The following is a 121003-nucleotide window of genomic DNA, read 5'->3' on the forward strand; positions in this document are numbered from 1 at the left end:
GAGCAGAACTGTGGGACCACCAGAAGCAGAGATCACACAACATCATGGAAGGAGAAGAAAAGCAAAGCACAAAAGCATTCAAAGCACACAAAACATAAGGGGGATTTATTAAAGCTACAATGAACATTTACATCTGAAATGCCATGACAACTTCTGATTTCCCTTTTCATTTTCTCTTTTGGAGTTCTAAACTTGTATGGCACAGGTAATGCCTTTTCCTTTCCAATCTCATTGGTTTTAGGTGATGTTCCTACAGCCAAAGAAACAAAATCCCCACAGGCAGCTTTGCTGGGCTCCTGAGGGCATTGTTTGCAAGTATCCAAGGAGAGTGCCACAAGAGATTCAAACTTCCAACTCACTGTAAATAAGCAGACTGAAACTGGCAGAAAGAGACACAACTAGAAGGCTCCAGACCAGACACTCATCCTCTACTCAGTCTTGTATCAGCAGGCCATGAAACAAACTCTCTACATGCACTCAGCTCCAAGCAATAAAATCAAACAAAAGCAAGAATCACTGGCTTTCCCAAAAATCTATGCCCATGATTTTCCCTGGCCCCTTCTCTCCTAGCCAGTTTCATTTCTCTTATCCTTCTCTCCTGCTGAATCCACTTTTCTCCCCATCCTTTTCTTCCACACAGCTGATCCTCTCAAAATTCAACCCCCTCCATCCCAAAATGAGTAATGTAACTAGCTCCCAGAAGAGACTCAAAAAGCCCTTTCAGCTATCTTGTTTCTGCCAGGGGCAGTTAGATTAATGCCTAGAGCCAGATGATGAGAGCAAGAGGTGCATGAAGTCAGGTTCAGCCCTGCCCTACCAAGCTGTGCATGGAAAATAGGAGAGGCATTGCCATTCCCAGTACCTCAGGACTTGTGGAAAGGAAACAGGGATCTTAAAAGCCTTTTCCAGCCTAAATGATTCTATGATTTTACATAAGGCAATTAATATATCAGTAAATGCACTGTAAATTTCATTACAAGGCTTCATACAAAGTGGACAGTAAAGAAGAGCTCCATAAAAAATATTTCCCCTCTCCTCCTCACCCTGCTGTCTCTACTATAGATTCATTTTGAATTAGGAAAACTGAGGAGAGAGGCTCACAAAGCCATCCAAGCCTTGTGTTGGAAGGGGGATGCTGTTCTTTCTCATTTTAAGCATTCCCTGTCTTACAATGTGAAAGACTTTGGGTAGGGTGATGTGAAATACACAGCTGCCACTGTGGAGGAAACACTGCTACCTGCTCTCAGACCAGGCTGGTCCAGCCTTGCACAGCTATAAGGTCTTGGTTTCAGTGTTCCCACTTTGAAGAGACTGCTGGTCCCCCTTTTGATCAGATTGCTGCATGCTCATCTTTTCCAAACTAACCACCCCCAGCTCCTTCAGTTGCTCTTCCTCAGATTTATTCTCCAGGCCCTTCACAGCTTCCTTGCCCTCCTCTGCCTTGGCTCCAGCACCTCCACATCTCTCTTGTATTGAGGTGTCCAAAACTGGACACAACACTCGAGGTGTGGCCTCACCAGAGCTGAGTCCCAGGGGACAATCCCCTCCCTGCTCCTGCTGGACACAGCATTTCTAATCCCAGCCAGGATGCCTTTGGCTTTCTTGGCCACCTGGGCACACTGCTGGCTCCTATTCAGTTGCTCCTGAGGGGGACAGGAGGGTCCCACCTGCCATGTGCTGCATGACTCTCCTGTGCCACAAAGCAGCCTCATCATCAAAGCACCCTTCTCCCATGTGGGGGTATGGGCAAAGACCCTTCCCCAACCCAGGCATCAGACATCTGTTCAAACCTCTGCATTTTCTGATGCAAAGCAGGTGCTGGTGGTGCTTTACCCATTCCCATTGCTAGCTACCAGTTTGGACATTAGTTCTCTGCAGGTGGCATGAAGGTCCCTTCTCCTTGACAGCCCACAAGGAGCTGTGGGAACTGCTTCTGTCACCTCATTTCAGCAGCACAAGCTGCTTGACACTGGATACCTGAGGGAGGAATCGTGCTGGTGAGGACGGATTGTGATCCTACAGAGGTGGTAAGGGACCAAAACATGAGCAAGAATCACAGAAGAATAGAATCATTTGGGTTGGAAAGGACCTTAAAGTTGAGTCCAGACATTGCCTAACTCTACATGGGGCTAAACCAGGTCCCTCAGCAAGATCTCAGAGGACCTCAGTGTATTCTAGAGATGTTGTCTTTCATCAGGAAATCCATCTCTCAGTAACATTCCACAACACTGGCAGTTCTTCAGCCTGCCAAAAGTACTTAAATACACTGCTTGGAGAGCTGGTTGTGGGGAAAAAAAAAAAAAACACCTCTGCCTGTAATGCAAACATTGCACAAGTACAGAGAAGGTGAAGCATGGGGTGAAGGAGTCACTCAAGATGGAATGGAGTTGATTTCACAGAATCACAGAAACATTCAGGTTGGAAAAGACCCTAGGGATCACCAAGTCCAACCATTAACCCTGCTCTACAAGGTTCACCCCTAAACCATCTCCCCAAGCACCACATTCAAACCACCTTGAAACACATCCAGGCTTGGGGACTCCACCACTTCCCTGGGCAGCACATTCCAATCCCTGACCACTCTTGATGGGAAAATGTTTTTCCTAATGTCCAGTCTAAACCTACCCAGTCATAGCTTGAGGCCATTCCCTTTTGTTCTATCACTAATTACCTGGGAGATGAGACAGTCTCTCCACAACCTCCTTTCAGGTAGTTGTAGAGAGCAATGAGGTCTCTCCTCAGCCTCCTCTGTTTCACACTAACCATCCCCAGCTCCTTCAGTTGCTCTTCCTCAGATTTATTCTCCAGGCCCTTCACAGCTTCCTTGCCCTCCTCTTCACTGGCTCCAGCACCTCCACATCTCTCTTGTATTGAGGTGCCCAAAACTGAACACAACACTCAAGGAGTGGCTTCACCAGAGCTGAGTCCCAGGGGACAATCCCCTCCCTACTGGTGGACACAGCATTTCTAATCCCAGCAAGGATGTCATTGGCTTTCTTGGCTACCTGGGCACACTGCTGGCTCCTATTCAGTTGCTTTTCCATTAGAAGCCCACATCCCTTTCCAGCCACTCTGCCCCAAGCCTGTAGCGTTGCTTCACCCACAAAGAAGTGAGGCCAAACCCTCACTCTGAAGAGGCACAGTAGCCTACCCCTGCCTCTTGCTTTTCTTCCATCTTGTCCAGGGCAGGTGGGCAGCTCTTGCACATGCCCCTAGGAGGAGACGTGTCAGAGCTTCCCCCATGCTGGCAGCAGGTCAGAGCTTAGGCAGAGGATACCAGGTGGAGACAGGCCCAGCAGAGGTGAGGCCGCAGCTTCTCTGCTGACACAGCTATCAGTTGCTTGGACCATGAGATGAAAAGGGTTCCAGTACTTTGTCTTGCTCAAATATGCATCTGGGCTGGGAAAGACAAACACTGCACAGAGACCTGGCCTGTGCTGACTCCAGCAGTCCCCTGCCCCTCCACAGACATCATCACCAGCTGGTACCACATCATCTCTGAGCATCTTTCTAATGAGGGATCCTCCCCAAGCAGCCCACCAAGGGCCAAGGACATACCAAAGCCTCAAACTTGGCAAAACACATATTGTGCAAATTTTGTTGGTGTTAGAAAATACACCAAGTGTTGTGAACCTCAAAATGATTTCAAACACATACATGTCTGGGGCAGGCTAGGGCTGCCAGAAAGGAAACAAGACCACAAGACATGTCTAAGACAGGAACATCCAGTGGCCACCCCAGATGGCTTTTCCAGCTACATTTGTATTCAAAATTAAAATCATACTGCAATCTTTGAGGACCCTGGAGCATTAAAACTCTCCTGATCAGGTGATACCTGCTCATGGTACTACCACATCTCTACCACCTGGTATTGCTCCATGGCTGTGCTCTTCTGCCACACTAGCACAGCAGGATGGACAAGGCAGCACATGTGCTTCACAAAATTAGCTCAGCCAGGTTATTTTTAACTGGGTCATCCCAGCACAGCCAGCAGCAACATCCAAGGAGCAGCAAAGAAAGCAAAGAGAACAGTTGGCAGAGACCACAGCCTCAGGCAGCTCCCAAGAGGCTCAGACTCTCCTCTTACCTGACCTGATGAGAAGCCCAAGACTGCATCTGGGGTAGGATCCCCCAGAACATTACAAAGTGAAGCCACATCATGAAGGACTGCCTTAATTGTCACTTATTCTCCTATTTTGAACTGCTGGGGTCACTTCCAAGCGTGACTCTGAATGTGTACTTGAGCCTTACCTGGGGCAAGTGGGCAAAGCAAAAGGAGATTAAAGCAATAAATCATAATAAATAAATACAGAAACACTGGAGGCTAAAAATGGAGCAGAAGGCATTTCTAGAGGCCCTGAATCCTACCAGCCCTCAGTAAAGCTCACTATGAAGGCAGGTCAGGTTGCTTGGGTCACCCACCCATGCCTGGAAGACTGTCAAGGACAGAAATCCCACATCCTCCTTCGGAATCCTGTCTTGTGGAAGAACCCAGGCTGCACTTGGTGGCTACACCATTTTCTGGCAGTTCAACCTCTCCCTTCACCAATCATCCCACACTTGGTGCAGCAACATTTGCTGGCAGTTCAGCCTCTCTCTTCACCACGTGTCCTGTGTCTGCTTCATGTGGTACCCCTACCGTGCGAGCTCTGACAGAAAGAAAGATCACAGAATCACAGAACCAACCAGGTTGGAAGAGACTTCCAAGATCATCAAGTCCAATCACAGAATCAACTAGGTTGGAAGGGACCTCCAAGATCATCAAGTCCAAACACATAATCACAGAATATCACAGAATCAACCAGGTTGGAAGAGACCTCCAAGATCATCCAACCACAGAATCACACAGAATCAACCAGGTTGGAAGAGACCTTCAAGATCATCAAGTCCAACCACAGAATCACACAGAATCAACCAGGTTGGAAGAGACCTTCAAGATCATCAAGTCCAACCACAGAATCACACAGAATCAACCAGGTTGGAAGAGACCTCCAAGATCATCCAACCATAGAATCACACAGAATCAACCAGGTTGGAAGAGGCCTTCAAGATCATCAAGTCCAACCACAGAATCACACAGAATCAACCAGGTTGGAAGAGACCTCCAAGATCATCCAACCATAGAATCACACAGAATCAACCAGGTTGGAAGAGGCCTTCAAGATCATCAAGTCCAACCACAGAATCACACAGAATCAACCAGGTTGGAAGAGACCTCCAAGATCATCCAACCATAGAATCACACAGAATCAACCAGGTTGGAAGAGACCTTCAAGATCATCAAGTCCAACCACAGAATCACACAGAATCAACCAGGTTGGAAGAGACCTCCAAGATCATCAAGTCCAGTCACAGAATCACAGAATCAGCCAGGTTGGAAGAGACCTCCAAGATCACCAAGCCCAACCGATCACCCAACCCTAACTAATCAACCAGACCACAGCACTAAGTGCCTCATCCACTCTTTTCTTAAACACCTCCAGGGACATCAACCCCACCACCTCCCTGGGCAGCCCATGAAACATTGGGGACAGAGCTGGCTTCAGTCAGCATGGCCTTCAAGCTGTACTGTGGTGGGCTGGGGGGTTGTGAAAGGCTGGCGAAACTCAGCGTCGCCCCAAAACTCATCTCAGTTTCATCTGGCTTATCAGAGCTCCCAGGAAGGGCAGGAGGTAGTATGACTATGAAGTAGAGGATGGGGCCACCCCAGCCCCTCTGGAGGGTGAGCCCCTCCTTCCCCTGGTCCACCCCCAGCTTTCCAAGATAACCTGTGTACTCTGGCAGAAAGATAAAGCCGACCTGCTCGCATTCTCCAGAGACAATGCCTCCTTTCACTCCACTGGTTACCTGGGCAGCAAAGAAAATATTATTGCTTATCAACTTCCTTGTGAGTTACTAATGTGCTTCTGAATCCAATGAGAGGGCAAATTCCACCTTACAGAGCTGCTCTACCCTGGAGAGGTCCTCCTCTGTTACGAAAGAAAAGCAAACACAACGATCCCAGTTGAACGAACAATAAAAGCTGGGAAAGCCTCCTCTGCAAACCCCCTCCCTGCAAAAGAAACCAAACTCCTTACACAGAGGAAGTGGTGAAATGCACAGACTTCTAAGAGATGTTGCCACATTTGTCAGAAGGTAGCCTTGAAAAAAAAAAAAAAAATCACCTGACCCTCTGCAAGCTCAGCAGTTTCTCCTGAAACCAGAGTGCCAGGATTGCACTCTCCTGTTTCATACCAAGAAGCTTTCTGATGTTCAAGGCAAAGGCTTCTGAGTCTCAGGAAATAAAAGCTCAGCTCCCTGTCAAAAAGTTCCAGCTGGGTCTCAGTAGTCTGGAGAAGAGAAGGATCTGAGGAGACCTTCTTGTGGCCTTCCAGTATCTGAAGGGGGCTACAAAAAAGCTGGGAAGGGACTTTTTAGGGTGTCAGGGAGTGATAGGACTGGGGGGAGTGGAACAAAACTAGAAATGGGGAGATTCAGATTGGATGTGAGGAAGAAATTCTTCCCCATGAGGGTGGTGAGACACTAGAACAGGTTGCCCAGGGAGGTGGTGTAAGCCTCATTCCTGGAGGTGTTTAAGGCCAGGCTGGATGTGGCTCTGAGCAACCTGATTAGTGTGAGGTGTCCCTGTCCATTGCAGGGGGGTTGGAACTAGATGATCTTTAAGGTCCCTTCCAACCCAAACCATTCTGTGATTCTATGACACTTAGTGCCACTGTGGCAGACAAGGTTATCTCTGCTAACAGCTACTGTACAAAAGGCTCTCCTTGCAGCAAAGTTGAGCATCACTGGCTTGGTAATTTGGCCACCTTCAGAAAATCCCAAGACCTTGGCTGGTTGCCCACAGGAGCCCAAGCGGGGCCCACTGGGCTAGTCAGAGTTCTTCCTAAGCCTCCCTGGTTTAGGTGGTGTGGCTGCAGAACACAGGTACATGAGGAAAACTGAAGTGGCCAGCAGAATGATGAAAGTGTGTAAATACACCAAGCTGAGGTGCTTCTCCTGAGTTCTGTGAAGGTTTGGAGGCCACATGTCTCACCTGAAGGTCTGAAGACACAGTCCTCACACTCAATGTTAATTAATGTACCCCATTCCCCATGACTGAAGGTTCATGCACCAGTCAGCCCACAGGCTAGAATGGCTGCAGAGCATGATGAGATTCTGGCCAAAGAAACCAAGCCTGGTCTTCTCATCCCATCTCTAATGATATTAACCAGGTGAAAATGGAAACTGCTACAGAGATGGGGCATGGACCAGGCTCTGACTGGGCAGGGAAGCAGAAGCACAGTTACAAGGACAGACTTTAGGGCAACTCACCTCTGGTGGCCTTCAGTCCAGCCTCACAGTGATCCTGCCTATAGCTCTAAATCAGGGCAAATGTGGAGCCTTCAACCCCACCCCACTCCCACCCTGTAATGATGAAAGCCTCCACCTGCCTGGTACCAAGGCTGCATCTCCCTCCTGGGGATGCAGCTTTCTCTAACATCTGACCTACTTTCCTCCAGCTGCAGCCTGTGTCCTTTTCTCCTTGTTATATCATCTGTGACTGCCAACAGTCATCTGGCTCTGTAGCTGTCCTTCCAGGAGTTGTATCCTGCTGTTAGTACTTTGATTTGTCAGCAAAAGACACAGGTACCTGCTGCCATGAACTAGAGAAGGACCAGGTGTGGGTTTCCTAGTTGTGAGACAAGAGCTAAGGGAAATGGTCCCTGTCCTTCTGGGACCACTAACAGCAGAACCTTGTTCTTTGAATGGTGGTGGGCAGTATCAGAGGTCTTCTTTGAAGCCCAGGCTGCAGAGTTCTTTCACCTCCCTTGCAGCATCATCTGCATGCAAAAAAGATTTACTGGGCCGACAGAAATGAGGAGTGTGGGGAGCTGTCCCACACCCACACAGCACCTGTGGAATTTCTTCATCATTCCAGCTGAGAATTTTCTCTTTGAACTGGCTGGTTAAATCAGAATTGACATCTCTCTGTTCTCCAGCAAACTCCTAACACACCTCTGAGCTCTCTAAGAGCAGGCTCCACTTATGTGATGCTTGACAAGCCAGCAGGGGAGCGTGGCACAGGAAAGTGTTACAGCAGCCAACCCCTGCTTTTGCTGTATCACCAGTCCTAAGATTGATTCACCATTTGGAGCAGAGATGGCACCTTTAGTTTTGCTCTTTGGGGTTCTTAGTGTGGCTTTGACTGATGCTGACTAAGGACTACCCATGCCCTCCCTGCCAGGGTGATGAGATGCTGTGCCCTTTCATTCACCCGCTGGGCTTGGCAGATGCAGAGTCTCTGGGAAACCAGTGGCAACCCTCTGTACTAAATCCATCAGTGGAGCTGCAGGGATAGTGTTTGGGTCAGGCTGGGAGCATGATTTTGAAGCAGATCTCCTTATTGCTGCTGTTCTCTGCACTGCAGTTTGCATTGCAAGGGCATCCTGGAGCACGCACAGAGAACTCCCTCCAGATGAAACTAAAACCATTCCAGTGTGCTCCATCTGCAGGTGGGACCAGCTGGGTCAAACTGAAACATCCAACATGCCTGTGGATGTTAAGTCCTGGTTCCATCTCTTTCACTCCACAGGTCTACTCCTCTTGCACTGTGACCACAGTTAACAGAGGGGTGAGGTCAGTCACTGCACAGACATCATAGAATCACAGAATCAGAGAATTGTTAGGGTTGGAAGGGACCTCAAGGATCTTCCAGTCCCAACCACCCTGCCATGGGCAGGGACACCTCACACTACAGCAGGTTGCTCACAGCCACCTCCAGCCTGGCTGCAAAAACCTCCATGGATGAGGCTTCCACCACCTCCCTGTTCCAGGCTCTCACCACCCTCATGGGGAAGAATTTCTTCCTAACATTCAATCTGAATCTACCCACTTCTAGTTTTGCTCCATTACCCTCAGTCCTATCACTCCCTGACACCCTAAAAAGTCCCTCCCCAGCTTTCCTGTAGCCCCCTTCAGATACCTGGAAGGCCACAAGAAGGTCTCCTCAGAGCCTTCTCTTCTCCAGACTGAACAACCCCAACTCTCTAAGTCTGTCCTCATAGCAGAGCAGCTCCAGCCCTCTGATCATCCTCATGGCCCTTCTCTGAACACGTTCCAGCATGTCCAGATTCTTCTTGTAATAGGGGCTCCACGTCTGTTTGACATTCAGCCTTGCCTGTCTTCAGATTCACTGCTTGCTTTACACCCCCTCTTCCAAGTACTGCTCTTTTATACTAGTTTTGAGTGTTCTCCATCTTTGATCACCTGCTCAACATCACTACTCTCCTCTGTGGCCAGGCCTGCTCTTCACACCTCCCATCTACCAGTAATGAATTTCAGCCCCTCCTCCCACATAGTAATTTCCTAGATACTTCATTCCTGCCAGCCTCTTTGCCTGTCTCCTCCTGTATGAGTTCTGACCATCTTCCAGCTCCGTCCTGCTGCACCATCCCTCTCACCAGCCCTTCCAGCTTTGGAGCACTCCTGGCAGAACCTCCACTTCCCATCTGAGCTCCCCACTGCAGGCTCATTCCTTCTACCACTGCTCCTTTCCGTGCCAGCCGATTTCTCCAGCAGAGTTGATACCCTTGGCCACAAGCTGATTTTTTCTCTGCCTTTGACTTAGCTCTGGGCATCTGTGCCTCAGGGACCTTTTGAGCCAAAGGCTTATCTGCCTGTTTAGCCAGGCCCTAATGGATTTTCCGCCTGAAGAATCATCTAATGGCTTTTCTTGAACCACATCCCCAACATCCTGTGCCAACGAGTTCCACTGTTTATCTGCATCCTGTAGCTCCTGAGAAGTGATAAACAGAGGAACAATCACTCCCTATCTGAACTCTCCATACCATCATCTCTCTGTATGTCAAAGAGCATATCTCATGTCCCTTTTCAGGCATACCTTTTCCAAGCTGTGCCTCTCTGCCTTCTCCTCTGCATTACCAGGTCCTCAATGAGCAGCAGAAAGCTGGTTTTGCATTAGGCATTCAAGACACAGCTGCACTGTAGATGCATACAGATAGTATTTGATCTTCTCACAGTGCCAGCATAATGGAAAAAGAAAAAAATAATAATTTTAAAATAATTATATGAATAAGGTGAGAAAAGAAAAAACAAATTAAAAACAAGGAATAAAAGCAAAAAAATGTAAAGGGGAACTGAAAGAAATTAAATTAAAAAAAATAATAATAAAAGGGAAAAAAGGGGAAAAGGGGGAGGAAAAATGGGATAGAGTAGGAAGAAAAAGAATAAAGGAAAAAAAGAAATTATTAGAAAAAAAAATTAAAAGAAAGGAATAAAAAGGAAATATAATTAATAAGGGAATAAAGATAATAATAAAAAAAATATATAAAAAAATAAGGGAAAAACAAAGAAGAAAAAAAAAGAAAAAAAAGGGAAAACAAGGAAAAAAAGGGGAAAAAAAAGCTAAAAAAAAGGGAGAAAAAAGGGGAAAAAAGGAAAAAAAGGAAAGCAAATAAGGGGGAAAAAAAAAGGGAAAAAGGGGAAAAAAAAGGGAAAAAAAAGGGAATAAAAAAGGGGGGAAAAAGGGGGAAAAGGAAAAAAGGGATGAAGGAAAAAAAGGGGGAAAAAAGGAAAAAGGGGAAAAAAAAGGGAAAGGAATAGGGAAACAAAAGGGAAAAAGGGGGAAAAGGGATAAAAAAAGGGAAAATAAGGGGAAAAATGGGGAAAAAACGGGGGAATAAAAAAGAGGGATAAGGGGGAAAAGGGGTAATATGATGGGAATTAAGGGGAAAAAGTTTAAGGGAGGGAAATAGGTTTTGAAAAAGAAAACTAAGGGGGAAAAAGGGACAAAGGAAATAAAGGGAGGAGTAAAAAAGGATATTAATGGAAAATAAGGGGGAAAAAAAGGAAAAAAAAGGGAAAATGATTTTTTTTTGGAAAAAAAGAGTTAAAGGTAAATAATAAGTGATTGGGGGAAAAGAAGGCGGAAATGAAAGGGGGGGTGGGGATTAAGAAAAAATTATTGAAGGAAAAAGTAAGTAATAGAATCAATTAGGGGAAACAATATAAGGAATTTTGAAAAGATAAAAAAAATATATAATAAGTGAAGAAATAAAAATTAAAAAAATGGGGGGGGAGGGAGGGAAAAAAAAAAAAAAAAAAAAGAAAGGGGAAAGGTAAGCCATATCCGCCTTGGACGTCTGGGTGTTGAATTCCAGGCGGGCAGGGGCATCTTGTTGCACACCTGAACATTCTTCATGACAGTGCACACGGGAGCACATGAGCCAGGCGTAGTGCTCAATTTTCCATGCACCTTGTAGAGCGGGCTGGCAAAATGACAAAGGGACTACTGTGGGAAAGGAAAGGAGTGACTAGGGAATAGGCACTGGGGTAGGGGGGAAACCCCAAACTGGGTGCCCCACCACACTGCACCTGGGTGAATATGCAGTTTTCTCTGGCTATCTTACATGTGTTCATGAAATTACATCTGTGTCTAGGGTTTTTCTGTACCAGAGGAAGTCTTCAGGCTCCAGCAGACTTCTGCAGCGTGCTCAGAGCCAGAGGAGAGTCAGCACCACGCTCCCAGCTCTTGCTCAGCCAGAGACGACAGCAGGTGTGAACTGCCCCATGAGAGAAGTCTCCAAGCAAGCTTGAGGGCTGCAGGGCAGTCACTGCCCTGTCTGACACCCTGGCCACCACACAATGCCAGGGAACTCCAGGTGCAGAAAGCACAGCACAGACCATGAAACAGGCAGATGTGGAAGAAAAGAAAGGGAAACTTTTCAGGAAGAGCTCAAAAGAAGAGATCTGAATTTCCTGGGGGAAACATTGCCTTTCCCCAGGAGCTGAAGACACCTGCAGATTTCCACACTTACAGACCATGCCATCATGAGCCTGTACTGCTGGTGTCCCGTGGCAGCAGAACACACAACAGTGAATCATAGAATGGTCCAGGCTAGAAGGGACCTTCAAAGCTCATCCAGTCCAACCTCCCCGCAGTCAGCAGGGACAGCCCCAACCAGATCAGGATGCCAAGGGCTTTGTTGAGCTTCACTTTGAATATCTCCAGGGATGGGGCCTCCGCCACCTCTCTGGGCAACCTCTTCCAGTGTTCCACTACCTTCATCATGAAGAACTTCTTTCTGATATCCAATCTAAATCTGCCCTTCTCTAGTTTGAAGCCATTGCCCCATGTCCTATCACCACAGCCCTTTGTAAACAGTCTCTTCACATCCTTCTTGTAGCCTCCTTCAGGTACTGGCAGGCTGCTGTTAGGTCTCCCCAGAGCCTCCTCTTCTCCAGGCTGAACACCCCCAGCTCCCTCAGCCCTGTCCTCACAGCTTGAGCTGCTCCAACCCCCTGATCATTTTCATGGCCTTCCTCTGGACCTGCTCCATCAGATCCATGTCCTTCCTGCATTGAGGGCTCCAGACCTGTACACAGTACTGCAGGTGAGGTCTCAGCAGAGCAGTGTCAGAATCACCTCTCTGGCTCTGCTGGCAATGCTGCTCTTGATGCAGCCCAGGCTGCCATTGGCCTTCTGTGCTGCAAGCTCACACTGCCTGCTCCTGTCCAGCTTCTCATCCACCAGCACCCCCAAATCCTTTTCCTCAGGGCTGCTTTCTATCACCTCCTCCCCCAGTCTGTATTGATAGTGAGGATTGTTCCAGCCCAGGTGCAGAACCTCATGAAAGGTGAGTGAAATCCTTCTAGTGCCACATGTGGTGTTAGTGCCATGAATCTTTCAAACCCCCACAAGTAAGCTTGGCTACAAGACAGGCAGAAACAAGGCAGACGCATTGCTGCATGGGATTTTGTCTGTAGGACACAAGCTGCTATCAAGTCACAGAGAAGTTCGTGTTGCAAGTCATGCTGTCAGGGAAAGAAGAACAGGTGAGATGCTGGAGAACTCTTCTGAAATACACAAAGCCATACCCAAGATAATGACCCATTCCTCTGCTTTCTCAAAAGCTCAAGAAAGTGAAGGTAGAGAAATTCTGACTTCAGTTCCTCCTTTACACATTAAATGGATATACATCAAATTAAGCTTAAGAAGTCCTGTTCCACTAACAGCCCACAAAGGGTGGGGCAGCAAAATGAAGCTCTCAGCAGCAGGAGAGTACCCAAGCTAACAACAAGATGAGCTTTATTGAAATGGGGTTTCAAAACTCAAGGGTGACCACAACACACTCAAGGACATTTTGCCACCATCCAGGGGATGGACCCAGGTTCTTTACCATGAGGGTGGTGGAACACTGAAACAGGTTGCTCAGGGAGGTAGTTGGGGTCCCATCCCTGGAAATATTCAAAGTGAGGATTGGCAGGGCTCTGACAGCCTGATCTAGTTGAGGATGTCCCTGCTGACTGCAGAGGGGGCTGGACTTAGGTGACCTTTGGAAGTCCCTTCCAACCCAGATCATTCTATTATTCTATGATAAAGCAGATAGGTGTGCTGCAGCAGAACATTAAGGATTCTCAACACTCATCCAAGTTCAACACTCAGCATAAGAATTAAGAAAGAAGAATGAGAGATAAAGACCAAGTCATACTTTCCAGGTGGACTTCAGCTCTGGGTTTCTTTGGTTTAACTCTTTGGAACTCTGGTTCCTAAAATCATTCACTCCTACTATCATCAAAACATCACAGGCACATTCAGGCTAAAAGAAACCTCTGATGGTCTGTAGCCCAAGCTTCTGGTGAAAGCAAGGTCAGCCTCTGAGTCAGGCCAGGTTTCTCAGGGTCTGGTCCACATAAATTCTGATAAATCTCCAAGGGTGGGGGTATCACAGGCAAGCAAACCATGCTGCTAAGCCCCAGCCTGTCCAATAACTGTGACCTCTGTCACTGGTCCTGCAGAGTGCTCTGTGTCCATGGTGAGTCACTCACCCCTCCTTCTCCATATTTCCAGCCAACACAGTCAGTTGAAGGCCATCTCCAGGTACAGCCATGTCCAAAGTGGCTCAGAGGACTCCTGCCTTCAAATAGTCATCAATCATTAAACAGTGACCACAAAACAAAACGCCAGTGACCACGAAACTAAACTCAGGAGAAAGTTCACCCTGAAAGCTTGGAGAGAGGAGTGTGTGTTCTCCACCGTGGTGAGATAGGGAAAGAAATCTCTGCAAGATGCCAGGTAGCATCTGTTTGGCTAATGGCAGGCTGGGAGATGTTGCCTGCTTCCAAGGACACTGTTATCTGCAGAGAGACATTATTCAGGAGGTCATCCTGTTCAAGTTTCTAGCAATGCATCATCCTGGGAAGCTCTTCCCACAATTCCTCCTCTCTGCTGCTTTATCATTTTGCCAAACAGTACCTCTGCTCCCATTCTGGTTTGCCAGCCAGATTGAAGAACTCACTATCCATAAAGATACAAGAGGTTTCTGACCTTTACAGCTCCACAGGAATGAGGAGTTCACCAAAACACAGCCAGGAGGCCAAGAAAGAGGAGAGTGTGAATGCTCCACTTGAGCTTTTACTTATAAAATCCCAATGAGGGGTTGGGTTTTTCTGCTCCAAGTCTTGGTTTGCCTGGCAGGGTGCTTCACAGACATAGCTACAGCACAGGTCTTAATGTATGACAGTGGGCATCAACCCCCAGTAGATGCAAGGGGCCATAAAGTCAAGCCCTTCAATCCCTATTAAGGCTTCCTGCAAATGAGTGCCATGAGTTTTTAAACTGTGAGACACTGAACTCCTATTGATTTCTGTGGAAGCTGTCAGATGCCAAGCTATCATTAGCAAAATCAATCTTTTCAATCAAGACCTTCAGGCATCAGTTACTGACAGCAAGATCTCTGCACACTCTAAGAGAAACGTGAGCCACAGCCATGAGCACAGGCAGGAGGGGTCAGAAGTGAGACTCTTGATTGCCCCTGACTGTAAGGAAAAGAGAAACCAGGAGATAGGATGAGAACTTGGAACAATGCTATTCTGATTTTGTTTTTGTTCCTCTGTGGGTATTTTGGTATTCAAATTAAATTAGAGAAGATGGCAGAGTGAAATAATGTGAACTAATTACATTTAAGTAGATGTTAGCAAGACAATCTTTGACTTCTTCTGTTTGTCTATTGCAATTAAAGAGCTGTCTGGGTTCTCCAGTTTATTACCCTGCAATTTTGTTGCCAGCACAAGTTCCTTCTAGGGGACAAACAGGATGGAAGAAACCAGACAGAATGGAAGGTTTACAGTGAGGGTGGTGAGACACTGGAACAGGTTGCCCAGGGAGGTTGTGGATGCCCCCTCCCTGGAGCTGTTCAAGGTCAGGTTGGATGAGGCCCTGAGCAACCTCATCTAGGGGAAGGTTTTTCAAGATTTGTGTGTTCTCACTAAAGGCAAGCACTGTGAAACACCAGTTTAAATCACAGAATCATGGAATGGTAGGGGTTGGAAGGGCCTTCTGGAGATCATCTAGCCTAACCCCCCCGCCAAGAGGAGGTCACACAGGAACATATCCAGGTGGGTTTTGAATGTCTCCAGAGATGGAGACTCCACCACCTCTCTGGGCAGCCTGCTCCAGTGTTCCATCACCCTTAAGGAAGTGATCCTCATCATCCTCATGCTCAGATGGAACTTTTTTTGTTCAAGTTTGTGCCCGTTATCCCTTGTCCTGTCACTGGGCACCACTGAAGAAAGACTGGCCCCATCCCCCCTACCTCCTGTAGGTATTAATCAGGATTGATGAGATGCTCCCTCAGACTTCTCTTTGCCAGACTAAAAAGACACAATTCTCTCAGTCATAAAAAAGAAGTTCTAATCCCCTAATCATCTGTGTAGCCCTTTGAGGTACCCTCTCCAGCAAGTCCCTGTCCTTCTTGGACCAGGAACCCAGAACTGGACACAGTATTCCAGATGTGGCCTCACCAGAGCAGAGCAGAAGGGGGTTTTAAGTAGCTGATTTAAGTAGCCTCACACATAACCACGTGGAAGGTGGCTGGGAGCTGAACAGCAGTGTCAGAGGTGAACTTTCCACAGCCCTGGAAAGCAAAGCTCTGCAGATACTCCATGGGAGGAGAGCCACCATTCTACAGAGGGCAGTGAAATCCTGTTGTTGGATGTAACTCATCTCTGTGCCAGTGACACTGGATGGCATTCAGGGGCAGCAGCACTTCAAGGGTCCTTTGGCAGGCAGGCAAACATGCTCCATGCAAACACTCCCTGCCTAAATGAGACCCAGGCTAGGCTGGAGTAGGACAGGCAGCTCCAGGAGGGATCTGCTGCTCCCATCCTATGCTTCCATAGGATCTCAGTTGCCTGCTGCCATCAGTCCATACCCCAGTCCAGGGACAAGGCAAATGTGAGAAAAGGGCACTTTTCTCTACTCAGCACTGCCCATGCACCCTGCCTGTGGTCTCCAGAAAACCTGGGGTGGGGTCCAGAGCTTTCCAACTCTCCCAAGCACAATTCCAGCCCTCTGCACAGGCAACCTGCATAGAGAGTATCTGCAGAGCAAGGATTGCTCAGTTTCATCTCTCAGGAGTATGTTCAGGGCTTGCCTTGGCTCCTGCCTGCACCTTTTTTCTGAATGTCCTTCCTCTACTCTACATGCAAGCCAGAACCAGGAGGATCCCATTCACTTTCCTTATGTGCCAGTCTTTGCCACCTTCTCCAGAAAATGAGGCAAGTTCTGAGTGCCTCAGGTCAGTGGGCAAGCATGTGAATCTGTAGGATCAATGTACAACATGAAACCAGCCACTGGGGAGTTAGAAACATGTCCCTGCTAAGAAACTATGGTTCCTTGACTCTAATCCTTATCATGGCAGATGTCTCCATAGGGTAACTCTTAAAGAATCCTTCATTCACAAGGGAGCACAGCTCTGAAAGTACATCTGGTGTTGCTCCAAAGGCAAGTGTGTAGCTGTATAAATAAACAATTATAATGTTAGGCACCCCTTTACATGCATTCTCACACACACCGGAGATAGTATTTTTCACGTATAATTTTCTATATTAATCAAAGTCTGATAAAAGGGCACTCAGCACTTCCATGCATCTTGCTTTGGTCTCTAGAAAACCTGGGATGGGATGCAGAGCTTTCTGACTCTCACAAGCAGGATTTCAGCCCTCTGCACAGGCAGTCTGCAAAGAGAGTTCAAATCATTGTATCTGCAGAGCAAGGACTGATTAATTTCTGCCCTCTGGAGTAGGACCAGTGCTTGCTTTGGCTCCTGCCTGCACCTTTTTTTCTGTCTGTCCTTCCTCTACTCTGTGTGCAAGATGGAGGAGGATCATATTTACTTCACTAGTGTAACCCTCACTTGGAGGGCCTTGCTCAGCCACCTTTCCCACGGAGGAGCTGCCCACCTGCATTGCCTCCTCCTCTTCTGCTTAAGCACAGCTCTCACAGCTGGAGAAGGAAAAACAAGGCACAGTTTGGCCTCTCCTGCTTTCCTACAAGGTATCTAATCAGTTTCCATGAACTTTGCCTCTGTCTCAGTGATAGTAATATCACTGAGATGCTAAGAGTTTCTGCTGCTTTGTCTTCCTTATCAGTTTTCACAGAGGGAGAGAGGCAGAGCAGAGTTACTGATGCAGAAGACCTCCTCTCTGCAGGTGGGAACGTTCCTGTTTCCTGGCACAGAGATAAAGAGTGGAAAGGAACCCTTGCACAAACTAGAGCCCAGATGGATGCTTGGAGGACAGAGAGATAAACTCTGAGAACTACTCTGGGAAACGTGCCACTGTGTGAGACAAAGCATGTAGGAGGTCAGCTGGGGAAGAGGGAAGAGAGCTTGGAGCTGCACATTATCATTGGACCTACCATGATAGCAGCGTGGCAGGCAGCAACATGTCTCCAAGATGGCTAAGGGTCAGAAAGTCCTGCTTGTGAATTCTGAAGTGCTTTGGACATGGTAAGCATCAGCATTACCCTAATGAGGGCCCTGCAGGCTGTGTTTTCCAAATGGCAAGGTGCTGGCAAGCCTGCGAAGCCACAGAGGGGAAACCCCAGGAAATACTGGGCCAGGCTGGCCATTGCTTCCCAGCCAGCATCACCCTGTGGATGTCAAACCCCCTGAGCCTCCTGGATGATCTAAAGGTCTTTCCTGTTCCTCCTGCAGAGAGGCAGGAGGTGCGTCAGCATAATTGCTATGCGCTGCAGGCTGCTCGCTGCAGCCAGAGCAGCTCAGGGCGCACTTCAGGGAAGCCAGGGAATGACTACCTGGGAAACACCTCACCTCATCATCTCCCCACTGTCTTCTGGCCATGGCAGCAAGAGACTAGACTACCTGTGGCCCAGCTGCGCATCAAAGAAGCTGCCAACCCCAGCTGTTCCAAAGAGCATCCGTTTGTTCAGCCCTGCTAGGGATGGTTACTTAGGGTCATCTTGGGTCTGAGCAGGAGGTTTAGCAGCAAGTCCCTCAGAAGCCACCCAGATACCAGCCCACTGTTAATAATGGCTACCATTTTACAGCTGCTGCTATTGACAACTGGCTGATGAGAATGCTCAGATAAGGTGGTGAGGCTTATTTTCACTGAAGCAAACACTTCCAGCAAACTTCCTTGGACAAAGTTTATCTACAGGATCAGGAGGATCAGGACTCTGCAGAGGTACCCTTGGACCAGCCAAGAGCAGATGGTGGGGAACTGACCTGGGACAGTCTCCCTCCACTCTGTTTCTTCACAGGAGGTCTCAGTCATACCCAGTAGCAACCCACCCTCCAACAGGTTCCCTGTCAAAATCCCTGCTATGGAAATCATAGCTTATGAGTATGGGAGGCACACTTCATGACATGCAGCAGCTGTGGGCCAAGGAATTCAAAAACACCAAAGGTAGCAAACTGACTACAACATATGAGGAGTCTGCCTGGTCTTATGCAGAATCTACCTTACCTTGCCTCTCAGGCAGCTGTCTCCCACTTTAAACCCTCACCTTCCCTTCCTGAGGTGTGCCAAAGCCTTCCATTTTCTCCCCAAGTCTGTAACACTGTGTGCCTGAGCACCTGCAGCTCACAGCACGGGAACTACTCCATCCTCAAGCATCCAGCCTCAAACCAGGGTCTGCACAGCACTCAGCTCACAGGCAAAGGAGAACTGCCCTTACACAGGCACCACAAGCCAGTCTGAGGGACCAGCAGCCTGCCCCATGCCAACCCACCTAGAAAAAGAGTCACAGAAACCTGCCATGGAGTCACACAACCCAAAATCCACCTGATGTGTAGATCCTTACACACAAACATTCAAGATACTATCCATCACACTTTCTGAGCAAGAAATCTGCTCAGAGGGAACAAACTCTCCATACTCAAAAGACAGGTAGAATCTACCTAGGGTAGTGGGGGAAGAAAAAGTGATAAACCCACCACACCTGGAGATACCCTGTCCTAATATCAGGAAACACACCTGCAGCACAGACACAGCAAAAAGTGGTCTGATTGATGGGGTGGAGGTGAGCAGTGCTGCTGGTCAGGCTGGTGCAGCTGGCACACAGAGGACACCAGTCCTTCTCTTCCCCAGGACCTGCAAAACCAGCACATTCATGCAAAGCTGCTTTGCCTCTGAGGGAGAGAGGCCAGGAGCAGCTAGGGGCAGAGCTGGGGTGCAAGCAGAAGAACTCACACAATCACAGAATTGTTACAGTTGGAAGGGACCTCAAGGATCATTGAGTTCCCAACCCGCTGCCATGGGCAGGGACAGCAGGTTGCTCAGAGCCACATCCAGCCTTCTCTTCTCCAGACTGAACAGCCCCAACTCTCTCAGTCTGTCTCCATAGCAGAGGAGCTCCAGACTTCTGATCATCCTCATGGCCCTTCTCTGGACATGTTCCAGCATGTTCTGCCTTTTTATCCAGACATCTCCAGTGCCTGGGCTTCACATTTCCCAGGCTTCACATTTCCAGGTGTAGATCAGCTCTACAGAGATGATGGGGTTTGTTTTGTTGCTGCAGCCTAACGGACTGAATTAATTTGAATCACCTCTCATTGATGGAGCTATAGCTTGCCTGCAATCATGATAATTCACCAAACACCACCAGCACAGATGAAAAATACCTCCTTCCTAGCTTTCCTCCGTGAAGCAACCAGCTGCCCCCTGTCCTGCCCCTCCCCCGTGCACACCCTAAAGCTTTGCTCTAGAGTTTACTGAAACGCTCATCCCAAAACATGCAACTCACTCCCTGTCTCCATCAGTCACTCCCTATCTCTTATCAAACCAGGAGAGAATAGAGCTCTCCGAAGAGGGCACAGCCAGTGGGAGAACAAAGGGAACAGCAGGGCTACACAGCCTGATCCTTTGTTAACCCACCGGGGAGCCTACATGGGGAAGCTTTAAAAGACGACCAACACCCAATCTACCCCTAAGTGTTCTCTGAAACCTGTGCAGAAGCCACCTCCCTTGAGCACCTAAGAGGCCAGAAGAGGTTAAGCCAGCCCGGGTAAATTCTCTTTACTGGGACTGTAGCAAACACAGTGCCTTCTTCGGAGGTGCAAGTGGAAGATCAGGAGCAGCCAGGATGCTGCAGGGCTGTTTTTCCACACTCCAGAGCAAGACCAGGAGGGCACCACTCCCTGCAGGGTGAACAATGGATGCTCAGCAAGACGCTGCACACAAGCTGGCCTCCCCGGGCCACCGGGGACTTGTTTGCAAAGCGCTGTCATCATTACAGATCCCTCTGCAGCAGCCTGCCTTCGCTGCTGTGCTGCTGCTGCCGGGAAGACCCCCGTCAAGGGCTTGCCCCGAGAGAGGAACCGGCAGCGGGAGACCCCAGCTGCCAAAGAGGAAGGTCTAGATATCATTTACGAGGCTGTCACCATGCTCTGCTCAAGATGTGACCTGCCCCAAATCCCCGTGAACCCAGCACGAAGGGGACCAAGTTCAAGCCCTCTCACGCACACGGAGAGCCACGGAGGAGGTTCCTCCCTGCACCCCGAACCAAGTTACACAGATGCCAGCCCGTGCCTCCTGTCGCACCGGCAAACGGGCTTGGCAGGAAGCCGTGAGGCTGCCTCCCACCCCGGACACAAGCCTTGTTGCTCCGTGAACCGGAGGACCTGAACGGCTGCAAGACACACACCCACCCCACCCAACCCCCCCCCGCCCCGGACCGGCGATCTCCTACCGAGCCCTGCCGCGCTCCGCACGGAGAATCCCCGCTGCAGGTACCCGCAGGAGCAGTCCACGGAGCCCGAGCAGAACCCGCCCCGGGGAGGGCTCCACCAGCACCGCCTGCCCCCGCCGCCGCGCACCGGGGGATGCCCGAGGCCCGCGGTACCGGGCACCGCCGCATCCCCCGGCTCCCTGAGCCCCCGCGGCTGCGGGCGGCTGCGGCGGCTCCGCACAAAGCAGGGTGGGGCCGGGGAGGGGGCTGCGGCACCCCCAAGGCGCAGGGCTTAAGGGGGGCGTGTGGCCCTCCGCTCCCGTCCGCTTCCCGCCACCGCCGGGCTCAGCAGGCCCCAGGCAGCGGCAGGTGCCCCCGCCCCGGCCGGTCCTGTCCACTCGTGTCCCGATCTCACGATATCCACCACCGCCACCTACCACCACCGGTCGCCGTCTCTTACCGTGCCGCTAGCGGCGGGGGTCCGGCAACGTGGAGGGCGTATGCATGGGAGCCGATCTGAGCCGTGCCGCGCCGTGCCGCGCAGTGCCAGCTCAGCCCAGCCCAGCCCAACCCAGTACAGCCCAACCCGGCCCCGGCCCGCCCCCCACGCCACGCCCCGCAGCCAGGAGAGTCGGAGGATGCTCGCTGTGCCCTGGTGGAAGCACAGAATTGTTTCGGGTGGAAAAGACCTCCAAGATCGTCCAACCATCAGCATAACACCACCGTGGCCACCAAACAATGTCCCCAAGTGCCATGTCCACACATTTCTTGAACACCTTGAGGGATGGTGACTCCACCACCTCCCTGGGCAGCCTGTTCCAATGCCTGACCACTCCTTCCATAAAGAAATGTTTTCCTTATGTCCAACCTAAACTTCTTCTGGTACAGCTTGAGGCCATTTCCTCTCGTCTGTCACTTGTTACTTGGGAGAAGAGATCGACACCCACTTGGCTCCAACCTCCTTTCAGGGGATTGCAGAGAGTGAGAAGGTTTCCCTTTAGCCTCCTTTTCTCCAGGATGAACAATCCCAGGTCCCTCAGCTGCTCCTCACCAGACCTGTTCTCCAGACCCTTCAGCAGCTTCATTGCCCTTCTCTGGACCTGCTCCAACACCTCAGTGGCCTTGTAGTGAAAGATGTGGGAGCTTGAGCCCACAGAGCTCTCTCCAGGGAGTGGACCTCCCTGGAGGTTCAGCAGCATGGTTGTGTCCAACCCCTGGATAAGATCTGCCCTGGGAAGGGGTTTAATCTGGGGTGAGGAGATCCCCTCCATAACCACAGCAAAGTGCTCAAGCATCTCTCCTTTCCCTGTGCTTGGGGAGCCAGCCCACTTGAGCTGATGTGCAGTTCCCTGTCACCATCCCTGCTGTAGGTAGGTCCCCCTGGGTCTGTGTCTGGAGGTATGTTGTGTACAGCTGGGTACTTTTTCCTAGGAGATCATAACAGAATCACACAGAATCACAGCATGGTGGGGGTTGGAAGGGACCTCTGGAGGTCATTGAGTCCAACCCCCCTGCTAAAGCAGGTCCACCTAGCAGGCTACACAGAGTCACGTCTAGATGGGGTTTGAAAGTCTCCAGAGAAGGAAACTCCACAACCTGTCTAGATAGCCTGGTCCAGTGCTTCAGCACCCTCACAGGAAAGAAGTTTTTCCTCATGTTTAAGTGAAACATCCTGTGTCCTAGATTGTGACCACTGCCTGCATCTCCTGTCACTGGGCAGCACTGAAGAGCCCAGCCTCATCCTCTTGACACCCACCCTTTAGATCACAGAATGTTAGGGATTGGAAGGCACCTCCAAAGGTCATTGAGTCCAACCCCCATGCCAGAGCAGGACCATAGAATGTAGCACAGGTCGCACAGGAATGCATCCAGATGGGTCTTCAGGCTGCTCTTCTCCAGGCTAAACAGCCCCAGGAGTCTCATCTTTTCCTCCTCGGAGAGATTTTCCAGCCACCTCAACATCTTTGTAGCCTCCACTGGGCTCTCTTCAGTAGTGCCCTGTCTCTCTTGAACTGGGGAGGCCAGAACTGGGCACAATCATCCTGATCTAGGCACTAGGTTCATCATGGTTCTGACGTCATCTGCTGAGATGGTGCCCACAGGCCTTGTCTTAGCTCACAGAGCTGCTGAGGGCATGGTGGCACATTCCCAAGACAGTGTGACCACCACGTCCTGGGCACTGCACCCTGAACACTGCACACATTCTTGCAACACATATTAGTGTGCCTGGCTTCACTAACAGACTGCCTGGCTCAGCAGTTCCTGGAAGATGGAGAGACACTGGACAAGGTAGGCCCAGGTCTGCCTTCACTGATGGCAAATGCCTTTAGAAGAGCCTCTCATACCTGCAGAGCTCACACTCAGACTTTGGGATTAGCTGGGACCTTGGCAGCACTAAAAGTCCACCTGGTACCCTGGGTGAGGAACCTGGCAAGGAGACAGTGATGTTAAGGTCAAAAGGCAGAGGAGATTTCCTTGGCCAGGTCACCCACTCAGCTAGCACCACTCAAGTTGTCAGCCTGTGGCTTGGACAGGAACACTCTGAGCAGGGTTATGACCTGGGTGGAGAGCCAGGCCCAGAGAGTGGTGGTGAATGGTGCCACATCCAGCTGGCAGGCAGGCACTAGTGGTGTCCCCCAGGGACCACTGCTGAGCCCCATCTTCTTCAATATCTTTATTGATGATCTGGACAAGGGGACTGAGTCCATCATTAGTAAGTTTGCAGATGACACCAAGCTGGAGGCAGGTGTTGATCTGTTAGAAGGTAGGAGAGTTCTGCAGAGGGACCTTGACAGGCTGGACAGATGGGCAGAGTCCAGTGGCATGAGATTGAACACATCTAAGTGCTGGGTGCTGCACTTTGGCCACAACAACCCCAAGCAGCACTACAGGCTGGGGTCAGAGTGGCTGGAGAGCAGCCAGGCAGAAAGGGACCTGGGGGTGCTGGGTGACAGCAGCTGAACAGGAGCCAGCATTGTGCCCAGGTGGCCAGGAAGGCCAATGGCATCCTGGCCTGCATCAGGAGTAGTGTGGCCAGCAGGAGCAGGGAAGTCATTCTGCCCTGTGCTCAGCACTGGTGAAGCCACATCTTGAGTACTGTGTCCAGTTCTGGGCTCCTCAGTTCAAGAAAGATGTTGAGATGCTGGAATGTGTCCAGAGAAGGACAACGAAGCTGGGGAGGGGTCTGGAGCACAGCCCTGTGAGGAGAGGCTGAGGGAGCTGGGGGGTGTTTAGCCTGGAGAAGAGGAGGCTCAGGGGAGACCTCATTGCTGTCTACAACTACCTGAAGGGAGGTTGTAGCCAGGTGGGGGTTGGTCTCTTCTCCCAGGCAAGCAGCAGCAGAACAAGAAGACACAGTCTCAAGCTGCACCAGGGAAGGTTCAGGCTGGATGTTAGGAAGAAATTCTTCACAGAAAGAGAAATTGGTCATTGGAATGGGCTGTCCAGGGAGGTGGTGGAGTCACCTTCAAAGGAATATTGGATGTGGCAGTTGGAGCCATGGTTTAGTTGATTAGATGGTGTTGGGTTATAGATTGGACTTGATCTCAAAGGTCTCTTCCAACCTGGTTAATTCTGTGATTCTGTGGTCCTGCCTGAGTAGAGCCTGGGTCATGTGGCACATCTCCATGCTTTAGTCCAGCTGATCCATGGGCAGCTCTGGGCTTGGTCAGCAGGTGTGACAAGACTGTGAGACTGGATGTCCTCAAGTGAGATGCTGCAATTCAGCTGTGTCTGCTTTGATCCCACAGTGGTGAGACAGGAGTCTGCCTGTCTCACAGGGCAGCTGAGGTCCTGCTGTGGAAGGAAAAGCAGTGCCACCAAATCCTTCAAGGGATTGGGCAGAATTTCAGAAGCAACCAGCAGCCCCCAAGGGTGATCTCCATGCCTTGCTGCCAGATGCCAGGCTGGGACAGGGCAGGAAACCAAGGCAGCCAAGCTGAGACATGACTGTTGAGAAGCACTCTCCATGGATGTAGCGCAGGATGCAGTCCAGCTATGGACATGAATCATGGCTGGTGTGCAGCAGCTGTCCTGGACATGCTCTGAATACAGGAATTGAGGAGACTTCTGGAACCCCTCAGGACCCTTGCAGCATGTGCTCACATCTTCACAAGACAGGTCAGGTGCTGATGATGATCTCCATCCCTACCTGATCTGCAGAAGATTGCATTCAGGACTGATGGGAGGAAAAAGATGTCTTTGAGGTTACCGATGGGAGACGTTTCTGCTCCTGGCAGCCCTGTCCACTGTAGGCACCTATCTGTACCAGTCACATGCAAGTGCTGCTCCTCAGAGCTGGTTTGGGTGCTGGCAAATTGAAGGTTCTGCTGCCCATTCCCCTTTGCAGTCTAAGACTGGACAGCTGTGACTGGTGTCTGTACTGCAATGTCCTCGGTGATTTGGGTGAACTTCGCTGTCTGCTTCCTGAGGCTTCTCAAGTGGTCCTCCAACAGCAGTGGCCTAGCTGAGCTACTGCTGCTGACAGCCCCTGTACAGAGAGTTAGCTTGTGATGAAGAGCACCCACACACAGCACTTGTCCTTCTGTGTGAAAGGCCTCCAGCAGCCCCAAGGAAAACACTGCTGGTGGTGCTTTCTGTTGGGATCCAACAGCAGAATCCACAGCAAGAGGTCCTGGAGGTCTCTGCCATCCCACATCCTTAGGTGCCAGAAAATGGGTCAGAAGCAGGCTAGTGTCACCTCTGGACACCTCCTCCAGGACATGCCTCCTCATCAGTCAAAGACTATGCAAGTCAGTGAGAAGTGGAAAGCTACCACCCACAGACAACAAAGTTCATGATGGAAGGACACTCAACAGAAGCAGAGCTGGAGACCACCACTGGCCCAATGCTAGCCAGAATGTGGTGCCAAGCAGCACCACAGCCTGCAGCAAACCATTGGGAAGAGTAGAGCAGGAAACCTGCTGCAGGACCTACATCAGAGTGACCACATTCATGGTTCTGTGCAGCTATGGATAAAGCACCTCTCCCCTAGCTGGGGTTATCTCCTAAGGAGCAGGGTCCTGCCTTGCAGGCAGCAGTTGCAGAAGTGAATCATAGAACTGTTGTGGTTGAAAGAGACCTTAGAGATCATCAAGTCCAGCCACTTGCCTAGGGCTCACAATCCCACCACTACTGCTAAGCTGCTGCCCCTAAACCACATCCCTCAGCACCACATCCACACTAGACACCTCCAGGGAAGATGACTCCACCACCTTCCTGAGCAGCCTGCTCCCTTTCTGTGGAGATTTTTTTCCTAATACCCAACCTGAACCTCTCCTGGCACAACCTGAGTTCTTTTCCTCTTGTCCTGTCACTTGCTGCATGTGAGAAGAGACCAATCCCCACCTCACTCCAACCTCCTCTGAGGTAGTTGTAGAGGGCAAGGAGGTCTCCCCTCAGCCTTCTCATCTAAAGACTGAACACCCCCAGTTCCCTCAGCTGCTCCTCCCCAGTCCTGTTCTCCAGACCCTTCACCAGCTCTGCTGCTCTTCTCTGGACATGCTCCAGCTCATTCTTGTAGCAAGGGGCCCAAAACTGAACCAAGCATTCCAGATGTGGCCTTACCAGTGCTGAGCAGAGGGGAAGCAATCAAAGCAATCATATCCCTAGACCTGCTAGCCACACTACTCCTGATACAAGCCAGGATGCCACTGGCCTTCTCAGACACCTGAGCACACTGCTGGCTCATATTTAGGCAGCCATCAGTCAACACCCCCAGGTTCTTCTCCGCCAAGCAGCTCTCCAGTCATCTATTCCCAAGCCTGTAACGTTGTGTGGGGTTGTGGTGGGCCACAACAGCCCCCTGACAGGAGGTAAACCGCTTTCAGCATGCTGAGGTACCCTAGGCATGTCCAGTTTGCAGACACAAAACCCTCAAGCAGGTTTAACTCAAGGCTGTTACACCAGCACATGGCCCAATACATCTGCACTGGAGAGGAGGTGATGCTCAAGCCCTGTGCTCTGCTTCACCCTAGTCTGCTGAGGACATGGGGTAGGTTTGGATGGAGCTTTGCTGAGTTATACCTAGTTAGCATCACATTTAACAAGGAGTTCCCCAGTTCCCTCCTCTCCTGCTGTGATTAATTCCAGCCCTGCAAAGATCAGTACCACCAACAGTGCCAGACAGACAAGGGCAGGTGGCATGGAGAGGTGGGGTGGAAGCTGGGCCCACACAACACCCACCCAGCCTCAGGGACTGATTTGAAATGCTGTTGTGATCGCAGGGTCAAAGCTGGAAGCCTTCTCAGAGTCTGTAGCATCAGCATTCTCCCTCAAGGTGAGATTTTAACATCTTGAAAGATGTTAAATTATCAGAAGTTGAAGAAAAAAAAAAAAAAAAAAAACAGTTGGTTTGAATGTCCTGTTGGAACTTTCCCTCCTGCCATAAATAATAATTGTGTACTAAAAGAATAATAGAATGGTTTTGTTTGGAGGAGGCCTCTAAGATCAAGTCCAAACACAACCTAACACCACCACAGGCATCAAACCATGTCCCAGTGTGGCCATGTCCACATATTTCTTGAACACCTGCAGGGATGGTGACTCCACCACCTCCCTGGGCAGCTTGTTCCACTCTTGCAGGAAAGAAACTGTTCCTAACATCCAATCTAAACTTCCCCTGGTGCAATTTCAGGCCATCACTTTAGAAAATAAATCACTTTATAAAATAAAGAACAAAGATATTGTTTTCAGCAGGTGGCTGAGATGTTGGGCTCAGTACTGGTTTTTCACAAAGGACATGGAGATTTATTTTTCCTTACCTCGTATGCTGCCTCAAGTCTCAAAGCTTCCTGCCAGCTTGACACCAGAACATGCCAGAGAGGATCTGTGTTATGAAAATCAAGCTTTAAAACACAGCAGATACTGATCCACCAGCTGGTATCTCAAAGCCAGACTTTGCACTTGGCAGAAAGCCACCAGTCAATAACCAAGTCAAGAAATGGGGACTTTGTCTCAGTGGTGTTGGACCACGTGCCTAAAGCAAGCATCTGGCTGCAACAGGGCAGGGAACCCCTCACCCTAAACGTGCTTCTCCCACTGAGGTGCTGGGTTTCCCTCTGCAGAGAGAGCTCCTGAGGCTCAGCAGAGAGGGTGGAGGGATATTCATGGTGTGGGAAAATGGTTTGTCTTCTTGCACCTGGCATATCCCTAGGCCAGGCAGAGCTAATGTTCTGTGAAGGAGCTCCTAGTGCTGAGAAAAAGCTGGAGAAGTCCCAGCTTTGGCTGAGGACACCAAAGCGAGTTCTTGAATGGGCAGAGGGCCAGCCCCAGGTGTTGTGCCTGCGACACTGGCAGGAGGCTGCCCAGCCTGCCTGCCTGCTGGAGCAGGAACTCAGCGCTGTGGGAAAAGCTCCAGCTGCAGGCTGTGGTTGTTATTGTTTCCCTCTTGTGGGCAGCGCCGCGTCCTTCAGCTCTCTCCTTCACCCCGGAAGCGGGAGCTTGGGATAAACATTAACCCAGCACAGAAACAACCCTCCCAGGAATGCCTCTTTCCGGGGCAGAGTGCCAGGCTGCAGGAGGGTATCCAATGTCTTTGCTGGGCGCTTGCAGGCAAGGGCTTAGCTGCAACATCTACAGGTAGTGGTGGCTCAGGTCAAAGATCCTTCCAACCCAGTGCCAGTCAGGGCCAAAAAGAGAGTGAAGAAAGGTAGCCTCCTGGCCTCTACCTGTTTGCAGCTCAGGAACTTACTGAGCCAGCAGTGGCTGTCTGTTTGGCCACTCTCCACCTGCCTCCAAAGCAGGTAAACCCTTGGTGGCCCCAAAGTCCTGCAACAACATGACCCACAGATTAGCTGCACATTCAGGGCAGCGGGAGGGAACCGAAACCACCCTTCTGAGGGTTGGAGCTGGTATCCCAAGGTTTAGATTTATGCAGAGACAGAAGGCTGTATTTAACAAGTGGTGTTTGCATACAGCACTTCTCAGGGCACAGACATGTTGGGTCCACAGGCAGAGGGAGCTACTGGACTGTGCACCCAGGTCCAACTGTTTGCCAACCACCACAGTTGGCAGTGGCAGCACAAATAAACCTACTGCACCTCATGCAGGGGTTCAAAAGGCTCCCAGCACTGACTGTCTCACAGTGCAGGTCTTGGAGAGGGACTTCACAGCATCATAGAATGGTTTGAGTTGGAAGGGATTTTCAAAGATCATTTAATGCCAACCACCCTGCCATGGCCAGGGATGCCTCCCACCAGACCACGTTGCTCAAAACCTCATCCAGCCTGGTCTTAAACATTTCCAGGGATGAGGCATCCACAATTTCTCTGGGCAACCTGTCCCTGTGCCTCACCACCCTCTAAAGAACGTCTTCCTAATGTTCAATGTAAGCTGTAATTTAAAACCCTTTCTCCTATCACCACAAGTCTTTACAAAAAGTCCCTCCCCAGCTTTCCTCTAAGCCCCCTTCAGGTACTGGCAGGCTGCTATTAGGTCTCCCCAGAGCCTTCTCTTCTCCAGACTGGACAGACCCAACTCCCTCAGCCTATCCTCCTAGGAGAGGTGCTCCAACACTCTGAGCATCTTTGTGCATAGAGACAAGCTAACCTCTCTGTCCAGCTGGCATCTTGTGACAGAAGTTCAGTGCTTTCCAGCAGCCCCGAAGTTTGTGGGGCAGAAGGGGAGTAGTGGCCACAAGGACATGCTAGCTTGGCTCCAAGGTGCAGGTCTGCATAAGCCTTGCAGATAATCTTTCATCCACATCTGAGGAAATGGCCCCAACCTGCACCAGGCAAGGTTTAGGTTGGACATGAGGAAAATTTCCTTCACTGCAAAGGTTCTCAAGCTTTGGAAGAGCCTGTCCAAGGAAGTGGGTGAATCACCATCCCTGGAGGTGTTTAAAAGAAGTGTAGATGTGGTGCTGAAGGACATGGTTTAGAACCAGACTTAGTAGAGTTAGGTTAGTGGTTGGACTCAATGATCTTAAAGGTCTTTTCCAACCTAAACAACTCTGTGATTCTATGATTCTAGTAAGGAACAGCCACAAGTGACTGGGTGTCTTTATGACCAGAAGAAATGGCCCTCAATGAATGCACATGTGGAACAAAACCAAGAGCTGGTGAAGACCCAACAGAAGAGAGAATTCCAGCAACCCAGAGATGTCCTTCCTTTCTGGTTTCAATTAAAAAATGATCTTCAGACTTTCCCAGCAGGGACAACATCTTGGCCCCTGTGTCTTCTTCACAAAAGTTTCTTTTTCAACATGTCATTACATACCAGATGTTTATTTATATACTGTAGACACACATCAGGCTCTAATAATTAATGTTCCAAATTTATTAAAAAAAGTCTAATAATTAATGTTCCAAATTTATTAAAAAAAAAAAAAAGAAAAGAAAACAAGGAGAGGGCAGCAGAAACTTCCAGGAAAAATACAGCTGTGAGTACACTTCTAATTTCCATGGTCTTGATTTAAAAGAAAATGACAGTAACAACAAATCTGTATTTGTGTGTGCCCATGCACTAACCAGTGTGAGTAAATTAGATTAGCAGCATCACCTCTGAAGACAAACCTTCTGCCTCCTGAGCTTCTCTAGCTAGCTGACATCACTTTAAAACCAGTGCATTTTTCTGAAATACCACTGAAATGCAGTGGTAAGACTCCAGTGAACGTCTTTTTTTTCTCCACCCACATTTCCAGTGTGGGCAGCTGTCAGTGACATGCAGAGGATCTACCTTGCTCTTGCCCATCCATCCCACTCTTCCCCAAACCTCATTTCCACTTTGATTACTTCCATACTGTGTGGCTGACCTCCACAGCCCTCTCCAAATTCAGGCCTTTGTATTTCTTTGAATCTACCTGATCTGTCCAGTAGGTTTAAGGCAGAGCTGAGGCAGACCACATCTCAGGTGAATAGAGGCTGGTGCTGTTTCCACTGGAACCTGTGACCTTGGCTGAAGCCCACCTGGATGAGAACAGTATGGGCTATGAATGCTTCTCTTCCCTTCCTCTGCAAGCTGACAACTCTTGACAGCTTTACAATGAAGTTTAAAGGAGGCCTCATCCACTGATTTGGCTTGGGTTCAAGGTCAGTAGAACACTACAGGTACAGCTGGAAACAAGCACAACAGGAAAGGAGGGCAGCAGGACCTGGCACCATGATAGGGAGAAGAAGCTGTATATATCTGACATACTTGGATCATCCTGGGTCTATGGAGGACTGAGCAGCACAGGCAGGCATTCAGCCCAGGGAACAGGTGAGCCTAGGAGGCTCAGGGGAGAAGGCAATCAGACCCCACTTGCAGTGAGGGGTACGTAGGGCATTTCTATGTGCTGGATTCATGGAGGCCAGCTCCTTGTTTCAGATGAAATTAATGTTTTTTCTCTAAAGAGTATCAAGCCATCTTTTTTTTTTGCTCCAGCCCAAGTGGTTTTCAGCTTTATCCCCAGACGGCCATACTCCATGAGTCAAACACCTTCAGTACTGGAAACTCCTGCAGGAAAGACCTCTTCCCTTCCCCATTATGAATGAGAGTCAGAGACTGAGATATCAGTGTGGAATCCTGGCACAGGAGGAGCCTAACTGAGGTAGAGACAGACAGCCACCTGCTCATCCTGGCCAAGCGTGAGGCGATCAGAAGACCCAGGTGAGCTCAGTAGTCAAATCTCATAACATTAGGCCCTGCCTGTTGCCAGGCTGTGGTTGGTTTCACACTGACAGGTTGTCTGGGGAGCAAACTCACCTCTGGAAGGCACAGCTCCCAAGACTTGAGCAAGACCCAAGAGCCATCTGGAGACAGTGTCATGGTTTAGTAACTGCAGTATTAAACACGTTCCCCTGGCAGGCTAGCCACTAAGTCACCATGCCTTCAAAGAGCAGGTTTCCTTCCTGACCAATTCAGAAGCTTGAGATACCAACAAGAGAGTGCTCTCAGTTAATTATTTCTGGTGATTTCACTTGTACCTGAAGATCTCTTTCAAGACCCCACCAGAAAGGTACAAAAGCCCTGGCTGGCTGGGTCCTTTGCCCCATACCAACTTTTGTCATGGTAGCACAGCTGGTATTTGTTATGGACCTTCAGCTGTAACCCCAAGCTAAACAGGACAGGGTGGGCTGAAGAGGGAGAAGTACAGAAGAGGATAAAGCTCCTTTGACACCTTGCTTCCTGAACTCCTGCTATGACCACCTTTCTCCCTCTGCTCTGCCTCCTACAGAGTTGCTACTGAAGACCTTCTGCAAGGTGGGAGGGAAGCAATGAGGAGCTCTGTTTTGGTTAAATCTCCTCTTCCTCTTCACTAACAACCTCCTTCATGTCCTGAGGCCTCTGCTCTGCTCTCTCTTTCACATAGGCTGCCTTGATCTGCTCCAGCTCACGCAGCTCGGCCTCCAGCTCTTCCCTGTGCACTGACCGCCGGTTCCTCAGCACTTTCATGGGGAAGGGATTTAAGTCATTGAAGGCAATGTTCATCAGCTTCCTGTGATGGAAAAAAAAACAGCTCTGGTGAATCCATTTACTGGCTGGTAACAGATGATAACAGACACCCCAAGTGCATCCTGGGGCAGGCAAAGAGTAGGCCCTCAGATTTCAGCCTGCTGCACTCAAAAGTCACCAAGCAGCAGAGTCCTAAAGGAACCACAGGCAACTGCTTCTCACACAAACACCAGCCCAGACAATGCTTTACACAGCCTTACACCACATCACCTTTCAAGGTTCAGCCACCAGTCAGGAGATGGTTGATCAGAAGCCAATTCTGATGGTCCCCAGAGGAGGGACATTGAACTCTCCTGATCACAGAAATCTTCCTCTGAGACACATGCTGCCATCAAAGGCTGTGAGTGGAGCTGCATCCCCAGACACCCCAACTACAGGATCACAGGACCACAGGATGTCAGGGTTTGGAAGGGACCCAAAGAGATCATCCAGTCCAACCCCCCTGCCAGAGCAGCACCATACAGTCTAGCTCAGGTCACAGAGGAACACATCCAGACAGGCCTTGAGAGTCTCCAGAGAAGGAGACTCCACAACCCCTCTGGGGACCCTGCTCCAATGCTCTGTGACCCTTACAGTAAAGAAGTTCTGCCTTGTGTTGAGGTGGAACCTCCTGTGCTGCAGCTTACATCCATTGCTCCTTGTCCTATCACAGGGAGCAAGTGAGCAGAGCCTGTCCCCTCCCTCCTGACCCCCAGCCCTCAGATATTTATAAACATTTATTAAATCCCCTCTCAGTCTTCTCTTTTCCAGACTAAAAAGCCCCAGGTCCCTCAGCCTCTCCTCACCAGGCAGTGCTCCAGTCCCCTAATCATCCTTGCAGCCCTCTGCTGGACCTTCTCCAGCAGATCCCTGTCCCTCCTAAACTGGGGAGCCCAAAACTACACAGTACTCAAGATGAGGTCTCACCAGGGCAGAGTAGAGGGGGAGGAGAACCTCCCTGTATCTGCTGGACACACTCTTCTTATACACCCCAGGATCCCATTGCCCTGTTGTCCACAAGGGCACACTGCTGTCCCATGGATAACTTGTTATCCACCAGGATTCCCAGGCCCTTCTCCACAGGGCTGCTCTCCAGCAGATCACCTCCCAACCTGTACTGGTGCAGTTTATTATTCCTTCCCAGATGCAGGACTCTGCACTTATCCTTGTTGAACCTCATTTGGTTCCTCTCTGCCCAGCTCTCAGTCTGTCCAGGTCTCACTGGATGGCCACACAGCCTTCAGGTGTATCAGCCAAGCCTCCCAGTTTGGTGTCGTCAGCAAAGTTGCTGAGCAGACATTGTCTGTCTGCCTGTCTGTCTGTGCCCTCATCAATGTCATTGATGAAGATGTTGAACAGCACTGGACCCAGCACTGATCCCTGGGGGACTCCACTAGTTACAGCTCTCCAGCTGGACCTGGCACCATTGATCATCACTCTTTGAACTCTATCTTGTAACCAGTTCCTATTCCACCTGTCTGTTCTTCCATCCTACGCTTCCTGAGCTTGCTCACTAGGATGCCATGGGAGACAGTGTCAAAGGCCTTGCTACCGTCAAGGTAGACTACATCCACTGCTCTCCCTGAATCTGCCCATTCAGTTATGGCATCACAGAATGCTATCAGATTAGTCAAGCATGATTCCCCCTTGGTAAATCCATGCTGACTACTCCTGATAACTTTCTTCTCTTCCAAGTGCCTTGAGATGCCCTCCAGAAGGAGCTGCTCCATCATATTTCCAGGGATGGAGGTGAGGCTGACTGGTCTGTAGTTCCCTGGAACCACTTTCTTGCCCTTTTTGAAGCCTGGAGTGACATTGGGTCTCCTCCAGTCCTCAGGCACCTCTCCTGTCTGCCAGGATTTTGCAAAAATGATGGAGAGTGGCAGAGCAATAACATCAGGCAGCTCTTTCAGCACCCCTGGGTGCACTCATCAGGGCCCATGGCCTTGTGAGTATTCCAATTTGTGCAACTGATCCTTAACCCAGTCTTCACTGACCAGTGGGAAATATTCCCTCCTCCAGGCTTCCTCTCCTTCATCCAGGGTCTGGAGCACACAGCTGAGAGAAACCCAGGAAGTGGCAGCACAAGCTCCAATTGCTGCAAAAAGAAACTTTTTGCTGCAAAAAGAAACAGACTTTGTGGCCTTCTCTGCTGCAGCATGCCAAAAAGAGTTGAAGTAGCACCATGAAGGGAAGGCCAAAGAGACAAACCGATCCCTGTCCCAGGAACCTGCCAATGCACACACACCTCTCTTAACAGACTGGTCACAACTCTTTTTAGGCTGACCTAACAGGCAAGGAAGCAGACACCCAGGACGGAGGGCTGTCTGCAGCCCCTGGTCCTACCTGCCATCGGTGATCATCCTGGTGAAGAAGCGCAGGTACTGGTAGATCTCCACACTGTCATGAATTCTGAGGATCTCCTCCTCGTTGTACTTAAAAATGGCAAGAGCGTAGCGGAAAATCACCTGGAGGGGTCACAGAATCAGAGAATGGTCTGGGCCAGAAGGGGCCTCCAAAGCTCATCCAGTCCAACCCCCTCTGCATCCTCAACTAGATCAGGCTGCCCAGAGCCCTGTTCAGCCTCACCTTGAATATCTCCAGGGAAGGAGCCTCAACCACTTCCCTGAGCAAGTGCAGTGTTCCACTACCCTCATGGTGCAGAAAACTTGTTCCTAACATCCAGTCTAAATCTGCTCTTCTCTAGTTTGAAGCCATTGCCTCTGGTCCTATCACTGCAGGCCTTTGTAAACAGTCTCTCTCCATAGAATCATAGAATCAGCCAGGTTGGAAGAGACCGCCAAGACCATCCAGTCCAACCTATCAGCCAGCCCTAGCCAATCAACCAGACCATGGCACCAAGTGCCTCATCCAGGATTCTCTTGAATGTCTCCAGCGATGCTGACTCCACCACCTCCCTGGGCAGCACATCCCAATGGGCAATCTCTCTCTCTATGAAGAACTTCCTCCTCACACCCAGCCTGTACCTCCCCTGGCACAGCTTGAGACTGTGTCCTCTCGTTCTGCTGCTGCTTGCCTGGGAGAAAGGACCAACCCCCACCTGGCTACAACCTCCCTTCAGGTAGTTGTAGAGAGCAATGAGGTCTGCCCTGAGCCTCCTCTTCTCCAGGCTAAACACCCCCAGCTCCCTCAGCCTCTCCTCACAGGGTTTGTGTTCCAGACCCCTCCCCAGCTTCGTTGTCCTTCTCTGGACACATTCCAGTACCTCAACATCTCTCTTGAATTGAGGAGCCCAGAACTGGACACAGGACTCAAGATGTGGCCTGACCAGTGCTGAGTGCAGGGGAAGAATAACCTCCCTTGTCCTGCTGGCTACACTATTCCTGATCCAGCCCAGGATGCCATTGGCTCTCCTGGCCACCTGGGCACACTGCTGGCTCATGTTCAGCCTACTATCAACCAGCACCCCCAGGTCCCTTTCTGCTGGCTGCTCTCCAGCCACTCTGTCCCCAGCCTGTAGCACTGCTTGGGGTTGTTGTGGCCAAAGTGTAGAACCCTGCACTTAGCCTTGTTCAATCTCATCCCATTGGCCTTTGCCCACCCATCCAGCCTGTCCAGGTCCCTCTGCAGGGCCCTTCTACCCTCTAACAGATGAACTCCTGCTCCTAACTTGGTGTCACCTGCAAACTTACTGATGATGGACTCAATTCCTTCATCTATATCATCAATAAAGATACTGAACAGGATCGGGCCCAGCACTGATCCTACCATCCTTCTTGGAGGCCCCCTTCAGGTACTGGAAGGCTGCTATTAGGTCTCCGCAGAGCCTCCCCTTTTCCAGGGTTGAAAGGTATTTGAGTTGGAAAGGTCTTAGGCAGCAGTGGGACCAGGCCCTCCTGGTGTAGAACATGAGGTGGGGCACACAGCACTCAGTATAGGCTGGAGACTGGGCTTCTCTTGCTCTCAGCAGGCCTGCAGAAGTACAGAGCTAGTAATAAGAGAACGACCCTAATTTACAACCTCAGAGCACAGCAGGTCCAAGTTCTCCAGTTCTGCCTATGCACAGGAGAAATGCAAGACTCTTTGTGTTCAACTCTTTGCCCATCTTCTGCTCCACCTATTTGTCATACTCTCAGCCATGTCTTGATCACAGAGCAGAAGACACCATGGCCTGTCAGAGAGCCATGCTGCACTCCCTGCTCAAAAAGGGGCAGGGATACTGTGCACAGCATCAGGGACAGGTCTGCCTATCAGCACACAACACAGAGGCTGGAAGACACCAAGGCACCCCCACCAAACAGGCAGGACAGGACAAGAAGATGGACCCCACAACTCTTTGACACATGCCTGTGCCCATCACCCTGCCATCATGCCACAGAGCAGGAGCTGTACCTTAGTTCCCTCGTACAAGAAGGCATCCCACACTCGCAGGAGGATGTCGCTGACCAGGCTGTCCACAAAGGCCACCAAAAACCAGTTGAAGGTGATGAGTGAGACATCAATCTGATACTGCTCAAAATGAGCCGTGAGGCGAGGCAGCTTCTCTGACAGAAGGTCCTTGAAGACTCTCTGATCTACCTAAAATTGACCAAAAAAAGAAAAAAAAAGAAAACAACAAAGTCCTAGTCAAGAGCAGTTCTGGTGCTGAAGGAGAGTTCTGGTGGTGAAGGGAAGGAGCAGTGCAACAGGACAGTGGCCCACATGTGTCATGGTAATCACTGATGCTGCCTTCTAGCCTAACCACACTCTAGGAGGAGCATTATAGAGATATAGCCAGGGAATGTAGAGATGCAACAAGGAAGGCCAAGGACCTCTTGGAACTGAATCTCGCTAGAGGGGTGAAAGAGAACAAGAAGAGCTCTTCCCAATACATCAATGACAAAAGGAAGAGCAGGCAAAAGCTGGGGCCACTACGGAATGAGATGGGAGATATGGGAGCTGATGATGCAGAGATGGCAGAGCTGCTGAATGCCTTCCTTGCCTCAGTCTTCACTCCTAAGATCAGCCTTCAGGAACCTCAGTCTCTGGAAGTAAGGAAGCAGAACTGGAGAGATGTGGGCATTCCACTGGTCAGTCAGGATTGGGTTAGAGATCTCTTGTACTGACTAAAGACAAACAAATCCATGGGCCTTGATGGGTGCACCCATGTGTGCTGATAGAACTGACTGATACTGAACCTCTCTCCATCATCTTTGAAAAGTCTTGGAGAACAGGAGAGGTGCCTGGTGACTGGAAGAAAGCAACTGTCACTCCAGTCTTCAAAAAAGGCAAGGAGGACCCAGGTAGCTACAGACCAGTCAGCATCACCTCCATCCCTGGAAAGAGGATGGAGCAGCTCATCCTGGAGGTCATCTCTAGCCACAGAATCAACAAGGTTGGAAAAGACCTCAAGGATCATCGAAGTCCAACCTGTCACCTTACACCTCATGACTACTAAACCATGGCACCAAGTGCCACGTCCAATCCCCTCTTGAACACCTCCAGGGATGGTGACTCCACCACCTCCCTGGGCAGCACATTCCAATGGCTAACAACTCTCTCCATGAAGAACTTTCTCCTCACCTCCAGCCAGCCTACACCTCCCCTGGTGCAGCTTGAGACTCTGTCCTCTTGTTCTGCTGCTGCTTGCCTGAGAGAAGAGACCAAGCCCCTCCTGGCTACAACCTCCCTTCAGGTAGTTGTAGACAGCAGTGAGGTCTCCCCTGAGCCTCCTCTTCTCCAGGCTAAACAGTCCCAGCTCCCTCAGCCTCTCCTCATAGGGCTTGTGTTCAAGGCCTCTCGCCAGCCTCGTTGTCCTTCTCTGGACATGTTCAAGTATCTCAGTGTCCTTCTTAAATTGAGGGGCCCAGAACTGGATACATGGAAGACAAGAAGGTTATCAGGAGTAGCCAACATGAGGAGAAACTTCTTTACAGTGAGGGTGATGGAGCACTGGAACAGAGAGGCTGTGCAGTCTCCTTCCCTGGAGACTTTCAACACCCACCTGGATGCATTACTGTACAGACTACCCTAAGTGATCCTGCTCTGGCAGGGGGCTTGGACCTGATGATCTCTGGAGGTCCCTTCCAACCTCCAATGTACTGTGATACTGTAACAGTACCCTCTGTCTCCTCATCCTTCCAAATTACTGAGCACTGTACTTGTGTTTTGCCCAGTGCAACCTGTGGAGCTGAAATAGAACCCTTAAGATACAAGCAGAGACATGTACATTCTTCTCACTCAGAGGACCACAGTCCTTCCCAACCTCACAGTGAGGAGAGAAAACACTGCCATGTCTTCCCACATCGGTCTTATTGGGATTTTATGTGATGTCACAGAATCATAGAATTGTTAGGGTTGGAAAGGACCTGTTATGGTTTAAAACTGTCTTTTTAATTTTTCTTCTCAAAGTTCAAGCAGAGAGAGAAGGTGAAGGAATGTAAATAAGTCACTATTGGGTGTGAGAAGGCAAAATAATGATTGTTCTAGACACTTCCATTGGAGAGGTAGAAATGCTTAAGAATCTCTACTCAAAACAAGGTTGGGGCAGTCTGAGTCTGAGTTCTCAGCTTGCTTGCTGGGCTGTCTGGCTGCTTCTTCTCTTCTGGCTGAAGATAACACACTGACCTTAACAAGCTAAGTCTAACAGCCTCTCTGCTTCTTGACTCTCTGCCTTCTGCCAGGGGGACCTGGGGGGATTCCTTCTGGCTGGGGGGGAGGCCCCTTGGGGAAGACCCCTTTGGGGGTAAGCAAAGGGAGCTTGGTTGTGCTTTTCTGTTGATTGTACATATTTGTAAATGTTGTGAATTGTGTCTATTTGTACATATTCATTGCATTTCATCATAGATTGCAGATTTTACTTGTAAATACAGCTTTCATTTGCTTCCAGACTGAGCCAGCCTGGTCATTGTCAGTGTGGGAGGGGGATTTCAGCTCTCACACCTCTCACACAGGACCTCCAGGATCATCCAGTTCCAACCCCCCTGCCATGGGCAGGGACACCTCATACTAGAGAAGGTTGCTCAGAGCCACATCCAGCCTGGCCTTAAAAGCCTCCAGGGATGTCACGAGCACCCAGCTGAATGACAAGGATTAAAACATGCCCAGCTCTGAATGACTGCACATGGCCCAACAGAATAAACACCTAGGACCCCTCTGACTTCACAACCAGGATCTGATCTTCTCACTTAGCTTCTCTTTGGGGTCATGAGTACTGCCTGTACTCTGCTGCTGGATGCATGAGCCAAGACAGAGAAGTGCAGCTGGTGAGGTACTTGACCCAGGTTTATAAAGAATAGAATCATGGAATTGTTAAGGCTGGAAAACACTTTGAAGATCATCGAGTCCAACCATAACCTAACTACCATGACCACAAAACCCTGTCCTGAAGTGCCACATCTACAGGCTTCTTGAACACCTCCAGGGATGGTGACTCCACCACCTCCCTGGGCAGCCTGTTTCAATGCCTGACCCCTCTCTCAGTTAAGAATTTTTTCCTAATTTCCAATCTAAACCTCTCCTGGCACAACTTAAGCCCATTTCCTCTCATCCTACCTGGGAGAAGAGACCAATAACAACCTCACTACAACCTCCTTAGGAGCAAAACCCAGATTTTCCCCTATGCCATACGTGTCATCCCACTTAGCTGTGGCACAGTGGTACAAATCAGAGTCTTTAAAATCTGATAGACCTACATCTCAAGCTTTCCACCAGCTCAGAGCTTTCACTTTATCAGGCCAACCCACAAAGCATCACCCTAAAGAATTCTCTTTCCACAGGTCTTGGCTAGACTTTCAGAGACCAGACATGAGGTTGGGAAGTCTTTCTACAACAGGCTCCCTCAGCTGACAGTCTTTTCTCACCACATGAAGGGGAGCCTCTGTGTCTCCAGTGTGCTATGCTTGCCCTGTCCATCACTATCTGTCAGGCATTAAGCATTGCCTATTAAAACTTACAGCTAACACTGCCAGCTGCAAATAAAACATTGTTCTATCTGCACAGGCATCTGGCTGCTTCCCCAGTCTGTGGGTTGGTCTTTCCACCAGCAACCCACTGTCCCAGTAAACACCAATCCATCAATTCAGCAGCAGCACCAGTCACTCCCAGCTGCTGATTCTTGGAGCCTCATCTACTGTGGGGGCCTCTTCTCTCTGAGAAGACCACACCATAAAGACACCAAGGTCACAGCAGGCTTCACCTAACTGGGCACTGCTAGGCGTGGGTGGTGTGGTCACACAACTATAATCCCATTGAACTGTATATCTCCGTGTCTGCCTGGGAGGACACAGGACCTCACATACAACCCATCTTGAAAACCTTGAGATTCAGTGACTTTGAACCAGGAGGGTACGTTACTCATGGAACATTTTACTTCAAAAGGACAGAGAGCTTTTTGATCTGCAAGGGTCTCCAAAGTCAGAACTAACACTGTACCTGATCATCAGCTGAGGCTTTCTGATCTGCAAGGGCCTCCAAAGTCAGAACTAACACTATACCTAATCATCAGCTGAGGCTTTCTGATCTGCAAGGATCCCAAAGCCAGAACTAACACTGTACCTGATCATCAGCTGAGGCTTTCTGATCTGCAAGGATCCCAAAGCCAGAACTAACACTGTACCTGATCATCAGCTGAGGCTTTCTGACCTGCAAGGATCCCAAAGCCAGAACTAACACTGTACCTGATCATCAGCTGAGGCTTTCTGACCTGCAAGGACCCCCAAAGCCAGAACTAACACTGTACCTGATCATCAGCTGAGGCTTTCTGATCTGCAAGGATCCCAAAGCCAGAACTAACACTGTACCTGATCATCAGCTGAGGCTTTCTGACCTGCAAGGACCCCCAAAGCCAGAACTAACACTGTACCTGATCATCAGCTGAGGCTTTCTGACCTGCAAGGACCCCCAAAGCCAGAACTAACACTGTACCTGATCATCAGCTGAGGCTTTCTGATCTGCAAGGACCCCAAAGCCAGAACTAACACTGTACCTGATCATCAGCTGAGGCTTTCTGACCTGCAAGGACCCCAAAGCCAGAACTAGCACTGTACCTGATCATCAGCTGAGGCTTTCTGATCTGCAAGGATCCCAAAGCCAGAACTAACACTGTACCTGATCATCAGCTGAGGCTTTCTGACCTGCAAGGATCCCAAAGCCAGAACTAACACTGTACCTAATCATCAGCTGAGGCTTTCTGATCTGCAAGGACCCCAAAGCCAGAACTAACACTGTACCTGATCATCAGCTGAGGCTTTCTGACCTGCAAGGATCCCAAAGCCAGAACTAACACTGTACCTGATCATCAGCTGAGGCTTTCTGACCTGCAAGGATCCCAAAGCCAGAACTAACACTGTACCTAATCATCAGCTGAGGCTTTCTGATCTGCAAGGACCCCAAAGCCAGAACTAACACTGTACCTGATCATCAGCTGAGGCTTTCTGACCTGCAAGGATCCCAAAGGCAGAACTAACACTGTACCTGATCATCAGCTGAGGCTTTCTGACCTGCAAGGACCCCAAAGCCAGAACTAACACTGTACCTGATCATCAGCTGAGGCTTTCTGACCTGCAACGACCCCCAAAGCCAGAACTAACACTGTACCTGATCATCAGCTGAGGCTTTCTGATCTGCAAGGACCCCAAAGCCAGAACTAACACTGTACCTGATCATCAGCTGAGGCTTTCTGACCTGCAAGGACCCCAAAGCCAGAACTAACACTGTACCTGATCATCAGCTGAGGCTTTCTGACCTGCAAGGATCCCAAAGCCAGAACTAACACTGTACCTGATCATCAGCTGAGGCTTTCTGATCTGCAAGGATCCCAAAGCCAGAACTAACACTGTACCTGATCATCAGCTGAGGCTTTCTGATCTGCAAGGATCCCAAAGCCAGAACTAACACTGTACCTGATCATCAGCTGAGGCTTTCTGACCTGCAACGACCCCCAAAGCCAGAACTAACACTGTACCTGATCATCAGCTGAGGCTTTCTGATCTGCAAGGATCCCAAAGCCAGAACTAACACTGTACCTGATCATCAGCTGAGGCTTTCTGATCTGCAAGGACCCCAAAGGCAGAACTAACACTGTACCTAATCATCAGCTGAGGCTTTCTGATCTGCAAGGACCCCAAAGCCAGAACTAACACTGTACCTGATCATCAGCTGAGGCTTTCTGACCTGCAAGAATCCCAAAGCCAGAACTAACACTGTACCTGATCATCAGCTGAGGCTTTCTGATCTGCAAGGATCCCAAAGGCAGAACTAACACTGTACCTAATCATCAGCTGAGGCTTTCTGATCTGCAAGGACCCCAAAGCCAGAACTAACACTGTACCTGATCATCAGCTGAGGCTTTCTGACCTGCAAGAATCCCAAAGCCAGAACTAACACTGTACCTGATCATCAGCTGAGGCTTTCTGACCTGCAAGGACCCCAAAGCCAGAACTAACACTGTACCTGATCATCAGCTGAGGCTTTCTGACCTGCAAGGATCCCAAAGGCAGAACTAACACTGTACCTGATCATCAGCTGAGGCTTTCTGATCTGCAAGGATCCCAAAGCCAGAACTAACACTGTACCTAATCATCAGCTGAGGCTTCTGATCTGCAAGGACCCCAAAGCCAGAACTAACACTGTAGCTGATCATCAGCTGAGGCTTTCTGACCTGCAAGGATCCCAAAGCCAGAACTAGCACTGTACCTGATCATCAGCTGAGGCTTTCTGATCTGCAAGGATCCCAAAGCCAGAACTAACACTGTACCTGATCATCAGCTGAGGCTTTCTGATCTGCAAGGATCCCAAAGCCAGAACTAACACTGTACCTGATCATCAGCTGAGGCTTTCTGACCTGCAAGGACCCCAAAGCCAGAACTAACACTGTACCTGATCATCAGCTGAGGCTTTCTGACCTGCAAGGATCCCAAAGCCAGAACTAACACTGTACCTGATCATCAGCTGAGGCTTTCTGATCTGCAAGGACCCCAAAGGCAGAACTAACACTGTACCTAATCATCAGCTGAGGCTTTCTGATCTGCAAGGACCCCAAAGCCAGAACTAACACTGTACCTGATCATCAGCTGAGGCTTTCTGACCTGCAAGGATCCCATAGCCAGAACTAACACTGTACCTGATCATCAGCTGAGGCTTTCTGACCTGCAAGGATCCCAAAGCCAGAACTAACACTGTACCTGATCATCAGCTGAGGCTTTCTGATCTGCAAGGACCCCAAAGCCAGAACTAACACTGTACCTGATCATCAGCTGAGGCTTTCTGATCTGCAAGGACCCCAAAGCCAGAACTAACACTGTACCTGATCATCAGCTGAGGCTTTCTGATCTGCAAGGATCCCAAAGCCAGAACTAACACTGTACCTGATCATCAGCTGAGGCTTTCTGACCTGCAAGGATCCCAAAGCCAGAACTAGCACTGTACCTGATCATCAGCTGAGGCTTTCTGATCTGCAAGGATCCCAAAGCCAGAACTAACACTGTACCTGATCATCAGCTGAGGCTTTCTGATCTGCAAGGATCCCAAAGCCAGAACTAACACTGTACCTGATCATCAGCTGAGGCTTTCTGATCTGCAAGGATCCCAAAGCCAGAACTAACACTGTACCTGATCATCAGCTGAGGCTTTCTGACCTGCAAGGATCCCAAAGCCAGAACTAACACTGTACCTGATCATCAGCTGAGGCTTTCTGATCTGCAAGGATCCCAAAGCCAGAACTAACACTGTACCTGATCATCAGCTGAGGCTTTCTGATCTGCAAGGACCCCAAAGCCAGAACTAACACTGTACCTGATCATCAGCTGAGGCTTTCTGACCTGCAAGGACCCAAAGCCAGAACTAACACTGTACCTGATCATCAGCTGAGGCTTTCTGATCTGCAAGGACCCCAAAGCCAGAACTAACACTGTACCTGATCATCAGCTGAGGCTTTCTGACCTGCAAGGATCCCAAAGCCAGAACTAACACTGTACCTGATCATCAGCTGAGGCTTTCTGATCTGCAAGGATCCCAAAGCCAGAACTAACACTGTACCTGATCATCAGCTGAGGCTTTCTGATCTGCAAGGACCCCAAAGCCAGAACTAACACTGTACCTGATCATCAGCTGAGGCTTTCTGACCTGCAAGGATCCCAAAGCCAGAACTAACACTGTACCTGATCATCAGCTGAGGCTTTCTGACCTGCAAGGACCCCAAAGCCAGAACTAACACTGTACCTGATCATCAGCTGAGGCTTTCTGACCTGCAAGGATCCCAAAGCCAGAACTAACACTGTACCTGATCATCAGCTGAGGCTTTCTGACCTGCAAGGACCCCAAAGCCAGAACTAACACTGTACCTGATCATCAGCTGAGGCTTTCTGACCTGCAAGGATCCCAAAGCCAGAACTAACACTGTACCTGATCATCAGCTGAGGCTTTCTGATCTGCAAGGACCCCAAAGCCAGAACTAACACTGTACCTGATCATCAGCTGAGGCTTTCTGATCTGCAAGGATCCCAAAGCCAGAACTAACACTGTACCTGATCATCAGCTGAGGCTTTCTGACCTGCAAGGACCCCAAAGCCAGAACTAACACTGTACCTGATCATCAGCTGAGGCTTTCTGACCTGCAAGGACCCCAAAGCCAGAACTAACACTGTACCTGATCATCAGCTGAGGCTTTCTGACCTGCAAGGACCCCAAAGCCAGAACTAACACTGTACCTGATCATCAGCTGAGGCTTTCTGATCTGCAAGGATCCCAAAGCCAGAACTAGCACTGTACCTGATCATCAGCTGAGGCTTTCTGACCTGCAAGGACCCCAAAGCCAGAACTAACACTGTACCTGATCATCAGCTGAGGCTTTCTGACCTGCAAGGATCCCAAAGCCAGAACTAACACTGTACCTGATCATCAGCTGAGGCTTTCTGATCTGCAAGGATCCCAAAGCCAGAACTAACACTGTACCTGATCATCAGCTGAGGCTTTCTGATCTGCAAGGATCCCAAAGCCAGAACTAACACTGTACCTGATCATCAGCTGAGGCTTTCTGACCTGCAAGGACCCCAAAGCCAGAACTAACACTGTACCTGATCATCAGCTGAGGCTTTCTGACCTGCAAGGATCCCAAAGCCAGAACTAACACTGTACCTGATCATCAGCTGAGGCTTTCTGATCTGCAAGGACCCCAAAGCCAGAACTAACACTGTACCTGATCATCAGCTGAGGCTTTCTGATCTGCAAGGACCCCCAAAGCCAGAACTAACACTGTACCTGATCATCAGCTGAGGCTTTCTGATCTGCAAGGACCCCAAAGCCAGAACTAACACTGTACCTGATCATCAGCTGAGGCTTTCTGATCTGCAAGGACTCCCAAAGCCAGAACTAACACTGTACCTGATCATCAGCTGAGGCTTTCTGATCTGCAAGGACCCCAAAGCCAGAACTAACACTGTACCTGATCATCAGCTGAGGCTTTCTGACCTGCAAGGACCCCAAAGCCAGAACTAACACTGTACCTGATCATCAGCTGAGGCTTTCTGATCTGCAAGGATCCCAAAGCCAGAACTAACACTGTACCTGATCATCAGCTGAGGCTTTCTGATCTGCAAGGATCCCAAAGCCAGAACTAACACTGTACCTGATCATCAGCTGAGGCTTTCTGATCTGCAAGGATCCCAAAGCCAGAACTAACACTGTACCTGATCATCAGCTGAGGCTTTCTGATCTGCAAGGACCCCAAAGCCAGAACTAACACTGTACCTGATCATCAGCTGAGGCTTTCTGATCTGCAAGGATCCCAAAGCCAGAACTAACACTGTACCTAATCATCAGCTGAGGCTTTCTGACCTGCAAGGACCCCAAAGCCAGAACTAGCACTGTACCTGATCATCAGCTGAGGCTTTCTGACCTGCAAGGACCCCAAAGCCAGAACTAACACTGTACCTGATCATCAGCTGAGGCTTTCTGACCTGCAAGGATCCCAAAGCCAGAACTAACACTGTACCTGATCATCAGCTGAGGCTTTCTGATCTGCAAGGATCCCAAAGGCAGAAGTAACACTGTACCTGATCATCAGCTGAGGCTTTCTGATCTGCAAGGATCCCAAAGCCAGAACTAACACTGTACCTGATCATCAGCTGAGGCTTTCTGACCTGCAAGGACCCCAAAGCCAGAACTAACACTGTACCTGATCATCAGCTGAGGCTTTCTGATCTGCAAGGATCCCAAAGCCAGAACTAACACTGTACCTGATCATCAGCTGAGGCTTTCTGACCTGCAAGGACCCCAAAGCCAGAACTAACACTGTACCTGATCATCAGCTGAGGCTTTCTGATCTGCAAGGACCCCAAAGCCAGAACTAACACTGTACCTGATCATCAGCTGAGGCTTTCTGACCTGCAAGGATCCCAAAGCCAGAACTAACACTGTACCTGATCATCAGCTGAGGCTTTCTGATCTGCAAGGATCCCAAAGCCAGAACTAGCACTGTACCTGATCATCAGCTGAGGCTTTCTGATCTGCAAGGACCCCAAAGCCAGAACTAACACTGTACCTGATCATCAGCTGAGGCTTTCTGACCTGCAAGGACCCCAAAGCCAGAACTAACACTGTACCTGATCATCAGCTGAGGCTTTCTGAACTGCAAGGACCCCAAAGCCAGAACTAACACTGTACCTGATCATCAGCTGAGGCTTTCTGACCTGCAAGGATCCCAAAGCCAGAACTAACACTGTACCTGATCATCAGCTGAGGCTTTCTGACCTGCAAGGATCCCAAAGCCAGAACTAACACTGTACCTGATCATCAGCTGAGGCTTTCTGACCTGCAAGGATCCCAAAGCCAGAACTAACACTGTACCTGATCATCAGCTGAGGCTTTCTGATCTGCAAGGACTCCCAAAGCCAGAACTAACACTGTACCTGATCATCAGCTGAGGCTTTCTGATCTGCAAGGATCCCAAAGCCAGAACTAACACTGTACCTGATCATCAGCTGAGGCTTTCTGATCTGCAAGGACCCCAAAGCCAGAACTAACACTGTACCTGATCATCAGCTGAGGCTTTCTGACCTGCAAGGATCCCAAAGCCAGAACTAACACTGTACCTGATCATCAGCTGAGGCTTTCTGATCTGCAAGGATCCCAAAGCCAGAACTAACACTGTACCTGATCATCAGCTGAGGCTTTCTGATCTGCAAGGATCCCAAAGCCAGAACTAACACTGTACCTGATCATCAGCTGAGGCTTTCTGACCTGCAAGGATCCCAAAGCCAGAACTAACACTGTACCTGATCATCAGCTGAGGCTTTCTGACCTGCAAGGACCCCAAAGCCAGAACTAACACTGTACCTGATCATCAGCTGAGGCTTTCTGATCTGCAAGGATCCCAAAGCCAGAACTAACACTGTACCTGATCATCAGCTGAGGCTTTCTGACCTGCAAGGATCCCAAAGCCAGAACTAACACTGTACCTGATCATCAGCTGAGGCTTTCTGATCTGCAAGGATCCCAAAGCCAGAACTAACACTGTACCTGATCATCAGCTGAGGCTTTCTGATCTGCAAGGACCCCAAAGCCAGAACTAACACTGTACCTGATCATCAGCTGAGGCTTTCTGATCTGCAAGGATCCCAAAGCCAGAACTAACACTGTACCTGATCATCAGCTGAGGCTTTCTGATCTGCAAGGACCCCAAAGCCAGAACTAACACTGTACCTGATCATCAGCTGAGGCTTTCTGACCTGCAAGGACCCAAAGCCAGAACTAACACTGTACCTGATCATCAGCTGAGGCTTTCTGACCTGCAAGGATCCCAAAGCCAGAACTAACACTGTACCTGATCATCAGCTGAGGCTTTCTGACCTGCAAGGACCCCAAAGCCAGAACTAACACTGTACCTGATCATCAGCTGAGGCTTTCTGACCTGCAAGGATCCCAAAGCCAGAACTAACACTGTACCTGATCATCAGCTGAGGCTTTCTGACCTGCAAGGACCCCAAAGCCAGAACTAACACTGTACCTGATCATCAGCTGAGGCTTTCTGACCTGCAAGGATCCCAAAGCCAGAACTAACACTGTACCTGATCATCAGCTGAGGCTTTCTGATCTGCAAGGACCCCCAAAGCCAGAACTAACACTGTACCTGATCATCAGCTGAGGCTTTCTGATCTGCAAGGATCCCAAAGCCAGAACTAACACTGTACCTGATCATCAGCTGAGGCTGTCTGACCCGCAAGGACCCCAAAGCCAGAACTAACACTGTACCTGATCATCAGCTGAGGCTTTCTGACCTGCAAGGACCCCAAAGCCAGAACTAACACTGTACCTGATCATCAGCTGAGGCTTTCTGACCTGCAAGGACCCCAAAGCCAGAACTAACACTGTACCTGATCATCAGCTGAGGCTTTCTGATCTGCAAGGATCCCAAAGCCAGAACTAACACTGTACCTGATCATCAGCTGAGGCTTTCTGACCTGCAAGGACCCCAAAGCCAGAACTAACACTGTACCTGATCATCAGCTGAGGCTTTCTGACCTGCAAGGATCCCAAAGCCAGAACTAACACTGTACCTGATCATCAGCTGAGGCTTTCTGATCTGCAAGGATCCCAAAGCCAGAACTAACACTGTACCTGATCATCAGCTGAGGCTTTCTGATCTGCAAGGATCCCAAAGCCAGAACTAACACTGTACCTGATCATCAGCTGAGGCTTTCTGACCTGCAAGGACCCCAAAGCCAGAACTAACACTGTACCTGATCATCAGCTGAGGCTTTCTGACCTGCAAGGACCCCAAAGCCAGAACTAACACTGTACCTGATCATCAGCTGAGGCTTTCTGATCTGCAAGGAACCCCAAAGCCAGAACTAACACTGTACCTGATCATCAGCTGAGGCTTTCTGATCTGCAAGGACCCCCAAAGCCAGAACTAACACTGTACCTGATCATCAGCTGAGGCTTTCTGATCTGCAAGGACCCCAAAGCCAGAACTAACACTGTACCTGATCATCAGCTGAGGCTTTCTGATCTGCAAGGATCCCAAAGCCAGAACTAACACTGTACCTGATCATCAGCTGAGGCTTTCTGACCTGCAAGGATCCCAAAGCCAGAACTAGCACTGTACCTGATCATCAGCTGAGGCTTTCTGATCTGCAAGGATCCCAAAGCCAGAACTAACACTGTACCTGATCATCAGCTGAGGCTTTCTGATCTGCAAGGACTCCCAAAGCCAGAACTAACACTGTACCTGATCATCAGCTGAGGCTTTCTGATCCTAGGACCCCCAAAGCCAGAACTAACACTGTACCTGATCATCAGCTGAGGCTTTCTGACCTGCAAGGACCCCAAAGCCAGAACTAACACTGTACCTGATCATCAGCTGAGGCTTTCTGATCTGCAAGGATCCCAAAGCCAGAACTAACACTGTACCTGATCATCAGCTGAGGCTTTCTGATCTGCAAGGATCCCAAAGCCAGAACTAGCACTGTACCTGATCATCAGCTGAGGCTTTCTGATCTGCAAGGATCCCAAAGCCAGAACTAACACTGTACCTGATCATCAGCTGAGGCTTTCTGATCTGCAAGGACCCCAAAGCCAGAACTAACACTGTACCTGATCATCAGCTGAGGCTTTCTGATCTGCAAGGATCCCAAAGCCAGAACTAACACTGTACCTGATCATCAGCTGAGGCTTTCTGACCTGCAAGGATCCCAAAGCCAGAACTAACACTGTACCTGATCATCAGCTGAGGCTTTCTGATCTGCAAGGACCCCAAAGCCAGAACTAACACTGTACCTGATCATCAGCTGAGGCTTTCTGATCTGCAAGGATCCCAAAGCCAGAACTAACACTGTACCTGATCATCAGCTGAGGCTTTCTGATCTGCAAGGACCCCAAAGCCAGAACTAACACTGTACCTGATCATCAGCTGAGGCTTTCTGACCTGCAAGGATCCCAAAGCCAGAACTAACACTGTACCTGATCATCAGCTGAGGCTTTCTGATCTGCAAGGATCCCAAAGCCAGAACTAACACTGTACCTGATCATCAGCTGAGGCTTTCTGATCTGCAAGGACCCCAAAGCCAGAACTAACACTGTACCTGATCATCAGCTGAGGCTTTCTGACCTGCAAGGATCCCAAAGCCAGAACTAACACTGTACCTGATCATCAGCTGAGGCTTTCTGATCTGCAAGGATCCCAAAGCCAGAACTAACACTGTACCTGATCATCAGCTGAGGCTTTCTGATCTGCAAGGACCCCAAAGCCAGAACTAACACTGTACCTGATCATCAGCTGAGGCTTTCTGACCTGCAAGGACCCCAAAGCCAGAACTAACACTGTACCTGATCATCAGCTGAGGCTTTCTGATCTGCAAGGATCCCAAAGCCAGAACTAACACTGTACCTGATCATCAGCTGAGGCTTTCTGATCTGCAAGGACCCCAAAGCCAGAACTAACACTGTACCTGATCATCAGCTGAGGCTTTCTGATCTGCAAGGACCCCAAAGCCAGAACTAACACTGTACCTGATCATCAGCTGAGGCTTTCTGACCTGCAAGGATCCCAAAGCCAGAACTAACACTGTACCTGATCATCAGCTGAGGCTTTCTGATCTGCAAGGATCCCAAAGCCAGAACTAACACTGTACCTGATCATCAGCTGAGGCTTTCTGACCTGCAAGGACCCCAAAGCCAGAACTAACACTGTACCTGATCATCAGCTGAGGCTTTCTGATCTGCAAGGACCCCAAAGCCAGAACTAACACTGTACCTGATCATCAGCTGAGGCTTTCTGACCTGCAAGGACCCCAAAGCCAGAACTAACACTGTACCTGATCATCAGCTGAGGCTTTCTGAACTGCAAGGACCGCCAAAGCCAGAACTAACACTGTACCTGATCATCAGCTGAGGCTTTCTGACCTGCAAGGATCCCAAAGCCAGAACTAACACTGTACCTGATCATCAGCTGAGGCTTTCTGACCTGCAAGGATCCCAAAGCCAGAACTAACACTGTACCTGATCATCAGCTGAGGCTTTCTGACCTGCAAGGATCCCAAAGCCAGAACTAACACTGTACCTGATCATCAGCTGAGGCTTTCTGATCTGCAAGGACTCCCAAAGCCAGAACTAACACTGTACCTGATCATCAGCTGAGGCTTTCTGATCTGCAAGGATCCCAAAGCCAGAACTAACACTGTACCTGATCATCAGCTGAGGCTTTCTGATCTGCAAGGACCCCAAAGCCAGAACTAACACTGTACCTGATCATCAGCTGAGGCTTTCTGACCTGCAAGGATCCCAAAGCCAGAACTAACACTGTACCTGATCATCAGCTGAGGCTTTCTGACCTGCAAGGATCCCAAAGCCAGAACTAACACTGTACCTGATCATCAGCTGAGGCTTTCTGACCTGCAAGGACCCCAAAGCCAGAACTAACACTGTACCTGATCATCAGCTGAGGCTTTCTGATCTGCAAGGATCCCAAAGCCAGAACTAACACTGTACCTGATCATCAGCTGAGGCTTTCTGACCTGCAAGGATCCCAAAGCCAGAACTAACACTGTACCTGATCATCAGCTGAGGCTTTCTGATCTGCAAGGATCCCAAAGCCAGAACTAACACTGTACCTGATCATCAGCTGAGGCTTTCTGATCTGCAAGGACCCCAAAGCCAGAACTAACACTGTACCTGATCATCAGCTGAGGCTTTCTGATCTGCAAGGATCCCAAAGCCAGAACTAACACTGTACCTGATCATCAGCTGAGGCTTTCTGATCTGCAAGGACCCCAAAGCCAGAACTAACACTGTACCTGATCATCAGCTGAGGCTTTCTGACCTGCAAGGACCCCAAAGCCAGAACTAACACTGTACCTGATCATCAGCTGAGGCTTTCTGACCTGCAAGGATCCCAAAGCCAGAACTAACACTGTACCTGATCATCAGCTGAGGCTTTCTGACCTGCAAGGACCCCAAAGCCAGAACTAACACTGTACCTGATCATCAGCTGAGGCTTTCTGACCTGCAAGGATCCCAAAGCCAGAACTAACACTGTACCTGATCATCAGCTGAGGCTTTCTGACCTGCAAGGACCCCAAAGCCAGAACTAACACTGTACCTGATCATCAGCTGAGGCTTTCTGACCTGCAAGGATCCCAAAGCCAGAACTAACACTGTACCTGATCATCAGCTGAGGCTTTCTGACCTGCAAGGACCCCAAAGCCAGAACTAACACTGTACCTGATCATCAGCTGAGGCTTTCTGACCTGCAAGGATCCCAAAGCCAGAACTAACACTGTACCTGATCATCAGCTGAGGCTTTCTGATCTGCAAGGATCCCAAAGCCAGAACTAACACTGTACCTGATCATCAGCTGAGGCTTTCTGATCTGCAAGGACCCCAAAGCCAGAACTAACACTGTACCTGATCATCAGCTGAGGCTTTCTGACCTGCAAGGACCCCAAAGCCAGAACTAACACTGTACCTGATCATCAGCTGAGGCTTTCTGATCTGCAAGGATCCCAAAGCCAGAACTAACACTGTACCTGATCATCAGCTGAGGCTTTCTGACCTGCAAGGATCCCAAAGCCAGAACTAACACTGTACCTGATCATCAGCTGAGGCTTTCTGATCTGCAAGGACCCCAAAGCCAGAACTAACACTGTACCTGATCATCAGCTGAGGCTTTCTGATCTGCAAGGACCCCAAAGCCAGAACTAACACTGTACCTGATCATCAGCTGAGGCTTTCTGACCTGCAAGGACCCCAAAGCCAGAACTAACACTGTACCTGATCATCAGCTGAGGCTTTCTGACCTGCAAGGACCCCAAAGCCAGAACTAACACTGTACCTGATCATCAGCTGAGGCTTTCTGATCTGCAAGGACCCCAAAGCCAGAACTAACACTGTACCTGATCATCAGCTGAGGCTTTCTGACCTGCAAGGACCCCAAAGCCAGAACTAACACTGTACCTGATCATCAGCTGAGGCTTTCTGACCTGCAAGGATCCCAAAGCCAGAACTAACACTGTACCTGATCATCAGCTGAGGCTTTCTGATCTGCAAGGATCCCAAAGCCAGAACTAACACTGTACCTGATCATCAGCTGAGGCTTTCTGATCTGCAAGGACCCCAAAGCCAGAACTAACACTGTACCTGATCATCAGCTGAGGCTTTCTGATCTGCAAGGATCCCAAAGCCAGAACTAACACTGTACCTGATCATCAGCTGAGGCTTTCTGATCTGCAAGGACTCCCAAAGCCAGAACTAACACTGTACCTGATCATCAGCTGAGGCTTTCTGACCTGCAAGGACCCCAAAGCCAGAACTAACACTGTACCTGATCATCAGCTGAGGCTTTCTGATCTGCAAGGATCCCAAAGCCAGAACTAACACTGTACCTGATCATCAGCTGAGGCTTTCTGATCTGCAAGGACCCCAAAGCCAGAACTAACACTGTACCTGATCATCAGCTGAGGCTTTCTGACCTGCAAGGACCCCAAAGCCAGAACTAACACTGTACCTGATCATCAGCTGAGGCTTTCTGACCTGCAAGGATCCCAAAGCCAGAACTAACACTGTACCTGATCATCAGCTGAGGCTTTCTGACCTGCAAGGACCCCAAAGCCAGAACTAACACTGTACCTGATCATCAGCTGAGGCTTTCTGATCTGCAAGGATCCCAAAGCCAGAACTAACACTGTACCTGATCATCAGCTGAGGCTTTCTGACCTGCAAGGATCCCAAAGCCAGAACTAACACTGTACCTGATCATCAGCTGAGGCTTTCTGATCTGCAAGGATCCCAAAGCCAGAACTAACACTGTACCTGATCATCAGCTGAGGCTTTCTGACCTGCAAGGACCCCAAAGGCAGAACTAACACTGTACCTGATCATCAGCTGAGGCTTTCTGATCTGCAAGGATCCCAAAGCCAGAACTAACACTGTACCTGATCATCAGCTGAGGCTTTCTGACCTGCAAGGACCCCAAAGCCAGAACTAACACTGTACCTGATCATCAGCTGAGGCTTTCTGATCTGCAAGGATCCCAAAGCCAGAACTAACACTGTACCTGATCATCAGCTGAGGCTTTCTGATCTGCAAGGACCCCAAAGCCAGAACTAACACTGTACCTGATCATCAGCTGAGGCTTTCTGATCTGCAAGGATCCCAAAGCCAGAACTAACACTGTACCTGATCATCAGCTGAGGTTTTCTGATCTGCAAGGACCCCCAAAGCCAGAACTAACACTGTACCTGATCATCAGCTGAGGCTTTCTGATCTGCAAGGATCCCAAAGCCAGAACTAACACTGTACCTGATCATCAGCTGAGGCTTTCTGATCTGCAAGGACCCCAAAGCCAGAACTAACACTGTACCTGATCATCAGCTGAGGCTTTCTGACCTGCAAGGACCCCAAAGCCAGAACTAACACTGTACCTGATCATCAGCTGAGGCTTTCTGATCTGCAAGGATCCCAAAGCCAGAACTAACACTGTACCTGATCATCAGCTGAGGCTTTCTGATCTGCAAGGACCCCAAAGCCAGAACTAACACTGTACCTGATCATCAGCTGAGGCTTTCTGACCTGCAAGGATCCCAAAGGCAGAACTAACACTGTACCTGATCATCAGCTGAGGCTTTCTGACCTGCAAGGACCCCAAAGCCAGAACTAACACTGTACCTGATCATCAGCTGAGGCTTTCTGACCTGCAAGGATCCCCAAACCAGAACTAACACTGTACCTGATCATCAGCTGAGGCTTTCTGATCTGCAAGGATCCCAAAGCCAGAACTAACACTGTACCTGATCATCAGCTGAGGCTTTCTGACCTGCAAGGACCCCAAAGCCAGAACTAACACTGTACCTGATCATCAGCTGAGGCTTTCTGACCTGCAAGGACCCCAAAGCCAGAACTAACACTGTACCTGATCATCAGCTGAGGCTTTCTGATCTGCAAGGACCCCAAAGCCAGAACTAACACTGTACCTGATCATCAGCTGAGGCTTTCTGATCTGCAAGGACCCCAAAGCCAGAACTAACACTGTACCTGATCATCAGCTGAGGCTTTCTGACCTGCAAGGACCCCAAAGCCAGAACTAACACTGTACCTGATCATCAGCTGAGGCTTTCTGACCTGCAAGGATCCCAAAGCCAGAACTAACACTGTACCTGATCATCAGCTGAGGCTTTCTGATCTGCAAGGACCCCCAAAGCCAGAACTAACACTGTACCTGATCATCAGCTGAGGCTTTCTGACCTGCAAGGATCCCAAAGCCAGTGTTTTCTTCCATTTGCACATGGTGCTCCAAAGACTTGGTGCAGTTTCCAAAGAAACCTCTGGAGGGCTGCTGATTGGTGCCTTCTCCATACTTACTCTTACACATTGGAGTTTGCTGCTTCACCTCTACTAGGCCCTCCTTGAAATAATTGGCTGTGCAATCAAGGGGCACCCTCCTGACTAACCTGACCTTTAGGTGATTCCTCAGGAGTGGTGCCCAAGTTTCCTAGTGCTGGGGATCCATTTTGTTGCTTCTCTGTGTCTAAAAACTTGGTACTCACAGAATCACAGAATTATTGAGGCTGTCCTGCGAGAACCAACCATGCTGCAAGCCAACTGCTTGCTTTGAAACCTTCACTGCAAAGCACTGCATCAAAGCCCAAGCAGATGTGAGGGTGCTCAGCTCACCTGTGACGTTATCAGTGTGTCACTGTAGTAGTCTGCTGGCATTAGGTTCTCCACAATATGGACTAGACACCAAAAAGCAGTTTCCTCATCTTCCAGGACCAGGAGGGCCACAGCTGCCAATCTGTGATGGACAAGGCAGGGTAAGGCAGTGCAACATTGCAGGAGGAGACACAGGCAAACACAGGAACCAGGAAGGTAGCTTTACACTGGATTTTAGGAAGAAGTTCTTCTGTAGGAGAGTGGTAAGACTCGAGAATAGGTTGCCCAGGGAGGCTGTGGATGCTTCCTCCCTGTGCTAAAGGCCAGCTTGGATGAGGCACTGGACGAGTGGCTGAGTCTAGTGGAGAGGTGTTCCTACCCATGGTGGGGGGGGTTGGAGTAGATGGTCTCTAAGGTGCCTTCCAACCTGAGCCATTCTATGATACCTTCTATAGCTGCTTCTTTGTATTCTTTAACTAAGATGCCGCCAAACAAGTGCATCCTGCTGCTTCCTTGATCCCAGCAACAACACTGGGTGAAAAAACAACAGACAACAAAGGCAGAACTCAGAAGAAAGATACCTAAAGCCAAGACAGAACTCTAGAAAGACAGGGGCTTGGGGTTGCTTGAATCACGGCACCTTCATGGTGCTATCCCATCAAGAACCAGCACAACTGGCTCCTCACCCATTCCTCATACCTGGCTTCTCACCCCTTCCTCACCCGTTCCTCATACCTGGCTCCTCACTCGTTCCTCACACCTGGCTCCTCACCCGTTCCTCACACCTGGTTCCTCACCCGTTCCTCACACCTGGCTCCTCACTCGTTCCTCACACCTGGCTCCTCACCCGTTCCTCACACCTGGCTTCTCACCCCTTCCTCACCCGTTCCTCACACCTGGCTCCTCACCCGTTCCTCACACCTGGCTCCTCACCCGTTCCTCATACATGGCTTCTCACCCCTTCCTCACCCGTTCCTCACACCTGGCTCCTCACCCGTTCCTCACACCTGGCTCCTCACCCGTTCCTCACACCTGGCTCCTCACCCGTTCCTCACACCGACTTCCTCACCCGTTCCTCACACCGACTTCCTCACCTCTTCCTCACACCGACTTCCTCACCTCTTCCTCACACCGACTTCCTCACCTCTTCCTCACACCGACTTCCTCACCTCTTCCTCACACCGACTTCCTCACCTCTTCCTCAACTGACTTCTTCACCTCTTCCTCACACCTGGCTCCTCATCTGTTCCTCACACCTGGCTCCTCACCCGTTCCTCACACCTGGCTCCTCACCCGTTCCTCACACCTGGCTCCTCACCCGTTCCTCACACCTGGCTCCTCACTCGTTCCTCACACCTGGCTCCTCACCCGTTCCTCACACCTGGCTCCTCACTCGTTCCTCACACCTGGCTCCTCATCTGTTCCTCACACCTGGCTCCTCACCCATTCCTCACACCTGGCTCCTCACCCATTCCTCACACCTGGCTCCTCACCCGTTCCTCACACCTGGCTCCTCACTCGTTCCTCACACCTGGCTCCTCACCCGTTCCTCACACCTGGCTCCTCACTCGTTCCTCACACCTGGCTCCTCATCTGTTCCTCACACCTGGCTCCTCACCCGTTCCTCACACCTGGCTCCTCACCCATTCCTCACACCTGGCTCCTCACCCATTCCTCACACCTGGCTCCTCACCCATTCCTCACACCGACTTCCTCACCCGTTCCTCACACCGACTTCCTCACCTCTTCCTCACACCGACTTCCTCACCTCTTCCTCACACCGACTTCCTCACCTCTTCCTCACACCGACTTCCTCACCTCTTCCTCAACTGACTTCTTCACCTCTTCCTCACACCTGGCTCCTCACCCGTTCCTCACACCTGGCTCCTCACCCATTCCTCACACCTGGCTCCTCACCCATTCCTCACACCTGGCTCCTCACCCGTTCCTCACACCTGGCTCCTCACTCGTTCCTCACACCTGGCTCCTCACCCGTTCCTCACACCTGGCTCCTCACTCGTTCCTCACACCAACTTCCTCACCCGTTCCTCACACCTGGCTCCTCATCTGTTCCTCACACCTGGCTCCTCACCCGTTCCTCACACCTGGCTCCTCATCTGTTCCTCACACCTGGCTCCTCACCCATTCCTCACACCGACTTCCTCACCTCTTCCTCACACCAACTTCCTCACCCCTTCCTCACACCAACTTCCTCACCTCTTCCTCAACTGACTTCTTCACCTCTTCCTCACACCAACTTCCTCACCCCTTCCTCACACCAACTTCCTCACCTCTTCCTCAACTGACTTCTTCACCTCTTCCTCACACCGACTTCCTCACCCCTTCCTCACACCAACTTCCTCATCCTGACACCAACTTCCTCACCTGTTCCTCACCCCAACTTCCTCACCCCTTCCTCACCCCAACTTACTCATCCTCACACCAACTTCCTCACCTGTTGAGCCCCTGGCAGTATCCAATGGCGGGGTTGTGCCAGGAGAAGGCCAGCAGCACCCTGCGGAGCCGGGGGATGAGCTGGGAGGTGGGGGAGGCGAAGTGCTTGTTGTTGGTGAGCGTGCGGGGCAGGTCGAGCTCGATCTGGCGGCAGGCAGGGTGCTCGGTGGCCTTGCTCTGCCGCAGCAGCCGCTGGTAGTGGTGGGGCCGGTGGGCGCCGCTCCGGCCGACGATCCACCTCCAGACCCGCTGGCGGTGCTCCGCGGGCACGCCGCTGCGGATCAGGCTCTTCAGCTCCGCGGAGGCGTTCAGCTCCACAACGCTCTTCCACCGGTCGCGCAGGGGCTTCTCCACCACCTCCTGGCTGCGCAGGTTGTTGGACTTAATCTCCAGGGCTTGGATTTTGGCCAGAAGTTTCCAGTCCTCCACTTCGTAGTCAGGCACAGTCATAAAGCCGTACTCATCGTACTCACTGGTGGGACACAGGGCAGAGGTTAGTTCAAAGGGCAGTGGTACTGCCTGCACCTAAGGCTACTCATTGCTGTCTCAAAGCCTTGAAGACAAAGGAGAACCTGCAGCAATGACACAAACTGTAATTTTGCTCTCAGCTAATGCCCACCCCTCATCAGACCTCTCACCTCACCAGCTCTCTGGCTGTGAAGGGAGAGTATCCAGCTGAACCTCTGTACGTCCTACCTACCACGTCTCAGTGCACAGACAGTTCTGTAGGAAGGGACTGCAAAGGCTTTGGGTCATCAGACCTGTGGTAGTTTTAGGCTATGCCTTTAAAATTTTTCCACAGATCTTGAACAGCAAGTAGTAGAACGTAAATAAATCACTATTGGGTGTAAAAAGGAAAATGATGACAAGTTCTAAACAACCCATTGGAAGAATAACAGACTTAAACTAGCTGTGCAGAACAACCTCTCTTTTTGCTTCTTCAGCTCTGGCTGATGCTTCTCCTGGCTTTGCTGACCTTCACTGCATTGGTTTTCTTGTGACTGGTATTAAAAACAACTTCTCTGCTCTTTTCTCTTGTCCCTTTTGTGTACAGGGGCACAGGGAGAGGAACAGTGTGGAGAGAAGCTGTTGCAACTTCCCTGGTCTTTGGCCAGGAGGGTTCTTGTGCTGTTTATCAATTGTAAATACCTGTAAATATTGTAAAGAGTGCATATCTTGCACATATTCATTGCATTCCATTGTAGATTGTAGTTGTGCTTGTAAATACAGCTTCATTTGCTTCCAGCTGAGCTGGTCTGGCAAATTTAATGTTGAGGGGGAATTTTCAACCTACCACAAGACCAAAGAACACAGACCCACAGTCCCTCCTGATGTTTCCTTGTACACAGGGAAGCCACTGAGGGTTTGTGTATCATCAGTCCACAGGCTGGGATACTTTTATCAATCATTATATTTCTGACAGAGAGATAAAGCTTGAACTTGGAGTCTCATCTCCAAAGATACCTGGAGAACCTGCAAGTCTGAGCAAGCAGATGAAATGGAAACTGCTACAGAACTGTGGCACTAACTGGACAGGGAAGCATATGCACAAATGCAAGGACTCCAGCAGCGCTGGGGGCAAGGCTCTGTGGAGGTCACCAGTCCAGCACCACTTCACTGCAAGGTTATCCTCAGCACTACAACAGGGCAAAGGTGGCTTTGCAGGTCTGGGACTAGAAAAATCCAAAGGATGGAGTTCCCCCCACCTCCCAGATAGCCTTCTCTCCTGCAGAAGTTTATGCTCACATCCAGTGCTTACCTTGAAGGTACAGTATGGCTTGTGGTCACTTGCTATACCTCATGGCTTCTGCTGCTCCCAAGAAAACTTTGGCTGTACCATCTTTTAACTTTTTGTTCCCACAGTGATATGCTGCTATCAAATACTTTCATACTACCAAAGCAAACCAGCCTCCTCAACATCAACTCCTAGGTCATGGCTCCAAGTCCCTGCTATAGAAATGTCTTCTTGCCTGTTCATTTCCCCTCCAGACTTCCAGATGGGGTGTGAATATCACCACGCTCTTGCCTCTTACCTTACAGGGTTCAGGTTAAAACTTTCTTCTGCTTCCTCCTTCACATCCCACTGGAGTGCTTGCTGGATGAGGTTCCTCACCAACTCAGCATGGGTGCTGGGTAGGTCAGGCACAGCCTCCTGCAGCTTCCGTAAGACCGTCAGGTATTTGCTCTCCATCTGGCAGTTTCGTGCTTGCAGGCAGGCACACTGAGGGAGAAACAAGAGGGAATGAGCTGGCTCACTGATGGTTCTTCCTGCCTTCACACTGCTCTCTACTGGTCTGGTCTGGACATAAAGGAAGACTCCCAAAGAGCAAAGCCCCCCAGAACACACCCAGCAGTTTCCTGCAGTCAGTGGAACTGCAGCCACAGTGAATCAGTGTGGTTTGTGAAGAAGCATGAGCTGCAGTATCCACCATGCAACAGAAGTCGCTTACTGAGTAGGAGACCTACCATAGCATCCCCTGCTTCAGCTACTGCAGTGTTATCAGTGGACACCAGCCAGTTTGGCTCAGGACACCAGCAAAGAGCCACCATTGAAGCTAGGCTCTCTGCAATCTTTTTCTCTGCTCCTCAGACAAGTTCTCTACCCCACTCTGAGCTGCACCCTGACAAAACACAGCACGCCTGTGACCAAGCTGTCATCACACCATTTTCAGGATACACCACAGCACCATAGACAAGGTGACCCCATGCAACTTCAATCCCATGGCACTGGGCATACAACATTTCTCAGGCACAGAAGGCCAAACAGCAGGACAATCCCTATCACCACCACGCTCCTGGGCACACAAAACTGAAAAAAAATGGAATGATGACTCTTATCAACACTCCACTGGTGGAGAACTGAAGCCACACGACTCACCTAGCACCTCACAGGAAGCTCACTGAAGATTCCTGCTCATTGGGAAGCAGCAATTGAAAACAAAAACAAAACAGAAACCACAGAGAGGATTATCTGAGTGCATACAGAGGGGACAGAAAGGAGGGTGGGATGCCACCACTTTAACCAGCATTGTGCCTTGTATTGGGCATGTTTGCCTGATGACTTCCTTTCAGAAGGCAGTTTCAGGATCAGAGAGGGTTGTTAAATTAGGAAGTAGGAAGGGTTTCAAAGGACTAAAAAGCAAGCAGATGTAAGAATAGCAATAACACTTCAAAAGTATTTTTTTTTGCCCTGTTCTAGAATCCAAAATACTGCAGATACACCTTAAAAACCCAGGTAAGTAAAACACAACACAGGGAAAAACCCACAAAACAAATGCCAGCAGTAATCACCAGCCAGGAAAAATGGTTCAAGACCAGAAGGCAGGACTAGACAAGTCTAAGAGTAACCAGACTTAAAAGGTTAAGACATAAAAACAGAGCTTAAGAATACCTAGGAACTTTGATCTATCTGCAGGACCTGAGAGTGTTGCCACCTGACAGTGCCAAGCCTGGTAGAGAAATCAAGGTGACATAGATCCAGGGCTCAGTCAGTCTGACAGCTTTCAGGATTTTTTTTCTGATTCCCTACACATACTGTTCCTTTCTTGTTTGCATCAAAACACATAGAGAAAATGCAGAAATCTGGGTTAAGCTTCAGCAACCTTAAAACTGAGCTTTCCAGGTATGCTGATTTTATTGAAGGATGAAAATGATCATATCTAATTTTGGAGCAACACAAAGCAGAAAAATAGTCACAACTGAAAAGAAAAAAAATCATCAGGAAGAAAGCTTATTCCTACTGTGCTTTGGACCAAAACCTATCCCAGCAACAACTTTGGGAAGAAATTGGTAACAGCTGTCAGCAAGGGATGGGGGGGGTGGAGGAGGGAAGTAATTCCTTACCTTCATCAGAAGGGATTTTTCATTCTCAGCAACTCTTGTCCAGAGTCGAGTAACCTGGTGGATCTCTGAGTTGAGAAATTGGTTCTGGGTTTTGTATGCATCAATATCATCCTGCCAGAGAGCACAACAGTCACACAAGCAGAGTAATGGAGAGGTCTGGAATCCCCTCCCAGTTCAGGGACCTCAGGTGTGGATTGTGTTAAGGACAAGGAAATACGTCAACAATTTTGTGGGGAGGAGATGAGACTCCCCAGAACGAATATTGCCTACAGAGGAAATCAAGGCACAACATTAAACAGGAGTGTCATGCACAGACAAGACACTTGGGAATGCCAAGTGCCCTGCATATGCATGCTTAGAAAACAGAGACTTCTGAGTGATATATCTAGAGAGGCACCTAAACAAGATGAAGAACATATGTGTTTTGTTCTGTTTTGTAAAAACATGACAGAATTCTCAGCCCTATGGCTGTCAGCAAAAACAAACTCTCTCCCACAAAGCAGTAAGTGGCTCTTTTGCCAGTTCTCCACTCAATACTAACTAGTCACCAGGCACTGTGCACACAGTGACACACAACAAGATGGATAGGAAAGAGCCAGGATGTATTGGGAAACTGTTTGCAAGAAGGAAGCAAAGAGGAACGAAGCACCAAGAGAGACTGCAGCTGTGAAACAAAAGAAAAACAAAGAAAGAGGCAGTCACCAGTAAATGGTGACACCAATGAAACAGAACAGGTTCTAAGCTGGAGATTAAATTAAATCAGATGCTTTTGGGCACCCTACTTGAATCAGGTGAACCCCTTTCCAGCCTGCCTCTGGTTTTGAGACAGATCAAGCAACCAGGAGTGTATGTGGTGTTTCCCACAAGGAACATTCTCCCACTGAATCAGAGGGCACAGAGATGGGAACCCCTAAATGACCTGTGCCATCTCACATACCTTCAGGTGCTCAATCTCCTCCTGCTGCTTATACAGTGTCTCTGCAGCAATAGTGTTGGCTTCTTGCAGGGGGTCAGAGAGCTCCTTGGCCATCTGCTCTGTCAAGGCCATGATGACTTCCTGTTTGGCATGGTTCTTCTCCATCAGAAGCTGCACATGCTCCTTGAGTTCCTGGATGTGGCTGTCTCTCAGAGCCAGTGTCTGCTCCAGTTCCTTCTTCTCTTGCTCAAGAGCCTCCAGCCGACTGGTGAGATCGGCGATTTGCCTCACTTTGTGGCGCACCAGCTCCAGCCTGTCCTTATCCTCTGCTGCAGTGAGATACATGCTAGATACTCTCTTCTCCTGCTGGGCTGCCTCCAGAGCTTTGTGAAGAAGTTTAACCAGCTCCTGCAAAAAAGAATGCAAAGCCATCACATACCAGTGCAGCCCGGGGCAATGGCAGCACAGACAGAACAGACCCAACCAGTAATGAATGAACAGCAAAAGGTCCTCAGGATCTCGAAAGCAACTCGTTCCAGAAGCAAAACTAATGCAGTGATCTTGAAAGCATAGTGCCTCCCCAGCAGAGAAGCTCTACTCTCAGAGCTGGGGCTGGAAGCTCTCTGCAGCCAGCCACAGATGACTTGACTTCAGGTGAACTGCTAACAGGCCAGCTGCTGCTCACACTGTCCAAATTCTGGCTTTCCTACAGCAACCATTCTCAGGAGGCCCAGGTGAGAGCAGAGAGGCTGGGTATCTGGTCAACAGTGTGGTAAAACAGGAGGGAGGGAAATGAGGCAGTCTGCACCTGTCAGTGCTACCAGGGGAAGCTGTTGCATCCATTCCAACCTTCCCTCTGCCACAGTCCTCCCTTAGTCCATCCCACAGGAAGGCACCAAAGCTTGCCCCAGCAATACACTGCTGATTCAGGCTCTGCCGTCTCCACCACTTAAGGAAGCAAATCCAAAGGTACAACCAGCTGCCATCATGGGACCTGGTTCTCCTCAGTCTTCTGTTTGAAGAGCTAGCAGCATCAGAGTACCATTCAGGAAAGACAGCCCTTGCTGTGACCCCTGCACTCACTACTACAGTCAGATCAGCTCTTAATGGTAGATCACTGTTGAAAAAGCACCTGCTTGAACAGCATGACTCAGCCTGGCAGCTCCTGCCACTGTCACAGGGCCTGCTGAGGACTGTACTTTGTATGTTCACTGAGCAAGACAGATGCATGGACACCTGCAGAGCACACCTGGATGTGTTTTGCCTCCCTTTTCCAACCCATCTGCTGGCTGCACTTCCCAGCAATGGCTGAAGGACAGCCCATTCTCCCTTCTGCTGGGCACAACCAGGAACACACCAGGAGCACCAGGAGCTTCAGCTGGTCCCCACTACACGCCTGCTGAGCACTTCTCAAACACCAAGGTACAACGGAGTCCCTGTGACCGGTCCCAGGACAGGGGCCCTTGGAAACAGCAGACTCTTCATCACACTCACCTTCTGTGACTTGACTTCCTCTGTGAGTGTCAGGATCTGTTGCTGCAGGACACTCACTTTATCCATTGGGCTCCTCTCCCTGGACGGCTCTTCAGGCAAGCCTGGGAATCCACTGCTCATCCACTTGGCCTTCCGAACCCAGTTCAGCCTGGACTCTATCCTCCCATCCTCAGGGTTCCCCTCCTTAACTGAAGGTAAATAGGGTTAGTTTACACTGAATTGGGTTGCTGCTATGCACTCCTGTGTCTTGCTGGGGGGGACTCACAACAGCTCAGCAGAGAAGACTGACACACAAGATAAGGAAAACTGCCCTGACAGGATCCATGGGGTCATGGCAAAGACAGTGGGGCTCAGCCACAGGTACCCCCAGAGTAAATAAAGCCATGTTTTATGGGACCTGTTAACCCACTGCACCACTTTATCTTGCCCACAGCAAATGCCAGCTACCATCATGCAGAGATAACTTCCCAAGCATGTAGTAGAGCTGCTCAGCTTTCCCTGTGACTGTGCATCAATTTAACTTCTGCCTCAAAGAAATATCAGTATGGGATGACACTGACAGATACAGCCTGAATCAGAGCCAAAAGAGTCAGTTTTGTGCCAGCAACACAGGATGGGACCTGAGATGACAGGGTAGTTTCATGCCCCATGATGACTTGCCACCCTCTCCCTCCCTGTCCTGCTAAGTCTGACTCCTTGCTAGAAGGCATCATACTCAGGCCAGCTCACACAGCTCAGTCACAAGCACCTGCACATGCTGCCTCCACTTCTGCCTCTTGCTCCTCATCCAGGTTCTCGGGATGCTCCTGGAATTCACTGAAGTTAAAGATGTTTCCATTGTTTCCCCAGAGCTGCTTGGAGCCACAGATACTGTAGACAGTGTTTCTGAAATAACAGATCAAGAAAGCCTGGTGAACAGAAGTTATGATCACTGCATTCACTATTCAGCACCTTACCTCTCCTCATACACCACCCCTCCTCCCAAAAAACCTACCTCCTTCACGTGCTGAGAAAATGTCCATGGCACTGGTGGGTTGGGGAGGAACAGGGTTGTAACAGATATAAATCAGGAAGATATCACAAAAATCAGCACCAGGACAGCAATGTAAATCAGCTGTAAATCTTTCCCCTTGTTCTTGATCCATAAATGCACATAAATGTATACAAATGCATCAGGCTGGGCAAAGGGATCAAAGTTAACAGTAGACCAATAACAGCCCTCCCTTCCTCTCTTCCCTCTCTTCCTCCCTCTCCTTCTCCTTTCTTCTCTGTCTCCCTCTTCTCCCCTCCCTTCATCCCTCTCTTCAGCTCACTGCAGAAGTCCCCAGGTGCCAAGAAAAGCTCAGCTACCTACAACAGAGTCCAAAACTGCCACGATGATCACATCTTTGCAGCCACAGGTCCTGTGCTCTGAACAACAGGCCACAGCCTTGCCACAACCAAACTCAGCAGAGTCTGATGCAGTGAAGAGATTCAGGAACAAAACTACAACCAGACCCAGAAACAGCTGTTTACAGCTGCTGTGACCATGTATGTCCAGAAACACTAAGAGATGACTTTACAGCATCATGCAGAACCACAAATCCACAAGTATTCCCTGTAAAACCTATACCTGCCTCTCTCCATAAAGGTATTTTCCCTTCTCCTCCTATGCTGTCCACCTGTTACAACAAAACAAAGCCCTTGTTTTGAGATCTACCAAAGACCCAGTGCCAGCTACTTCCTAACTGTAAATGAAGTTGGTATTTAGCTATTGTTGTCCTTTTGCCTTATTGCTGCAAGGCTCCACAGCAGAAGAGCAGACAGTTTCTGACCTCAGAGAACATATCAGCACATAAGATCCACAGACTTTCATTCCATGTAGTCTAGAGTTGGCACTCATCCAAAGCAACTTTCCTGTTTTTCTCTACCTCATTCTGCACTTCGTTTTTCCTCTGAGACAGCAGCAGCTCAGGGATGTGATGAACTTTGCTGATACTAGACACACCACACTGCTGAACACCCAGCCTGAGAGTGACAGAACCTGAAGAAACGTTCACAGAACCAGGGGGGCAACACAATTTGAAGCTGAAAAGCGGCAATTGTCATTCAAGCTACCAAAAGTGAAGAAGGCACAAAGTGGCAGATCAGCAGGTCAACAACACTGCAGCTCTCTTCATGCACTTACTGTATCTCTGTCCAAGGGTGCTTAAGGGAGATGTTCTGCAAAGCAGTAGATGTTTGGGGTGCAGGCAAAGAAGCTGCCTTTAAACCCACTGCTTCTGTTGGTGTTTTCACTGGAGGCAGAAAGTCTTCATTGTCAGCAACACCTATGTAAAAAGAAGGTGAGCAAGACAGAATTCCACTGCACTTTGGCTCTTTACGTGTCTGAAAGCCACAACGTTTTAATACAGGTATACATTCCATGTTCAGCTGTCCAGGTGGAACAAGGACAGTAGAGCAGGTTTCCTTAGTTTTAGGTCAAATTACAGAATGCAGACAAAGTCATCTATTAAGGCACAACCAAGTGACTTCAGCCACTTGTATATGAGAATGACTAACTCCTAAACAATTTTTAGGTGCCTAAAGGAATAAGGAAGGGAACTGTTACTGTTCTCTTCACCCATCCCAGTACTGGATGCTTTTAATGTGCAGGCAGCATTCCACAAACACAGATTGTTACCAAATTATTGCCTGCTATAGAAAATTCCAAGGTACTCAGAACCTTTTAGAGCAGATACTTAGTGGAATTGGGTTATATGTTTCAAACAAAATTTGCATCTAATCATCACATTTCATATGTGTGAGGAAAATCTAGAAAGAATTCCCCACCATAAGATACCTGAGCACCTCCAGCCACATGCTGTGGATTAGGAGACAGCTCATTCAAAGTCATCTACGATAAGGTCAGAAGTTCCAAACATCTGACCAAGCATTGACAGTTGGCACCTGCACTTAAAATCCTGGCTAAAACCCCTGCCCACTTGCAGATGAGGAGCACCATTCATCATTAGAGGGGGTAAATGCAAAAGAAATGCAAACATATGTGACACCTACTTGTTCTGCCAGCCAGAGGTTCATTCACAAGCTGGGATCTGCCCACAGGAAATCTGCTCTGAGCGTTGCAAAATTCCCAGCGTCTCATCTGCAGCTGCTGCAGCCAGTAGACCATTGCCTGCTTGCTGATTGCCTAACGTGACAGAGAAGAGGAAAAGGAGAGGAGTCATTTCATCAGCATGAGACATATCCTGAAGGTCTGACCACCACTTTGCTGCCCAAGTCAGCAGAAACAAGGGCCAGCTGTGCCAAGCTTACGCTGTATCCTCTGGCCCTAACACTGACTTGTGAGGGCAGAGTAAACCTTCAAGTGTATCCTCAGGAGCAGAACCTGAGTGGACCACTGACCTCATTTTAAATAGTTTTTTTTTGGTTCCCTGTGCTCCAAGGCTAAGCAGAAACATCACAGCTATTTCAGCCAGGAATCACCCACAGAGCTTCTTAAGCAGCAACTCTGACAGAGAGAAAAATCCAGCCAAGGTTCCTGCTGGGGCAACCACTTTAGATAAGGGAGCTTATTTCTGTTCAGCAAATTACACACGGGCTGCAGGGCTCTCAAGGATTTTAATTCAGCACCCAGTCTGACTTGTACTCCTATTCTGTTAAACATCCCCCCTCTCACAGTTAATGGGAGTGCCGAAACAATGCCAGTAACTTAGGTGCAGTAATTCAGGTACAGGCTGGGAGAACTAAAGTGAAACTCAAGCTAAGAGATATCCTAGCAGAGATGTGTCTGTTCCCCTGGGAATGCTTCCTAATGACCCCCACCACAAGATGCTGACCCCCCCTTACCTTCAAAGTAAAAACTCTACTCGGTGTTCTGATCTCAAAAACCCCTTCCCCATTTTCCACCTTGCAGTCAAAGCTGGCACTGGAGAGGTCAATAGAGCCCAGAGGATTGATGTCCTGTGCAGTTCTGTAGTACAGTAAATGACATTTGGTTGCGTCGTAGAAGAACCAGCGAGACTTCCAGGTCTTGATTGGCCCCTTGATGCCCAGCTTATTTAAATAGCCACAGAGTGTTTTTCTGGATGTTTCTCTGCTGGGTTTCAGCTGTATGTTTTCCAGGTCCCCAGAAGAGGAGAGTGGGTCTTTGTCTTTTGCTGGGGCTCCATTGCTGCTGTTACTGTCTGGATTTGACTCCACCAAGTTGCCTGGAGTGGCAGCAGAAGGAGCTCCGCTTTCTGATCCCTTTCTCATCTCTTTCAGGAAATAAACTCAGAACTAGATTGAAACAGGAAATTCTCTACGTAAATAAGTAACAGCAGGTCCTGACTATATCATGTTACAGAACCAGCAGCAAATTAAAAAGAAGGAACTAGCCCAAGTCTGGTATATCACAAAAAGCATTTACTAGCTTCCCAACTGCCCCGTCAAGGTCTCCAACTTCTACTTTTGGTCTTTGCTCCTTGCTTCCCTCATCTCAGATGACCTCTATATATCTGTTTTCTCCCTTTTCCATTTCTAAGTTAGCTTGGACTAGCAGCCAAGAAGCAATATCCTGAGTGAAAAATAAGTACAATCTGTGGGCACACCAGACCAAGAGCAGTCACCAAGGCATGTGAAACCACAGACAACCATGTTGAGTGGCAGTTGTAGCCAACATTATCAAGCTCAGGCCAAGGGATTTCAGGGAAGTTATCCTGGCATTTCCACGGAATGTTCAGCTAGTATTTTAAACTATGGTGTCTGGATTAAAACCCAGCCTTGTGCACCATCCTCATGAATCATTTGTGCCAGCTGAGGACTGCTGTTAAAAAGCCTTCATGCCACGTGTTAGGTCTCCATCTAGGAGCCTTCATATCATCACTTACGCACCAGAAAAAGCAATGCTTTGGTCCTTGCAAAAGAGACTTTGGTGCTCAGTGGCTAAAGCAACCTTCTGCCTTCCCAAGGAAAACACAACGTCTAAGAGAAATTTAGAAAAACAGGGTTGGAAGGAATTTCTAGTCCAACTTCCCTCTCAGAGATGGGAATGATAACTTCAAAGCCATTGCCAGCTACTAAGGTCCACAGTCAGATGAATTTTGATCACACGCAAGGACAGCAATTCTGCCACACCTTTTCAAGGGCTTCCTCATATGGCAGGTGTGATTTTTTTTGTGTGCTTGGAGCTAGAGATACCCATGGCTATTGTTCAAATGAAGCTAACACCACTTCCTGAAAAATAATATGAATAACTTCTTCCCTTTTTTTTCCCTGAAGTAAAAACCTGATTTAAAAATCAGCAAATATAAAGAGTACCAAAGAGTTCAGTTCAGACACTAACATATACAAAGCCGATAGGCAATCAATTCTTGCCCTGGTCAGTTACTGGGAATCCAATTACAGATGCAAACTATGGCTCGTGACAGCCAGCTGTGTGACCACAGATTTATAGACAATAACACAGTGGAGCACACAGATGTTGCCCAAGCTCACACTCTTAGGAACAACTCATCCTCATGACTGAAAGTTTACACATCCTAATGCTCGCTAAGCCCCATCATGTTTGTTGCTGGCCCCTTCCACATGAGCTTTTTTAGAGAACTAGAGGTAATGTTCACTCTTTCGGGAAAGGGACTGAACTTCTAGTTCACTCCCCTGACACCACAGATCTTGCTGCTCAAAAGCATTCACAAATGCTAGGAAGAAGCAGCCTTCATGAAGGTGCTACCCCAGCTAAGCTTCTGGAATACACACAAGCTTAATTTCCAAGCTTAATCTGCCATGCACAAAGGAGTCATCATCAGGAGGAAGAAGTTTCAAATCTTCCTAACAGACCTTGGACTTTTATGGCATAACCAGCATAAGGACCACCAGTACCCATCTGAAAACTCTCACATTTCTACCTCTTGCCAGCATGACGGTCCACAGGTTCACACCATGTCCTGGCCCAAGTAAGCATTTTGGGTTCAAGACTCAAGCTATCAGGAGTCATGTCTCCTCTCCTTAGTAACAAGTAATAGGACAAGAGGAAATGGCCTCAGGTTGCATCAGGGGAGGTTTAAGTTGGGTATTATAAGAAACTTCTTCACTGAAACATTGGGAAAGGCTGCCCAGGGAGGCTGTTGCATCCCCATCCCTGGAGGTGTTTCTAAGAGGCAGAGATGTGGTGCTGAGGGACATGGTTTAGCAGCAGAGTTGGCTGAACTGGATAATGGTTGGACTCAATGATCTTAAAGGTCTTTTCCAACAAAAACAACTCTATGATTCTATTCTATGTCAGATCTGAGTTGGAAAGCACTCTAGGGAAGACCTCACCTCCTTAAGAGAAGCGGAGAGATGGTCCTGGAAGTCACCTTCTGCTGGCGTAAAGCTACTGCTGCAGGCACCACCCAGCGGGTCACCACAGCCTCCAAAACAAATCCAACAGTAAAAGAGGCTTCTGCCTCAGCTTTCTTTTAGTCCAGACGCTGTCCGGGAACTGTCTGGGGGTTAAAAATAAAGAAAAAAGAAAAAAAAAAAAAAAAGAAAAAAAGAAAGGAAGAAAGAAAGACAGACTTATCCAAAAGCAGTGCTGACACTGACTCATCGGTGGGAAGAGAGGATCAGGGCAAACCCTGCACAGACCTCTCTGCAGAAGCTGGTGTGAGCAGCACCAGGCAGCCCCCCTCTCCCCCTCAAACACCTCCCCCGGCGTCGCAGAAGCACCTCCCAGCCCAGCTGCACCGCGCCTGGCCACCAGCACAGGCTGCTGGAGCCTGGCACCGAGTTGCGCTGCCCGGCGCTGCGGGGGTCCGGAGTCTGGCACCACCGTGTACCGCCCAGCCCGGGGCGGGGGGAACTTCAGCTCCGAGCTGGGGGGCGAGGAGGCGGGGAGGGGGACACATCTGGGCCGGGAGAATGGGGCGGGTGGCTTGGCAGCCCTGGGACGGGGCGGAGGTACCTGCTCCGGCGGGACGGGATGCAGCCGGCACCGCCCGGCGTTTCCTGCCCGGCCGGTCCGGGCAGCGGGACACGGCGGGGCGGGGCGTGGCGGAGCCCGGGCAGGGCTGCGGGGACAGCTGGAGCGACAAGAGGGGGGAAAAAAAAGAAAAACCACTTAAAAATGGACATCCCAGCTGGAGGATGTCCAAAGGGAGCTGGTAGGAGAAGCGGCTGACACCCCTCAGGCTGCCCTTCGGCGACACCTGCACAGGCTGCAGAGCTGGGCAGAGGAACGTCATGAAGCTCAGTAAGGACAAGTGTAGGGCCCTTCACCTAGAGAGGAATAAACCCCTGCACCAGGGCAGGTGAGGGGTTGACCTGCTGGGAAACAGCTCTGCAGAAAACGACCTGGAAGTGTGGGTGCACAAGTTCACCATGAGCCAGCAATGTGGCCAAGAAGGCCAATGGTGTCCTGTGCTACAAGAGCGTGGCTAGAGGTGAAGGGAGGTTCTCCTCCCCCTCAACGCCACCCTGGTGAAGCTGCATTTGGAGTATTGTGTCCAGTTCTGGGCTCCCCAGTTCAAGAGGGACAGGGTATTACTGGAGAGAGTTCAATGAAAGGCATGAAGATGCTGAGGGGACTGGAGCATCTCTGTGAGGAAGAAGGGCTGAGAAACTCGGGGCTGTTTAGATGAGAACAAAGACTTGAGAGGGGATTTTATCAATGCATATGAATATCTAAGAGGCTGAAGGTGGGGCTGGGCTTTTCTCAGTGGTGGACAGGGATAGGAAAAAGGGGCAATAGGTACAAACTCTTAAGACAGGAGATTTCACTTGACCTGAAGGAGAAACTTTGAGGGTGCCAGAGCAGGGGAATAGGCTGCCCCAAGAGGCTGGGGAGTCTCCTCTGCAGACTTTCAAAAACCCACCTGGATGCAATCCTGTGCAACCTAATCTAAGTGCACCTGCACTAGCAGCAGGGTTGGAGTAGGTATCTCCACAGAGCCCTTCCAACCCTCACCATTCCATAATTCTATGATTCTGTGGTGGGGAAATCTACAAAGTGAATCTTGTGAGGGACATCTGAGGAACTGGGGTTGTTTATTCAGGAGAAATGAAGGCTCAGGGGAGACCATGCTCTTTATAGCTCCCCAAAGGAGGATGGAGGAAAGTGGAGGTTGGTCTCTTCTTCCAAGTATCAAGGGATGGGACAAAAGGAAACTGCCTCAAGTTGTGCCAGGGGAGGTTTAGGTTGGACATGAGAAGAAATTTCTTCCCCAGAAGGTTGTCTGGCCCTGGGAAAAGGCTGCCCAGGTGAGTGGTGGAGCGACTATCTCTGCAGACATTTAAAAGACTCCCTGGCACCAGCGTAAGGAGTCTGCATGGTTCCAGCTTTCTCTGCATGCTTTGACAAGTCAGCCTTGATGACATGACTCAGTTGGTCTCAAAAAAAACCCAAGTTTAGACAACTCTACTGAGTTTTATCACCAACTTTAGTCCAGTTTAATGTCCAAGAAGCACAACTGTCCAGATGTCCTATAGCCTCATCCTCCCACTGGCCTAAGCTACCAAGAAGTGCACATGAAGCATGCAAATTCTATATATTTCCACAGCCAAAACCAATGTGACCCAAATTCAGCCTGCACAGCAGCTGACCTTTAGACTGGATCAGCACCACTGGAGTTCAGTTCCAAAGCTAAAAGAGGAAAGTGTGAAGGCTACAGGTGAAGTCCTTCTCCCCTCTGAAGCCTGAGCTGCCTTCTCCTCGCCCTCCGCTGCACCTGGAGAGGACAGCTGCATCAGGTCTGCATCAAGTCAGCGCTTCCCTATCTGCATCCTGCCCTGGAAGCACCTAAAGAGTCCCATCTGGAGACGAGACTCAACCAGTTAGTACCAGCACAGCTGCAAAATAACAATCCTGCTCCCGGTGCTACCTGACACCCTGTCACTGGCACAGCCACAACCACACAGGGCAGAGAGCTGGTGAGAAGTCAACAGCAGCGTTTTTCCCTATCTAAACCCCAACCCCACGCGGCTTCCAGACCCAGCACCCACTTGCACGACTCACGAAGGGGAAGATAGTTGTGGGACCAGCGGCAAAGGAGGAGCGCAGGGATCCTGCCATGCGGCCACCACAGACCCGCCGGTTTCGTGAGGCTGCCCGTCTGACACCCGCAAAAAGTGCCAGCCCTCCGCCCTACACAGCCGCCCGAGTCACGGCCAGATAGAAGAGATGCTCGGCGAGGAGCTCGGCAAGAGCCCCGGCGGGAGCGGCAGGTAACGCTAAGCGACACGCATGGGACACGCTGCCAGCTCGGCCAGGAGACGGCAGCGCTGCCCAGTGGCGCTCTTCCCTCGGCTCTGCTACCTCCCGGAGCCGTTAGGAAAAGCTTGGTAACAGATGACGATCTGCACCGCCCTGCCCGACCGCCATTTCCCGCCGCTGTGAGGGAGCTCCCTGCCCGCAACGCGCCTGCGCCATGACCGCGCCTGCGCCGCCACCGCCTCTGCCCGCCCGGCGCGGAGAAGATGGCGGCGCCCTGAGCAGCGCGGCGCTGTCCGGCAGCACTTCGCAATGAGGAACCTGCGGCTGCTGCGGACCGGGGCGCTCCGCTCCACCGCCGCCCCGGGCGCGCCACAGTGCTTCTGCCTCAGCGCTGAGCCCGGCACGGTCTTCGTGGGCTCGCAGCGTGGCCTTGTGGAGCTGGGCCCAGGTGGAGACTCGGTGAGACCCTTGGCGCCGCTTGGTCGCTGTCAGGCTCGGGCTGGGGATGTGGCTTCGGGGGAGGGTGCCGGTGGCTGTCGGCTCCCGCGCATCGCTGCAGGGCTGTGGTTACCGGCAGTCCTCTGTTACAGTTCGCTTTTCGAAGAGCCTTCTGCTCCGCCTGCCGCTGTCTGGTCACAGAATCAATCACAGAATAGTGAGGGCTGGAAGGGACCGCCGGACATTATCCACTCCATGCCTCCTTCTAAAGCAGGGTCACCTAGAGTAAGTCACACAGGAACACGCCTAGGCGGGTTTTGAATGCCTGTGAAGATTCCCCAGCCGCTCTGGGCAGCCTGCCGCAGTACTCCAGCACCCTCAACGTATCATAGAATCAGTCAGGGTTGGAAGGGACCTCAAGGATCATCCAGTTCCAACCCCCCTGCCATGGGCAGGGACTCCTCACACTAGATCAGGTTGCTCGGAGCCGCATCCGGACTAACCTTAAAAACCTCCAGGAATGGGGCTTCTACCACCTCCCTGGGCAACCTGTAAAGAAGTTTCTCCTTGAGCTCATGTGAAACCTCCTGTCTTCTAGTTTGTACCCACTGTCCCTTTTCCTGTCCCTGGCCACCACTGAGAAGAGTCTGGGACCTCCACCCTTTAGATGTTTATATGCATTCATAAGTTACCCCCCTGATGTCTGATCTTTTTCCAGGCTAAACAGACCCAGGTCTCTCAACCTCTCCTTGACAAAAAGATGCTGCAGTCCCCTCAGCATCTTTGTAGGCTCCACTGGGATGTCTCCAGTAGTTTCTGGTCTCTCTTGAACTGGGGATCCCAGAACTAGACACAATACAACAGGTGGGGCCTCACTAAGGCAAAGCAGAAAGAGAACCTCTCTTGACCACCTTGGAAGTTGGCTGTGAGGCTGAAATGATTTGCTGTGCTTTCAAAATACTAAATCTACCCCTAACTGGGTCATTCCTTTCCTTAGTCTTAATCATGATCCATCAAACCATTGTGTCATAGACACAACTTGTGAAACAGAAGCAAACGGGCAAAGGAATAGTGAAGAGACCTGAGGATGCTTTTGAAATCATGCTTTAGGGAGAAAAGAAACCAACCTAACTAAAATTGCTCTTCAGCCTTGAGGAACTGGATTGCAGTGTCTTCTGTGGAAACTATGCACCTCTGAGGCATATTACTCCTTTGGTACATTCAGTTCTGGAGTTGGCTGGCAGAATTGCTTCTGGGCTTTCCTAGGACCTCCTTTTTAAAGAAGAGTGTTTTCTGAAAATCTCCATTGTGGTATATTTGTGAAGGCCATCAATTAAAATAATTTTAAAATCTAAAAGAAGAATAAAATTTTGAAACCTATCTGAAGCTGCTAGATATGGCAGCTTCATTTTGTGTTGTAGGGAGAGTGGGGATGTTTCAACTCTTTATTACTGTGGGGTTTTCCCTGATGGACTGGGTGTGTAAAGTAGTCATTCAGCTAAACTAGAGAGAGCTATTTTAGCTAAAACTTGCTTCTTTTGCTTGAACTGGGTGCACATCCAAATGTTTGAGGGTTTTTTTTCCTTTGATTAATTTTTTTATGTTCTATGACTGTGAAGTCTGAATGACTTTGTATTGAAACAGTTTAAGCAGCTGCCCATTTGCCTCTTAATGTTGACTCCATGTGGAGAAGTGTGGAAAGAGGGTTGAAAGATGATTAGCAAGACAAACCAGAAGCTGTAATATGGCATGTATGTATATGTAAATGGCAACATTTATTATTTGCTCCCCTCTGTGAGATTTCTCATTGTCTTGCATTTGTGATAGAAGACGACATTCACAGTTTTGTGTGAAATCACACAGAATCACAGAATGTTAGGGGTTGGACTGGACCTCAAAGGATCCTCTAGTTCAGCACCCCCTGCCAGAGCATATTGGCTGTTTCCTGATATTATCTGTGTACTTCTTGCTGTGTAATTGCAGTGGGATGAAATGTACCCCTAGATGTTTTATTCTGTCATTTCTGCAATCATGCCACTGAGGTGATATGTAATTAATGCCATTGGCCTCTCTCTGTCTAGGTGACCAGAGAAGTTTCCTTGACTGCAGAGGGTTTCATGCCTGAGGATGGAAGTGGTTGCATTGTGGGTATGGAAGATCTTCCAGACCAGGAGTGTGTGTGTGTTGCTACAGCAGCAGGAGACATCCTACTGTGCAATCTTGGCACAAAGGAGGTAACATGGCAGGAAAGACACAACAATATTGATGGCTTTCAAATGAAAGGATAACTGTTTTAATTTCTTCAGGGGGCAATTGTATGTTTGTTATATACTGAGTCATGGTTAGCCTTCCTTTTCTGGGCATGTGAGCTGATTTTTCTAGGAGCCTGGAACAGGATTAAGGACAGAATATACACTCTGTAAATAAAATGTAGTATAAAACAGTGGCTTGCTTGTCCACAGCCCTAGTGCTGTGTGGTTGCTCAGAGGACTGTTGGCCCACACCCACATACATGAGATCCACTGGACAGTCTTGCAGAAACAGGGCATTGCTGAAATTAGGCACAGAATAAAGTAATCCATCCACAACTCACAGTGTAACTACTTTTTTATTACTACCAGTCAATGCAGAACATCATGCTGACATAACTGAAGAGAGGAGAGAGAGCCTTGTGTGTTGTGATTTGAGGAACATTTGGAATAAAGAAGTCCTAGAAAACCCCAGAGGGAAACCATAATGTCTTAGATAGGTAAATATGACAGGAACTGAGATGCTTCCTGTTCCTTCCTTGGTGTGGGATTTGTGTCATCTTTGGTACGGCACTCAAACACCACAGCAGCACTCTCTGAAACCTGCATCAGCTCCCACACCACCAGCCCAAGAGTGTAAGTGCAGGTAGACCTCAGATCAGATGGGCTCTCTGGGTTAGCTGGTCAGGTCATGGTTATTTGCAGGTCACCTGTTTTGGTTCTTATTAGGGTTTGGTTGGCAAATGCCGCTTAAATATATGTAGTTGGCTCTATCTGAAAAATGTCATCCATATTGCAACTTAGAACACAGCATAAGGGAATAGTGATTAACAAAACATGAGACTTCCTGCACTCATATATGGGTCACAGTTGAGGTTTAACTTCAGATCCTTTATTTCAAAGGTTTTCTTTGCTTTCTTTCTCAGTTTTAAAGTTGTGTTCCTTCTTGGGCACCAGGAAAGCAGTCTTAAAGGTTATTCTGCTTGTTCTGAAACCTTTTGTATGTGAGTGAGGGCTACTCTGCTCTCCAGTGTCCAGTCACAGTTTGTTTAACTCAAAAGAGATTGTGGCACCCAAACTTAATTCCTTGGATGACATCATCTTGCTGTTCTTCACAATTGTTTTACTCCATGCCTTTTGCAGATCAGGATAACTGCATGATGGAGGTTCTCTGCTGACTGCTGTTGCTCTTGTACTCATGATGGCCAAGTATTAACTGGCCTAGTTTTTCATAAACTTTGGAATTGATGCAGCTATATGCAATTGTCAAGTGCAGCCTGCACAAGCTAATCCATGGTTTTGTGCAAATAGTGTCCCTTGACTGCATGTTGGATTCAGTAGGTAAGAACCATCATGGTTGTGACTTCAGTATGCTGCCCAACATAACCACAGGCCTGGTCAGGCAGTATGAGTGTTAGCATTATAGATGCTGAGGTAAGACTGAGAGTTGCAGAAGAAAGCTCTTGTTGAAACTGTACATGGTAGAAAATGTAAAAAAAAAAAATGTAAACCTCCAGATTATTTGACTTCTCATACATAAACATTCTGGAGCCATGTTTGGTTAACTGTCTTTGGTTAGGAACGTTTCTTTTGTTTCATTCAACACAAAAGGTAGAGACTTTTCTAAATAGGAGAGGATTTGACTGCCTTGGTGGCTGATTGCTTATGTGCTGTACTGGTGCTCCAGAACTTCTGTGATCTTATTTTGGTCTTGCAGGTGGAATGTGTTGGAAGTGTGGACAGCGGTCTGAGTACCATGAGCTGGAGTCCTGACCAAGAGCTTGTTTTGCTTGCAACAGGTATCAACAACAGCCTGTGAGCTTTCTACCTTTAGGAGTAATCTGAATATTGCCAAAATGTAAAACAGAGTTAAGTATAAGATGCAGAAATCAAAGTACAAAGTTTTGAAATTGAGACTGAGACTTAAAGAAAGATGAAACCCACCTGATCCTGTATGTGAGATTTCTTTTCATGATCCATGAAGTGCTTTGGTAAACCAAGTTAGGTTTTATAGAACAGTCTTTCAGATTTTACAAGGAAGCATACTTCATCTTACCTCTATTAATGTAGAGACCCCTACTTTTGATCCCCATTTGATTTCTTAGTAACAATAACTGCTTTTGATGTTTTGATAGGAAATGTGCATGTCGTAGGTTCAACTATGGCTAGAGACGTGTCTCACTTAGAAAATAAAGTTAGCATCAAGGAAAACAGAGTCACAGATTACCTGAGGTTGAAAGGGAACGCTGAAGATCACCTCTTGAAACCCCCTTGCTCAAAGCAGGTTATCTGAAGTGAGTTGCCTGGAACTGTGCCCAGTCAGGTTGTAGATATCTCCAAGGATGGAGACCCCACGGCCTCTCTGGGTACCTTATGCTTTAATGGAATTTGCTGTACTTTAGTTTGTGCCTGTTGCCACTTGTGCTGTCGCTCAGCATCACTGATACTCTCCCTCTGTCTTCTTTTCTGTATCCTACCTCCCATGTCAGACATTTATACATGTAGATGAAAATCACTCTGAAATGAAAATCCCTGCTTCTTTCCAGAGCAGTCTGACTTCTTTCAGCGTACCCTCACTCAACAGGTTCTCCAAGCCCTTAATCATATGTGTGACCCTTTTCTGGACTCATTCTGATATGTCCTTGTCTGTCTTCTACTGTCTACTCCAAAACGAGCCAGCATTCCACATCTTACCAGCTCTGAGTAGAGGAGGAGCATCAACTCCCTCAGTCTGCTGGCAATACTTAATGAAGTTTAGGATGCTCTTAGCCACCTGTGCAGCAGGGGCATGCTGCTGGCTCATGTTCAACATGGTGTAGCCCAGGAAACACAGATTTGGGTTTTTTTGTTGGCCAAGCTGCTTTCCAGCCACTTGGCTCCCAGTCTGTCCTAGTGCCTAAAGTTATTATTTTCCAGGTACTGGACATGGCTTTTTCCCTTGTTGAGTTTTTGACAGCCCATCTCACCTACATGACAAGGTCTCTGTGAACAGCAGCATAACCTTCTGGTGTACCTGCTGCTCCTCCCAGTTTTGTGTCATCTGCAGATTTGCTGAAGGTCCCATCCTCCAGGTCATTGATGAAGATGCTAAACATTTGCCCACATGTGCAGGGGCATGCCTTCCTGGAGTCAAAATGACACCCACTGGTCTCCCCATATCTATGAGTTAGTCATCTCATTTTAGAAGAGTATAAGTATGGTCAGGTGTGGGTTCCCCTTCATAAATCCATGCCAACTGCTCCAAATCACCTTCTTGTCCTTTGTATCTTAAGAGGAAAGGTTTAAGAATTCCAGCTACTTATTATGAAGATGGAATGAACATTTTTAAGGTTAGGCTTAGAATTAGGGAGCATATTCTTGAAGAAGGAGGTTTGAAAGTGTTCCTCTCTTCCAGTTCACTGTTTTCTGTTTTGAAGGATGTTCTGTCTTCACTATCATTGCAATTAGAACTATTTTCTGTATTCAAGTCCGTGACAAAACGATATGACAGCCCAGGAGAACACTGAGTTCTGATTTGCTGGAGTAGCCATTTAACACTGCATTTAATATCTACCCTGCAGGTCAGCAAACACTTATCATGATGACAAGGGATTTTGAGCCAATTACTGAGAAGCCAATCCACCAGGATGAGTTTGGGGAAGGTGAGAGCTGCACTGAAATGAAATTGTTCGGTCTGATATCATTGGTGTGTTATCTTGTGTAGAAAGTAAAGAAATGCAGCTGAACACTTAATGGGCCCCAGGAGACATTTTAGACTGTAGTGCTGCTGGGCAAAATGAACACCAGTAAGGTACTGGAACACAGCCTATATTAAATTTAAGTTCCCTGCACTGGAGGTCCTTCTGGGCTGGGTATATTTCTTGCAGGTTTGAATGGAAGATGTGGGTGGCTTGGAGCCATGGTAATGTTTAGCACACCGTGCAGAGTAGTTCTGTGACTCTTACAGCACAATGATTCTTTCTTCTTTAGGAAAGTTTGTGGCTCTTGGCTGGGGCAAAAAGGAGACACAGTTCCATGGATCAGAGGGAAAAGAGGCAGCACATCGCAAGCAGATGGTATTATGCTAGTTCACTTATGATGGGCATCTGTAAAGAGTTCCCTTCTTCCTGTGGTGCCAGATTGCCACTGCCTGGCTGATAGTTGTCTTTGTAGGCTTTTCTTTATTTCTGCTGTTAATTGAAAGGCAGCATTTTTGTCCTCCTCATGAAAGACAGCAGCTGGGAGTGCTGAAGTACTGTTTGTATGGAGCTGATGTTTGCAGAGGTAAAGCCACCTTCACATCAGCATGCTGAATGTGTGCTATATACCAGATTGCCTGGATGATCAAGAGGAATAGCATGGAGTTGGGCTTGGGAGGAGATGAAGTAGAACTAGATTGAGCTCACAGAAGGCAAGAGAAGAAGGATTTGGGCTACTGAGCATCCCCAGTCTTAAATCATAGAGTTGTTTCAGTTGGAAAAGACCTCAGAGGTCATCGAGTCCAGCCATCAACTGAACACCACCATGGCCATTAAACCATGTCCTGAACTGCCATGCCCACACATTTCTTAAACCCCTCCAGGGATGGTGACTTCACCACCTCTCTGGGCAGCCTGTTCCAATGTCTGACCATTCTTTTGGTAAAGAAATTTTTCCCAACACCCAGTCTGAACCTCCTCTGCACAGTTTCAGGCCATTTCCTCTCATTTTGTCACGTGGTACTGAAGAGACCAACCCCTACCTCACTACAACCTCCTTTCAGGGAATTGCAGACCATAATGAGGTGTCCCCTTCCTCAGTCTTCTCCAGACTAAGAAATCCCAATTCCCTCAGCTGCTTCTCAACCAGACCTGTTTTCCAGACCCCTCACCAGCTTTGTTGTCCTTCTCTGGACATGTTCCAGCCCCTCAATGTCTTTCTTGTAGTGAGGGGCCCAAAACTGAACACAGTACTTGAGGTGTGGCCTCACCAGTGCCAAGTACAAGGGCATGTGAGGCACTTCCATGTGCCTGCACATTTTCTTTCTTTGCTCCTTTGACACTTCCTTGTTTTCCCTACTTTCTATTTGTTGATAAGTCAGGTAGCTGAAAATACTTCACTGCTGGCTTTTTCTTACCTGTGGTTTCAAGGTGTGCCAGGGCAGGTTCAGGCTGGATATTAGGAAATATTTCTTGACTGAACGGTTTCTCAAACATTGGAATAGTCTGCCCAGGGCAGTGGTGGAGCCACCATCCCTGGGGGTGTTCAGTGTTTGGAGTTGGCACTTAGGAGCATGGTTTAGTGTTGACCCTTCAGTGCTGGGTTGAGGGTTGGCCTGGATGATCTTTGAGGTCTCTTCTGACCAGATGTTTTCTGTGATTATGTGAGTCCAGCAAAGGGCTACAAAGGGGACTGGAGTATCTGTCCTGCAAGGCCACAAGTCTTGGAGCTGTTTAGCCTGGAGAACAGCAGCCTGAGAGGGGATCTTCTTAGTGCTGATCAATAACTAAAGGGTGGTGTCAAGAGGATGGGGTCAGACTCTTCAGTGGTGCCCAGTATTAAGGGGCAACAAGCAAAAACTAGAACACAAAATTTCACTAAACATAAGGAGAGACTTCTTCCCTTTGAGGGTGATAGAGCACTGGAAGAGGCTGCCCAGAGAGCTTGTGGAATCTCCTTCTCTGGAGAGATTCCAAACCTGCCTCGACATTGTGATCCTGCTCTAGATGAGCCTTCTGTAGGAGTGGATTGAACTAGACAACCAACAGATGTCCCTTTTAAACCACCTACACCCTCCTACCCTCTTCTGTGATCTGTGTTCTGTTGGGATGTCTCTTTTCTTTACCATGTGTTGCTCTACAGAGAACACAGCCTTACAAGAATGCTACTTCTCATTCCACCTTCTGTCTGCTGTGTAGACTGCCTGGATGGTGTTCTTTTCTCACCTTCCTCCTTCCAGGGGGTTGTGACTCCTGGCATCAGTCTTGAACATACCCCAGTTCACCCTTGTGTCCATCTTGTGCACAGCTGGTCTATAAGCAGAGGCCCTGATGAAGAGGAAGAGTAGAATATGATCATGTGAACAGACATGGGTCATATGCACCTGCAGGAGCAGATTTGGTTTAGAGGGTGTTTTAATATTTCCTAAAATAACCTTCTGAGTAATGAATTCCTAGCTTTGCAACATTAAGGTGTTTTAGAGGATCAGTCTCATGCCAAGGCTCTTGAAAGAGCTGATTTAGCAAGGCAAGTCTTGCTTAGGCAAAGGCAGCAGTTGCCTTCCCAAGGTTTGATGCCCTTTTATTTTGTGTGACTTCAGGGAGTGTCACCTGCTTCAGCCTGGGATGATGGCAGACCTCGGGTGACGTGGAGAGGAGATGGGCAGTATGTTGCAGTGAGTGCTGTCTGCCCAGAGACAGGTAGGGGATCAAACTTCTTTGAAATGCCAACACTTGTTAGAGGCTTTTTAAGGTGAAACCAGGCAAGAGCTGGTGTTTGTGGTCTCCTGGCCACTCAGTGCAAGGCTGAGTCGAGCTAGGTAACTGCTCTTTTCCCTGTTTCAGTGCTCTCAGAAGCATTTCCTAGACACCATTGTTTTGATGCGGTCTGGTTTTCCATCCATCAAGAAGCCAGGAGAGGTTACTGCTGAGTAGTTCCTATCTGAACTGCTTCTCTCTCTGGTGTTCAATCACCACTCAAGCTCCAAGCAGTTTCTGATGGGTTCCCAGTGCCAAATGGGTGAATCTGTTTGGGTTGCCATAACTACTGTCCCTCATAACTATCAGTCTGGTCTTGCACACTTTCATTTAGGGACTGGTAATACTTTTCTCTAGGTTTTAACCTGAAGCCAAAAAGATAACAAGCTCATACTTTTCTTCTAAGACTGTCCTCCGTGATAAATGTTACTGAGCAGTTCAAACTATATTAGTCAACCTCTAACCCCAACCCTAACCCTGTATTACTCCAAACTATATTAGTCAGCATCTTGAACTGCACCAAACTGCACTGCTTTTCCACTAGTTTGGGGGTTTGCCTTCAGTACTTCAGATCATGGAGATTCTTGCAGTTATAGGAAGATTTTAACATTTCTATGGTGAAAATTTGAGAGAGAAATGGCTGTGAGTGAGCTGCACAAGACTGAAATTCCTATGCAGTTCCTTTGGAGACACTTACTAAGGGAGAACTGCTTGAGACAGGGTAAATTCTTACTCCTTAAGGTGTAGAAGAGAAATCTCCTTTTTTTATTCATGTGCTTCAAAATTTGCTCTACTAGCCTCATAAAATCATGGAAGTCTCTTCCCAGTACTTTTCACACCTTTGTCTCATTGCTTTCCCACCCTGTAGGTGCCCGGAAGGTCCGAGTATGGAACAGAGAGCTTGTGCTGCAGTCAACAAGTGAACCTGTCTCAGGTTTAGAACAAGCACTGTCCTGGAAGTGAGTAGCAAAACAGTCTGCAGGCTGGCAGCAGAGTGTTGCTTTTTATTCCTTCCTCACAGTCTTTCATCAGCATTAGTTTAATTTCTCATGTGTTTGGGTTTTTTTCCCCAAAACTTGAAGAAAGCTTCCTCCTGATCCAGCATGAGGAAGAGTAGCCCTTTAAACCCTGGGCAGCCCAATACTTGCATTTCATGTGGGAAGAAGGGATAGATTCTCTGCACAGTGTCAAATGTCAAGTGGTTTGGGATTCAGCTGTATAAACAGGAATATTCCAAATCCTTTTGCTATTGCTGACATTTACTTGCTCACCTGAGTTCTCATCATGAGGACTCACACTCATCATGAGTTCTGGAAAATGTCTGTCTATGACTTTGATGAGGAAAACCCATCCTCTACTGTCCTTTCCTTCATGCCTCTGGTGAAAACATGAGATGATTGGTGTTGAAAATGACAGCTGCTGATTATGTGAGCAACCACGTTTCATTTGGCTCTTCTTTTTTAGACCCTCCGGAAACCTGATAGCATCCACACAAGAAAAACCCAACAGGCATGATGTAGTTTTCTTGGAGAAGAATGGACTTCTTCATGGGGAGTTCACCCTCCCATTCCAGAAAGGGCAAGTCAAAGTAAGTGCTGTGTCTGGGCTTCTTTGGTTAGAGTACAGTGGAGAGGAGGACTAGGTCTTTACCAGATTCTAGGAGAAAGTTTTTAACTTGGCACTTAGTGCTGGTCCTAGTGGAAATGTGACTTGAAAACAGAACAATAAAGAAATTTGTGGAGCAGATGCAGGGCCACAGTACAGAGACAAGTATAGGGGACTATCACCCTGAGGTGTGTCTGGCTCTTGCATGCTTTCTGCCAGGCTTCAGAAATGCTGTTCAGGATGCAAGAGTGAGGTGAAATACTCACTTTATCCCAAGTAAGAGAAGTGAGAAGCCCCTCCTAGGTGTCAGCTCAGCTTTTTTCCCTTTGGATGCTGAGAGGTCTTTTGCAGGTCTTAATACCAAGGTCAGCAAAGAGAGTACTGCTCTCATGTTTGTGGTCATATTGCCTCTTCAGTTGTGTGGAACCACTGTGACAGGTCCTGCTGCAGGATGCTTCTCTCCATCATGTGGGAGCTTTGTGATACACAAGAGTTCTGTTAGTCTGTTAAGCCATGGACCTCTTGTTGTTGAAAATAAGGAGCAACTTATGGTCTTACAAGAGCATACCCACCCAGTATGCTCTTGTAAGGAACAGTATAAGTAAGAGCCATGTTTGTTCCTGCAGGTTAATGAGCTGCTTTGGAATGCAGATTCTACAATCCTGGCTATATGGCTGGAAGACCTGAAGGTGGAAAACTCCAACCCAGAGAGTTATGGTGAGAGCACTACGTGAGGATCAAGCTCTTACACTTGCCAGAAAGCGTGGTTAGCAGTAGTATTTCTCTGCAAGTTAGGAGACATTGGGGGGCTTACCTTCAGCTTTGAGATCCTTGTGCATCTCAGGCAGAACTGGTGGTTCAGCCTGAGTCCACAGCATCTTGCAGGCTGCTCTGACTGGAAGTGGCATTGATGTGAAGTGCTTAAGGTGTGAGCCCTTCATAAAACATGGATGCCTTCTCATAATGGGAGCTCGATGATTTGTAGGATTGATACTTTTGCACGAGGTCTGTCTTCTTGTGCTGAGTGTTGTATGACAGAGCCTATGGGCTGAAGGCTGGAGCTACTGTCTTCATTGCACTTGACACACCTATAGAAGAAGAAGAGTGGTGGTGGGAAGGGTTTGAGATGGGTCTCAAGTAGTAGTTTCTAGTAACCATTTGTTTTTCTGTAGTTCAACTGTGGACCACAGGGAACTACCACTGGTACCTGAAGCAAAGTCTGCATTTTGGTAGTTTGGAGGAGAATCGTTTGGTGTCCCTGCTGTGGGACCAAGAGAACCCGTACAGACTGCATGTACTCTGCCAGGGCTGGCTTTACCTTTCCTATGACTGGCACTGGACCACAGACCATGGGATGGGAGAGAACAGTCAGCATATGGCAAATGTGGCTGTCATAGATGGAGGTAAGTAGTGGGATGTCATCTCTGGGGTCAGAAGAGGTGGTGTAGCCTTTTGGATGTAGGCTGGATGGGATTATGGTACTTTCAATTTGCTGTTAATATAAAGCTGTCACTCAGGAGGACCAGAGAAGCTTTCAGAGGTGGTTCACTGGCATTACCTAAGGACACAGCAACTGTATTTTCCTGCTGCTTTGGTCCTACTTTCAGTAGGGAACCTAACGAGTCTCACTAGCATTGAGACTGGGTTACAGCTTGGATTTTCTTTCTCTTTTTATTCCACAGATAAAGTGCTTGTCACAGCATTCCAGCACGCTGTGGTGCCTCCTCCCATGTGTACCTATGAGCTCCAGCTCCAACAGGCAGTTAATCAGATTGCATTTCACACAGATCCCAAACATAGTGGGGATATGGCTATCCTGGATGCTGATAACAAGGTCTCTCTGTACAGATATGGTAAGAGCTCTGTCTTGTCTCTGAGAGCATTTCCAGGGGGGACTGATAGGGTGATGGTCACTCAGACACTTAGCAGACCTCCCAGAGGGACCCTGACAGACTTGAGGGGTGGCCCAGTGCCAGCCTCATGAAGGTCGACAAAGCCAAGCACAAGGTCCAGCATCTGAGTTGGGGAAATCCCGAGCACAAATCCAGGCTGGAGGGAGAATGGATAGAGAGCAGTCCTGAGGAGAAGGACTTGGGGTGCTGGTTGAAGAGAAGCTCAGCATGAGCTGGCAACGCAGTTCACTCACAGCACAGAGGCCAGCCATGGCCTGGGCTGCATCCCCAGCAGTGCAGGCAGCAGGTGGAGGGAGGGGATTCTGCCCCTCTACTCCACTCTCATGAGACCCCCACCTGGAGTGCTGTATTCAGCAATGGAGCCTTCAACATGTGGAACTATTAAAGCAGGTTCAGAGGAGGCCACAAATACAATCAGAGTCATGAAACCCCTCTGCTGTGAGGCCAGGCCAAGAGAGTTGGGGTTGTTCAGACTGGAGAAGAGAAGGCTCCAGGGAGATCTTACAGCAGCCTTCCAATATTTGAAGGGGGCTGCAGGAGAGCTGGAGAGAGACTTTTTGCAGAGGCATGTAGTGACAGGACAAGCGGTAATGGCTTCAAGCTGGAAGGAGCTAAGTTTAGACTAGACATTTTGAGGAAGTTCTTGGCCATGAGGTTGGGGAGGCACCAGAACAGATTGCCCAGAGAAGTTGTGGAGGCTCTAGGCTCCAACCCTAGACACGTTCAAGGGCAGATTGGATTGGGGCCTGTGTCGGTGTGAGCTGAAATTTCCCCCCCACCACCAAGTAACCAGGCTAGCCCAGTCTGGAAGCAAATGAAGGCTGTATTTACAAGCAGAGTCTAATATCTACGATGAAATGCAATGAATATGTACAAATATACAAAATTCACAACATTTACAAATATATACAATCAACAGAAAAAGCACAACCGATCTCCCTTTGCTTCCCCCCAAGGGGACCCTCCCAAAGGGGCCTCTCTCTCTCCCAAGAGCTTCCCCCCCAGACCCCTCTGGACAGAGAAGCAGAGTTAGTTAAGCAGAAAGTTGTTAACTTAGTTGCCAAGGTCAGTGTGTTATCTTCAGCCAGAAGAGAAGAAGAAAGAGCAGCCAGACAGCCCAGCAACTGCCCCCACTGCCGAACGCAGAATGTGCAGAGTGCCTACTTTGTTTTGGGTAATAGTTCTTAAACATTTCTATCTATCCAATGGAAGTGTTTAGAACAATCGTTATTTTGCTTTCTTACACCCAATAGTGACTTATTTACATTCTTTCACTTTCTCTGTTCTGAACTTTGCAAGGAAAAATTAAAAAGACAGTTTCAAACCATCACAGGGCCTCAAGCAACCTGGTCTGGTAGGAAGTATCCCTGCCCATGTCAGGGGTTTGGAAGTAGATGATCCGAAAGATCTCTTCCAAACCAAACCATTGTGTGATTCTGGTTAAGAGCAAGATGCATCTGTTTTAACTGTGGTTTTAAACTCAGTTGTCTCGTCCTCAGTAGATTGCGTGGCACAGGAGCATTTTGGTGGCACACTGGCTTGTGAGAAGGCAGTGTTCAGCACTTGGCTATGTGGTTATGCTGGCTATATCCCTCTCCCCTAACTTTGGCTTGAGTAGTTAGTGCAATCGTTGCTGATTAGCTCTGGGAATAGCCACTTAGAGTCTGTCTGAAGCACCCAGCACTTCCCAAAGCAGTCCTATATTTTGTGTCATGTATCCAGTGTGCTGTGAGACAAAGGAACTGTTGCTGCTAGCTCTGACTGTTCTGTTGTGACAGTACAAGGTCACTGTGTCCCTCAGCCTAAAATGAGGATTAGGTGCTGGCTGTATGTGCAGGGATGGCATTTTCTGACTTCTCTAGTAGTTTCCTGTAGCATCTGCTTTTTTTATAAGAATGAAGATGAAAGGGGCTCTTTTGGCAGGATGTCTAAACTCTTCTTTGTTCTTTGCTTGCTAGGACAGAGCACAATGCCTGACCCCACTGTCAGGCTTGGAGCTGTGGGTGGAAATGGATTTAAAACATCTGTGGAAACACCATGCCTGGATAAAACCTATAGGTAACACAGAGCTGGAACAGCTGTAGCAGGGAGAAAGAAGGTAGTGCCTGGCTGGGTATTTTAGAGGTCACAGCTCTGACCACTTGCCTCAGGATGCTGAAGAGGCTGTCAGATAACATGGTTTCATTGTACTGAGGCTGTGGCTGCAACTAGTGCTAAGAACAGGGCAGCACAGTGTGCAGTTTATCCTGAGCAGTGCCTTTGACTGAGTTCTTGCCCTAGCAGGAGCAGTGGCTGTGAGTGAACAGCACTAAGACAGACTTTCCTGTGCCTAGTGCTCTTGGCATTGTGGTGTTGCACTTTGTGCTGCTGCTGCCAAAGCTAAAGGAATGGCTATGCAGTGCCCAGACCCTTCAACATGGCACACTGAGCCAACAGAGCTCCTTGCATGGCAGGGACAATGACAAGGTGGAAAAAACCCTACCCTGTTCTACATTTGTTCCTGTACACAGCTGACAAGGGAGCCTAGGAAAAACAAATGGGGTTCCCTGGTCTCATCCTTCATCTCCAGCCCAGCCTGTGGCAAGATTCATGCTTTGGGTGGCTGTGTATTTGTGCACTAGAGCTCTCTTAGCTATGCTGTGTCTGGGCAGCCAGGCTGCACCTAGGAAGACCTTCCTTTCTCCATTGGGGTGGCCTTCTGAAATCAGGTTCTGTCTGCTTCCCAGTCTCTCTTATTTTGTGACAGAGTTGATGTGGACAGCAACAGCACTGAAGGGATGAATCCTCTGGGGCTCCGATTTCTCACCTGGCTGCCAGATGACAGCTTCCTGGTGGTGGGTCAGGGTCAGCATGCTGCTCAGTCCATCCTTCACCACCTGACTGCAGTGCCTGACACGGCTGGAGCTGAAGAAGAGTGCCTGAATTTAAGGTACTAGAGATCTGTCAGTTTTGACTGAAGACTAGGAGGAGCTCTGGACAGTGCCTAGAAGAAATTAAGTTTCTCAGCAGACATGCAGGCTGGAGGCTGCAGGTTGGGAAATTTGCCTCTCTTCCTGTCAAAGAATCAAACAGTTCATGAAGCTGCCTACTGGTCAGCACTTGATTGTAGTCATAGAATCCCATCATGGTGGGGGTTGGCAGGGACCTCTGAAGATCATTTAGTCTAACCTCCTTGCTAAAACAACATCACCCAGAGTAAATCACACAGGAACATGTCCAGTTGGGTTTTGAATGTCTTCAGAGGTAGAAACTCCACAACCTCTCTGGGCAGCTTGTTCCACACCCAGCATGACAAGAGGATGTATGCTAGCATGCTTGTGTCAGTGCAGTGTGATGGTGCAGAAACTAGCACAGTAATAGAATTACACAGAATGACAGAATCAACCAGGTTGGAAAAGACCTCAGAGATCATCAAGTCCAACCTATTACCTAATACCTAACACCTCCTGACAAAGAAACCATGGCTTCAAGTGCCACAGCCAAGCTTTTTTTGAACACCTTCAGGGATGGTGACTCCACCACCTCACTGGGCAGCACATTCCAATAGGCAATTACTCTTTCTGTGAAGAACTTTCTCCTCACCTTGAACCTAAACCTCCCCTGGCACAACTTGAGACTGTGTCCTCTTGTTCTGGTGCTGCTTGCCTGGGAGAAGAGACCAACCCCCACCTGGCTACAACCTCCCCTCAGGTAGTTGTAGAGAGCAAAAAGGTCTCCCCTGAGCCTCCTCCAGGCTAAACACCCCCAGCTCCCTCAGCCTCTCCTCACAGGGCTGTGCTCCAGACCCCTCCCCAGCCTTGTTGCCCTTCTCTGGACAGTTCAAGTATCTCAATGTCCTTCTTAAACTAAGGAGCCCAGAACTGGACACAGGACTCAAGGTCCACGCCTCACCAGTGCTGAGCACAGGGCAGAATGACTTCCCTGCTCCTGCTGGCCACACTATTCCTGATGCAGGCCAGGATGCCATTGGCCTTCTTGGCCACCTGGGCACACTGCTGGCTCCTGCTCAGCTGCTGTCACCCAGTACCCCCAGGTCCCTTTCTGCCTGGCTGCTCTCCAGCCACTCTGTCCCCATCCTGTAGGGGATGCATGGGGTTGTTGTGGCCAAAGTGCAGCACCCAGCACTTGGATTTGTTAAATGCCATCCTTTTGGCTGGAGTTGCTGTTCCTCTGTTGGTGCCAGTGTCAGCTGAGGTAGGTCTGAAAAGACTGCAGAAGATCCTTAACATGAACAAGGCGTCTGTATATGCTTGGGATGTGCATCCTTCCAACATCAGGACCCAGCTGTTATATAAATATATCTCCTGTGACTGATGTTCTGTTTCTCACCTCCAGGTTGTCTGTGCCTGTAGATGGAGAAGTAATCAGCCTGTGCTGCAACCCAGTGACCAGAACTGTAGCTCTGCAGCTGGCTAGTAGACAGATCCTGAAGTACCTGTGGGGTAAGGTGGGCCTTATTAAAGTAGCTGGTCTGGGATGTAGTCATTACAGATTTCTCAAAGGGTTTTGTGAGGTCACTTAACCTGAGGGACACAGGTGACCCTTCTTGGTAGATGGTCACACCTTTCATGTTCTCTCTGCTCCAAAAAATAGGCCAAAATTAGTGATTTGTGTCAGAAAGCACTTCATGCTGGGACTGAGGGCTCAGACTTTGTGATTTGGAAAAAAGATGACTGGTTTAGTGATTTCAGAACTGCTGACACTTCTCCCTTGTTTCATAGTGGAATAAAGGTTCTGTTGAGCCCCTAGAAGTTATCACCTTCTTGCCTGCTGTAAGCCTGGACTTCTCTGTCAGCATTCCTCTTCTCTGTCAGATAGCGTAGCTTATTCCCAGCTCTAGTTTTCTTGTGGTTGTCCTGACTGAATCTTTGGTTGGCTGGAAAACAGTTTGATCTTCTTTTCAGAGGCTTCTACTCCAGTCCTTGAGCCCTGGAGGACTAGCAGTGGCTCTGCTGTGCAGTTTCCCTACTCTTGTGTGCAGGCTTCTATCATGAGGATCAGTGGTGAAGTAAGTCAGCCTGTGAGCAGATTCAATGCCTGGGGAGCAGATCTAATGCCCACTTTTTTTTTTTCTGGCATCCCACATCCAAAAAAAAAAAAAACAAAAAAAGAATCCTAAACCCTGTTCTTTGTCAAAAATGCACCATGATCCTCTGCCTAGGGTCCACTGATACTTCTTAATGGTGACATTCAAAAGGCAAATGTGCCAGTATGGCTGCATTGAGTTACCAAAGCTGTCCTACTGCTGGTGTTTCCTGTTGGTGATGGTTTCTTGACAGCTTAAGGAACAACAAGCTGTTTTGATGGTAGTGTCAGGGATTCTTTTCTTCAGTGTGCCTCTAGGTGAATGCTGTATGGAGCTGCTTTGCTCTGGGCCCAGCTGGGTTTCCAGCCAGTGGTGGCTAAAGACACTTGAGTACGCCTTTCTGGTGCAGAGGTTGTATGACCAGGTCCAGCTTCCCTAAGTAAATCACATCAAGTACTCAATACCTTGTTGTAAGGTGCTTCAACCCACTGCCAATGTGTGAAGAACTGGGGGTTGTGACTCTCCTAGCTTATCTTTGTCATCTTTTCTATTTACAGGAGGTGATCTTGGGCCTCACAGATCGATGCCGGTTCTTTGTTAATGATACTGAGGTACCAAAGTTTGTGCCCCTCGCTGCATCCCTTTTTTCTCCTGCCAAAGGAACTGTTCCACCTTCTGCAGTAATAAACTTCCATCATTTTCCTACAGGTAGCTTCCAACATCACCTCATTTGCAACATACAATGAGTTCTTGTTGGTGACCACCAGCTCCCACACCTGTCAGTGCTTCTGCTTGACGAACATGTCAGTGAAAGGTAAATGCAGACTCTGGCTGCCTGCTGCTGCTGGCAGCTCGTGGCCATTGCCTTGGTACCAGAAAATGTCTCTGTTGTCAACATGCAAGCCTGCTGGGTTTGAGTCACTCAGAGCAACTGCTTAAAAGGGAGCTGCCTTCAAAAATCTATGGGAGAGCAAGGAATAACAGAATCAGTGAGGTTGTAAGAGACCTCCAAGGTCACCAAGTCCAAGTGATCACCCAACCCTATCTAATCAACTAGACCATGGCATGAAGTGCCTCATCCAGGCTTTTCTTAAACACCTCCAGGGACGATGACCCCACTACCTCCTTGGGCAGTCCATTCCAATGGGCAATCACTAAAATCAAGCCTAAACTTCCCCTTGCACAGCTTGAGACTGAGTCCTCTTGTTCTGTTGCTGCTTGCCTGGGAGAAGAGACCGACCCCCACCTGGCTACGACTTCCCTTCAGGTAGTTGTAGAGAGCAATAAGGTCTCCCCATAGCCTCCTCTTCTCCAGGCTAAATAAGGCCAGCTCCCTCAGCCTCTCCTCGTAGGGCTTGTGCTCCAGACCCCTCAGCACAAGGAATTGACTTTATCTCACATCCTTCTCCCAGGGAGCAAAATTTATCCTCTGGTCGTTGTCCGTTCACTGTTTTCAACAGTTTAGGCCTGCATTCCCTCCCTACCCCCCACATCCAAATAAAACCAAAACATCTGTGTGCTGTTTGGGGGTGTATGGTAAAAGAAGGGGTCCCAGTTAGGAAGAGTTTCTGATGGCATCTCGCTGTGAAGGCCCTGGGAAAGGCAGGGTGACCATTTACTGGTCCATTACATCTCTCTGTGCTCCTCTCATCTGGTCTGTTGAGCCTCATGACCCTTGTGGTGGGTTGAAAATTCCCCCCACCATTAAATTCGCCAGACCAGCTCAGATGGAAGGAAATGAAAGCTGCATTTACAGGCAAAACTACAATCTACAATGGAATGCAATGAATATGTGCAAGATATGCACTCTTTACAATATTTACAGGTATTTACAATTGATAAACAGCACAAGAACCCTCCTGGCCAAAGACCAGGGGAGGTGTAACAGCTTCTCCCTTCTCTGTCTCCTTTCGTATGCCCCTGTACACAAAAGGGACAAAAGGAAAGAAAGCAGAGAAAAGTTGTTAATACCAGTCACAACAAAAGTGATGCAGTTAAGGTCAGCAAAGCCAGGAGAAGCATCAGCCAGAGCTGGAGAAGCAAAAAGAGAGATTGTTTTGCCAGACTAACTCTTATGGTAGATACCTCTCCAATGGAATTGTTTAGAACTATCATTATTTTCCTTTTTACACCCAGTAGTGATTTATTCACTTTCTGTTCAAGATCTGTGAAATATTTTAAAGGCACAGCCTAAAACTACCTCAACCCTGCTGTGCCAAGGACCTGTCTTTACTTCATGTGCAGCAGTGCTTGGCCTTAAGAGATCCCCTTTCTGTCTGGAGCTGTTGGAGATCACTGGTGTGTTGTTGACTCAGTTGGTCCAGTCTGGCCTAGCAGAACCTGACTGGGGGCACTCCATGTGTGCTGACAAATGTGTTGTCTTCAGCCCTTCAGGCTGGCCTGAGCAGCACTGCTGCACCCAACAGCGAGACCCTGCGCAAGGTGGAGCGAGGTTCGCGTATCGTCACCGTTGTGCCCCAGGACACAAAGGTTGTGCTGCAGGTCAGTGCTCAGCCTGTGTCTGTTGAGGTCTGCTGTTAGGGAGAGTGGAGGGGGACATCTCAGTGGGCAGATGGCCAGTCCACAAATAACATGTGCAGTGCTGCAAAGCTGCTATCCTGAACAGGCATGGCTCCAGCACCTTGTGAATCGCCAGCTGGCTGGCTGAATGCAGAAGGATTTTAAGCATGCCTGTGTGAGTCAGGCTTAGCATAGGCAGCTGCGTGTGAACAGAACTGGAGAAGTCTTCTCAACTTCCCTAATGGCTGAGGTGGTGTGCTCCATGTTGTGGCATCTTGTGGTATATATCTCAGACTCACCCAAATACTTGCCATATTCATCAGCAGCCCTCTGTTAGCCTTGGCACAAGTTTGTCTGAAGTGCTAAGCTCATTCTTCAGAGCCATCAGAGGTTCACAGAATGGAAAGGAGATAGCAGGCAGGCCTGGAAAATTTGCCAGTCCTGACTTTGCCTTCAATGTAAGCAGAGTAACTACAAGTAATTGTATGGATCTTGTGTTACAGATGCCAAGAGGAAATCTGGAGACTGTCCACCATCGAGCTCTGGTTCTTGCACAGATTCGGAAGTGGCTGGACAGGTAAATGGCATTGGTGTGTTCTGGCCTTCCCTCACCCCATCTGAGCTGTTAGAGGCTGGCCTGGTTTTGTTGTGCTGGGGATAGAAGGGAGGCTAAACTCAAAGGAGCTGATTAGGAAGAAATTCTTCCCCATGAGAGTGGTGAGGCACTGGTACAGGTTGTCAAAAGAAGTTGTGGAGGCTCCAAGTCTGGAAGTGTTCAAAGCCAGGCTGAATGGGGCCTTGAGCAACCTTGTTTAGTGGAAATGCAGAGGGTTGGAACTAGATGAACTTTAAGGTCCCTTCCAACCCAGACCATTCTATGAATCTATTACCTCCTTAGTGGGAACAAATCTGTTTCTGGATCTACCAACCATAAGTCCAGCTTTCAGCAGTGCCAGGTGCTTCTCAATTCACCACTGAAGGGCTTGTATGTGTATTGAGATTGCGTGGGTCTGCTTCGGACATCTTAATCACTTAATGGTGAAGCTTGCTGGTTTTCATATATCATTTGTTTCATTGATTTACAATGATGTTTTCTGACACAGAAGGTGGTCCTTTAGATTAAAATGCAGTTCTAAGAGAGGAAAAAACATGCAAGGCCTGTATCACTTCCTCAGCCTGGTGTGCTGGTCTGTCCCACTGCAGAGGCTGACAGTGAACAGGGCTGACTGACCTTGAATGTTTTTTTCTGGTAGGCTTACTGCCTAGGCTATTCCCTTCCCAAGGGGGCCTGTGCTTCATTCTAGTCAGTTGCCTTTCTTTGCAGATGTACCTATCCACCATGTAAACTGTCACACTTGATTCTTTCCTCCAGGCTTATGTTCAGGGAAGCATTTCAGTGCATGAGGAAGCTGAGAATCAACCTCAATCTCCTCTATGACCACAACCCCAAGGCAAGTATGCTCAGTCCTGTTGTGCTGTTTTCCATAGGCACCTAGCCTGCGATCCATTGTCATTGAACAGTGGGCTCAAAAGAGCAGATGGTGCTTTTCTGCTTGCAGCAAAGATGGATGCTCTGTATTGCTGCATCCTCATGCAGGCAGGTTGGATTTAGTGTTTCATTCCTCTTGCACCTTCAGAGAAGGTCTTTGAATTTGGTCTTATACTTAATGTACTTGTTCAGAATAAATGGTAATACTCTTGTTCCTTTCAGGTGTTTCTAGAAAATGCAGAAGCCTTTATCAGGCAAATAGATTCTGTGAATTACATCAACTTGTTTTTCACAGAACTGAAGTGAGTATATCTCTGCAAAGGGAAGCATGCATGTGTTCAGTGGTGATACATTATTCAGTCAAAATACTGGCAGCTCTGCAGTGTGGGTGCAAATAGTCAGTCAGAAATCTGGTATCCTGGGTCACAAAGACTTGGGTAAGCTCAGTAGCTTCAGGGACAGTCAGTGTGCCTTGTTGGGAATTCCAGCTTGCAGGCAGCTATTAGATTTTCCCAGCAAGGGGTTAGTACGTTATCACAGAATCACAGAATCAATAAGGTTGGAAAAGACCTCAAGGATCATCTGACAGCTTTGTCTTGTCTTATAGTTTGCTGTACAAGGGTAAGCATGAACAAAGAAAGTTCTGTTCCCTCACAAAGAGGAGCAAGACAGCACTGCTTATCTGAAGCCTGAGGCCAAGATACTCAGATACCCAGATCAGGTCCACTGACTTCATTCTCAAAGGCTGAGTGACAAGAGGCTTTGAGGTAGCTTCAGGACTTCTCAAGCTTCCTGAAGTAATTAATTGTTTAGGATCTGGAGCTATCACTTAGCTGTTCTGCTTTACTTTAACTTTTCACCTGACCTTAAATCTTTGTCTAGAAATAAAAGCAAATGGCTGAATTTTCAGAAATGCTCTGTGTTTAGCTAGAAGATAGCTCCATCTTTAAAATCTTACCTTCTGATTTTTTGTGCAGCTGAAGTAGTTGTTCTGACCAGGTTTTTTTTGTTGTTTTTTTCCAATGGTTCTTTTGTCTGAGAACAGGTTGGGAAGGCTTAGGGATGTTGGAGAGCCTTCTGGTAGCATGTCAGGTTGTGTGTTAGTACTGAATGACATGAGAGTTATTTTGTTGAGTAGTTATTTTCTGTGTGCATTTGTGTTTCTTAGTGTTACTGCCTCTGTGCTGGGCTATGTGAAGGACCATGCTGGTATTCATGGTTGTCTTTTTATTTAGAGAAGAGGACTTCACAAGGAGTATGTACCCAGCTCTGAATGGTAGCAGTAACTCTCAACCACACCACCACCCTGACCAGACAAAAGTGAACCTCATATGTGACGTGATGAGAGTTGCCATGGAACGCATCGACCCTCAAAAGTGAGCTTTTTCTTCTTGTAGGTGGAGGAGCCATTAGACAGATTTCTAGCAAGTCACTTGCAGAAAGCAAAGCTGTCCTGAACATCAGTTATTTTGCTTTAGATCTGCTGAGGTGAGCCTGTGCTTCACCAAACTCATGTAGCCACCACCATCTGTCTGCTGAGGATGCTGTCCTGAAAGCCAGCATATGATAATTCCACAGATAGCAACTTTTTACTGTGAGGATTGAAGTAATAGATGCAGGATGCTGGTAGGAGTTTAAGAAATATACTCAGTTTAGGAGCAGTCTGTGTGGCATAGGAGACAGACAAACAAGATTTTCATCACAGGATGATGCCTTTTGGAGACATCTCAGCTGTTCCATTTGAGATTAAATTACTTTTGAATCTGCATATTTCTGATTGATTAGCTCTTTGGTAACCATCCTGCTTGGATGAATCAACACCAGCCAAGGGTAAAGGGCAGGAAAACAGAATAATAACAGTGGTTATGAAGAAGTATTAAACCATTGGTGGCTTTTATATGAAACAATGGATAGAGGAGCAGCAGATGGTGGGTTGCTGGTGAGCACTGTAAATGCAGAGACTTTTCAGCAAGCAGTTTTGGAAAACAAAGCAACTAGGAAGACTGTTTTTGAAATGGTACATGTGAAATACATGAAAGTGGAGATAACCTCCTAGAGAGCTTTCCCTTAAAAAAAGACCATTTTCATGCCAAATTTGCTTCTTAAAAGTGTGTCCAGCTGTCTGGGATTTGAGAGAGAGGTTTTCTCTCTCCATTATGCTGACTGGCATGGTAAGGAAACTTGTTCTACTCAAAACACACCTCCAAGCTAGTGACATGTTTGGGGGAAACATGCTGAGTGGAAAATCCTCTCTGTTCTGTACCTGCTGTTCTCTTCATGTTTTCCCTATCTTCCTTTAAAACGTCTGAAATACTTGAGTAGATTTTTTGTTGTTGTTTTGGTGTTTTGTACTGTATTGTAAACTAGAACTTGCACAAACTGTGCTAAAATAGCAATAAGCAGTGTTTCTGCCTTCTCACTTTATTTGTTTTCTGCAGATACTGCTTATCAATACTGACATCACACGTAAAGAAAAGTCCTCCAGAACTGGAAACTGCTCTCCAGAAGGTTCATGATCTTCGAGGTGGTGTATCAGGAACTCAGATTTTTTTTTTTTTTTTTGCAAATGGGTGGTCTGCAAGAGCTTTTATTGTTAGCGTGGTTCACCCTTAAAGTTGCTTTAAGGTGGATGTTCATGGAGTCAGCCAGAAAACAGAAATGTACTTGGAACTACCTTTGTGTTAATGGAACAGCAACAAGTCAGCTAAGATAACCTGCTGTACATGCCCTCAGGTTATCCTTTTATATGTCAGCAGGCAGCCCAGAGTTGGAACTGTTTCTCTTTCCAGTCAGAGCTCTGGTTCTCTCATCATGGAGTGGGAGATTGCCATTCTGGATCCTGCAATCTCAAACTGGCAACCTTCGCTTTTATTCTGTGCTGGTACTTCTTGCTTGTCACTGTTGAGCCCTTCACAAAGCTACTGTACTTGGGATGGTCCTTGAAGTATCCCAGGAGGAGCAAAGTAACCCCTCCTGCAAGACAGACCAAACCCTGGTGATCCCTACCTAGTGTCAAGGGTGTGCGCCCTCAGGGCAGGGTGCCACTGCTGATGGTGTGACTGACCTGGTGCCTCTTTTTCTTGTTACAGAAAGTACCACTCCAGATGCTAAAGCTGTGAGTGCAGAAGAAGCACTGAAGTACCTGCTTTTCCTTGTGGATGTCAATGAATTGTATGATTATTCCTTGGGAACCTATGACTTTGATTTAGTCATCATGGTGGCAGAAAAGTCTCAAAAGGTCTTGTCTTACAGTTCCACCCAAGCAACTATTTGCCTGCTTTCCCAAAAGTTCTTTCAGATGATCCCACAAGTTTTGTTAGCCATAGCTCTCTTCCAGTTGCTCAGGAACCCTGTGTGTGTTTGGGATGATGCTGGGAAGGTGACATGTCTCTGCACCTCTTAGTACTCCTTGAGCACAGCCTTGGAAACCTGCTTGTGCTTAAGGGTGAAATAAAGTTTTCTAGAGGAGCGTGGTGAAGGAGCTCTGGAGAAGGGAAGGACTGAGGTGTGGTGGTTGCACAGATTTTGTTCCCAGTTTTGTACTGTCTTAATTCTTGCTTATTCGAGTAGTGACCACGATAATACGTATCCTACAGCAAGTTTTAATTTGGAGTCTCTCCGTGGAAATGCTCATCAGGATCTTTAGAGTTTCCTGATCTTCCAGGAGAGCCTGCTGTCTGCCAGTTAAAACACCCAATCCACATTACCAAGGTTTTTGACCTTTGGTGTGGGGGAAATTGATCAGCTGCAAATCTTTACATGATAATAGCTAATAGAAAACAACATTTGGCATGATAAATAGCCTTGAATTTTGAAAGCCACTCACCTGTAGACACTGCTGAAGCCTGGTCCTTTAAGTTGTCATCCCTGGCCAGAGTACATATACAGCATTGATCCTTTAAGATGGCTTAGGCTTACTTTTTCTTTTGTTTTAAAAGCCTTTGTAATGTGTTATCATACAGCTTCAAATACAGGACTGTCTGTTGGTGAACAGGGGGGCACACAGGGGTCTTACCAGATGAGCTCAAGTGCAGTTTCCTTCTTTGCAGGACCCCAAAGAATACCTGCCCTTCCTGAACACCCTCCGGAAGATGGAAACCAATTATCAGCGATACACGATAGACAGACACTTGAAGAGATACAGAAAAGCTCTTGGGCACCTCAGCAAGTGTGGTAGGTGTCCTGCACATACAGCATCTCTAAGGAGAAATCCTGCAGTGAAACATTTCTGTTTTCGAGAGCTTCTTGGGGAGAAACAGCTGAACAAAGACCAAAGATTGTACAAGGTCATCTTCCGGCCTGGCAGTGCATGGTTAACTTAGTTCTGTGATGTGTTTTGTAGTGTGAAAGGAGGTGCAGGGTGAAAGGAGTGAGAATGGTTACTGCTTTATGGTCATGAAGAATAAGACTTGTTGTGTTCCTGTTGTGGATTACTTTTTCCCAGTTAATATTGGAGCAGGCTGCCCAGAGAGGTTGTGGAGTCTCCTGTTCTAGAGACTTTCAGGACCTATCTGGATGTGTGCCTGAGTGACCTGCCTTAGGTGATCCTGCTTTGGCAGAGGAGATGGACTAGATGATCTCCAGAGGTCCCTTCCAACCCCTACCATTCTGTGATTGTATGAAAAGTGAAGCAAACCTCAAGGAAGTGAACACCTTGGTTTTACAGTAGTAGAATAAGTGGTTGTGTGCTGCTGCTTAATGCAGTGAACGCAAACTGGCTGGGAGCCATGAGAGCCATGTGCTTTCTCCTCTATTGCTACAAAAAATCAATTATCTCTGCAGGTCCTGAACACTTCTCTGAACTTCTGAACTTGGTGAAGGATCAGAATCGATATTGTGAAGCCTTGAAGCTGTACCCCTCCAGCTCTCAAGAATACAAGGTGTGTAAGCAAGTGACACTGCAGTGTGCTACCTTTCTGTTCTCTCAGGTGTGTGTTTGCCCATCCTCAGCTCCTTGATTGCAGGATTGAGACAGCAGCTGCTTGCCTTGAAGTTCAGCAGCTGCTTGCCTTGAAGTTCAGCAACTCTTTGCTGTTCCTGAGACCCTTCTCTGAGGGTCTGAGCTGGATTGACTCTCAGCACTGACCCTGGGAGGTCTGGTCATCAAAGGGTGTTAGTTCTTTGAACCTGTGATCAGGAGAGCACCCAGGTCCAGTCTCTACTGCACTGTCTTGTAGTATGGTGAAGAACTGTAACCAAAGAAGGCTTTTTCTTCCTGTCATGACCTTCATGATACCAGCTTTCTGTCTGGCACTTGCAGGTTGTGTGGGGACCATTTCTTACCCTTAAAACTGTTCCGAAGAGTGCTGGAGAGCTTGGACCACTTGTAGGTGTGCTGCTCCTTAGCATGTAGTGTCTCATGTTGATTTCAGTATTGCTGAAGAACTTCAGCTTGCCCAGGGCTCAGGTAAAATGTAAAGGAATGAGTTTAGTATGATTTAATTTAGATACAAACCACACACAAGCCTTGTAAAATACATTAATGAAGAACAAGGGAAATACAGAAACTAAATCTGTTTGTAACACAGTGAAAGCAGAAAGGACTCTCTACATGAAGGAGGTCTCTTCCTGACTGGCTCATTGGGAGTCTTCTTTATTCCTTCTGTATGTTTCCAGTCAAATCCACCTGTCCCTTCTTGATGTAGATTGTGAGCTTTGAATAGCATCATAAAGCTCAGGATATTAATTCACAGCAGCATGTGCCTATAGAGTTGCAGGGCTCATATCCTCCCTTGTGCCAGTGTTTGACTCCTGGTTCAGGAGTAGGTTCAGGGAGACATTCTAACAAAAACCACTCCTGTGAGTGGAGAAGGAGGGCCCCATTTCCTGCAGTAAGTGATTTACTCAGCCTTTGTGTTGGAGATTTAAGTACCTCCCTGTGTCTTGCTTTAGCTCTCTGAAACGTCTCCATGTTCTAATTCTCAGCCCATGGCTTGATCCAAAGCACAAAATGGAGTAGGAACCTTGTGTCTGGAGATCCTTTGAGGCAGGGGGGCAACTTTGGGGCATCTGTGTTTTTTTACTAATGGAGGACTGCTGCTGCCCACATCTGACCTGTTATTTCTCATGTCCCTTCCCTGCAGGACATCAGTGATGCATATGGGGAGTACCTGATCCAGAAGCAGCTGTATGAGCAGGCTGCATTGATATTTGCTCGTGCTGGCATCTTTGCAAAAGCACTTGATGCTTTTCAGAGCAGTGGCAGCTGGCAGCAAGCCCTGTGCATGGCATCACGACTTGGTTACACAGAGGGGCAGTTGTCCAGCCTGGCATGCAGCATGGCAGGTAGGCCTTGAGGAGATGGAAGTGTGCAGAGCAGAACTGGTTGCTGTTATTTTTGGTTAATTCTGATTTTTTTTTTTTCCCCCCTAAAATTTAGTGAAAACTTTGATCGTCATCAGTGTTTTCCTTAAAGGGATAACAAAGATCCCATGTTTCCCAAAGGCTTGTGTGATTGCAGGTCACCTTTGTTTCTTAAAGGAACACAAAGATGTCACAGCTGCACTGGTAGGCACCCAGGAGTGGCCAAGCTAGCTGTGGCCTTGGCTGCCCTGTGCTGACTCCTTGCACTTTCTTCTTGGAACCCATTGCTGAACTGCTGTTCCAGCCTGCCTCCTTGGTTAACCTCAGGCAGTGAAGGCTGAAGTGTCTGACACATCTGAGGCCTCCAGAGATCACTGACATAAGTACTGTCCCTAATTACAGACCTATTGGATCATTCACAGCTTCATCTCCATGTCTTCTCCTCAAAGCCTGCTAGCAGCTAGGCCAACTGGTACATGTAAAGCTATGTGCTGTCCTACTGCAGGAGGAGAAGGTAGCAGCTGTCAGAATTTGTGGTCATCAGGACACTGCTAGACTGCATACATGGGTTGTGTTGTGGACCTGGTGTGTGTTTCAGCAGTAGAAATGCAGCAGCATCCTGACTCCTTCCTTACCCAGAGGAACATTGATGAAGACCCCACTTATGCAGTGGGAATGTGACTTCTTCCAGAAGCTGGATGTCAGTGTTTTCTTTTTCTGTCACTTGATGAGATTTGATGATCTGTGTCTTGCCTTTAATACTTTTTCTGGTGCTCCTCTGAAGTCACAACCATGATTTAGCAAAATGAGCAGACACATTTCTGCTTGTTTCCAGTCACAGGGTGTCCTGAATGAGATTGTTTCACTTAGGTAATTTCATCTGGGTTTTTTTCCCTAGCATTGTATCACTTGCTCTCTCATATTGCATCCTTGCATACTGACCAGTGCCAAAGTTCATTCTGAAGCCCTGAGTCCCACAAGCTTGATGGTTGTTGGCCATGCTACAAGGAGCAGGTGGCAAACTGCTCCCTGCAGATAGCTAGGCTGTGATACACTGAAGCTTTTATGAGAGAATTCCCTTTTATATCCTGGCCCACTCCATTTAAGAGGCTCATCACTATTTCTGTCTCAGACTTGGGGGGGTTAATGTTCTCCATCTGGCCTAGAGGGATGTGCACCAGCAATTTCACAAGCAGCTGGCTGATAATGTGTCAAGTGAGTGATATCTTGGCACTAGGCAGCCCTTCTTTTCAACAGGCAGATCGAGTCACTGTGTGCACAGATAGGAAGTGGGATCTTCCTCTACTTTGTAGATTTATGACACAAAATCCAAGCTGCTTCTGAAGAGCTGAACTCCACCTTTTCTTGTAGGAAAACTGATTGAACAGAGAAAGCATGCAGAGGCAGCCATTCTCATGGAGCAGTATGCTCAGGTAATGGAATCACCCTCCACTCTGTGCCCCAGTAATGTCCTCTGTCACAGGCCTTGTGTTTTCTCCTGGGACATATGTGACTTTGTGTGTGCTGACAGCAAAACTCTCTATGTCATGGGCTCTTGGGGAGGGCAGAGCAGGTTCAGGTTGTGCAGATGTGTCCATGAAGAGCAGATCCTAGGTGATGCAGTGAGCAGGATGAGGATGAATGCTGTGTCCATGAAGAGCAGGTCCTAGGTGATGCAGTGAGCAGGATGAGGATGAATGCTGTGTCCATGAAGAGCAGATCCTAGGTGATGCAGTGAGCAGGATGAGGATGAATGCTGTGTCCATGAAGAGCAGATCCTAGGTGATGCAGTGAGCAGGATGAGGATGAATGCTGTGTCCATGAAGAGCAGGTCCTAGGTGATGCAGTGAGCAGGATGAGGATGAATGCTGTATCCATGAAGAGCAGATCCTAGGTGATGCAGTGAGCAGGATGAGGATGAATGCTGTGTCCCTCAAGAGCAGGTCCTAGATGATGCAGTGAGCAGGGTGAGGATGAATGCTGTGTCCATGAAGAGCAGGTCCTAGATGATGCAGTGAGCAGGGTGAGGATGAATGCTGTGTCCCTGAAGAGCAGTCCCTAGGTGATGCAGTGAGCAGGGTGAGGATGAATGCTGTGTCCCTGAAGAGCAGTCCCTAGGTGATGCAGTGAGCAGGGTGAGGATGAATGCTGTGTCCCTGAAGAGCAGGTCCTAGATGATGCAGTGAGCAGGGTGAGGATGAATGCTGTGTCCCTGAAGAGCAGTCCCTAGATGATGCAGTGAGCAGGATGAGGATGAATGCTGTGTCCATGAAGAGCAGATCCTAGGTGATGCAGTGAGCAGGGTGAGGATGAATGCTGTGTCCATGAAGAGCAGATCCTAGGTGATGCAGTGAGCAGGATGAGGATGAATGCTGTGTCCATGAAGAGCAGATCCTAGGTGATGCAGTGAGCAGGATGAGGATGAATGCTGTGTCCATGAAGAGCAGGTCCTAGATGCTGCAGTGAGCAGGATGAGGATGAATGCTGTGTCCATGAAGAGCAGGTCCTAGATGCTGCAGTGAGCAGGGTGAGGATGAATGCTGTGTCCATCAAGAGCAGGTCCTAGATGATGCAGTGAGCAGGATGAGGATGAATGCTATGTCCATGAAGAGCAGTCCCTAGGTGATGCAGTGAGCAGGGTGAGGATGAATGCTGTGTCCATGAAGAGCAGTCCCTAGATGATGCAATGAGCAGGATGAGGATGAATGCTGTGTCCCTGAAGAGCAGTCCCTAGGTGATGCAGTGAGCAGGGTGAGGATGAATGCTGTGTCCATGAAGAGCAGGTCCTAGATGATGCAGTGAGCAGGATGAGGATGAATGCTGTGTCCATGAAGAGCAGTCCCTAGGTGATGCAGTGAGCAGGGTGAGGATGAATGCTGTGTCCATGAAGAGCAGTCCCTAGGTGATGCAGTGAGCAGGGTGAGGATGAATGCTGTGTCCATGAAGAGCAGTCCCTAGGTGATGCAGTGAGCAGGATGAGGATGAATGCTGTGTCCATGAAGAGCAGTCCCTAGGTGATGCAGTGAGCAGGATGAGGATGAATGCTGTGTCCATGAAGAGCAGTCCCTAGGTGATGCAGTGAGCAGGATGAGGATGAATGCTGTGTCCATGAAGAGCAGGTCCTAGATGATGCAGTGAGCAGGGTGAGGATGAATGCTGTGTCCATGAAGAGCAGTCCCTAGGTGATGCAGTGAGCAGGGTGAGGATGAATGCTGTGTCCATGAAGAGCAGGTCCTAGATGAAGCAGTGAGCAGGGTGAGGATGAATGCTGTGTCCCTGAAGAGCAGTCCCTAGGTGATGCAGTGAGCAGGGTGAGGATGAATGCTGTGTCCATCAAGAGCAGATCCTAGGTGATGCAGTGAGCAGGATGAGGATGAATGCTGTGTCCATGAAGAGCAGTCCCTAGATGATGCAGTGAGCAGGGTGAGGATGAATGCTGTGTCCATCAAGAGCAGGTCCTAGATGATGCAGTGATTGGGGTGAAGATGAATGCTGTGTCCCTGAAGAGCAGGTCCTAGGTGATGCAGTGAGCAGGGTGAGGATGAATGCTGTGTCCATGAAGAGCAGATCCTAGGTGATGCAGTGAGCAGGATGAGGATGAATGCTGTGTCCATGAAGAGCAGTCCCTAGGTGATGCAGTGAGCAGGGTGAGGATGAATGCTGTGTCCATCAAGAGCAGGTCCTAGGTGATGCAGTGATTGGGGTGAAGATGAATGCTGTGTCCATGAAGAGCAGGTCCTAGGTGATGCAGTGAGCAGGGTGAGGATGAATGCTGTGTCCATCAAGAGCAGGTCCTAGGTGATGCAGTGATTGGGGTGAAGATGAATGCTGTGTCCATGAAGAGCAGTCCCTAGGTGATGCAGTGAGCAGGATGAGGATGAATGCTGTGTCCATGAAGAGCAGTCCCTAGGTGATGCAGTGAGCAGGGTGAGGATGAATGCTGTGTCCATGAAGAGCAGATCCTAGGTGATGCAGTGAGCAGGATGAGGATGAATGCTGTGTCCATGAAGAGCAGGTCCTAGATGATGCAGTGAGCAGGATGAGGATGAATGCTGTGTCCATGAAGAGCAGGTCCTAGGTGATGCAGTGAGCAGGATGAGGATGAATGCTGTGTCCATGAAGAGCAGTCCCTAGGTGATGCAGTGAGCAGGATGAGGATGAATGCTGTGTCCATGAAGAGCAGTCCCTAGGTGATGCAGTGAGCAGGGTGAAGATGAATGCTGTGTCCATGAAGAGCAGTCCCTAGGTGATGCAGTGAGCAGGGTGAGGATGAATGCTGTGTCCATGAAGAGCAGGTCCTAGGTGATGCAGTGAGCAGGGTGAGGATGAATGCTGTGTCCATCAAGAGCAGGTCCTAGGTGATGCAGTGATTGGGGTGAAGATGAATGCTGTGTCCCTGAAGAGCAGGTCCTAGATGATGCAGTGAGCAGGGTGAGGATGAATGCTGTGTCCCTGAAGAGCAGGTCCTAGGTGATGCAGTGAGCAGGATGAGGATGAATGCTGTGTCCATGAAGAGCAGTCCCTAGGTGATGCAGTGAGCAGGGTGAAGATGAATGCTGTGTCCATGAAGAGCAGTCCCTAGGTGATGCAGTGAGCAGGGTGAAGATGAATGCTGTGTCCATGAAGAGCAGTCCCTAGGTGATGCAGTGAGCAGGGTGAAGATGAATGCTGTGTCCATGAAGAGCAGGTCCTAGGTGATGCAGTGAGCAGGATGAGGATGAATGCTGTGTCCATGAAGAGCAGTCCCTAGGTGATGCAGTGATTGGGGTGAAGATGAATGCTGTGTCCATGAAGAGCAGTCCCTAGGTGATGCAGTGAGCAGGGTGAGGATGAATGCTGTGTCCCTGAAGAGCAGTCCCTAGGTGATGCAGTGAGCAGGGTGAGGATGAATGCTGTGTCCCTGAAGAGCAGTCCCTAGGTGATGCAGTGAGCAGGATGAGGATGAATGCTGTGTCCATGAAGAGCAGTCCCTAGGTGATGCAGTGAGCAGGATGAGGATGAATGCTGTGTCCATGAAGAGCAGTCCCTAGGTGATGCAGTGAGCAGGGTGAGGATGAATGCTGTGTCCATGAAGAGCAGTCCCTAGGTGATGCAGTGAGCAGGATGAGGATGAATGCTGTGTCCATGAAGAGCAGTCCCTAGATGATGCAGTGAGCAGGGTGAGGATGAATGCTGTGTCCATGAAGAGCAGTCCCTAGGTGATGCAGTGAGCAGGGTGAGGATGAATGCTGTGTCCATGAAGAGCAGTCCCTAGGTGATGCAGTGAGCAGGGTGAGGATGAATGCTGTGTCCATGAAGAGCAGGTCCTAGGTGATGCAGTGAGCAGGATGAGGATGAATGCTGTGTCCATGAAGAGCAGTCCCTAGGTGATGCAGTGAGCAGGATGAGGATGAATGCTGTGTCCATCAAGAGCAGGTCCTAGGTGATGCAGTGAGCAGGATGAGGATGAATGCTGTGTCCATGAAGAGCAGGTCCTAGATGATGCAGTGAGCAGGGTGAGGATGAATGCTGTGTCCATGAAGAGCAGGTCCTAGGTGATGCAGTGAGCAGGATGAGGATGAATGCTGTGTCCATGAAGAGCAGTCCCTAGGTGATGCAGTGAGCAGGGTGAAGATGAATGCTGTGTCCATGAAGAGCAGTCCCTAGATGATGCAGTGAGCAGGGTGAGGATGAATGCTGTGTCCATCAAGAGCAGGTCCTAGGTGATGCAGTGATTGGGGTGAAGATGAATGCTGTGTCCCTGAAGAGCAGGTCCTAGATGATGCAGTGAGCAGGGTGAGGATGAATGCTGTGTCCATGAAGAGCAGGTCCTAGGTGATGCAATGAGCAGGGTGAGGATGAATGCTGTGTCCATGAAGAGCAGGTCCTAGGTGATGCAGTGAGCAGGGTGAGGATGAATGCTGTGTCCCTGAACAGCATTGCCTAGGTGATGCAGTGAGCAGGATGAGGATGAATGCTGTGTCCATGAAGAGCAGTCCCTAGGTGATGCAGTGAGCAGGATGAGGATGAATGCTGTGTCCATGAAGAGCAGGTCCTAGGTGATGCAGTGAGCAGGGTGAGGATGAATGCTGTGTCCATGAAGAGCAGTCCCTAGGTGATGCAGTGAGCAGGATGAGGATGAATGCTGTGTCCATGAAGAGCAGTCCCTAGGTGATGCAGTGAGCAGGATGAGGATGAATGCTGTGTCCATGAAGAGCAGTCCCTAGGTGATGCAGTGAGCAGGATGAGGATGAATGCTGTGTCCCTGAAGAGCAGGTCCTAGGTGATGCAGTGAGCAGGATGAGGATGAATGCTGTGTCCATGAAGAGCAGTCCCTAGGTGATGCAGTGAGCAGGGTGAGGATGAATGCTGTGTCCATGAAGAGCAGTCCCTAGGTGATGCAGTGAGCAGGGTGAGGATTAATGCTGTGTCCAAGAAGAGCAGTCCCTAGGTGATGCAGTGAGCAGGATGAGGATGAATGCTGTGTCCAAGAAGAGCAGTCCCTAGGTGATGCAGTGAGCAGGATGAGGATGAATGCTGTGTCCATGAAGAGCAGTCCCTAGGTGATGCAGTGAGCAGGGTGAAGATGAATGCTGTGTCCAAGAAGAGCAGTCCCTAGGTGATGCAGTGAGCAGGATGAGGATGAATGCTGTGTCCATGAAGAGCAGTCCCTAGGTGATGCAGTGAGCAGGATGAGGATGAATGCTGTGTCCCTGAAGAGCAGTCCCTAGATGATGCAGTGAGCAGGATGAGGATGAATGCTGTGTCCCTGAAGAGCAGTCCCTAGGTGATGCAGTGAGCAGGATGAGGATGAATGCTGTGTCCATGAAGAGCAGTCCCTAGGTGATGCAGTGAGCAGGATGAGGATGAATGCTGTGTCCATGAAGAGCAGTCCCTAGGTGATGCAGTGAGCAGGATGAGGATGAATGCTGTGTCCATGAAGAGCAGGTCCTAGATGATGCAGTGAGCAGGGTGAGGATGAATGCTGTGTCCCTGAAGAGCAGTCCCTAGATGATGCAGTGAGCAGGATGAGGATGAATGCTGTGTCCCTGAAGAGCAGATCCTAGATGATGCAGTGAGCAGGATGAGGATGAATGCTGTGTCCCTGAAGAGCAGTCCCTAGGTGATGCAGTGAGCAGGATGAGGATGAATGCTGTGTCCATGAAGAGCAGTCCCTAGGTGATGCAGTGAGCAGGGTGAGGATGAATGCTGTGTCCATGAAGAGCAGTCCCTAGATGATGCAGTGAGCAGGATGAGGATGAATGCTGTGTCCCTGAAGAGCAGATCCTAGGTGATGCAGTGAGCAGGATGAGGATGAATGCTGTGTCCCTGAAGAGCAGTGCCTAGATGATGCAGTGAGCAGGATGAGGATGAATGCTGTGTCCCTGAAGAGCAGATCCTAGGTGATGCAGTGAGCAGGATGAGGATGAATGCTGTGTCCCTGAAGAACAGTCCCTAGATGATGCAGTGAGCAGGATGAGGATGAATGCTGTGTCCCTGAAGAGCAGATCCTAGGTGATGCAGTGAGCAGGATGAGGATGAATGCTGTGTCCCTGAAGAGCAGTGCCTAGGTGATGCAGTGAGCAGGATGAGGATGAATGCTGTGTCCATGAAGAGCAGGTCCTAGATGATGCAGTGAGCAGGATGAGGATGAATGCTGTGTCCATGAAGAGCAGGTCCTAGATGATGCAGTGAGCAGGATGAGGATGAATGCTGTGTCCATGAAGAGCAGGTCCTAGATGATGCAGTGAGCAGGATGAGGATGAATGCTGTGTCCAAGAAGAGCAGGTCCTAGGTGATGCAGTGAGCAGGGTGAGGATGAATGCTGTGTCCATGAAGAGCAGGTCCTAGGTGATGCAGTGAGCAGGGTGAGGATGAATGCTGTGTCCAAGAAGAGCAGTCCCTAGGTGATGCAGTGAGCAGGATGAGGATGAATGCTGTGTCCATGAAGAGCAGGTCCTAGGTGATGCAGTGAGCAGGGTGAGGATGAATGCTGTGTCCATGAAGAGCAGTCCCTAGATGATGCAGTGAGCAGGATGAGGATGAATGCTGTGTCCAAGAAGAGCAGTCCCTAGGTGATGCAGTGAGCAGGATGAGGATGAATGCTGTGTCCATGAAGAGCAGTCCCTAGGTGATGCAGTGAGCAGGGTGAGGATGAATGCTGTGTCCATGAAGAGCAGTCCCTAGATGATGCAGTGAGCAGGATGAGGATGAATGCTGTGTCCCTGAAGAGCAGGTCCTATATGATGCAGTGAGCAGGATGAGGATGAATGCTGTGTCCATGAAGAGCAAGTCCTAGGTGATGCAGTGAGCAGGGTGAGGATGAATGCTGTGTCCCTCAAGAGCAGTCCCTAGATGATGCAGTGAGCAGGATGAGGATGAATGCTGTGTCCCTGAAGAGCAGTGCCTAGGTGATGCAGTGAGCAGGATGAGGATGAATGCTGTGTCCCTGAAGAGCAGTCCCTAGGTGATGCAGTGAGCAGGGTGAGGATGAATGCTGTGTCCCTCAAGAGCAGTCCCTAGATGATGCAGTGAGCAGGATGAGGATGAATGCTGTGTCCCTGAAGAGCAGGTCCTAGGTGATGCAGTGAGCAGGATGAGGATGAATGCTGTGTCCATGAAGAGCAGTCCCTAGGTGATGCAGTGAGCAGGGTGAGGATGAATGCTGTGTCCCTGAAGAGCAGGTCCTAGATGATGCAGTGAGCAGGGTGAGGATGAATGCTGTGTCCCTGAAGAGCAGGTCCTAGATGATGCAGTGAGCAGGGTGAGGATGAATGCTGTGTCCCTGAAGAGCAGGTCCTAGGTGATGCAGTGAGCAGGATGAGGATGAATGCTGTGTCCCTGAAGAGCAGATCCTAGATGATGCAGTGAGCAGGGTGAGGATGAATGCTGTGTCCATGAAGAGCAGTCCCTAGGTGATGCAGTGAGCAGGATGAGGATGAATGCTGTGTCCCTGAAGAGCAGGTCCTAGGTGATGCAGTGAGCAGGATGAGGATGAATGCTGTGTCCCTGAAGAGCATTGCCTAGGTGATGCAGTGAGCAGGATGAGGATGAATGCTGTGTCCCTGAAGAGCAGTCCCTAGGTGATGCAGTGAGCAGGATGAGGATGAATGCTGTGTCCCTGAGTTTTTCTCATGAAGCTGCCTCCTCTTTGGTATGACAAGTTTTTTGTCTCAGAGAGCTGAAGCATGAGGGCTGGAATAAGGAAGAATTTGAGAGGGATTTCCCCTCAGCATGGGAGAAGTAACATAGTTTATAGGGGTTTTTTTATGTCAGCACCTCAAAGTACCCTGCAGAGGAGTGTTTTCCTGTCCTGACTGATACTACTGTACAGAAATGTGCACCTGAATAGATGCTACCTCAGTGTGTGCTATTGGCATCAGTAACAGTGCATGGTTGCTCTTCCCTTCTAGAACTATGAAGAGGCTGTTCTCCTGCTCTTAGAAGGGGCTGCCTGGGAAGAGGCTTTAAGACTGGTAAGACATTTCAGAGCACAAGAGCCAGAGTGGAAATACTTTAAGTCTTAGAGTGCAAGAACAGAGGGATGGAATCTGGGTTAGATCCTTAATACCTTGTTTCCTCTCCCTGGTCCAGATTCACAAGTATGACAGACTGGATATCTTGGAAACCAACTTCAAACCTGCTATTCTAGAAGGTATATCTATGCAAGAATCTGAGAATTATCTGTGCCATAGATGCTGAAGAAGGTCTTCACTGGGTCTGTGGGAAGTCACAGCTCTCAACTGCTAGAGGCTGTGTGGAAGGATGCTTTGATTCTGCCGAAGTGCTGCTGCCCAGTTAGCTGCATTTGGCTCCACTCAGTGCCACTTGAAGCCCTGCAGTGCCATGGGCTCATTGCAGCTTAGCAGAGCTCCTTCTGATCTTTTCCAGACCTCACAGGCACGAGCTGCAGAGAGGTCTGTGTCTGTCCATGAACAAGCAGGCCATGCACATGTGGCAGCATTGCTATGAGTTAGAAACTGCCAGCCTGTCCTACAAGCTTTCATGAGTAGTTTGGGAAAGATCTGATTTGACAGCTGTGTTCTGTCTTCCATCCAGGAGGGGTGGATGGTTGCTGTGGGTTGTTTCTCCTTTGCATGTGATGGGCAGTAGGCTGGATGAGTTGAGGGATATTTTTACTTTAATTCAAACCTCATTCATATAAATGGATTTGGCCACAGAGCTTTCTGCTCTTCCTGTATCAGGAACAGACTCTTGTTCTAGAAAGTGCTTCTTTAGCAGGTTAATTCACTCCATGTCCAGGTGCATCTTGTTGGGTGGGCTCCTATATTGCAAGCTTTGAATTTCCTTCCGCTCGAATGCTTTTGTGTGCTTGGCGTTTGACTTCTGAGCTTGCCGAAGAGCTGTGCTCCTTCAGACTTGCTGTGTAAAGGGTCTGCTTTTCTGGTTCTCTGGCACAAGTGTTCATGCTGTGATTTTCTGATGGAGCAGCTCAGAAGAGTCAGCTGATCTTCCTGGATTCCCAGAAGACAGCATTTCTCCGCCATAAGAGTCGCCTGCTGGTGGTCAGAGAGCTGAAGGAGAAGGCTTCTGAGAGCCTGCTGGGTTGGTATTAAAATCCCCATGGCTTCCTCCTACATAAATAACTATGATCATCTTTTTCTTTGTGGCATCCTTCTGCCCTGTTGCAGCTGTTGCTCTCCTCTAGCTCCAGTGGTATCTACAAAAGATTCTTCTCACCCCCTCCTCACACCATACTTGGGCTGTGATTGTTTGCCCTTGCTCATTCTCTGAAGGCAGCTTTATTTTCAGTGCTGTCTGCGTCACAGCTTTCATGGGATCAAAATGCTCCTGAAAGCTCTTCAGGATGACACAGCATTGTCTCCACAGTGCCACCTTGGTTGGGTCAGACAGTGCTCAGCATGTCTTTTGTGCCAGCTCTCTTCTAGGCATATTCACCTGCCAGCTCACACAGGCTGAGGGGAAATTTCTGAAGGCAGAACGCTTTGTCCTGGTCCAGATTCTGCTGCACTGAAATTGTTACCCCTCTGATTGTGCTGCTTAATGTCACAGTAATCCCCACCAAGGCAGAGGAGCAGCTTTCTCACAGTTGCTGTTTCTTTTCCTGTGCTGGCTGAGTGGAGTTGGCAGCCATAAAGGCTCCTAAACACCAGCAGGTAGAATGACTCTCCCCAGGCTGCTTTTCCAGTAATCTGCATAGATTACCCAGAGAGAAAGCTTGGAATGAATGTGGCTTTTTTCCATTCTGTGACTGTTCTTAATGTGTTTTGCAGATTGTGAAATGCCCAGCTGCCCAGAACTGGATCTTTTCTCTGAAACCAGCAGCGTTGTGACAGCCAGTGACATGAGCAGCAAATATTCACACAGCAATTCAAGAATATCAGCGTAGGTATCTGCCTCTAAATTAGGTAGTCACTGCCTTGACATCAGCATTTTGCTCAGGCTTGGCATGCTTCTCCTCCTCACAGCTGCTCCTGCCTTGAAGCTGCTTTAATTTCCTGGTTATTTTAACTCTTACTGGGAGAGGGAGAGAGCAGAAAATGCCAGAAGCTCCTGGTGCGACAGGAACTGACCACCCATCAGAGGAGCTGTGAGCACAGACTGTGGGCAGGAGCTGGTTCTGTGGTTGTTGGGCAGGTTGCCAGAATAAGCTGTCTGTAGGAAGTTTAACACAGAACATGGGCAGAGCTCCTCAGACGTGCACGTGGCTTGTGCTCTTTGTCCTTGGTGCTGTGCCGGCTGGGGGAGGGCTGCTGCCACCTCTTATACCGAGGTCTTCCCGCAGTGGGCGCCTGTGCTGCGTTTGCATGTGAGCTGCAGTGTGAGGTGAGGTGTGTTAGAGGCCAGTGTTAGCCTGTGGGTGGGACCACTTCTGAATTCCCAGCGGAAATGTGGGAAAACACATGAGTTGTGGGAGAAGTGTGGACTTTTTAAGGTGCTTTCCGTGGCACAGTTAGAAAGAGGAACAGAATGCAACCTTAGGTACTCAGCATGTAGAAGTCTAATGAAATTCAACGAGGGCAAGTGTGCAGTGCTGCATCTAGGGAAGAACCACCCCATGGATCAGTACAGGCTGGAGAGCAGCTCTAAGTAAAAGGACCTGGGAGTCAGGCAGTTGACCTTGAGCCCAGCAGTGTGCCCTCATGGCCAGGAAGACCAATGGCATCCTGGGGTGCATATTAGGAGGAGTGTGGCCAGCAGGTCGAGGGAGGTTTTCCTCCCCCTCTACTCTGCCTCGGTGAGGCCACATCTGGAGTACTGTGTCCAGTTCAAGATGGGCAAAGAATTGCTGGAGAGTCCAACTCAGGGCCACTAAGATGAATAGGGGACTGGAATATCTCTCATATGAGGAGAGGCTGAGAGAGCTGGGACTGTTTAGGTTGGAGGAGGCTGAGAGGCCTCCTCCAGTGATTGCAAATATCTAAGAGGTAGATGTCAGGAAGATGGGGCCAGACTCTTCTCAGTGGCCACCAGTGCCAGGACAAGAAGTAATGGGCATAAACCTCAACATAGGAATTTCCATCTAAACATGAGAGGGAACTTCTTTACTTTGAGGGTGACAGAGCTCTAGAACAGGCTGCTCAGAGAGGTGGTGGAGTATGTGTCTGTAGAGGCTTGCAGGGCCTGCCTGGACGTGTTCCTGTGTGGTCTGCTTTAGGTGATCCTGCTCTGGCAGCGGGGATGGACTTGAGGAACTTTAGAGGCCCCTTCGAACCCCTGCCATTCTGTGAATGTGTGTCAGTGTGCCCACCACTGGGTGACACCATGCAACTCACACTGGCCTGTAACCAGGAGTTGCTCTCCTGTGGTGATGGGCAGGAGTTGAGCTGTATCAGTGCCCAGCTTGCAGAGACTGCAGAAAGGGAAATGTGCACAGGCAAGCACAGACTCTGGCTGTTCTAAGTGCAGCTCAGCTTTGCCCAGTGGTGACTACTGCCAAAGAACCTGCCTGCCTTTGTGCTTAGAGATGTGCTCTACCCTTGCTGGAATACAAACCAGGCCTTCCTGTAGTGCTTTCTGTAGAGAAACAGCCCAGCTGCTGACTCCTGTTCCAGGCCACGCTGGCTATTGGGTGAGCAGCATGGAAGACATTTGGCACAAAGACATTGCAGCTTATGTGCAGTTCCCTGTCACTGGAAAGACCAAGGGCTTGAGTAACAAGTTTCATGCACTGCTGATGTTCCTTCAGACTTAACCTGTTGGGAGCATTGTCACTGAGCCTCCTCCTTTTCAGGAGATCCTCCAAGAACCGGCGCAAGGCTGAGCGCAAGAGATACAGCTTGAAGGAGGGGAGTCCCTTTGAAGATGTGGCTCTTCTGGAAGCCTTGGGAGAAAATGTTCGTGCTGTGGAGGCTGTGAAAGGTAGGACACTTGGTGATCTTCATGCACTCAGCAGCTGGTGAGGACAGCACAGGCAGTATGCCCCCTTGTTCTTAATGGGTGTGCTGGGAAGAGAGGCTGCCTGGTTAACAAGACCATCTGTGTTGGGCCTTTGGTTTAGTTCATCTGCCTCTGTGCCTGGAAGGTGTGTGCCTTCCACATTTTAATTTTGGAAGCAGAGAAGGGAGGCCTTGTCAGTGCCAGGACACATCTGTACTTGGGCACTGTAGGGGCTGAGTAGGGACAGAATCAGTCCTGATGTGCTGCCTCACAACCTAGGCTCTGGTGGCAGAGAAATACAGATGTTTGTTTAAGATAGTTGTGTTAATTGCTTTGGCTCATGCTTCTGTTCCCCTCTGCAGGAGACATACACACCCTTCTGAAGCAGCTTGTGCTGTTTGGTTATGATGAACAGGCTGGGGCACTGCATCAAGTCCTAGGAGAGATTTTGCAGTTGATGGAGACCTCAATCCCAGAAATCTGGACTGCAGACCTGCAACAGAGCTACACCAACCCGGTCTGTGCTCATCTGCAATACCTATCACACCCATGATACCAAGTGTTTAGCATTCTTCAGCAGAGTCCAGAATCCTTCCCTGGTGAGGTCAAATAGACATCCTGTGCAGTACCTGCCAGGGCAGTGCACAATAGGTGTGTGCCACAGGATTAGCCTGCTATGTCCCTTGCTCTGAATGCCACCTTGGACATGATGAGGTCTCAGAAGGCTTGTGTTACCTTGTCCTAGTGGTGACATACTAACTGTATCTTAAGCATTTTGTAGAACTCAGTTACACCATTTTCTTTTGTAGGCCTGATGCTTGAAGTGTTAGAATAGCTTTTATGTACCAGAGTAGTGGTTGTCCCATCATAGTCTTGTGAAGTGAAAAGCTTGCAGAGTGGTCAGTTTAGTCTGAACCAGTATATCATCAGGAGAAAGAAAGGTTTTGTCAGACTTCTAAGCCTCAGCTTAATGCAGAATAAGGAAATCACAAGAACTACACTTAGTTCCCTTATTTCTACTGAGTAGATTCTGAGCATTCCTGGTGAACACAGCACAGTATCTTCCCCCTTAACTACTGGTCAGAAAGACTCTTAGGGACAGACAAAAATTGTTCTGTGTGACAAGGAGCTGAGACTCTCAGATGAACTTTAAATATTGCTGGCACTGTAAAGGAAGTAGTCCTGCCAACTCACAGCAGCCAGTGCTCTGAAGAGTTAGGTGCTGGGATAAGGGTTCTGTGTCCTCAGAAGCTGTCCAAAAGCCTTTCTGTCACTGTGTTAACTCTTCTGAGACATGGAGTTGAGATTAGCTGTGAAAAAAAAGACTTGGGGGTATTGGTTGATGAGAAGCTCACCATGAGCCAGCAGTGCCCTTGTGCAGCCCAGAAGGCAGCCATATGCTGGGCTGCATCAAGAGGAGGTGTGCTCATCAGGGCAAGAGAGAGGATTCTGCCCCTTGACTCTGCTCTGCTGAGATCCCACCTCCAATACTGCCTCCAGCTCTGGCGTTCCCAGCACAAGAAGGACACAGAGATGTTGGAGGGAGTCCAGAGGAGGCCACAAAGCTGATCTGAGGCCTGGAATACCTCTGCAATGAGGGTAGCCTGGGGGTTGTTCAGCCTAGAGAACAGAAGACTCCAGGGAGACCTGAGAGCTGCATTCTAGTACCTGAAGGGATCCTGCAGGAAGGCTGCAGAGGGACTTTGCATGAGGGTGTCTGGCAATAGCACAAGGGGGAATGGTTTGAAGCTGAGGGAGAGCGGGTTTAGACTGGATCTTGGGAAGAAGTTCTGCAGGTGGTGAGACTCTGGAATAGGCTGCCCAAGGAGGTTGTGGATGCCTCCTCCCTGGGGGTGTTCAAGGGCAGGTCAGATGAGGCCTTGGGCAGCCAAGTCTAGTTGAGAGGCATCCATGGTAGGGAGGTTGGAGTAGGTGATCTCTAAGGTCCCTTCCAACCTAAGCTATTCTATGACTACTGGGCTTCAATGGCATGTTCCTGGTCACCTTGTACTGTCAAGCCTCCTGCCAGCAGCTGCTTATGCTGTTGGGAGACTAACAGCAGGGTTTTCATAGGTGTCCTTGCTCTCAGCCTTGCTTTGTGCAGGCTGGAACACGGGGATTTCTTTTTCATACAGGTCCTGGGGCCCAACTCAACTGCAAATAGCATTATGGCCGCCTGTCAGCAGCGGAGGATGATGACTCCTGTTGTACAAGGTTAGTTGAAGCTCTGAGGTTAGCTCTGCTCATGAAATGTTGGTGAGGTCAGTGGCTTTGAGGCTCTCCCAGCACTGCTGCCTGCCAACAGTTGTAGCATTTACTCAGGTGTAGGAGTTTGCTGCTTTTCTTTGTGGCATGCTCTCCTGCTTTGTCCTAAGTGTCCTGGGTTGAGTTTTGGGCCCCTGATTCCAAGAAGGACACTGAGGTGCTGGAGCAGGTCCAGAGAAGGGCAGTAAAGCTGGTTAAGGGTCTGGAGGAACAGGTCTGGTGAGGAGCACCTGAGGGACCTGGGGTTGTTCATCCTGGAGAAAAGGAGGCTGAAGGGAGACCTTATTGTTCGCTACAACACCCTAAAAGGAGGTTGGAGCCAGCTGGGCATTGTTCTCTTCTCAGTAGTATCAGGTGATAGAACCAAAAGAAACTCCTCAAGTTGCCCCAGAGGAGGTTTAGGTTGGACATGAGAAGAAACTTTGTCCCTGAAGGGGTTCTCAAAGACTGGCACAGGCTCCCAAGGGAAGTGGTGGAAGTGTGCAAATGATTCAGATGTGGTGCTGAGGGACATCGTGTAGCACCAGCCTTGGTGGAATTAGAGAATGATTGAACTCAATCTTTTCCAACCCAAATGATTCTGTGATTCTAAGTGAGGAAGCTTCTCAGTAAGGTTTTGCTCGTTCTGATCTCCTGGGCTAAACCTGCTGTCCGAACTGTGCTCCTGGCTTCCTGTGTGAACCAGGAGGGAACTGGAAGTCTGATTCTTGGAAATGTGTTAGATCATTCTCCTCCTGACTTACCTACTGAACTCTGACTCTGGCTATGGCCTGTCTTGGTGCTCTGCCATCTCAAAGTGCTTGCAGCTATTAGGACTGGGAGACCTAGCAAGGGTTGGTCCTATCCCCACTTTTATCTTCCCTCTTCCTCATTAGTCCTACACTCTCCTTCCCTACTAGTCCTGGAATTGCGTGGAGAAATCTTCTAATAAACCTCTGGATGTGACCTGCCTATTGCCACTTGCCAGGGCTGGCTTCCAGAGAAGACCTTGTGCCTGTTTCTCATGCTGAACTACTGCTGTGTGTGATGTCCTGTCACTAGTGAAGGAACAGAGTTCTGCCTTCTGCCACTGAGCAATAACACTTTGTGATCAGGGGACTTGATTTGCCCTAGAGATTTCTTTTTGTAGGCACTTACTGCTGGGGGCAACCTTCTGTGCAGGTTGGTGATAGTCACTGAGGGGAAAGAGTCTTCTTGGTGTCCTTGGCTCTAGAGTGAACTTGGTTGTTAACATCTCCTGAAGAAACAGTGTTGCTGTTACCCTCTGTTCTGACACTTGTCTTGTTTGCCTTTCAGATCCAGAATTACTTATTCCACCAAAAATCAGTAAAAACCTACAGTGGAAACTGGATCTTCTCCAGTAACCAAAAGCCAAGGAATCCCAGTGGACTCTGAGCTGTGAATTCCCAAATAATTCCATTACATCTTTGCAGAAGCTGTTGTTGTCCTGACGTTTCTGATGTGGTTTGCAGGGCTCTGCAAGTCAAGGGTCCTTCCATGTGATGTCCCTGTGACCTGTGGCATCACACCAATGGGGACAGCCACCTACAGCCATGTGCAGAGGTGGCTTCTGAGGCTGGGGAGCCACAGGGTGTGAAGCTCTGAACACTGCTGGTTGAATCCAGTGTCTCCCACCACTGTTCCCTACCTTCCGGGTGAAGCAATCCCACCAGTGCTGGACAGGCTGTTTTCTCTGCCATCACTCCCCCTCTGCCCAGGATGTCAGGTCACGTTTTCAGCTGTCCAGCCTGGTTTGAGACATCTCACCACTGAGTCTGTGCCAATAGCAAACTGTTGTAGTTGGAGTAAGAAGGAGTTGCATTTTTCCCTGTTGAAGCTGGATGAAGCCTAGCAGCAGATTTTCATCCGAATCACTTTGTTACATCAGGGCGAACCCTGCACTGCCAACAGCCCTCACTGTCCTGAAAGTGGAGGGAGATCTTGGGTAGAGGAAAGTAGGAATAAAAGTGGGGTGGAGAGCTGGAGCTGGGGGGTGTCAGTGCATCTTAATTATCAGAGTTTGAAGACGATCAGCTTATGCTGCTGTATGCCACTGACAGATCAGCACTTGCACCCCAGTGATATTGTGTGCTATTGCAGGACTGATCCAGCTGGAAACTGAGCTAACCTTATACCTGGGAATTAGGTTTTTACCCCAGAATACTTCTGCCATCTGACTGGAGGAGTAATAGCAGCAGTCCTGGGAGCAGAGGGAGGGAACAAGCTCTGTAGGTAAGGCTGGAGACCCTTTCAGAGGTAGCAGCCCCCCTCTCCTTCAGTTGATTTTGGCCTGGCAGCTGCTGTGTTCAATACAGGCTATGTCAGTTGGGTACTGTGGGAAAATGCCAGCACAGACAAGGCACCCTCTGTCTGGTGGAGGTATCTCATGACACAGCAACAGTCTGTGTCCTTGCTGCACAGCATTAGCATCTTTATAATGCTGGAGATAATTGTTGTTCTGAAGTTCTGGAGCCCCTATTACAGGAAGGATCTGGATGTGCTGGAAGGTGTCCAGAGAAGGGCCACCAGGATGAGCAGAGGGCTGGAGCTGCTCTGCTATGAGGACAGACTGAGAGAGTTGGGCCTGTTCAGTCTGGAGAAGACTCTGAGAAGACCTTATTGTGGCCTTCCAGTATCTTAAAGGGGCCTACAAGAAAGCTGGGAAGGGACTTTTTAGGGTGTCAGGTAGTGATAGGACTGGGGGGAATGGATCAAAACTAGAAATGGGTAGATTCAGATTGGATGTTAGGAAGAAGTTCTTCCCCATGAGGGTGGTGAGACACTAGAAGAGGTTGCCCAGGGAGGTGGTGGAAGCCTCATCCCTGGAAGTTTTTAAGGCTAGTGTGAGGTGTCCCTGCCTGTGGCAGGGGGGGGTTGGAACTGGATGATCCTTGAGGTCCCTTCCAACCCTAATGATTCTCTGATTCTGTGTGAGAACTCCCATCAGGCCCTGTGGGCTTGCAGTGTGTGCTGTGCTGACTAGGGGTTGTTAGAGTGGAGTGGTCAGAGATTCTTCTGTCAGTGTTGCATGAAGCATTGGAGTGGTCTCATTTCCATCTGTCCTGAGTTAGATGGCCAGTTCTGGGTGGTGTGGGGATGGCTTAAGCCTGGTGTCAGGTAGCTGGTGACTGCACTGGAAAGAGATTCTCCAAGAGTAAAGCCTCAGGATGGCAAAAACACATGAAAGGCTGCATGGGGCAGGAGAGTTTTGGTGGCTCTGGGTCTTCAAAATGGTAGCAGAACACAGTCCAAGCCATCTTTCAGATCTGGAGAAAGGGTGATGAGGAAGTCTGTGGTCCTCTCTAGGGTATGGAGAGTCTGGCCCTGCAACGGAAATACAACACTGACACTACTAGTTCCTGACATGCCTAAATCTGATGCCAGGAAATGCTGAGGTCTTGCTCAGCCCAATGTGTTGTCTAGAAAGAGATTCCCTCTTGAAAGTACCAAGAAAAGGTAAAACCACTGCCAGCTTCCTGAGGATTCGTGCTTGTGCCTAAACACAGCAGTTCCTTTAGTGCATGTGTATGGGTTCTGCTTTTCCATCGTGGTGGTGGTCAAAGCTGAAGAATTCTGGTCTTAGACATGTTTTCCTC

At 48.9% G+C, this 121003-nt stretch overlaps 2 protein-coding genes across 2 annotated transcripts; one reads left to right on the forward strand and one right to left on the reverse strand.

Moving 5' to 3' along the window:
- Nucleotides 1-32185: 32185 nt before the first annotated feature.
- Nucleotides 32186-68909, reverse strand: TBC1D2 (TBC1 domain family member 2). Its single transcript, XM_054397662.1, has 13 exons — nt 68502-68909; nt 67710-67842; nt 66841-66982; nt 65422-65558; nt 64674-64861; nt 63201-63587; nt 62264-62374; nt 60454-60641; nt 58422-58892; nt 55988-56108; nt 36737-36922; nt 34730-34851; nt 32186-32387 (listed from the first exon to the last, which is right to left on the reverse strand). The coding sequence occupies exons 1-13, from the start codon at nt 68907-68909 to the stop codon at nt 32186-32188; spliced, it is 2796 nt and encodes a 931-aa protein (XP_054253637.1).
- Nucleotides 68910-74130: 5221 nt separating this feature from the next.
- ELP1 (elongator acetyltransferase complex subunit 1) lies at nt 74131-118834 on the forward strand. Its single transcript, XM_054398243.1, has 36 exons — nt 74131-74283; nt 76344-76496; nt 78229-78310; nt 80072-80152; nt 80481-80566; nt 82789-82888; nt 83814-83904; nt 84410-84533; nt 85177-85267; nt 85723-85953; nt 86233-86403; nt 88422-88521; nt 89210-89392; nt 90799-90905; nt 91368-91471; nt 92047-92100; nt 92198-92303; nt 93876-93991; nt 94513-94586; nt 95382-95460; nt 95721-95800; nt 96734-96874; nt 97937-98022; nt 98588-98736; nt 99548-99671; nt 100281-100378; nt 101582-101783; nt 103173-103234; nt 111194-111256; nt 111375-111435; nt 112233-112346; nt 113036-113147; nt 114997-115124; nt 115505-115659; nt 117278-117356; nt 118704-118834. The coding sequence occupies exons 1-36, from the start codon at nt 74134-74136 to the stop codon at nt 118769-118771; spliced, it is 4005 nt and encodes a 1334-aa protein (XP_054254218.1). The 5' UTR covers nt 74131-74133; the 3' UTR covers nt 118772-118834.
- The last annotated feature ends 2169 nt before the right edge of the window (nt 118835-121003 follow it).

The sequence above is a fragment of the Indicator indicator genome, chromosome Z, assembly GCF_027791375.1.
Source record: "Indicator indicator isolate 239-I01 chromosome Z, UM_Iind_1.1, whole genome shotgun sequence".
Classification (NCBI taxonomy): domain Eukaryota; kingdom Metazoa; phylum Chordata; class Aves; order Piciformes; family Indicatoridae; genus Indicator; species Indicator indicator.

Coding starts and splice junctions, on each gene's coding strand:
- ELP1 (XM_054398243.1), top strand. CDS start 74,134: ATGAGGAACCTGCGGCTGCTGCGGACCGGGGCGCTCCGCTCCACCGCC. Junction 95,461..95,720: donor TCTATGACCACAACCCCAAG/GCAAGTATGCTC, acceptor TGTTCCTTTCAG/GTGTTTCTAGAAAATGCAGA. Junction 112,347..113,035: donor GGCTTCTGAGAGCCTGCTGG/GTTGGTATTAAA, acceptor TGTGTTTTGCAG/ATTGTGAAATGCCCAGCTGC.
- TBC1D2 (XM_054397662.1), bottom strand. CDS start 68,909: ATGAGAAAGGGATCAGAAAGCGGAGCTCCTTCTGCTGCCACTCCAGGC. Junction 67,843..68,501: donor GTAGAGTTTTTACTTTGAAG/GTAAGGGGGGGT, acceptor CTGTCACGTTAG/GCAATCAGCAAGCAGGCAAT. Junction 56,109..58,421: donor TACTGCCAGGGGCTCAACAG/GTGAGGAAGTTG, acceptor TGTCCATCACAG/ATTGGCAGCTGTGGCCCTCC.